Genomic DNA, 144,179 nt, shown 5'->3' on the forward strand with positions numbered 1-144,179 from the left:
TCTGCTCCAGGCATGGGCCACTCACTTCATCTCCACAGATGGAGATTTGCACACTAGGCATCCCCAGCCATAACATGAGTGTGGAGGTCAGAGGACAGGAGTCCTGGGGATTGGACTTAGATCATCAGGGTTGGTGGGTGGCAAGTGTATTTACTCACTGAGCCAAATTGCTATTCCTTTTTTTTTTTTTTTTTGAGACAAGGACTCATTCCAGGCTTGCCTCGAACTCCCAATCCTCCTGCTTCAATCTCCCAAGTGTTGGGATTGTATTTGTGCACCCCACCCAGTTTTTGGAAGAACTAACCCCCAGGCACCAGTGCTGAAGCTGGGGCTAGCATGCAACCCTGGCTTTCCTTTTTTGGGAAGCCCAGACCCACCAGACTGAGTAAAGTATCAGCTATGGTTTCAGGTGGAACATGGCTACATTTTGTGGAGATAGACAGACAACCTGGGATCACAGGCTTGAGTTTCAGTATCTGGGAAAGATCATCCCCCAGCCTGTGTAATGAGTTTGGAGATGTTCTTCCTGCCCCCTTGACGTGACAGTGATTCCAGCTTCCTCTCATCTCCTCACCTTGGACTTGTCCACTCATACATTTTTTAAAGACGGTGTTTCATGGAGCCCAGTATCCCAGGCTGGCCTTGAACTCACATAGTCCAGGATGACCTTGAATTTCTGATCTTCCTGCTCTAGTGCTGGGATTATAAGTGTGTCTTCTTATACATGTTTCATGGAGATTTAAAAAAAAATAGGGCTTCTTTCATAACAGGCAAGCACTCTACCAGCTGAGCTCCAACTCCAGCCCATGAGTACTAACTCCCGAGACTAACGTAGTTTAGGAGGAAGGAATGGAGAGCTGTACTTTTTGAGGGTGCTTTCGGTGCCAAGCTGTAGGCAGGGTGCTCTCCACACACGATCTAACTGGGTCTCAAGACAGTGCTGCAAGATGTTAGTTACCTGCCTGGAAACACACACACACACACACACACACACACACACACACACACACGTGAAGTCTCTAGGCTGTAGACAAGTGTAAACAGGAGTTTGGCAATCTAACTGCCTCCCGTGGTAACTCAGCCTGGCCCTCCTGCGGAAGCCTGGGGCGGGAGGATCTGAAAGCATTGTTCCAGTTCTGTACTCAGTCTGTTCATGTCATGAGCAATGTTGCAGCTCCCAGCTCCCACAGTCAACATTATGTGACATTTTCTGCCTCTGGTCATCAGGGTCCCCCATCTTGGTGCTTACTGGGATCCTCTTGGCCATTCTGATCAGAGCCTGGTAGGCAGCAGAGTCAGGGATGCTTTGGGTTTGCAAGGACTTTGGCAAGTGCAGGTCTGCTCTTGGTTCTCAGGTGATGGCAGCATTGAGTGTGGGAAGTTGTTAGCAATAACCTTGACTCTCCTTTAGAGGGGCCTGTTTCTACTTTGAAAGGTGTGTGTATGTGCATGTTTGTGTATGTGCAGCATATATGCACATGGGCACGCGTGTTTGGACATGCAGGCCTGAGGACATTATCAGATATTGTTTCTTAGGTTCTATCCATCTTGATTTTTTTTTTTTCTGAGACAGACCCTCTCACTGGCTTGGGGTTTGCCAACGAGCCTAGGCTGGCCAGTCAGTGACCTCCCAGGGATCCACCTGTCACTGCCTCTTCAACACTGGGATTACAGGATACTCCACCATGTCTGGCATTTTATGTAGGTTCTAGGGCTCAAACTCAGGTCCTCAAAGCTTCCAAGAAGAGCGCTTTATGGACTGAGCCCTCTCCCCAGCCCCTGCTTTGGAACTCCTTAAGTTCAAATTGGTGTCAGGCAGGGGTCATGTGCCTTGCTGACCCCTTTTCCCTTTTCCCTTTTCCTTCCATCCTGCATTCTTTCAGAGCCTTAGTTTCCTCATCTGTCAGGTAGGAAAAGTGACAAGGATCCGGGGCTTATGGGAGGCAAAGGAGAATATGTCAGGCATGTGACACAGGTCACAGTAAATGATGCATTAACTCTTTTTGCCCCCGTTACAAACATCATGCCCATCCTTCATTGATCGTTAGGCTCCTGCTGCTTCTGCACCAGGAAACAGAGCTCCATCTGAGCAGCTGCTGCTTCTGCACCAGGGAACACAGATCCAGCCGAGCAGCTTGTGCTTGCTCCTCCCTACAGCTGTTGGCTTTCAAGAGAGCCTTTGCTCAGCAGGGAGGCTGTCACCTGCTCTCTTCCCAACCTTTCCAAACTTCATTCCCTTTGGGCTGTGTGCGCACCAACGGAGCAGTCCAGGAGGATCGGAACTGAGGGATGCTTAAGACTTCGGGCTTATCTGGCCGGTGGCTTGGGTGTGCTGGCACAGGTTGGCATGGTTGGCCAATGAGCTAAGTGCAAGTATTGACTGTATTAACGTTCTAGCTGTGCGGCCCTAGCAAATGGTTTAGAATTCTTAAGGATCTGCTTTGGAGGGATGTGCTGGTGTGGGCAGTTCTGGGGGACTGCCCTGCTTCTCACTTCTCTCACTGCAATGGCTAGAATTTCCCCAACCCAGACCTCTCCCAGGAGATGGGACCCAGGCAATAGTTTTTAAAGTTCCCATGTGATTCTGGTATGTAGTGTAGGTCAAGGCAGATCAAGCCCTCTGCTCTTTGCCGTGATGCCTGATCAGCCAAGTCCCCTCTGCACCACAGCTGAATGCCCGTGTTGTGTGAGCTGCTTCTTAAGCTCCCTTTGCAGTCATGGTCTCTGGAGCCAGGCAGCACAGGTGTGTGCTAGCACAGCTAAAGGGCTTGTCCCTAGTTGGGCTTGGGAGCTAATTCACATAGCAACTCCGCCGAGATCATTACCAGCGCCCCTACAGGCTCTGTCTTCTCTCACCTGTGTGAGCTTGCTTTTGCCTTTTTACCTGTTCCCCCAAAGCCAGCCTCTCCCTGTTCCTTCACTAACAACCCCTACTTTGTTGGGAATTTTAGTGTGCTCTGTTAAAAATAACAATAACCATCACATTTTTTTTTTGGCTTCCTAGTAAGTAGGGGTCACCAGGGAGCTTTATGAGGTTGTAGGTGTTGGGAATCTCCAGCTGGGGAGGGGGGGTTTCAAACCCCACCCAGATGGTTGACTGGGAACCTGGCCCCACGCCTCCCATTCCAAACCCTGCCCTCAGAAAGCTCAACAAGTGGTGCCTCCTACCCCGGAGCTCCTCAAGACCATGCCGACAGGGTATTTAAGGTCTGGTCCATAGGCCTTCCACATGGCTTCTTCTCTTCCCCTGAGATAACCTGGGGATGCTTTGCTCATTAAGTCTGGACTTCTAATTCGGTTTGAATTGGCTTATTGCATGGGCTCAGTAACTCACTACCGGGGATATTTTTTAAAAATACTTATCAGTAGGGTGGAGCTGTCTCTAAAGCTCTTAAAAGCTTGGTCACCCAGGCAATAATACCAGTCTTTAGTCCTTACCATCTTTTCTCCTGCCTGGAACGTGAACACTCAGGACACCAGGACAGTGTTCTGGCAGCCACATTGAGACGAGGAGGTCTTAACCTTGAGGACAGAAGCCACACGCTCAGGTCGGCAGTGTAGGGATGAGGATGAGCCTCGGGATTAGGATGGCAGCTACCATCGCGGCCCTGCACTGCCTGTGTCTGGAATTCATGTTGCACGAAGGAACATTCAACCACTTCCGTGTTGAAGCCATGACTGTCAGGCCTTCTAGTCACCGGATTCAGTTTATAACTCTCATAATACAATCAGGTAAGCAGTGTCTGCCACCCCCAACCTCTCCCTCCTCCGCTCTTACCGCCTTGTGCCCCGTGTGTGTGTGTGTGTGTGTGTGTGTGTGTGTGTGTGTGTGTGTGTGTAGGTCAGAGGACAGTTTAATGGAGTTGGTTCTCTTCATGCACCTTTTTTTTTTTTTTTTGAGACAGGGTTTCTCTGTGTAGCTTTGCACCTTTCCTGGAACTCACTTGGTAGCCCAGGCTGGCCTCGAACTCACAGACATCCTCCTGCCTCTGCCTCCCGAGTGCTGGGATTAAAGGCGTGCGCCACCACCGCCCAGCCTCTTCATCCACCTTTAAGTGGGTCCCAGGAACCAGCCATCTCACCAACCCCACACTTCACTTTTAAACAATGAGTTAGTTACCAACATGTCAACATGTGTTCCTTCCCCATAAGAACCCAGCTTTCTTAGAAAGCCTGTGGAAGCGGGATCTTCCTTCCTACTCTTGACAATCAGTTGGAGCTGAGGCACAGTTGCCTCTTGAAGGTCACCAGACTCATCACCCAGGGCTTCTGGTGATAGCACACTGTAGCTAGAGTTTTCCTGCCTGGCCCACAGTCAGGACAAATCTCTGTCTCCTGCCAGTCCCACAGCTGCTCAGACCCAACCAAGTAAACACAGAGACTTATATTGGTTACAAACTGTATGGCCATGGCAGGCTTCTCGATAACTGTTCTTATAGCTTAAATTAATCCATTTCTATTAATCTATACCTTGCCACGTGGCTCGTGGCTTACCGGCATCTTCACATGCTGTTTGTCATGGCGGCGGCTGGCAGTGTCTCTCAGCCTTCCACTTCCCAGCTTTATTCTCCTCTTTGTCCCGCCTATACTTCCTGTCTGGCCACTGGCCAATCAGTGATTTATTTATTGACCAATCAGCAACACACTTGACATACAGACCATCCCATAGCAGCACACCCTGGAAATGCTGATTAAAACATGCCAGAGGTACTTTCTTCTCCTCAGTCTCTCAACAGAACATTGAACACATTGGTATTTCTTTCTCTCTCTCTCTCTCTCTCTCTCTCTCTCTCTCTCTCTCTCTCTCTCTCTCTCTGTCTCGAAAAAAAAAATGGGCATGCACCCTTGAGAATGTGGAGAAATCAGTCTGTCCAGCGTCAGAAAACCATTGATGTAGCTGTCTCAACTTTTCCTCAGTGTTGCCTTGTGGCCTCTTGTGAGGGAGAGCAGCATGCTCTGCCCTGGTGGGGACAGCTTGATTGAGTCATGGAGACCTCAGAGGGCAGCTACAGTGGGTATTGGATATGGATTGCTTTCAGTAGCATTTATTACCACCCCGTGAGTTAACTTTGGTGGTAAGCCTAACTGGTCTCAGCTCTTCCACTAGGTCAGTAGGACCATGTAGAGATTTTCTGAATGGTGAACTCTGGGAACCCTGCACAGCCGGTGCACCCGGGGTCTATCACCCGATTCCACCTTTCTCTACTTGGTTGAATCACGTAGGGCCCCTTGTGAAGCCGCTGCTGTTACAGCTGCAGCAGATGGCCTGGTGACCCCACCGAGGCCAGCAGCATGGGACTGCTCAGCCTGTTGCTCCCCGCCGCCCCTTGCCTCCATCATGACCCACTCCTAGAAAGTTCCAAGGCTTGGACAGCTTTTATAAACACAGGTCTCTAGGGGCTTGGAGAAGAAAGACAAAAAGTGGTTTTTGACAATAGTATATAGCGATGAGTCTCTGAGTTACACACTGAGGGCAATGTGTCGGGTCTGGGATGATTTACAGAAGCAGGGAGAAGAAAAACGGTGTCAATTCTCAGTAGATAGATTGACCAAACTCAGGAAAGATCAAGTCCTTCTGTGGGTACAGAGGAATGCTGGATGGTGACCGGGCAATAGGTCCGACCCCCGTGCACAGGTCCTGCTCTGCTTGGGGACTGGTTTCTCTGGGAAGCAGGGCTCTGTTCCTAGGGCCAACCCCAGTAAATGCTGATGAGGTCAAGTAGACTTGTGGGGACCAGGGCTGTAGGTGGACTGGCAGAAGCTGGCTGGAGAGAGGCTGCTGGTTTACGTTGGTTGGTCATTGTTTCTGTTAAAGACAATGTTTATAACCATCATACGGCTTTTCATAGGAAATGTACTCATTGAATGGCCAGTAGACAAAGAGAACTTGAAGATGTAATGTCAGTAAAGAGGTTTTATTCCATATATATTTCTGAACACAGAAATTACATCCTAGCTTACTGGAAGCTAGACAACACCTCAAATTTTCAATTCTGAGAAATGGGAGTAACGTTACTTGGAGTCCAAGTGCAGATTTTTACTGATTTTTGAGAGTGTGGCCACACGCCCTTTAAGCCTAAACTTCTTTTCCATTTTATCTGAACATCAGAGAGGCTGGCGGCATGCCCAAGCAGTCCAACTTGAGAAAAAACACTTTCACGACTTATTAACAGGCCAAGCATAATTTTCATATGGTTCATTCATTCAGATTTATTACAGAACACCATTTAATAAGAAAAAATTAAATGGATCAATTGACTTCAAGTCTTCCTTCTGTAAAGGAGACATTTAAGTTCTCTTTTGATTAATGTGAGCATTTAAGGGCTGCTACGTTTACCTTCTGGTTACTGAATTTATCAAACATCAGGTTTTCCTTAAAAAAAAAAAAATTCAGCTGCGAATCCCATCTCCCATGCCTGAGCTGGCTTTTCCGCTCTGGGCATGTTCCTTTCATTCCCTGCCCTGCTCTGGCCATGGGCTGCTCTCGTACCCTGACCTTCGGTAGGTTTGTTACGAAGGGGGAGGGTGAAGAGTGGAGAGGGAGATCAGGGTCACCTCTGCCTTCCTCTCTGAGGGTCACTACAACCGTGCGTCCCCCATCTGGGAAGGGATAACCCTGTCACATAGCTTTCTCGGTCCTTATTTCCCCGTCAAGTTTATTTACCACCACAAGGAGACTGTCCCATCCCACCACTAGGCAAGTATTTATCTTTTAATTTCTCCCCACTGGAATGTGCCGTGTACTTCATGCTGGGATCATTATGGATAAAAATATGCATGTGATGAACAGAGATGATATATATAAGAGGACTGGAGAAAATTAATAAAGTAATAAAGGAGCAAACTAACCCAGTGGGCACGCCAGTGGAAACCCCCAGCCTGCAGCCTCCTTCAGGAGAGAAGTGTCCCAGGGTTCAGTTCAGCCCGGCTTTCCCTGGTTTAGCTCAGGGTTCAAAGCTCCAGGCCTCTATATGACGGGCAGAGAACACCCTAAGACTGCTTTGGGTTCCCAAGGGTAGCAGTCATGGATTGGGCAGTGAGTGCACCGGTGTTCTGAAGGTCCAGGGACATGCAACATGGTGGTCACTGACCATGGGATCAGTGTGGCTCTGATTGGCCCATCACCCACTTTACAGCAGGCACACACGTTTTAGGAAAAAAAAAAAAAAAAAAAAAAGAAAGGCCTTGTGGATGTATAGGATGTATAGTGGATGCTTTCCCAAGCAAGCTAGGTATGTTGTGCTATATAAGAAGTCCACTCGTGTGTGTGTGTGTGTGTGTGTGTGTGTGTGTGTGTGTGTGTGTGGTCCCCTCTGTTTTAGAAATGTCTGTCTTACCAATACCCCCTTATATGCCACTTTAAATGGTGGCTTGTGGCTGAAATTCAAGCTCCAGAAGATAGTGTTTCTTTTTCAGACTGTGCGAACTTGGAAATGAGCAAGTTTTTCTCGATGATGTTGCCAATTGGAAAAAAAAAAAAAAACCAAACCTCTTTATCTGTGGATGCTGTAGGGAGGTGCTCACAGAAAGATGCCAAGCACCAGTCACTGTACAACTTCTGTTTTATTTTGTGTGCTTTTTTTTAATAGGATATAAATAATGACAAAAATTACAAAATTTATAACTGGAAGCCCAAGCTTATTTACACATATGCGTGTGTCTCGGCAAAGCCACCGGCTGCTGCGTTCCTATACAAGTTCCTTTTGGTACCATATTTTAGTGTTATTTTCCTCTCCGTTTACTACATACATATCAACAGTGAATAGGCAAAATATATACAAGGAACTATTCAGTTCAAGTAATTTAATATTGTATTAAAATTCTCCAACACTGAACTAAAACCATATACATTTGTCAGTTGAAATGAAATTTAGTTTTTCTTCAAAACTCACCAACTGATGAATATGATAATCTCAGGTTTAAAATAATATTGGTTAATAAAAAAAACATTAAGACAAGTTCACAATTTATCAATATCGCTATAATGAACTTCAAAATGATTCACAATATGATCGGTTAGAACAATATACATTAAAATGTTATTTTTCTATAATGATATTGGTACTGTTTATATAATTTGATTCTACAGAAATATACATTATGGTATCATACAAATACTCCACAGAGACATTAAAAAAATTAAAATACCTTAAAGAAACGTAAGTAAATTTATTTAATCAAATAGTAAGCAAACATTTTTTTAATCTGTTTCAAGAAAAGTCTTTATTACTTTGGAATTTCTTCTTTTTTTGTGTTATTTATTTTTTTCTAGAAAAAAATTTTGCAATAGAATTTTATTAACACCATTCTCAAACAAGGTTTCCATGACAGAAATCTTGACAGCAGAAGCCCTAGATTATATTTTTTGTTAAACATGTTCTTTAAAACACCTCGAAGGTTAAAACAAAGAAACCCAAAAAATCCCTATAAACCGCTTGTGCGGGCTGCGGCTGCGTCGACACTGGGGTCACCCCTAGCGCAAGCCCGATTTCCTGCTCCAGGGACGGCCTCAGAGTTTCGCCACACCTGGGCCAGTTCTCAAAACAGTAGAGATGGAGTCACTTGAAACCAGAAACATCCCGCACAACAAACGCAGTGTTCTTATGAATGCATTAATGAAACATCCTTTTAATAAAAATATTTAATACAAGACACATTTTTTTCTGTGCATAATAAATTCCTCTGTTTTTAAATCACTTTTAAATTTTTGAATCATTCAATAAAGGTTTCCTTTATCTGACATAGTTGATTACATATAAAATCCACAAATATAGAAATCGGGAGACAGAATTTCCTGGCAATCGTGAGGGTTGCTTTGTCTCTTTGCATGAAACTGTACTCAGTGATCACAATGATTTTACAGGTGCTTTGGGGGGTCGGGGTCGGGGTGGGGGCGGCTAGTACTGTTCTGCCTTTCCCTTCCAAACCGGCTGACGGTGGAAAAAAAAACTGAAACCCAAGATGCTTTAGACTTGGAGGCAGTCCTGGAGACCTCCCCTACCCCCTTTCGCTTTCTTTTTAAAAAAAGGTTATTTCTCCCCCCACTAAAGCAAAGCAAGAACGGGGCAGTTGAGCAGTACCTCGGAGGGAGGCGGTGGCGGCGGAGTCGGGGCGCCCCGCGCAGCCGCCCCACCCCGCGCCTCTAGGGGCGGCAAAGTCTCGCTGGCAGAAAGCTCCCTTCCGCCCGTGACGAGGCCACGCGAGCTGAGCAGTCTTCCTCCCGGGGCGGGTGGACACGGAGGAGGAGGAGGAGGCGCGAAGGAAAGCCTGCTGCGGGGACTGCTTGGCGAGCTAGGCACCGCGAAGGACTCGGGGCGGCGGGCAGTATCAGAAAATCGTGGTTTCATACTTGGTATTAATGCCCCTCTTGGCTTCTTGCCCCGGCTCCACAATCCACGGCAGATTGGCCAGAGTCTTTTGCTCAGAAGGGTCGATCTGCTTTAAAACAGAAAGGCTGATGCCCGTTATCCGGCAGCTGGGCGGCGGCGCGGCCGCGGGGGCGCCGCGGGAACCCCACCTCGGGCCCCGCGCGCCCCGCCGCGCTGCTGCGGGGCGGACCCGGCGGCGGCGGCGTTCGCGCTTTCGTACCTGCACTGCACAGCGACTCTGCAGGGGCCTGCAAGGGTGACGCGAGTGAGACCCCGGCCCCGCCCCCGGGGCTCAGGCAGGGGAGCAGCGGCGGTCCCCACCCTCCATCGGGGTCCGCCCCGAAGCTGGTCCTCGGGCACCCATCATTGCGCAAGGCCTCTCCTCTCTCCCTGTTGGCTCCTTCCTAGCCAGGGTGGTCCAGGTCTTGGCTCCAATGCCACTTCCTCTCCTAGAAGCTGTACCTGCCACACCCTCTACAGAAAAACGACACCTCAACTTTTCTGCTTCCCCCTTCCTCTCCCTTACTGACACATACGCCAGCAGACTCAATGCCTACTCCCTCTCCACAATGCATGCCCATAAAGGTGGGGTTTTATGCTTTCTTGATTGCTGTTTTCTCCAAACCCAGGTGGGGGGAAACGCCTGGCAGCCCAGTGCCAAGCAGGCATACAATAAATACTTGGACAATCAATACTGTTAAGACAATGAGCGAGCGGGCTTCCAGGATGAGAAGAGGTACTGGGGTGGACAGAAGGCAGGTACAGATCCCAGGGAGAGATGGACAGGAGACCGGGAGGCAGAGGAAGGGAAGAGGTCATCAAGGGCCTGGGAGGTTGGGCCTTGGCCTCACCTGTCTCTGTGCTTTGCGAAAAGCCAGGCAGGCCATTCCCTGGGCAGTAGCTAGTGTGAGCTCTGACAGGCCGTAGCTACGCTCTTTCCCTAACAGTTCTCTCATCCTTTGGCTATCTACTTTGCTCTGTAAATTGGGCCGAGGAATTTCTGGAAGGCACGTTCAGACTTTCTCTACCAGCCTGCTAGAGGCTGCAGGGTCTGTGCCTCTGTGCCTATCCTTCTGCTGGCTGCCTTCTGCTGGGTTTCCACTGTGTCCCTATGGGCGGAGGGAAGGACTTCCCAGTCTCAGGAGCACTATTTCCTAACAGTAAACCACCAGAGCCGAGGAAATGGGAATATCGAAGCCTGGTGAGGGACTGGATCCTGAGCCAGGTGAAGACATTAGCATTTTTCACTGTGTATTTTCCTGTTTCCCAGAGAGGGCGTCTTAGATGAATATTCTATGAACCCTTATGGCAACAAACGCTTTGTGCTCTTCTGGAAGAAGTCTACGTGGACCACAGGAAAGCTGCATGGAGGCACCCGCAGTGAACAGACTTACCCAGCCCACATGAGAAGGAATATAGTAACTTAAGTGACAATCCCCCCCAAACATGCTGTGCATTCCTGGACACCCAGAAACCCGATCAGACTCAAAGACACAGTCGTTAAATCCACCCTCGGGACCTCATTTCTTTTAAGAACAGATGTGTGTTAAGTGCCTGCTGTAGACCTGGCCCTGGGGGGGACAGCATGCCAGTGTACTTCATGAAGCAGATATTTTTGTAGAGGAAGAGAGGCAGACATAAGTGGTAAGTAAAAAACTCAGTAACTACTACAGGGAATGAGCAGGGGTCTACAGTGTAACCAGGCATCTATTTTAGTCAGGGAAAGCTTCTTCATGCAACTGAAACCTGAATGATACCATGGAGTAGGCCATGCACATCGGGAGTTGGGAGAGGCGGAAGAGAGCATTCCTGGTGTAGGGGACAACTGGCATCCAGACAAGTAGGACTGAGCAGACCTGGGCATCACAAAGTGGGGTGAGAAATTAGGTTTTGGTATTTCCTGGGTGCCATGATCTCTGCTGTGTGGAGAAAGGGAGTGCCTGGGGGGTGTCACTGGGCTTGGATTTGGATTGGGGGGTGATGGGGGAAGTGGAGAGGAATGGGCAGATTGGAGGTATGTTCTGGGGGAGCAAAGAACGGACTCTGCTCATGGGCTGAATGCAGAAGTGTGGACACAAGAGGAGTCAAGGTAACTTGTGGGTTTGGGTACAAGCAGTATGGCGAAGAGCTGGGCTGTTTACTGAGCCCAGAAGAGGGAGGAGAGAAGCAAGGAATTGTGTTGGCTTAAACAGGAAGGCGGGGATGCTTAAAAACAGACTGAGCAGGCACTTGCAAGTTTGGGGTGTGTCGGGCCTGGAGATAGAGAGCCGGACGCATGGGCTGGGGTGGTGCTGAGGCAGGCGGGAAGGTCAGGAGTAGGAGTGTAGTGTGGGATTTGAGAGGTACAGTCACTGGTGATGACCAGTCAGCTGAGGAAAAGCTCCCTTCTGGGATGTAGGAGGAAACTGTCGGGGATGATGAAGAGGTCAGATGCTGAGGGGTCATCCCCGTGGGTGTGGAAGTTACCAAGAGCAGAGACGAGAGAGAGAGGGCCCCGAAGGTGTAAACCAGGCGCCACATCGTCACCCAGGAAGGAACCTCTCTTTGGAGGTTAAAAATGTCTACGTCCTCATGACATGGAGGCTGAGAGCTGCTGAGAGGAGAATGTGGCAGATGGAAAGATTGCAGGGTGAGGTGAGGGGGCAATGCATTCTGGGGGCCTGCCCGGTGCCAATCCCAGAGAGTCTAGGATGCAGGATGGTAGCTGGAGCAGAAAGCAGATGGGAAGCTGGCTGGGAGCCTTCCAGCTTTGGGGTGTTGCTACTACCAGAGGCGGCCGCTTTGAAGTCATACCAGCCTGTTGGGACAGGATGTCTGCAGAGCCTGTGGGAGGGAGGGAAGGGAGGAAGTTCCTGGAGGGAGGCAGATGATAAGGAGGACGGGGTGTCACCTTCTAGCAGTGACTAGGCTGCAAAGAGCTTCAGCTGTCCAGAGGGAAGGCACACAGGATGTGGCCCAGGCATCTCAAAGATGATGCCCTGGCCTCCTGAAAGACACAGAACCTGTGGCATCTAGCTGGCTTTTGCCAGGAGGGTACCAGAGCATCCTCACCTTGAGCCTCTGCAAATCTCTCTGGAGGGCAGAGGCCTGACCCGATAGGATGGCAGGTGAGGCCCAGAGAAAGCTGCCCCCAGAATTTTCTAGACCTTCTGGTAAGACATGTCACAAACAGCCAGTAGCCTGCCCTCACGAGGCTGCTGCAGGAGGCAGTGAAAATGGGATTTTTTCTCTGGTACCTTCGGGTTGGGCAGAGGGATTCTCTGAGACTGCAGGAACCAGGATAAGGATGATGGTCACAGGCCAGCAGGAGACCAGTGGAAAGGACAGGAGAGGGGAGGGCAGGCTGGATTCCAAAGGCCTCCCCCAAGTACCACCGGGCCCTGTTTACAACCCCCTTCCCTCCTGATGCAGACTTAGAGATGCCCTTTCTCTTCTACTTACCACTGACTTGCGAATGCTAACGCGGGGCTTGGGGATGGGTTTGGAGGGCTTGTTTTCAAAGCTTTCTGGAAGGGTGGAAGAATGGCCCCCTTTTCTGGCTTGTAGAGCTAGCTGGTAAGCGACCTCGAATGCCTGTCCCAGTGTTAGGATGATTTCATAGGCTAAATTCTGCAAGAAAAACAAACAGACAAAACATTTGCCACTGGCGGCACGCACGGTGGTTCGGAAGGAATGGACAGCTGAGGAGCCATGTAGGACGGGGAGCTGGTGTGGACCCTCAACTGCTCTCTCCACCGGAAGCTCCAGCAGCTCAGGGAACACCTCTGAGAACAGGACTCTCTGGGCACTAGTCACTGAGGCAGCATCCAGTGTGGAGCCACACTGCGGGGTCTCCTCCATTAACCCCCTATATACACAGAGTCCTCATGCAGCGCCCCCAGCCCCAGGGGCTCTCCAGGTGGGCAGCATCCTTGGGGGCGGCTTCTGTGCTCCCGAGAACTTGGAGTGGAAAGGGGTTAGTAGGGGTGTCACGCCTGCGCTGATGATCCCACACGCTCCCTGGGAGGTGTTCCCGAGAAGTTTGGGTCTTTTTTACCTCAAACATCTGTGATTCAGTGAATATATACGAAACACAATCAAAATCTAATTTAGGCCGGGGGAGAGGCATTAGTCATGCTGGTGTGGAGTCTCACAGTTGCAGCAAGCAGTGAGCATGCAAACATTGTTCAAATGGAGCCAATTATCTGTCTATTTCTTAAGTTTTCTTTGCACTTCCCGAGGGTTCACTCTCTATATTTTATCATCAAATCACCAAGAGACAGGAGATTTTTGCCACACCAAACTTCTCCTGGGAGGTACGGTCTTTCCTCAGACCAGTTCTCTCAGGATGATTTCTGCCCTTCATCACATACTGACTTTTGATTTCTGCTTTTTCCCCCCACGTGAAGCTTCCCCCTGATCTTCTCTCACAGGGACAACGTTGACATTAGCCACTCAAAGGAGGGATTGGAGCCCCAACATTCCGAGGTCAGAATGCATCATAGAAGTGGGTGCCATAGAAGTGGGGTCCACACAGAACGCGCCTGGGGATTGAACCTGTGGCCTCATACATGCTTAGCGAAGGCTCTGTGTCGAGCCACACCCCGAGCCTGAGAATGTTCTCGGTGCGGCTGCATTGGCTGAGAGCAGCCACGGTCTTTCCCAAGGTCTTCGTTCTGTGACTGTCACTACCACGTTTCTTTATGGCTTTTCAAATGTTCAGGTAGCACTCTGCTCCTGCTAAAAGCGCACTATGTCTTGCCATTCTTATTCTCTCCATGCCTTCCCAGCATGCTGCTGGGAGAAGTGTGTTAGGGACTACTGTTGTCCTCAGCACTCAGTGAGGATGGAGGACATGGGATGGCCTTCCAAGGCCATGGGGGAAGAGATCCACCAGTTCTAGATCAACCAGATTTTAGGTCAAAGCCATGGTCTTCGAACCAAGTAGGGGCAAGGCCTATGATCTCGAGAGCTGGTTTGACAGAGGGTGAGTCAATCTCTGAGCTCCTATCAGACGGACATGTGACGCTGAGATCCTGTCCCTTGCACAGCCAGGCCACACATTTCCCCGAAGTACAGAGCACTAAGCCGTGTTTGCCTCCACGGATGAGTCAGACAAAGTAAATTAACAACGCACTAGCAAATGATAGTGGAGGAGGACTGGGAGGCGGCTCTGACCATCACTGCACAAAGAGGGCTGAGCCCTTTCCTCTGCCTACACTCGGCACACACGTCACAAGGCACTGTCAGCTTCGCCTCAGGGCCGGCGGCGGCGGCGGCGGCAGGGTTCGCGGAGGAGGACGAAAGGGCTTCTGACTCCCTTGGTGTCAGGAGGACATTGCCGTTCTTGGTCTCGCTAACTCTTTCTGCGGAAAGTGTCTGGTGTCTGTGCACGGAAGCAGACACTCGTGTCTGGGGGGGTCTGGTGAGAATCTAAGCAAGCACGTGGGTGCAGTGAGCTTAGAGTGCAAATTCCTTCACCACCAGCCTCAGGCAAGTTCCTGAAAGTGAGAGCTGTGTAAGCACCTTCACGTGGGAGCCAAGGCTGCTCATTTGAGCGCTGAGACCTTCACGTGGTTACCGCGGGTTACTATGGGAAAAGCGGAAAGCTTCTGCATGATAAACAGATGTTTTGCCCTTTCCTTTTAAATGAGTGACTGGGAGACCAGTCCAGCCCCCAGCTGGCCTTGAACATGTGGCAGTCATCCTGCCTCAGCCTCCCCAGTGCTGACGTGTGTCCTGCTTTTTTTTTTTTTTTTTTTTTTTTTTTAAGACAGGGTTTCTCTGTGTAGCCCTTGGCTGTCCTGGATCTCGCTCTGTAGACCAGGCTGACCTCGAACTCACAGAGATCTACCTGCCTCTGCCTCCTGAGTGCTGGGATTGAAGTTGTGCGTCCCCACTGCCCACTGTGTCTTGCTCTTTTAAAGGACGATTTAGAATGTTCTCTTGCGATTCGCTGAAGAATTGGATATTGTTACCTCTCCATCTTTTCTGTAGCCTTCATGTTTGAAGCATGGATGTTGGATGTGAGGGAGGGGCCCATAGGCACTGAGTTTTACACTGTTTGTCTCAGAGTACCACGACCCAGCAGGGACATCCCTCCCTCCTTCCCTCTCTCCCTCCCTCCCTCCCTCCTCCCCTCCCTCCCTCCCTCCCTCCCTCCCTCCCTCCCTCCTTCCTTCCTTCCTTCCTTCCTTCCTTCCTTCCTTCCTTCCTTCCTTCCTTCCTTCCTCTCTTCTCCCCTCCTCCACCAATGGAACCCAGGGCCCTGGGCAGGCAGATGCTCTACCATGGAGCCATACCCTCAACCCAGCTAGACATACTGTAATGTATTCTTTGCAGGGTCACCCTGCCTCCCTCCTCTGTGTCATCCCTACTGTGTACAACAGAAGGAGAATTGTTTTTATGAGGGCTGGACACTGTTAGGACAAAACAGAAAACCATATTGTAGTAGGACTTAATTATACATTAAGAATGTTCATTATATTAATACGTTAATTGCCATGAGTAATGTAAAGGCAATTTTAGTGTGGTAAAGACCGGGAGGAGTCTTGTAGCCTCTGCCTGGGCCTTTGGTGTAGCATTTGCGTTGGGAGTCAGTACTGTGTGAAGTCTGACCACCCTGGAGCCACTCTGCCTGGATGCTGAGTGAACCAGGGGAAGGTGCCACCTGATAAGGACCAGACCGGATCAGTCCCACCGCCTCACATTTCCCAGCCTAGCCCCTAGGTGTAGGACTTAAGGTGCCATTCGGCACACAGTACATGGAGGAACCCCAGGGCCTAGGCAGATCATAAGGTGAGCCATCCCGATGTCTGCAACCATTCAAGCTGGCCCAACTGAGACCCCAGATATTGGGGAGCAGAGAGCAGAGCCTCAGAGCCCAGCCTGACCTGTGGATTTAGAGCATCACGAGGGATAATGAAGCAGAGGTTGTTTTGTACCTCTGTCTTTTGCGGTGCTTACTACACAGTCTATAACAGAACACCATAAACAGCAAAGGAAGGCTGGCTGAGCCTTCCCCGGCTCAGGCAGTGTGTGAAGTGGAGCCCCCAGTCTCTGAGCTGTGGTGGACAGCGCTCGGCATGGGAGCCCCATCCTGGATTCATCCCACCCTAGCCCTGGCTACCAGGAAGTTGAGGTCTGGGGGCCAGCCCTGTCAAAATGTCACAGTTACTCCTTCACACAGGCTTCGAACCTTTGAAGTCAGCATGGCCTGGTTCTCATCTTGTGTTATTGCTACCTGTGGACATATACTGGAATTCACTTAGGTTTATATCTGTGACTTCCCAACTCAAATGCTGCCTAGTTGCGACCTAGGCTCGCCCTGCATCTTGTGGCTTATGAGAGGACAGTTAGTCACCTGGGGCTCAGTGGTGGAATGCTTATCTAGCACATTGAAGGCTGTGGGTCCCATCTCCAGTTTACCTGTCTACCATAAATCTCTAGAGACACATGGCAAGAGGCTTTGCTTGTTTTCTCCCTTACGCAGACCAGTGAAAGTTGGTAACAAGCATGTGCATTGCCAATTTGGTGTGATTGTGGGGGTGATGATTAGAAACAGCTTACTGTGACCTTCACTTTTCTTGTCTTACGTAGCCACCTGCCTTACTGGATCCTACTGAGGCTCACTAACAACAGTACTGAACCCAATGACAATATAGACGCACATTTATTATTTACCGTGTGCCATGTACCATGCAAAGTGCTCTACATGGATTATATCACTTAGGATAAAGGCAGAGAGGCCCAATTCAGTGGGGGTAAAAATGGGAGTACATATAAAAAAAAAATCACACCTTCCTCCCCATTTCCTCTTCCCTAAGGATCTCTAGTGGATGAGGAACTTAAGGGGCGATCATATCTCAAGGATGGCATCTAATGGTACCGCATAGATGCAAACTTGTTTCCCCTTTGCAGAGTGGGGATGTGGAGGTCTCGGGCATTTGCGGTGGGCTCCTCCAGGCAGCCAGGACTACAGTTTAGCACCATCAAGACATTTACTGAGCTTGTTGTGGTCATGCCCCTGCTCCCGGGCCTGTGTCTAATCAATAGTGTCCATGAAACGCTCATCCAAAGGTCCCACCAAGCTTCTCCTCAAACAAAGGAGGACTACAGAGAGACCAAGAGGTGCACCCCATTATCCTGCATCCTAATCCTGAGGCTAACCTGACACATTCTTCCGTTTGATTGTAGAAAAACTGTATCATAGACTGTAAGCAATCTGTCCCCCTAGGAAAAGTCCTGGTCCCCAGGGTATGGAACACGTTAGTAGTGCTCTCTAGGAATTCTCCACTTAGCTTGAAAAATCTGTTAGGCTCAAGGATTCAATGACAATGTGTCTTAGAGCACTCATTACAATGTATAAAAAATTCATGAACAGCTCATATAGCATACAAGTGCCATGAAGTGGAATTCTGGATAGCCATTTAAGAGGAAAACCGATGCTGGATGGTGGTGGTGCACACCTTTAATCCCAGCACTCGGGAAGCAGAGGCAGTCAAATCTCTGTTAGTTCGAGGTAGGTCTAGTCTACAGAGTGAGTTCTAGGACAGCCACGGCTACATAGCAAAACCCTGTCTGGAAAAAAAAAAAAAAAGATGAAAACCAACTCACTGAAAAGAACTGGCTAAAAGGCTATGCAAAGGCTGGTGCCTACCTGTAATCCTGAGTGCTCAGGAAGCAAAGGCATGAAGATCTCAAGTTCTAGGACAGCCTGGGCTAAACAGTGGGGTTCTTTCTTTAAAAATATGTAGAAATATAAGCATAGGAAACTAGTATATCTTGAAACATTAACATTAGCTATCATGGCTGTTAAGCTTGTGGATCTCTCTCTCTCTCTCTCTCTCTCTCTCTCTCTCTCTCTCTCTCTCTCTCTCTCTCTCTCTCTCTCTCCCTTGTCCTTTTCCCTTCCTCTTCTCCATCTACAAATGCTGAGGATCAAACTTATGGCCTTGCACCTGCTAGACAAGAGTTCTATCTCTGAGCTACACCCCCACTGTGGATGACTTTTCTTAAGCTTCCTTTTGTGTTTTGAACTTCATTTAAATGAAGATGAATCATTTTTTCAATTGTAACATTTTTCTATTTTGATGCCCACACTCATCCTATTCACTCCTCATGTTTTCCCTCGGGGTTCTTCTATGCTTCTTCTTCCCTTCTTGGCTGGGAGGACCGGGAACGATTTCCCAGCACGATCCAGGATGTGTGTACAGGTGCTAGTCTGGCCCCTCTCCATGGACCAGCAGGCCGGCCATCTATTTGGTCATGAATCTTGTTTAGATGCTTCAGTTTTCACATTGGATTTCAATTCTAACATCTGCTCAGTTGAATCTTAAAATAGCTGGTACTTCCTTTAATCAGAAATCTCCAAGACTCTTCTCCAAAGACAAAAGAAAGAGTCAACCATCTGTAGTCAAGTCCCACTGTGAAAATGTCACTCTGGGGATTCTCACCTGTGGACACTCTGTCAGTCCACGCTCACAGTTGTGGAGGGCTGGAGCTTAGCATCAAGTCTGATCATCTATGAGCTTGGACTGAACTGCATTTCCTCCATGTCAGTGGGGCCTCCTTCACCTCATCTAAATCCTCTCAGCAGCTGCCACAGGACTGTGTGTGTCCCAGGGACCTGGCTCTGGACCAGCAGTTCTCAATCTGTGGGTCTGACCCCTTTGGGGTTGAGGATCGACCTTTCCATAGGATCGCCTATCAGATCTTTTGCATATCAGATATTTACATTACAATTCATAACAGTAGCAAAATTACAGTTATGAAGTAGCAACAAAAACAATCTTATGGATGGGGGTCACCACAACATGAGGAGCTGTATTAAAGGGTCGCAGCATTAGGAAGTTTGAGAACCACTACTCTGGACTGTCTTTGGACTATGTAACCCTCACAATGTCTTACACAGGATAAATGGCCACCTCCCTTTCACATATGAGGCACTCAGGATTGGTGACACTGATAAAATTGGCCAGGTTGACACAGCTACCGAGTGGCAGGGTCAAGTTCAAATCAAGTATGACTTTAGACCAGCCAGGGTTTTGTGTAACTTGGATGTCCTGCTTAATTTTTTCCATGCGTGTCCTGACTCCCACACTTATTGCCCCCCTAAGATACCACATTGTGGAGACTCATCGTATAGATGCTAGTGGACGCTGGGTACTAGGGGGAAGGTACGTCATGGGGACCATGGGGACATCCTTTCTGACTGGAGTCTCACTGAGCATTTGTTTTCTGTGAGGAAGGAGTATACTTTCCTTTCAGAGAAAGCACCTCCTTCACCTTGACCTCCAGAAATTCAGAGGCCAGTTTGTGGCCGCAGAGCTCTGTGCTGTCAATCGGTACTAGAACTGTGCTATTCTAGAACTTTGGTGTGCATTCTAGCCTGTATTTTGTGTGTCCCCCCTCCCATACATTCAGGCCTAATGTATCTATTGATGGGCGCTGTGTTGAATCTTGGATAGCATGAAGCATAGCAGCGTGGCCATACACTTACTTAAGCATTTGCCACAGGGGTCACTTTGCTTAGCCTGTCCCTGACAACATGCTGATACGGAATGGCAGAGACAGCATCCACGCCGTCAGGTAAGTATGACATGGAGGGAAGTGAGCTGAGATGGGAAGGGTCCCTAGTTAGGTGGGGAAGCCACCCTTTAGCTGCAGACCCTTCTGACCTGTCTGGCTACACTTCCTACTAGTACTAGAAAAACAGTGGCCACATTTTCATAACTGGGATCATGGAACAATGTGTCGGTTCCATAGCACTGGAAGCTACAGCCCTAGATCTGGCTATTTCTTAACAAGAGCACTTCCTGAGATCATCACAGGCTCCCTGCAACCAGGAAGAGGTTCCCAGATGACACTCAAGGATAAGGACTGTGCCTGCGCCTGGGAGGCAAGGGCAGAGAAACCCAAGTGTCAGGACTACCCTCAGGCCCACTGTATCCGTGTGCTCCAGTGACAGAGACCATGAGCAGAGCCGTTGGATTTTCTGCATGGGCTAAATACAGCAGGGACGACCTCCTTATCACATTCACTGAAGGGGCAGACTAAGAAGTGGCTGTGAAGGGCTGGAGAGTTGGCTCAGTGGTTAAGAGCACCTGCTGTGGCAAAGGACCCAGGTTTGGTTCCCAGTACTTATATGGAGGCCCACCACCTCCTCAGGCACCAGGCACATGTGTGGTGCACACACCTTTGTGTAGGTAAAACACTCATATGCATAAAATAATAAAAATAAATCTTAAGAAGAAGAAGGAGAAGAAGAAGAGGAAGAAGAAGAAGAAGAAGAAGAAGAAGAGGAAGAAGAGGAAGAAGAAGAGGAAGAAAAGGAAGAAGAAGAAGAAGAAGAAGAAGAAGAAGAAGAAGAAGAAGAAGAAGAAGAAGAAGAAGAAGAAGAAGAAGAAGAAGAGGGTGTGATCCAAGTGGTCTTTTGGTCTCCTTCCATCCTGGGAGCTCTAAGATTCTCAGGTGAGAAGCTGCCATCCATCTTCTACCCAGTCAGTTACTGATATAGTCAACAAGTAAAAAGTAACAGGTATCTGCATCCAGAGGGACATGTACAGTTGAAGCCGTGCTAACCAGGAACACACATCATTCAAAGGCCTAATGGTGGAATGCAACCATCCTCCAGTTAGTGTTTCAAGGGGCAATGACCAAGGGCTGATGTCATCTTAGAAAATATTATTTCAGCTGGGCCTGGAGGTGCAGGCCTGCAGTCCTAGTCAATCAAGAGGCTGAGGCAGGAGGACTGCAAGTTTAAGGGTTGCCTGGGCTACAGAGTGAATTCAAGGCCAGTGTAGGCAACCCGTGTGGCCCTGTTTCGAAGTAACAAGTAAAAAGAGTGCTGGGCTGCAGCTCATGATGGAGACCTTGCCTAGCATGTCTGAGTCCCTAAGATCAATTCCTGACACCATAAGAAACCCTTCAGTTCAACAATCACCTCCTCAAAACTATTCCAAAATGGCTGAACATTTAACCCAGTAATGCACTCTTTTCTTGTCTGCATCTGTGCTTGATGAGTTACTGCTCATCTTTGTAGACACCTTCCAAGCATGAGCTCCTCCAGGCTCTCTCTGAGTCTCCTTGCCTTTCCTCTCATGCTACGTTAGAGTCTCTTTCTGGTAGATCCTCAGCCCTTGGGCATAATTCTGCCACTGTATGGCATTTGTCATGATTTTCCCTTTGTAACTCTGGTTCCCTAGTTGATGGGGTGCCTTGAGGGGTTCCAGTCTCCTTCAGCTTCACAAGTCTAAGGGGGCTTAGTATATGGTGGGTACCCAGCAAGTGTTGGATCGAGTGAAGGAAGCTGCAGGAGGTCCCTAAGATGAGGGAACTTGCATCTTAGGATCAAGATGAGTCCACTGCGGGTGGCTGGGGCCAGTCCCTTCATTTTATCTTTCCTCCCAAAGAAAGACCTGCTGAACAAAGTTGAACAAATGCCAGCAACACAATGGCCTTGGGATGGAGGAAAGTGTCTTCAGCCTGGGTTGTCACTATGGCCTCAGACAGAAGCCACAGTTTTCCCTGTCTCTATTTTGCTTGAAGTCTTGCGTTTTAAGAGCTAGGATAAGCTTCATCTACAACTTGCTTCACCCACGTCCAGAGGCAAAAATAACTGAGAATATTCTGGGCATATTTACAGATTCCATTGACATCTCTTTAGTTTTGCCTATAGGTAATTTTCCCAAGTACCACCAACGAACTGCCTAGTTAATAGAAATACATATTATTGCCTAATCATGACCTTCAGCATTTAGAAAGAAACAGGAGACCTTACCAAGAGGCTTCTCTGGACCAGGACTGACATATTAACTGGCCACCATTCAGAGCCCTTCTTTGGAGTTAATTTATGCTAACTGAAAGAGAAAGGAAATTACTTTTCTACCTTAATTATAATAGGAGTATATGATGACAATGTTGGAGATACAGAGCATATGGACGAAAATTAACCTGACCTGTAAAATTCCACTGTTGGGATATAGCTACTGCTATACTCTGTTGTGTTTTCTTTTTATATTTGTATATACCCTCACATACTTTATAAACTATATGAATATTTATATATGTGAATTTAAATACCAAATCAGGATAATATTTTATGTGCATTTTTATAAGTTGCTTTTCATGTAATGCTATATCATGAACAGATTTTGCATGCCATCATACAGTTTTCAAAGACAATGCTTTGGCAGGTGGCAGAGCATCCCACTGTCTCTATTAAGGTTTAGTGTCATGCCTCACCCCAAGCATAGAAGGCATGGCATGCTCGCCCAGTCATGACTTGCTTCCTGGTAACAGTCCAGGTTTTCCCGGAGGTCTCACACAGTGGCATGGGGTCAACTGAGCTCATGAATTCACCTTCTAAGGTTTCTAGCCAGTATGGTCTCTTACATCCACCCTAGGGGGACAGGACTATTAGGATAAAGGAAGACTCTTGAGTTCCTTGGCAAGGAAATGGGAGAGAGGGTCAGATCTCATCCTCTTCCTCTTCTTCAACAGCTGAAGCACTTAGTGGAAACTATAGCAGATTCTTTACTGGCTCATGAAGCCTTGGAAATGGGGCTCTCACCAAATTCAAGACCTCTTTAAAGGCCTTGCTGTTGAAAATACTTCTCAAACGGATGTGCCCCTTTTCTTGTCTTAGTAAACGCGGTTCAGCCATCCCTCTGGATGTGGACTGAACTGAGGACGCTCGAGTGTCTTATATATAACGAGGCAGCATTTGCACCTCACCTGTGAACACCCTCCTATATGCTCTATGCCATAGATGAGTTGAAATACCGAGCAAATGTACATTCTGTCCAAATACCTCACTATGTGATAGCGGTTCGGGGATACTGACAAGAAACATCAGTCGCTATATGTTGAGTCCATAGTCAATTCTTTTCAGAGCATTTCTGATCTGTGGCTGGTGAAACCCATGGATACAGAGCTTGTGGAGGGGAAGGCTGACTGCACACATAGATGACTTTTTTTTCTTTGCTCATTGCACATGCCTGCCTGATGCCTCAGGCTCATCTTTCTGAAGTGAATTAATGAGTTGTCATGCCTCCAAACCTACCACATGTTCTCACAAAGTAAATGTCCAGCTTCCAGCCAAGTACCCCTCCTCTGGGAGACCCCGTCCTGCTGTAAACTAGGTATGTGGTGCCTCACTGAATGTGATGCCTTACAGTGACCACAGGAGGTGGGTACTGTTGTTATCTCTTGTGTTATAGACAAGGGAGCCAAGGACCAATGGTATTCTTGCTCAAACAATGAAGCTAAGAACCAACCTGGGACTCAAAGCTGGGCTGACTGCAAAGACCACACCCCTAAATGGTGACCATTATGGTAGTTATTTTGGAGGGCTATCTAAATACAATTAGCTGTCTGTATTGGTGATTCTGTATGTGTAGGAAAAACTGCATCTTAATGGGATAGGTATGAATTCTTTTCTTGTGTCTGTTTTTCCAAACAATACACTATGGGAAGCATTTACATAGCGTTGACATTGTATGATGATATAAAGTATGCATGATATTGTGTACATAAATGACATATGCAAATATTGTATCATTTTATAGAAGAGAGTTGAGTGTCAGGGGCTCTTTCAATCCACACAGGCTTTAGAATTATCCTCCCTTGGATACGGATGAATGACTGCACATATATAAATGTAGTGAAGAAGTCTGTGAAAAAATTCAAAATGCCTACTTTCTAACTGTACAAAAATGAGGTTGATTTAATATACCATCCGTTACAAAAAGAATGAGGGGAAAGAATATTAATCTCTGTGTATCCACCCACCTTTGGCTTTATGGCCTGGTTGACTCTCAGGGAGGGATGCTGGTAGAAAGCAGCTATGAGGGAATGACCCCCAGCAGCGTTAGTCCATCTATTCTTTTTTTTGTGGGAAGCACAGGTGGGAAAGGATCACAGAGCTTGAAATGCTATTCTAAAATATTCAGTCAGGGACATTTGCTGTACATCTCAACTTTTGGCTTGGAAACAACTAGCTGGATAGGTCAGGGTCGCCTTTACATGTAGACAGCAACTCCACCCTGTCTATGTAAAGACCAGAGACAGAACTACAGTTTAATCGTAACAGCTCTCTGCATGTTCAGGTTTTCATCTATTGCCTTTTATTTTCATAGTGTCAGAGTCAAATAGATTGAGGCCACCTTCAGCTGGAGAAAATGAGAAGCAGAATGATAATAACCACCTGCATCACAAATAATGTTAATTCAGTTGTCAATGGTCAACTAATAACAATATCAGAATTTCTTTGAAAATTTCCTACTTTGTAGAGGCAATGGAAGCTTTGCTTTGGGAATCTCAGACTCCACTGAGACCATCCCATAGTTTAGTGACGGGCTTAGGAAACTAAATTTCATCAAATGGATGAGAAAATCAGGAAGTAAACAGCGCACCAAGAGTCACACGCTGACATAGGTCCTACTCGTCTGTGTTGACAGTGGAGGAGATCAGAGCGGAATTCGGCTTAAACCTCCCCAGTGTCCGGTCTCACAACACAACCTTTTCTACACACCCCAAAGCACCCTTTCCTGGTCACAGTATGCTTGACTCCCATGCGTTAGCTCCCTGTACTTCAGTTTGCTTGGTATCCACTGATGGTGGGGCAGTATCGCATGCTACCACAGAGTCAGCTGACCATGTGTTCCGCATACTGTCATTTCCATCCCTCTAGTTTAGGTCCTTTCAGGGCCCACATTCAGCCACAGAATCTCGGGGAAGAGGGAGCTCCACCTGCCACGTGTGTTGACTTCCAGCACCATGGCTTCAACATTCCCTACGTGTTCCCAAGCCAATCTCAGCTCCACCACATTCTGCACACAGAGGACAGAACTGCAGAACTGCAAGTAAGAGAGGAATGAACATGTCCAAATATAGCAGAGCCTGCAAATGTGCTCTTCATAGAGAACTAAGAATTAACAAGGGTCTAGCGCAGTGGTTCCCAACCGTCCTAACACTGCCGCTCCTTAATACAGCGCTTCATGCCGTGGCGACCTCCTAACCGAAGAATTATTTTCGTTGCAACTTCATAGCTATAATTTTGCTATTGTTATGAGTATCTGATATGCAACCCCTGTGAAAGGATCGTTCGACTCCCAAAGGAGCTGCAACTCACAGAGTCACTGGTCTATGGGAAAAGGTAAAGCTTTTAATGCTGTTTAGAAAAAGGGGCGGGGAGGGTTGAATATACAGCTCAGTGGCAGAGGGCCTACTCAGCATGCACAAGGATCCGAGTTCAATGCCTAGTCTGGCAAAAAGAGAAGTGTTTTAATGTTTAAAACTACTGAATGAAGTCCTTCCCATATTTTTTAAAGAGCATCCAATAAAGAATTCATCAATGTATTTCTTTTGTGTTGTTGTTGTTGTTTTTTGTTTTTGTTTTTGTTTTTTGTTTTTTTTTTGTTTTTTTCCAGACAGGGTTTCTCTGTGTAGCTTTGCGCCTTTCCTGGAACTCACTTGGTAGTCCAGGCTGGCCTCGAACTCACAGAGATCCGCCTGGCTCTGCCTCCCGAGTGCTGGGATTAAAGGCGTGCGCCACCACCGCCCGGCAACATCAATGTATTTCTAATCTACCCACATCAACTTATTACTGAGTGAACTAGAGAAGACAAGCCTCCAGATTCCCTTGGTTCTGTGAGTTCCCGACTCCTTGAAGCCGCCTTAGGAAGATGACTACAGCTTGGGAAGTTCACGGCCACAGTCTTAGAGTTCCCCATCACGCACAGGGGCTGAGCGTCAAGGTGATAAAAATATATTTGTAAGTCTCAGACTTCTTCGTCTCAAACACATCCTTCTCTTCTAACATAACCCCTCTGCTCCCGCTTCTGAGATGCCCCTGCCCAGGTGGAGTCTGGGAGACCCGATATACAGAGATGGAGAAGGGTTCCAGGCCTAGCCAGCCAATGAGAGGAACAGACACCAGATGCCGTAACAGACTCTAAACCACATCGTGGGCTTGGTGCTGCTGACCCACAGGAGCAAACTAACTCAAAACAACAGTCTGAGGTGATTAATCTTTGCTGTCCACTGGACTGAAGTTATAAACACACAAGGAGAGACATCTTCGGGTGAGTCTACGAGGGTGTTTCCAGACAGATTTCACTGAGGAGGGAGTTGTACCTCTGTGGACTGGGGTCTCGGACGATATTAAAGAGAGAAAAAGGGGGAAGGTCGCTAAACCCAGCACCTCTCTGTGCTTCCTGATGGCAGATGCAGTGGGACCAGTGTGTCTCATGTTCATGAGGCCCCCTTTTCCCTACCATGACACGCCATGAGCCAAGGTGAACCCTTCCCTCCCGAAGTTGTTTTTATCACAGCGGCAACCAAGGTAACTAATCCATAACCCCCACTCATTTTGTTTGACTCTGTTCTGTTGGTTTTTCCCCTCCCTGTCATCTGAACGTGAAAAATATTAAATGGTAAATTTAGTGTTGACATAAATAATAGAAACAGGCAGCACATTACATATCATTTGGCATAACATTCCCAACCTGCCTGCAACCAGTGCACCACAGCGTCCCCTGGGACACAGACTATGTGAGATTCACAGCCTCGCTTTCACGGGAGGGCTTTGTGCTCTCCCCGTAGGTCACGGGATTTCCACGGGAAACGGTTCTGAAACATTTCACAAACGGGAAGCTTCCTAGACATCACTGAGGCTTATGGTAGACAGCAGATAAAACCATGTGGTAGTGATGGGAACATGCTCAAGTACGCTGCCTGGAAAAGGTCTACAAGGTCAAAAAGCTGATGACCTCAAACTGAAAACAGCAACCACCACCGCCAACCAAACCCCACTTATCCATACCACCTAGAAGGTTACGTATGCACTTGAACTTTAGAAGGAATCTGTTACTTTTTTCTGTTCTCTCTGGTAACCCAGGGGACTGCCTCAAATGAATCATAAAGCCTTAAGATTGGACCAAAATATGGAATTGCCCTACATAAAGATACAAAGAACCTTTTTTTTTTTTTTTCAAGCAAAGCTGTGGTATCTCCAAGGTCCCGGTCAAGGCTGATGACCTTTGTTACTATTTTTGAAGTTAGACAAACTGTGTGCATTTTAGAAAGGATTAAAACGCCAGATTTGTGTAAAACGAAAATCCTCGGGAGCAGATACAAGAAACTCCAAGCCTGTGGGCGTCTACGTTAAGCCAAACATCTGGATGAAAGGTAAGAACTGCAACAATTGCCACACGTCCTCCAAACTTATCAAGACATGTTGATCATAAAACTAAACAGTTGTGGTTTGATTTTTTTTTTTTTTTTTCTCTCCCGATCCTTCATTTCAGCTCCACATTACGGTGTCACCATTGGGCCAAATGTCCACAGGTGCTGGTTTTAGTTTAGCTTTTGGAAGTCTTGTGAAAGGAAATCATATAGAATCTTTAATTGTATTTTTTTTCTTTGAAAGTGATGCATCTCTTGGGGAAAGCAGCCTCAGAACACAAAGTGTTGAAAACAGCTTTAGGGGCCATGAGGTCCGGTGAGCTAGTGTGCTCTTCCCGATGTTTCCACTTCAATTTTTATTTGTTCCTACTGTTCCGGTTTTCTCCGTAGCAGAGGGAAAATACTGCATGGTGACTGCTCTCTGGAAAGCCTATCTCGTGTCGTTGAGCAGAAAAGGGACAAGCTGTTGTGTATGGCTGATGTCAGCTGGCAAGGAGGAGGTGGGGAGGAGCCAGCCAGCACTGGACCTGTTCTTATGAGGGGCCCTACAGTGGTCTTCCATTTCAATCCTGGTGAAAAGCCATGGGACACAAATGCTTGTCTCCATTTTAGGCATCAGGAAGTTGGGACTCTGAAAAGGTCTAAGATCGGGGAGTGGGTCCGGGGTGTGAACCTGGCGGGGTGTGACCCTGCAGAGAAGCAAGCTGGTCCAGGGTGTGACCCTGAATCTGCCTTTTCATTCTATACCACAAGTCCAGCTCCCTTAGAGGAAGGTGTGTCATGAAAACCAAAATACTTGTGGAAAGAAATCCGACTATTTAAAGAAACAACTGAATCTCACAAGAATGGCAGGTTACACATACATTCTTGGCATCAAAAATCTGATACTGCATGTCCTGTAAATCTCAAATGGGACTGACTTTAATCAGCACTTCAAGTCTGTGCAAACAATTGAATTTAGAGAGACTTAAGGCAGCCCTGGAGACTTTGCTTTGCAGTCCTGACTGTTTCCACACACGCCACTCTTTGTATTATTCTCCTCATCTCTCCTGAAACAGAAGGGTGCATTTTAAAAGCTCATATGTATCCTTTCTCAGTCTTCGATCATCAAAACCTAAAGGACTGAGCAGTGCACAGCAAGATATAAAGGCTATAAGTGTGAGCCTGGCTGACAGTTCTTAGCATGGTGCAAATTTGGGACATGGCTGGACTTGGTCTGTGGAGTTTGTTAGAACTGGAAGAAATGGCTTAGAATATTCTTGCGTCCACCACACTGAACCATGGACTGGAAACGCCAAAATATGTTACACTGATTTTTGTTCAGTTCTCCAAACCTGTCTATTTAAAATCCAGTGAGCAGGGTAGAAAAATCAAACTAGAGTGGCGTTTCAAATTCTTCTGATTGTAAAGTATTTCGGGGCTCACGGTCACATCTGTTCTGTCTGCCTCAACTGCAGAACGGCCCGGGTTCCCTATCTCAGAGCTATACTCAGGCAACTTGAGGGTGTGCGTATCCTAAAGGAACATGTACTGTGAAGTCGTCTTCGTTTTCTAAGTCTGTAATAACTAAATTAGTTTACAAGCCCAATGACAAGTATGGATAGACACTGTGTGACACCCCAGGAAGTCACTTTAGGATTTACTCTGAAGGGAACACATGGGCCAAACCTTGAGGCTCCCAACTGTTATTTGTGTAGTATCTAATCTGACTACTAGTCAATTAAAAAAAAACCCTGACTATTACAGAGGTAAACATATTTATCATGCCTAATCCTTAGGAACGGCCACCAGAGCAACCTATAGAGAAAATGAAGGCGCAGGAAGCTGGGAGATCTTACTGTACTTTTAGTACCAGAAGATGAAAGGGATTTCTCTAATCTGAAAAGTGAAGTTGATGAGTATCAACAGCTGCGGTAGAAGAAAAGTATAGAGTTCTAAGTTGAATGAGAGACTGAAAATGTGGGAAACTCACGAAAGCTAAGCCTGCTCAAATATTTATTTGGCTTCTTGGGTTGAATATCAATCACCTAAAAAAAAAAAATCTCACTTGGAGATCTAATCTCTAGCGCCCCGGGGTGTGATGGGATTGGAAGGTGGGGCTTTGTGGGAGACGGCTGAGTTAAAACAGGTTATTGGTATGGGCTCTAGTCCCATCTGACTGGCGTCCTCGGGAGAGGAGAAAATTTGGATGCAGGCATCTCTGTGGAAGGAAGACCACGGAAGGACCTCACGAGAAGGTTGACTGTTTACACGCGGGAGGGAGAGAGGACTCAGAGGAAATCATGCTTATTGTCACCTCAGTCCTGGACTTCTGGCCTCCAGAAATATGGGGAATAAATTCCTGTTGGTTACACTCTGTAGTCTGTGGTGTTTTTTGTCATGGCAGCATGAGCAAACTGGTATCTATCTATCTATCTATCTATCTATCTATCTATCTATCTATCTATCATCTATCTATCTATCTATCTATCTATCATCTATCTATCATCTGTCTGTCTGTCTGTCTGTCTATCTATCTATCATCTATCTATCTATCTATCTATCTATCTATCTATCTATCTATCATCTGTCTATCTATCTATCTATCATCTGTCTCTCATCTATCTATCTATTATCTATCTATCTTTCTATCATCTGTCTATCATCTATCTATCATCTGTCTATCCCCATATAGACTCACATACATATGGGTATATATTTGGGTCTATATCCCAAGAGGGCGCAGACTCACCACATCGAAGGCAGTGAACACGTGACAGTAGTGGTGGTTGGACTTCAAATCTTTTGTGATATAAGCAAATGTTGAGAGGTCTTCTGGGTCCTGGGCAGCGCAGGAGATGTTACGAATTTCATGTTCAGCGATGATGTTCTAGGAGAAATGACACCAGTGGTCATCGTTTTCCTTTGAGAATCAACACATTGTAGACTCAGGGCAGGCCATTGGGAACCGGCTGCTTTCCTTTCTCCCTCCAGTGTTCTAGACCAGCCATATTCAAAGTGACTCGGTGTGCTCGCCCATGGACAAATGTACACCAGGTTTGGAAGGACTGTTTTCATTTAATAATAATAAGCCGCCTAAAATCGTCATATCCTGGATCAGCTCTCGCCAGATCTGCTGTGAACCAAAGCAGTCTGGGTGACAGACAGACAATTAGAAAACAAGATGAAACAGTAATTACTGAGCGTCTCACCATTTCCATTTCCCACATCCTGCAGTAGATATGCCGTCTTGCCTATTGCTAATCCTGTCTGGGAGCAGTCGTCTGTCACTGGCATGTATGAGGGGAGCTGTGACCGCAGGAGGCTGTCCAAACCCTTTGCTGTTGTGTTTGTCCTCTGCTCCTAACCGCCTCCTTTGTTCTCAGGCGCTGGGATGGAACCCAGGACCTTGCTCGCGTTTTCTGCCATACCTCTCCACTCCCAAAGCAAGGGTGCGTTCACAACGGAAGCGGGGGGGGGGGGTGGGGGAGACGATGACGACTCAGTGCTCTCTCTCTCTTCAAGGTTCTCAGGAGGCTGAGAGTGCAGGGCAAGGGGAACACTGTACTCTGATGTTCAGGCTTTAGGTGCCTTGCTGGATGCAAGGACCTATGAATAGGATAGCTCTTTCTTCACTAGACCCACTACAGAACAACGGTGTGTGTGTGTGTGTGTGTGTGTGTGTGTGTGTGTGTGTGTGTGTGTGCGCGCGTGTGACTGCCACTATCTTACAGGTGAGGAAACTGGACCTTCAGTGCCTCATGCAGGGAAGGGGTGGAGCTGGGGCTGACGTCTGGGGTTGTTTGGAGAGCTGACACTCTTTGGAGGGTCCTGTAAAACTTGCGATCACAATCCCTCCTCGCTTATGTGATAGAATTGCATTTCTCATGTTGTCTCTCTCCTAGCCCCTGAGCATAACCGGTGGGAGGAACGGTTCAGTACCAGTGTTCTGAAGCACAAATAATCAGGAGATCTTTGCTGCAAAACCTGCTAGAAACTTCTTTTGATACACAGATGTATTTAAAAAGTGCTATAATAGTACAATCATTTTTTATCTTATAATTTCTCACATGTCTTTTGCGGTTGTCATAGATATAAAACCTCCAATGCTTCAGTTACCCTAATTACTTTTTAATTGCATATCTTAAAGAACCCGTTGGCAATACAATGTTCCATGTCTACTCATCAATGCTTAAAAACACTGACAAAATGTCCTTCCCTGCCAGCACCCTCAGCGAGTACTTCATGTCCCTCACTCTACCAAGCTCTGCGGTTGGAAAGCAATTACGGAATTAACACATAAAAGAAAATTAAATTAAGACATTCTTCACTGTGGCCTTGAATGCTGACACTGTGTGCAGCTGCTCTGTCAAAAATAACTCAAATGGAAATTGGAAACGATAAACAAGTAACATTGTATTGCCAGATAGCGTCAACATAGAAAGTCCTGGTCCTCTTCCCGCACTCAGGTAGCATTTCTTTAACCAGAACACTGAATTAGGAACCCGTGGATCTTTAGAAGGAATTTTAAGGTCTGTGTCGTCTTTGAAGGTGCTGTTACCACATGTGGAAAGTCTTGGCCATCACTGGACTGCCATTGTTGGACCCCAGAAGTCTGGACTCAAGGTTGGCTTTACCTGCTGTGGTGGGTAGTGTTGTCAACTTGGGGGAAAGGTTTCTGGGCAGGTTGTGGGGGATTATCTTGATTACTGTTCACTGAGGTGGGAAGGCCTGCCTACAGTGGGCAGTAGCATTTATGGGCCCATTCCTAGCCTGAACAAAAAGGAGAGAGGTGGTTGAACATGAAATACTCGTTTCTCTCTGCTTCTTCACTGTGACCAGCTGCTTCATCTCCTGCTCCCTGTGACCTCCCTGTCACGATGGATACTACCTGGACTGTGAGCCATAAGGCATTGAAGGTCCAATTACCACTATAAGATAGTGGCAGTCTCTCTCTCTCTCTCTCTCTCTCTCTCTCTCTCTCTCTCTCTCTCTCTCTCTCTCTCTCTCTCATCAAGTTGCGATTCGTTGTGACGGTGTTGTGGTCCTGGGCAAAAGTACAAAGCAAGTAAGTTGGGTCTCCAGTGCTCTGTCCTCCTGCCTCCAAATCCTCCCTGGGATTTTCTGAAGGCTTTTCCTTCTTGTCCCCATGAGGCCAGGTGTGGCAGAGAGAATGGAGCCATTATCCAGTGAAGCTCACCCCCAGTCGCAGGATCAGCTTCAAAGTTCCTCTGAGGCATCTGTGACGCTTGTATTATACAAATGTCATCTTTCCTCACTGTTGAAAATGTCTCAGCTAGGAGGAATGCGATACCACTAAGATAGTCTACCCTCAAGAAGGTATATATTCACAGGCCTTTGTGATATATCCCTGGTAGACCCTGGTGAGGACTGGGATGTCTGAGTACTGCCTCCCTCACTACCATCCACTTTTGGGGACAGTGAGGCCAGTTGTCTATCTCTGGAATGGATCCAAGGCCAAGGACTCTGCAGCTGCAGACTTTGTGGAAACTGGATGGCCAGCTCACCCCTTGGAGAAGATTCAAAGAAGAGAGGGTCCCTTGCCCTTCAGTCACGCATCAACTGTGGCTACTCCACAGATTAAAAGGGGATGTTATCATGAGGTGCTGTTTGTAGCTCAGTGGAAGATCAGACTCTTGTACGTTGTTAGCTTTCATTTCTAAGAATGTTCGTTCTAAGGAAGGCTCATGAGACGGCCTGGGGAGGGGATCACCTCCTTTCCTTTGGCTAGGGATTGGCAGCTTCATGCCTTTCAACTTCCGCCTGACCACCTTCCATCATGTGGAGAAACAGCTACAGTTGTATGTGGCGGGTGTGTGGGGAACAGAACTGTTTGGTCCAGACACTTAATATGACAGTTTGAAGAAGGGCATGAGATTCCAAAGGGATGCAGCCTAGGAATCTACCCTCACCACACCCTTCAGTCTTTATGCTGCCACAGAGAGCGTCTCCCGACCACTTCCTCAGGCCAGACTCTTTCCCAACAAGGGACTGAAGTATTCCCTCTAGAGAAGGACCAGGATGGAGGCAGCGTTCTGAGAGGTGGTTGACTGAGGATGCCCCGTGGGGTGCTTAATGCTGAAGACTGCGGCACAGACCAATTGTGGTCTCTCGGGACTCCCAGCTGCTTATGAGAAGTGTGTGCTATGAAAAACAACGAACGCTTATTGATATGTTTGAAGTTGTCATCAAATAAAAAAAAAAAAACCCTGAACACCGAAGTGAGAAAGACTCCAATCCCATACTCTTTCTATTACAGTCACAGGGAAGGCTAGGGAGAGAGCACAGGAGGGTAAATGTGACCCAAGCCTCTGTCATTCCTGGATGTGGGAACCGGGTCACCTCTTGGAAGACCCTGCTAATCTCAAGAAAGGTCAGTCTTCAAACAGCTGGAGTCGTAGCGGCCAGGTTTCTGCGGGGACTGATACTGTGCTGCTGATCTCCGAAAGCAGATGTGATTTCCCTAAAACATCTTAGGACTAAGTCTATTCCAAGTTCCATTTCAAATTCAAGATCCCCTTTGCTTCTTCCTTCTTAAATCAGGCTTAGTGATTAGTTTCCTAAGTTGCTAGGCAATACATTTATGTGTTTATAACCAGGTGCCTGGCCCTTCCCCATGAACTCAGTTAGAGCTATTCCTTTACTGACTGAAAAAGAAATGCTTCATTGGAGGCTTCATCTTTTGCATTCTCTAATGGGGGCTAATAGGAAAGGAAGGGTAATGAACATATAATTAATTACTCATTGTACTTCAAACTAATTGGTAGAAGGTAGCTGTGGAGTAATAGAAAATGTACGAGGTTTGGCAGTGGAAAACTTCATGACAAATAGGCTGTGCCTGTGGGCAGACATTGGTCAAAGGACAGGGACCTTAAGATGTCTGTGTGGACTGGACAGCCCTGTCCACCTTACCAGCTTAAGGCCGAGGGACATATGCTGAAGACGCAAAGCATTGTGGGAACACACCGAGGTGTGTGTGCTTCAGCACAGGCTCCGTGGCCAGGAGCGCCTGAAATGATGTGGTCCCCATGCACACTTCCGCTGCACAAGTTCTTCAAGTGTCCTACCAAGACAACCCTTTCCAGTGGCGGAAATGCAAGGAACCTAGAACACAGCACTTGAGTTCACCTCTTCTCCCTTGCTGCGGATCCTTCACACCTTCTGAAGCCAGCCCCTCAGCCCCGGTCTCGCTTCTCCCAGGCTTCTCTGCAGCCTTATACTCATCTCTCTTCTGTCTTCTAGATCAATGCCCACTTCACCCTCTCACACAGACACTGTCAGACTATCCTCCCAGAGTCACCCAACCTCTTTCAACACTGCCGTGTTGGGCGAGAGCCGTGACACAGCCAACTGAAGTAAATGTCCTCTGGTTCTTTAAAGAACCAGATGTGAGTTGATAGTCATAGACAGCTTGGTACCACCAGCCCCCAGATGCACTGTGCCTTTGCTCCTGAACATCTGTCACAGACCGCAGTGCAAGGACTTGAAAGATACCCTGATCTTCTTTATTCATGGTCTTTATGTACACAGACTGTCCTTTGCATATTTTCCTGTGCTGATGCTTTCAAAGAGGTTGGCGAGCAGAGGTCTCTGCACCGTCACTGGCGACTGAGTCAGAAACATCTCAAGAGGTACAGGAGCATCCGTGACTACATCCCTCTATGTGTCTCTCTGCAAACTGCTGCAGGCCCAGCTAAGCTTCCCTCACTGTTGTGATGGTGGGGGTCTGGGCAGAGAGGATGCTACTGATGTAGCTACAGGTGGTTATGACACCACTGAATGACAGACCTGACCCTTCAGACGGCAACAACTTCCGAGAGCAAATGGCCTATGTTTGGAAATTGCCAGAATCCAATTCAGTTCAGAGAGTGTCAAACTCATCACTGCTCTTCAAGCTTTTCCAATTCAACAGGATAGAGACAGTTGCTCTAGGCTAGAGTGAGGTGTGTGTGTGTGTGTGTGTGTGTGTGTGTGTGTGTGTGTTTGTGTGTGTGTGTGTGTGTTGGTGGAGGGTCCAAGTGCCAAAGTCTTTCTTTCACATTAGATAGACCAAAAGCAATGATATCTTCAATGAACATTTCAACACTAGAATTCTCTAAACAACTTAACTCTGATTTAAGGATAAGGCAATTTTATGTACCAGAAACTAAAAAAAAAAAAAAAAAAAAAAAAAAAAAAAAAAAAAAGCCAATCAAGGGTTGTTCTGATTGGAGTCTCTGTGATTGTAATCTGACATCCTAATGGTCAATGACATACTGCACAGCTGAGTCATCATTAAAGATAAGGTACTTAGCACACTTGGGCTACTATTAGCCATCACGGTAGTGCTGTGTTATAGGCTTTCTGCCTGAGTTCTAGAGTTTTTCCCCAAACTGGGAGGCTGTTTTCCATAGCATATTTAGGGATACCTGGGCTTATCCAACTGCCAATGAAACATTTTATAGAAAAGTAATTAGGAAAATGTCTGAGGGGTTGACTCAGGTGCTTAAGTTTATAGACACAAAGGGTCATTGTCCATGCGACTTTTCCCTCATGTTGCATTCCAGTGGCTTTTGCTCCCTGTCACCACTGCTGAAGTTGACTTGTTTCTTGACTCTCAATAACGGAGTGGGTCTAAGGGCAAGATCAGAGTGAGCGATGCGGAAGACAAACACCGTTTACAAACGGTGATCACCTCATCTCTTCCTTCTGTCCTTTATCAGTTGAAAGGGTGGAGGAGTAAAGCACATGGACCTTCAGGGTTTTGTGAGAAGCCAGTCAGCTTTTACGACAGTGACAGTGACCACACCTAAGCTTTCGAGGTTAGCACCAGGATTCTTTGGTCTTGGCTCTGATGGGAACGCTAAGATGCTTTTCAAGTGAAACACAATCCAGCTGGCCACACTTGGCCTCAGAGCTGCCAAGAGTTCCCACCGTGAGAACAAAGACACAGCATGTCCTCAGCTGCTTTCCTGATTGTGTCTCTTAAGAAAACAAACAGTAGCAACTCCCTTCACCCAGGAGCGTGGAATTAAAGGTAGTTATAGAATACAAAATGTCAGTATGAGCTCCTTACACCAGGTATTCGTGACCTGTACCAAAAGAGGGGATAATCACTTCTTGGCCTTTTGGCTAAGATCAAGTATAGTTTCCAAAGGCGAGAACACACACACATATATATTTAGAACCAAACAAAGACCAGTGTCTTCACTCTTCGCTTACTGACGTTCTTATGACGAAGGAATGACACCATGCCTTTAATAGGTTATTCTGTTGTTGTTTTACTGTTCTCCAGATCTGAAGGGACATGACTGCTAAGTGGCCCCAGTCTACTAGCGGGAACACTGTGAAGCGTAAGGGCAAAAATCTGCAAAGCAATCCTAGAACAGGACCCCAAATGAATCACGCCTTTCTGTGTGTGCCAGTGGGTACACATGTGTGCATTTACAGCTGTAGGTGTAAGCAGGATGTGGGAAGGCGAGGAGGGGGAGGAGTGATGAAAAGGGGTGTGTGTATGTGTGTGTGTGTGTGTGTGTGTGTGTGTGTGTGTGTGTGTGTATGAGGATTCTAGATCCCGTACTCAGGACTGCGTCTGGCATCTGAACCAAAGAGAGGTTATTAGGAACCTACCTTATTTGTTGCATCAATAAATTTGACTCCTTTATACGAGACTGAAAGAATAATAGTAGGGACCTTCTTCATTTGCTCTGTAGACTTCTGAAATTAAAATTAGAATGCTGTTAGGGCAGTGCGTGTTGCATAGCAACAGAAGCACATCTTTTTTTTTTTTTTCCTCTTGAAAGATAAAAATGAACTGAAGCTAAAAACCACACACACACACACACACACACACACACACACACACACACACCAAACACAATCAGATTTCAATGGCTGCCTCATCTCTTGTCAATAGCCATGCTTCGGGCTTGTAAAGTGTCTGTTGGTCCTGCTGCTTCTTAGGGGTTCCAGGGTGTCCTCTCCCCTCACGCCAGCAGGAGGGCAGTGAACTCTGTGTCTGTCTCCTTGAGAAGAATTAAACCACATCACATTTAACTCCAAAGGTGCATTCAGCAGCAACAAAATGCATGCCATCGCTGTCCTTTCCTCATATGGACTTAAAACAGGGATTTAAAGTACATCCCAGCAAACTGTCCTTGGTCCTGGCCAAATCCCAGAAGCGGATATAATAGTTATAGCAGAGTCACATAGGACCACGCAGGATTTTAAATGGCTTGATGATGACCAAGCCTTCCAGGAGCAGTCCTCAGCCACAGCAAAATGCTAGACAGACAGGTATGCTACTTTATCACACAGCTCGGCCATATTCCTGCAGGCTAAGCTCCCATGACAGATGCTCACACTGGTTTCACGTGCGGGGGTCTGCAGCTTCTTCAGTTCATTCAGCCGCCAAAAGTTTCCGTGTGATTTAGTATGTGCCTTTCCTGCTTAGCCCTGCCATTCATCACCAGTCACCCACAGCCTTGTTTACTTCATTTTCCTCCATGCATCCTCTTAATCATCACATTAAACATCGGAGACGAACTCACCTGACAGTTAGCCTGATGGATTTTTCCACGTGAGACAGGTAGGGACAGAATAGGAGAGAAAACACATGGAAAGGTGTGAGAAAAAGAAACTGGTTCAACAGTTCACCGACAGTGTAAGTTCATTAAAAAGTAGAGGACGCCACAGAAGGAGAGAGCAGCCTTCCTGGACGGGAGCAGATGCAGTGAGCCATTCACTGGCCCTGCCTGTTTTTCTTTCTCTGTTTTCTCATCTTTCTGTTTACTGGGTCGCAGAACCTTGGGGCTGGCATGCAGGAAAGGTCCACTTTGAGCCTTAGCCAGCCAACTCTCTACATCAGGGGACTCGGGAAAAGGATAGGGACTTCTCTGATTTATTTATATCACTCAATATCCCATTAAAAAAAATTCTGAAATGTGACCGGATTTAAAGAAGGCTTTTAACGGGATGAGTGAAGCTCACTGCACTCAGTGGTGATGGTTATGTTGTACCTTTTGTTGAATCCCTAGAAGAGGTCTTTGACATTGTCCTCACTGTCCTGACACAAGGTGTGTTTTTTTTTTTTGAGAGCTACTATATCTATTTCAGAGATGAAGACATTTACTAAGAGTATTACTTAAAATTTATTGTTCCAGATAGTACATAAAGAGAAGCCCCTTTGAAGTGAATTTTAACTAGTTTTAAAATTACCTAGACTTGCCAATTTTCTTTTACAATTGCCAAAAAAAAAAAAGTCGTTCTAAAAAAATGGAATATAACATTACATACTTTCATGTTTGGAATGTTTTTCCTAACCACTTCTGAAAAATGTGCAAGACAAATCAAAGGCAAGGCTAGAAGAAATCACATGCTGTGTGCTAGTTTGAAGGCAAAGCAGTGGCTGAATTTGTGATTAGGAAGGCCGGGGCAGCACAGGCAATCATTTTGTTGACTGAATTTTGTGTGAAGAACTCTTTGCAAAGCGTAACAATGGATTTCAGCAAATCACCTCGCTCATCTCTTGCCATGAGTACTTTCTCCCGGACAGACCTATTTGTAACCTGAAACAATATATAACTACATTAAGATGAAAAAACACCAATATTTTATGTAGTATTAAGAAACACCCGTCTGTTATTTGTTCAGCCATTGAGTCGTTTTTTTTTTGGGCCCCCCCACTGTGCTAGTCAATGGAAAGCTCAGGGTCCGTTTCAAGGATGTGAAATTTTGTGGGAATGCCGCTGCTCAAACTGGCCACCCAAGTTAGTGCTGTGTCGAGGAGAATCTAAGTGGGAAACAGCTGGGCAAGATGGCTTCCAGGGACGAAGGGCATGGCAGCCTAGGAGCACATCTTGGCTCACGCAGCACCCACTCTTGGCTGAGCTGGACGAGAAGCAGAGCCACAGGGTTGACACACGCAACAACGGCGATGTGAACCGAGTACTGCTGGAACAGTGAATCGGGAAATGCTCACCTTGAAAGGGCAAGGCAGGTATTAATAAACACATTCATTCGTCAAGACTGATTGCCGGCTAGGGAGCACTGAGCTGGCTTGGAGGGGGTAAACAGCCATCTGAGGGGCAATAACAGGGAAAAGGGGTTGTAGTAAGAACAAAGTCACATACACCTATAAATGAGAACTCTAGGTGGGTTAGGTTAATGGTTAGGGAAGGAGGGTAGAGTAGATTTGAAAGGCAGAACTTTCCCTGCCAAGAGCAGATCCACTGCTAAGTAGGGAGGGACTCGAGAAAGTCAGCTCTGGTGGCTGCACGGAGGATGGAGTGAGGGACACCGGAAGCCGCTGTGACATCCAAAGGGCAGACTCCAGCAGGACTGAGGTGGAAGCGCGGATGACAGGGGGAAGAGCCCCACAACTGAGGGCGAAGAAGCAAGAGGCTCTCTGTGACATCACAGGAAAGGAATGAGTGGTACAGTGTCACAGATGAAGCAGCCTTGAGCAGAGACTGCGATGCCAGAGGGGAGCATCCTTCGGCAAAGACACACGGAGAGATGCTTTTACGTCTTCAGCATGCTGATCACTAAGAAATGAGAGATGAAACGCAGATGTTGGTGGGGTGGCTAAGGAGGTGGGAGCAGGTGGGGTGTCTTAGGGTGGAGTGAGAACCCCAGGGGAAGATTAATCCTACCCCCCATTTTCTTAGGACAGGGTTTCACTGTATAGTCCAGGCTGGCTTTGACCTGGTAATTCTCTTCCTCAGCCTCCTGAGTGCTAAAGTGCACAGGTGTGTGCTACCACATCTGGTTGGAAGACACATTCTTTTTTTATTTCTTTTTTTTTTGAGAAAGGTCTTGCTATGCTGCCCTGGCTGGCCTGGAACTCACAGAGATTCACCTGCCTCTGCCCCCCAGTGCGTGTTAACACCATGCTGGGCAGAAGATGAATTTTTAAGCTCTAGCAAAGAAACTAGGGATGGAGCTGGGAGAAAGCCCACAGACGACGTCACAGAAGTCAAGGAGCTGGTTGATTAGAAGGCAGGGGCAGTGCCCAAATGTCCTAAGAATGAAGGAGACACCAAAAAGCAGTCCCTAGCAAGCGTCTGGCATACGGAGGACTGCTGCTTTTATTGGGTTTATGGGGTAAAACCCCAGGCTTTAGTAACAAGAAAGGTCCGTTAGCAATTTTGTTAGTGGTAGTTTGAGGAGAACTTGGGCAGTGGGCAGAGGACACTGGTTTTAGGCTGACCTGAAGGCCGCAGAGGTGATTTCTGTCACCCTTGAGACTCCCCGTCAGATGCTCATCCAAGCTCCACAACAGAGGAAAGACAAATGGCCCCACAATTCCTGCCCCCTTGGCAAAGGCAGCGCTGAGGTGTCAACGTCCAGGCTGGGCACAAGTCTCTAGGGTGGCAATGTTGGAAGTGGCCATACATTCCAAGATGGAGCCCAGACGGTCCTCTCCCTACTGGGTCCTTTGACAAGAACATGCTGAACTTGGCCAGCCACCAAGCTCAAGGGGACCAAGGGAGGTCTGCAACATCATCTTCCTCCACCAAGGCAACTGTCTTTTCTAGAAGGGCCAACAATCCTGCCTCTTTTTAGGGGGAAGTTCTGATGGTGTGCTTTGACGGAGTTTTCAAAAGAAGGCGCTTTATACTTTAATGAAAGATGAGCGCTTGTAAAAAGAAGGCAAATATATTCAGTCTTCAGGGAGGCAGGAAATCTAGTAAGCGTTCATTTCGTGAAAGCTTTATGGGTACTGGAAAGGAAGCACAGTGCTTCTGCTCCATCATGGGTAGTCATAGAAGTCTTGACTCCCCTGATTTCTTCTCCAACATGCCATCATGGGTCCCTCCTCTTCCCCAGGGCTCGGGACACTTTGACCTAACCATTCACCACTCGAGTAACAAAGGCTGAGCTCAGGAGACCTGGGTTTTAGGACCTAACTTCCTGCTTTGCTGTGTGTCTGTCTGTCTGTCTGTAGTCACGATGCCCTCATGTTCATGTGGAAGATGCAAGGCTTATTAACTTGTATAAAGAAAATTCCTGCATGAGGAGGGAGCTCAGGGCAAGCTTCGGTTTCTAGGTGTTTTGCTCTGTCCTAAGGTCTCTGTGGAATTTCTGAGGTTTCCTGGCCTTCAGATTCTCTCTCCTTTGGTGCCAGCCTTATACAAGGGATTTGCAATGAGAACCTGCTAACACCCAAGCAGCAGAATATTCATGGGTAAGGCTCCAAATGAGCTTTACTCCATCTTGTTTCCGGGGAAGAGTGCTATAGGAAAATGCAACCATATTTTTCTAACTTAAGATTATTATTCTTTTATTATTGCAAGTGAAACAGTATTTGGTTGCACAGGGATGCTGCATGTCTGAAGTCTGCACTTAGTTCTTGGTTTAGATAGTCTGTATTCACCAAGCAGGGCTGAGTCATAATTTCATATCTGGAACACTGTTCCTAAGAAGTAAGTAACTGAACACTTTTAGAGATTTTTTTTTTAAAGAAGGGATTTTAGATTTATCAAGAAAAAGAAATAATGTTCTTCTCCCTTTCCTGTTTGTGTGGGTGTGTGTTCCTATGTGCATTTGTGTTCCTGTGTGTGCATACACATGTAGAAGCCAGAGATCAACTACACAGCTGTCCTTCTTCAGACAGGATCTATCACTGGCTTAGAGCTCACAAACTAGTCTAGTCTACCTGGCCAGTGAACTCCAGGGATCTACCTGCCTCTCTCTTCTCAGCACAAGGATTTCATGCGTGCTCACCAATTTTTTTGTAAGATTTATTTTATTTAATGCATAGATTTTTTTTTTTCCCTTGCATGATGTCTGTGTACCCCATGCATGTCTCATTCCTGCAGAGGCCAGAAGAGGGTGTCAGATATCTGGAACTGGAGTTACAAATGATCACGAGCCTCCGTGTAAGTGCTGGGAACTGACTCTAAGTCCTCTGCAAGAACAGCCAGTGCCCTTAACGGCTGAGCCTACTCCCTCATCTCTCATTTTTGCATGGGTTCATTCCTCAGAACCCCAGGCATTCAATCTTGCCAGGCAAGCGCTTTCCCAACTGGCCTACCTCCTCAACTCTGTCTTACTTTTTTTGGTGTAGGGTCTCAGCTAGCCCAGCTGGCCTCAGTTACAGCGGAGGGTAACTTAGAACTTTTGATTATCCTGATCCATCGCCCACACGCTGGCACGGCAGTCGTGAGCTACCACTCCAACTTTTCTTTCTGTTGTTAAACGTAAACTAAGAACTCTTTGGCACTGGGTCGGAAATCATCTCTGGCGTTTTTACTCCAGCCTTAAAGCCTGTTCTGAACGGAAGTGCAGTTTCCCTTGGCATTGTGGGGGCTTGGTCTGAGAGTAACTGATGCCAGAATCTGGATTCTCTTATATAAAACGGAGCATGAATTGCAGTAACCTCTGCACATGTTCTCATTATTTTAAATCATCACCGTCTTATAATATCTAGTACAATGTAAACAATATATGCCATTGTTTTTATGTACTGCTTATGGGACAATGGCAAGAAATAAAATGCACATAAGCACAGGTGCAACACTTATCGCAAATATTTCTGCAGTTGGTGGATGCAAAATATGTAGCTATGGAGACTACCCACTAGCTGCGCCCCACCCCCACCTCTTTCTCTTTCGATGTCTTATCTGTGTGGCTCAGACTAGCCCTGAACTCCTAATCCTTCTCTCTCAACAGTAGTCTCTCGGTTTTTTTTTTTTTTTTTTTTTTTTGGTTGTTGTTGTTGTTTGTTTTAATTTGGCCTCCACCCTCACACAAATGGGTGAGTTCAGGGACATCCTTTCTGAGTGCATGGACTCACTGATGTCAGAGCATGCTTTTCCTGAGTGGGCATGAGTGTGGAGAGGCTCACGATGGGGTTAGGGGTAATTCAGTTGTGAGCCATCAGGCTCGGTGAGAGTGAGCTTTATGTTCCCAGTAAGAATCATTTGTGCCTCGGCAGCCACAGAGGCTGCCTTAGCCTCAGCCAGTCAGTCAGTCTTCCTCCCTTCCTTTCTTCCTTTCTTCTTCCTTCCCTCCCTTCCTTCCTTTCCTTCCTTCTTTCCTTCCTTCCTTCCTCTTTGTGTGTGTGTGTGTGTGTGTGTGTGTGTGTGTGTGTGTGTGTGTGTGACAGGCAGGTGCACTCACCCATTTGTGTGAGGGTGGAGGCCAAACACCATCACCTAGCGTCTTACTCTGCTGTTCTTCTTCTTATTTATTTTGAGCCAGGTCTCTTGCTGCACCTAGAGCTCATTGGTTGGGCTACACTGACCAGTGAGCTTCCACAACATGTCTGTTTCTGTCCCTCCAGGGCTGGGGTTACAGAGCTGCACTGCCACACTTGGCTTTTCTGTGGGTGCTGGGGATCCAAGCTCAGGTCCTCACACTTGGGCGGCAAACACTTCACCCAATAAGCCATCTCCCCAGCCCTCCCCTCCTCCTTACAATCCCCTGGTTACTCACAGCCTATCCGAAGCACAGGCTGGGGAAGAGATTTCACGGGGCTACCCTGAGAATACTCTCTAATTAGACTTTCAGTCCTGAGTCATAACTATTTTGCCATCTACCACTTTCCTTAGTTACAAAAGCGTAATGATGATATTCAGTTTTCTCAAGTAAATTTAAATAAGGTCGAAGAGTAATGCGTTGTAGCCTTCAGTGACTTTCAAATGATTAAAATCTATAGGAGGCAGAATCATGATCTTTTACGCAGCAAAACTAGCTAGGTTGTGGGGTAAGGCATAAAAAGCAGTCCTCGGAATAGTTATTCAAAATGAACCCTCACCCTGTAATGAGTTTTACAGGGCAGTCAGCGCCAAGGTTGCTTTCTGGGGAAAGTCTTCTTGGGCCTCCCATGCTGACACAAGGCTTTCTCTTTGTGCTCATGCCTGGAATTTCAAGGGCTCTGCTTCCCTAGAGCCTAGAGACCCACCCACGGCTGTCTTGACTCTTCTCTATGACCACTGGTAGACAGCCATGTTTCGCCCTACGGAGTCGGTCTTTTTTCAAGTCACAAGTAGATAATACAGTCACTTCATAGGGTTTTCTCCTGGCCACTGACACCAAACGGTGACACCAGCATGAAACTGGGGTTATACAGAACCTTCATGCCCTGCCACTGAGAGAGCCATGGTACCCCAAGCCTGGGAAGACATGATGTGGGGCCACTGAGAGAGCCGTGGTACCCCAAGCCTGGGAAGACATGATGTGGGGCCACTGAGAGCCATGGTACCCCAAGCCTGGGAAGACATGATGTGGAGCCACTGAGAGAGCCATGGTACCCCAAGCCTGGGAAGACATGATGTGGGGCCACTGAGAGAGCCATGGTACCCCAAGCCTGGGAAGACATGATGTGGGGCCACTGAGAAAGCCATGGTACCCCAAGCCTGGGAAGACATGATGTGGGCTATGAAGAGGCCCTTGGGGTGGAGAGACCTGCCGTGGTAGGTGGGTTTTCAGCCTCTGGGAGGGAAAGGCTGGATCAACTGTACCCCAACTCCCGATGCAGCACCAAGAGAAGCAGGAAGGGCTTCTTAGAGAGCAGGATGATGACTGGTGGCAGCCCGGGAGTTTCTCGCTCTGTATTTCTTTAAAAATAGTTGGGGTTCTTGACTGTCCCTAAATGAGTGTCTCATTTGGCTGAGAAATGGGTCTAAATAACTTCACGGGGCTTTTGTGGTCTCAAGAACTCTGGCCCAAAGGTCAAGGGAACTGGGACCCTACACAAGACTATGTGACATGAACAGTAAGCAGTGGCCATTCCGAACACGTCTCCTTGCTGCGAGGGTGAACTGCTATAGAGCTCACAAAGTCCTGCCAAAATCTAGCCCGGCCCAAAGTGATACCCTCTGACTCTGTTCTAGGCCTGGCCAGTCTCCAGGCGCAATGGCACCAGGCGTCTACCCAGAAGAGCTGACCTACACAGCATCCTCAGTGGAATGCCCAGGGAACCAAGACAGCGGCTCTCCACCTATGGACTGTATCTGAATTCTGTAAAGGGCTTGGTAAATGACTGGCCCGCACCCAGAGGCGTGGGAAAGTGGGCTGGGGCCTGTGTATTCGCAGTTCTAACAATTTTCCAGACGCTGCTGATGCTGCAGGTCTGGCTCCCCCCCCCCCCCCCCCCCCTTTAAGAGCAACTGCTCTAAAAAACGCAGTCGATCAGTTTGATTGAACGTCCCTGTCAGGTCTGCGCTCTGACGCTGTGCATGCAAACTCAGCCGCGAAGCATCCCGCGTTCATGCTAAGGAGCCAGTTTATCAAAGCACTTGACAAGTGATTTCCAAAACTCTGCCATTAGCGTTTCTCGCGACAGCTCTTGGTCCTGAGAGCAATTAGCAAGGATTATTTAATCCTTTCATGGTTCCCAGGGACTGTGAGAGCTGAAAACATTCTTCACATAAAGTAAGAGTCATAAAGAGATAATAGAGTTACATCCAGAATAGATGTTGGTGAGACTAGATGGCATACTGGCAATGCACAGCTTCTCATGAAGTCCCCTGTTCTCTCCGCTAGGAGCGGGCATGTCAATATAATAAGCCCATGAGGCTGAGACCCAGTGCTGGATGCTCACTTACTGCTTGTGAGTGTGTAACTTGTAGTGAGTTTTTAGAAGGCAGCCTGGCAATGGTTCTGTAGAATTTCTAGATGGGAATACCCTTTGGCTCCACTGCTCCACATCTAGTGGCCGATCTAGGGACATAATCAGCACTTTAGAAGAACCCTGGTTATAATTTCAAAACAACTAGAAATGGACACAATAACCAAAGGAATCGGCTGAAGAATTGTTTCAACTGTGGAGTGGAATATTGTAATCAACCACTAGAAGTAATACTGAGAATGAAGAGTTACTGAAATACTTCTCTTTTTTAAATCCTCAAATATAACTGTGGTTTAAAATAGATCGTAAAACAACAGGTACAGAACATTTCCAGTTTTTAGTGAAAAAGTAATGCCCAGGAGTGCCTAAGTAATCAGTTTGAAGGATCACACATGAACAAGGTGTTAACAGAGGGATGTTTACCACTTCTGGGTGGTAAAATTAGTTGTTTTCATTTCTTCCTTCTGTTCTCTCTCTCTGTCTCCCTTTCTGTCTCTGTCTCTGTCTGTCTCTCTCTCTCTCTTTGGAAGCAGATAACCATGACTTTATATCACTTTGCAATAAAAAAAGACTTTTTTGGTTAAATTTTTAAAAAATGATTTTTAGCTTAACAAGACGATTGAGTCTCTCTCTCTCTCTGTGTGTGTGTGTGTGTGTGTGTGTGTGTGTGTGTGTGTGTGTGTGTGTCTGTGTGTGTGTGTATACACGTGTGACAACCTTGGCTACCTCTCCTCAGATGCTGTCCACCTTGTTTTTATTTTCCTGTATATGATATGTGTGTATATATACACACACGTGTGTACATTAGTTGTCATACTCTGTTGCACTCCATCTTTTTTTTTTTCTCACAGACTCTCTCACTAAACCTGGCACTCACTGACTGGCTGGACTGGCTGGCTGGTGAGCCCCCAAGATCATTCTGTCTTTGCCTCCTAGCACCAAAATTATAGGCGTGCATCACCACACATGGCTTTTTTCATAGTGGGGGATTTAAACTCAGGTTCTCACGCTTTCAAAGCAGCCACATTAGTGACAAAGCTCTCACCCTAGTCCTGTGCTGAGTCTCTAAATCTATTACTTGTAAATACAACTTCAGGAGTGTATGTGTGCGCGCGTGTGCGTGTGCGTGTGCGTGTGTGTTCATCTGGATTTTATGATCCACTGATGAGTTCATCCTTTTGGGAGGCTTCACAATACAGAGAACAAGACCACAGGAAGGTAGCCGGGTACAATGGCACATGCCTGTAGTCCCAGCCAACAGAAGACTAAGGTAGGAGATTTGCGAGTTGGATCCCAGCCTGGACTACACAGTAAGACCATGTTTCAACAATAACAACCAAACCAAGCCCAGAACCCCTAAAAGTGGCATAGGAGGAGACGCTTGGCTTCCTGGCTTCCTTCCATTTCTCCCTGGCTATGTGGCTAGCTAGCCTCTCTGCTCAGTTACTTCATTTCTAAGATGGTTAATGAAGAGTCCTCTTTGTATAGATGTGGGGTTTACACCCGGTAAGTCAGTGTTTGGTGCGTAGTTGACACAGATGGATTTCAGCCAGTGCTGGTATTTGGAGGGTCTTAGGATGTACCCTTCCCCCCAGCACACCAGGCTGCTACGGTGATGTTCTGACAGTAGTGAAATTTGTTAAACAACGACCGGTAAACATAACTATGCATTTGGGTCAAAGACAACTTATTATTTATTTGAGACAGCGTCTTGAACTTGCACTATAGCTCAGGATGGCTTTGAACTTTGGATCCTCCTGGCTCAGTCTCCCCAGTGCAGGTGTTGACCTATGTGGCCAATGATGTTCACTTAAATAAACATATTTAGAGAGAGATTTTAAGACAAGTGGAGATTAAGGGAAAAAAAAAAGGCACTGCCATCTTTCTGTGCACTGGGAAGTAGCTCATTGGTGGTTGTCAGTACGTGAGAAGCATTGGGCTCCATCCTCCCCACAGAGTCCAGTGGGTCCCGGAGGAAGGTGGGGACCTGACTCCAGGATTCTCTCTGAAGGTGACCATCTAAAATGCAGACCTCAGCACTCAAGAGGCCCTGGGTTCAATGCCCAGCATCAAAAATCAAAACAAATGAAAAAAAAAATGGATTCCTCCCGGAAATTTTGTCAACAGAAGTTTAAAAAAGGTCCTTTACATGTTTCCCCATCCTGGTTCCTGAGAAGCCTTTCTAAAGACAAGTCTGCAGATGGCAGTTTCTCCCAGAAGAATCTGTGCAAAGACAGACGATCTAATCATGGCTTTAGACTGAGTCCTTTTTAAGGAAGGAGGCATTCTAACTTAAAAAAAAAAAAACCAGACAAACAACAAAACAAAACCTTTCAGCTTCCTTCCACTGACTTTCTTTGAAAGCACAGGGAAGAGCAAAGACCGCCGTCCTGCTTAGACCAAAACATTGCCTGTTACCCAGAAATCTACATATTTAAAAAGTCACCCTGTAGAGCTGCTTCCAGCTTGAAAGTTTAAAAGTTACCCAAACTAAGGAGAAGAGATGCCATGAGACCTATGGCGAGAGTACAAAGGCTCTGGGAACTAAGGGCTCCAGAATCTTAATATGCTCCAAGGTCCTGCCTAGTCTCGACTTTAAAAGAACTTAAAATATGCCTCTGTTCTCTCTTAGTCTCATTAAAAAGCAGGCATTTCCTTCCTGCTCCTCCCCTGTGTGTGTCTCTCCCTCTCTGTGACCCACTCCTCCCCCCCCCCCCCGTGTGTGTGTGTGTGTGTGTGTGTGTGTGTGTGTGTGTGTGCACGTGCGTATTCGTGTGCATGTTGAGAACAGAAGTTAATGTTGGTGTCTTCCTCAATTACTCTCCACCTAATGCTTTTGAGACAGGGTCTTTCACTGAACCTGGAACCCAGCAATCCTGCTAGACTGGCTGAGCTCCGTGGATCCTTCTGTCTCTACCTCCTAGAGCTGAAGTTCTAGGCTTGTACGGCTTCGGCCGCCATTTTACCTGGGTGCTGGTGAACATTCCTTAACTAAAGGCCCCATGCTTTCAAAGCAAGTGCTTTACCACCTGAGCCTATGCCCTAGCCTAGCCTCCTTTTTTCCCTTTTAAGAGCAATTTCCAAGACCTCAAACACCCGTGAGTAATGCTAATTGCCAACCGTGGGCCTGGAGAAAGTAGGATTGCAGAGAGCATTGCGTTGAATATGATGGCCTATGTTTTCTAATGGCATAATTAATCTAATTAGGGAAGTGATGGGACTCTGTGTGTTAGCGATGATTGAACTCTAGAGCGAAATGCAGGGGTGGAGGCAGGGTGTGGAGAAGACCAGAGAGGAAAAATTAAACAGAACTTCGCATGGCCAGAACTAAGGCCTAGCTCGCTGAACACTGTAGGTTGTGGAATCTTCAGAGTGGGAAACACTATCACAAAACAAACCCATATACATCATAGAATGGTCAAACTAATATCCTTATAGCTTTGTAAACAATTCAGTCCCACAGACAGTGTCTGGAAAGAGCCACTTCCGACTGATTTAGGGACAGATGGATCACATATCAAACTGCAGAGTTGCACCCATCATCTTGTAAGAAGCTTCCTTTCTCACCTGTTTTCTCCATTTTGGAAATGGACTTCATAGGGTGGAAATGAAAGTGTAGGATTCCTGCAGTTTAGAATACACTCTTACATACGATGGACATAGAAACCCAGAACAGTGAGAGGGATAGCGGCTTCAGAGTTGGGGGGGGGGGGGAGAAAGAAATGAAAGAAATGAAAAGAAATGAAAGAATCTCAAGTAAATCTGCCCATGATTTACTCTTTTTTCCCCCCAAACATTTGGAGGAAGAAGCCAGCATGTTTTGCGAGGGGATGGGAGCAGGCACTTGGCATGCATCGCTGTATCCAACCATCACAACAAAGCAGGTACCACAGAGACAGCCCTGCTTTCAGGAGGGGAGAGGTAGCATGAGCCCCCAGACATTCACACAGGGCCTTGTGAGGAAGACAGAAAGAAAGGGCATCATATTTAGCACCCTAGAACTAGTATTTCCCCCAGGGGCTGACCAGGAAATGATGCCTGTGTCGTAGAGCATGGATTCAGCTAGAGAATCAGACCACTCACATAAAAAGGCAGCACTGAATGACTGTTAAGATTAGAGAGAAATCTTTTCTGACTCTCCACATGTCAGTAGTACGTCTGCAGAACTGTTGGTGTACAGGAAGTGAGCAGCTTGGCTACTACGAAGGAGCAACACCATCCCTATGCCTCAGTGCCAAAGCCTCTCGGGCTTTTTATTAAACACAACCTCAAAAGACAAGGCAGAAATGGCAATGTTGCCCAGTAATGAATCATCAGGGTTCAATGTCAGATTCTACTGAATTTTCACCAAACACACTGAAGAAAGAGGGACATTATTTAGAGTTTGCATCCAGGGGGTAAAATATCTTGGAATAAACAGCCTGGTACAGGTGGGGTGTTTTTATTACAGCATCTGTAGTATTTCCAAAACATGGGAACAACCAAGAAGAAATGGTAGATATGTCATGATGTATTTGTAGAGCCCTAGAACTCTGTTAACAGAGTTAACTCTGCAAACTTCTTTAGTTAATACTGAACACCAATACTGGCCCTAATTGGGACAAATATGCCACACTAACACAGAAATTTCATAAAAGGGGAAGCTGTAAATTCAGTAGCTGTAGAGGGAGTGTATGTGAGTGCAGTAATTTATGCACTGTTTTCCTGCAAATCTAAAACAGCTCTAAAGAAACAGAACGAATTTCAGGGTAGAGAAACTACTGTGGAAGGTAATGGTAGACACAGGTCATTGTCAGTTTGTCTGGATTTACAGGAAGTTTAGCAGCAAGAGTGAGGCCTACTGTAAACTATGGACCCAGGTATTTACAATGCCACTTATGTGTTGATAATGGAGGATGCACACATGTTGGTTAGTGTGCTGGTTGGTTTTATGTCAACTCGACATTAGCTATCTGAAAGGAAGGAGCCTCAGCTGAGAAAATGCCTCCATAAGATCTGGTCATAACACATTTTCTTAGTTAGTGATTGTTGGGGGAGGGCCCAGCCCATGGTGGGTGAGGCCATCCCTGGGCTGGTGGTCCTGGATTTTATAAGAAAACAGGTTGAGCAAAGCTATTGGGAGCAAGCCAGTAAGCAGCACCCCTCTATTGCCTTTGCAACAGCTCCTGCCTCCAGGTTCCTGCCCTGCTTGAGTTCTTGTCCTGACTCCCCCCCATTGATGGACTACAATATGGAAAGTGTAAGCCAAATAAACCCTTCCCTCCCCAGCTTGCTTTTGGTCATGATATTTTATTTTTTATTAATAATTTTTCATTCATTTTACATCTCAATGTTTCCTCTCTCTCCTCTCCTCTTGTTCCCCCTCCCCACTCTCCTCTATCCCCCCATCCGCTCCTCCTCTGTCTCCCTTCAGAAAGGGGCAGGTCTCTTGTGGGTGTCAACGAAGCATGGCACATCAAGTTGAGGCAGGACCAAGCTCCTCCCCCTATATCAAGCCTGGGTGGGGCAATCCAGCATGGAGAATAGGTTCCTAAAGGCCAGCTCAAGTGCCAGGGACAGGTCCTGTCCTGTCCAGGGATCCTGATCTGTCCCACTGCTAGGAGCACCACAAACAGACCAAGCTACATGACTGTCACATACATGCAGAGTGCCTAGGTTGGTACCGTGCAGGCTCCCTGGCTATTGGTCCAGAGTCCATGGGCTCCCACCAGCTCAAGTCAGCTGTCTCTGTGGGTCCCCCCATCATGTTGGTTGTAATATATCATGATAGTAATAGTAATCCTAATTAAGACAAGTTGGTGCCAGGATAGTGGGTACCAGTATTGCTGTGATAGACCTGACCACATTGTTGTAGGGGGACTGTAGAAGGACTTTGAAACTTTGGGCTAGAAGAGACTTTGAGCATTGAGAGCTCAGTGGGACGTTATGTAGGAGCTCAGAAGGTAAGAATGTTGTGAGCTGCTCAGATGATGGAAACCTGGCTTATGAAGTTTCAGAAGGAAGCAAAGACTCTACGGGGCCTTTTGTGTGAAGAATCTGTGGTTTTTGTCAACTGGGGCTGAAGAATGGGCTGTGATTAAGAAGAGACCGGCATCATTGAGGTGAAATCTGGCAAGTGTTTTCCAAGAGCACAGAGAAGCTGTGTTCCAGAGGCAGCCAAGGTTGTATTTTGTGCTGGCAGTTGAACTTGGTAATATAAGAGTGACCCAGGTGGTGTTGGTTTTGAAGGCATGAAGGGGTCATGGAGAGGAGCTGAGGGGCAGGGTTGGAGCCCTGAGGAGAGCCCAGGAGAGGCTACCAGTGAAAGTGCAGCCGGTTGTAGCAGAAGACCCCATCATTTTTGAGATGTCAGTGCCATGGGATGACCACCAAGAACAGCATCAGCAGTGGAGTGGAGCCAGCCTGAGTTTGGAAGAGAAACTGTGTATGTCATAGAGAACGGAGCCAGAGAAGTGACCCAAACCCTTTGGAAGTTCAGAAGATCATGAGTGAATCCTAGATAATTGGACATTGAGTTATTTATATTTTTGGAGTTTGGATTTACTTTGTTCAGACTGGAACTGTGCCCTGGCTCTTTCCTCTTGAATTAAGAAAGTATTTATTTATTTATTTTTATTTTACTGGAGCCCAAGGTTGAGAGACTAAATTTTAAGACTTTGGATTTTAAAGAAACTGAATTTTTGAGTGTTAGAATTTTTAAAGAGTGTGTGACTTTTAAAATTTGGAATGTTTATATTATAATGTTGATATTAATACGTGATCTTGGGGAAGAACAAGAAAGTAAAGGTTATGACTTAACAATGTGTTTGTGTGTCAAGTTGACAAGGGGTCAGTTGTGCTCGCTAGTTTTATGTCAACTTGACACAAGCTAGAGTTATTGGAAAGGAGGGAACCTCAATTGAGAAAATGCTTCCATAACATCTGGCCATAAGGCATTTTCTTAATTAGTGAATGATGGGGGAGGGCCCAGCCCATTGTGGGTAGTGCCAACCTTGGGCAGGTGGTCCTGGATTTTATAAGAAGGCAGGGTGAGCAAGTCATGATGAGCAAGCCAGTAAGCAGCGCCCCTCCATAAGCTCTGCATCAGCTCCTGCCTCCAGGTTCCTGCCCTGTTTGAGTTCCTGTCCTGACTTCCTTAGTGATGAACAGCAATGCTGAAGTGTAAAGCCAAGTAAACCCTTTCCTCCCTAACTTGCTTTTTGTCATGGTGTTTCATCACAGCAGTAGTAACCCTAACTAAGGCAGTTAGGAAGTATACAAGAAGCATTTGCTCCTTTCTTAAAATTTTTCTGTCAAGCTAAGTGTGCTTAAAAAAATAGTCTATTAAAAATCAATCTATTAATTAAAAACATCTTAAGACTGTTTGGAAGAGGAAAAAAAAGTTTCACCTGAGCAAACGAAATTATTCCATACTGTGTAATAATGTGAACTAAACTACCCTCTAACATATTAGTTTATTATGGCAGGTTTTTAACTGAAATAATACACACAATAAAATACCAGGAAAGAGCCGGGCGGTGGTGGCGCACGCCTTTAATCCCAGCACTCGGGAGGCAGAGCCAGGCGGATCTCTGTGAGTTCGAGGCCAGCCTGGGCTACCAAGTGAGTCCCAGGAAAGGTGCAAAGCTACACAAAGAAACTCTGTCTCGAAAAACCAAAAAAAAAAAAAATACCAGGAAAGAAATGAAAATTATTTCTATTTTCAGAACTTGAGGGGACCTTAGAGATGGATGGGTTTACACAGACATGGAAATTATCCAGTTGTAAATATCAAATACTCCCCATGCCTCTGAGAAGAAGAAACTGTTCAGAGTCTGCCTGAACAAGAATGAATATTGTAAAGTATGCGTGTGGGAGAAAATCAACTTAGCAATAGGAACATTGTTGAAAGTTTAGTTTATGTTAATGCATTGGAGTATGTCCCATGTTACTAGATATATCTGCACCCAGATGGTTTAATCTGGCCAATGCTAACATCATGGATTACTTAGGGTTTCTGAGGCTATTTCTTAGGTACATAAGCAGCCCACCTTTCTAGCTATTATAAAACTCAAGACATGATATAACCTATGCAAATCTGCGATGTGCTTGATCCTGGAGATTGTCAGGGCAGGTTATTAAACTTTCATTGGCTTTTGTGTTCTAATACGTAAAGGAAGACAATGGTGACATAGGCTGAACATTCCTAATCTGAAAGTATGAAACCCAAGGTACTCAAAACCCTGATACTTTCTGAATGTCAACACAATGGCACCCACAGAGAATTCTTTGTGCAATGGGTTACAATCAAAATGATGGTACACTATGAAATACTGCATAAAGTTATCTTTGGACTTTGTATACAAGGTGTATGTGAAACAAAAATCTCATTATGTATATGTAAATAATCTGAGGAGAATTGTAATTCAAATTACTTCCAGAACCAAGCATCTTGGATAAGGGCAGTGCCCACCTCATGGACTAATTGAAACACTATGCAATTCTCTTGGGCTAGGCACCCAAGTGCAAACTGTTCTTAGCCCTAATGAACTGACTTCAGGAGACCACAGCTTTATTTTCAGGATCATTCACCAGGATGCCTTCAGCTGGTGGCAGTGTGAACACACATCTTAGGTGATGCATCTATCAGTGCAGTAGAATCACATGCTCACACACTGCTCCCCTCCAGGGAACTGTCAATGCAGTGAAGGTAGGAGCCACATCTTAGCCATCTCTGTTAGCAAACGACACTTAAGAAAACACTTCTCGAAATCCGATTTGCTTCTCACTGAGAAGTTTTCATTTCAGCTAAAGCGTATACTATAGAGCAGGAAACTTCTTTTTCTCAATTAAAAAGATTAAACTGGGTTAAGTTTTGATCTGCAGTGCCTTAGCCTAATACTATTACTGTACATTGACTTCCAAGATATTTGTATCCTAAAATATGACAGCTGGCAAGAACTTGATTGTATCGGGACTTGAGGCTGGACCATCATCATGTTGAAAGCAAAGAAGACATTTTTTGGGTTCAGACTAAAAATGAACTGCAGTTGAGATGCACAACATTTTCAGTCGGTGAAATTTCTAATTTATAACACAACAGTCTCAGACAACTGCTCAGGTCTTCCCTTCTGCCTTTGAAGGGCCTCAGTGAATGCAAATTGCGTTACCATATCAAGACCTGAAATGAATTTAATCAAGATAGCAAATGAGATCTTATGACATTCTAAGAAAAAAATGAAGTTTCAATTTTCATGTAAACTACCTAAAATAAACAGGAAGCAAACCAGAAAGATGACCCAAAGAACAGAGGAATGGTTTTTAAATGGGCAGTTTTTTCTAAGTTTCATTTTAGGCCACAGACAAGTATTTAACTCAATTATTCTCTATTGAGACTATTAAAATGGTTTTGCTATTGCTATCAGGATGTAATTTCAGATCCATTCAATTCTGAGAACCTCACATCACAAGTCTGGTGTATTTTAATGATGCCCCATGCACAATGCACTGGTTATGTTGACTAGAACCCTGTAGTGGCTGGACTCAGGTAATTTAGTTAATAGTATAATTTGAAAGACACCGAATTCATTTCTTGGATAGGCTCCTGGAAATCTCTGAAATCACTGAGGCTTGATGATTGAAAACTTTTCTCTTTTTCACATTGTTTAGTGGTAACAAATTTAGGTCAGATATATTCTATTCAGAACACAAGATTCCCAGAATTATAAAACCAGGAACCCCCTCAAGGTCACTCAATCTGATGTAATTCTCTGAGGATGAAAACATTGTATCAAGAATAAAAGGACTTGGAGGCAAGAAAGCAGTGACAGATTATCCAGGATCAGAATGTGTTAGCAGCACATCAAGAGTTAGACTACTATTTTAATCATTTTGCTCCCTGTTTGATCAAGATATTAAATTAGTGATTGTGTACCAAGGTCTTATTTTTATGGAGATTCACATGTATTTGGTTCCAATTAACACTAAACACTTTGAGTCTGTCTTTAAAATTGCTTTAGCTCAATTACATGTTTTTCATTATTTAAGCTCCAGACTATTCACTCATATGAAATTAATGATGATATGCTGGCCACAAATAAAATCTAGGGCCCTTTTTCTAAGGATCTGCGATTTGATTCTGACTATTTGCCATTCTGAACAGGTCCAACAGTCTTAATTTTTTAATGTCAGATATTTCCATATTATCCACATGTCAGCTCTGGAGGAAGCAAGAATGGGAAGAAAAAGTGAAACGTACTTTGCTTAAAATTCATGGTTCTAGCAGCCACTGATTATGGACGTTCATAATTGCATTTCTGCCAATATTCACTGCCCTTAAATGTTCCACTCTACTCAGATTCAAATGTTCTTCTTGCAGTTAAATAAAACCAAGAACAATTAAGAAGAGTCCACACAAAGTTAGCTTTATATAACATGCTCCTGGTACCTCTGGTTTTGATGGGTTTTGGAGCATTAACAGGCTTTCCAGTGAGCATTCTCAGACTGTCTAATTGGTGCTTAAAAACATTTTCTCGAAACAGACTAAAGGTTACCCCCCAATCTGGAGGATGATCAGTGTTTGTACAGTTAACTTTCATTCTTTAAAAATAATCAGAAGCAAATGTAATATGGTCTAAATATAGCAGAGACATTATCATAAACTACAGCCAGATAAGCCCAAGTCTAAACATCAACAAAGCCCAAACACCTTTTTACATAACACCAACGTGATCAACAGACCAACCGATAAAGAAAATAGCAATCTGAAAGGTGGCAATCTGCATGGACACCCGGCGCTTGGTACTCCAGCTACCAAGATAAAACAGTTTGGCAACACTCACCCGCATCTTTGCGCAGGCATCTTGTGTTGACTCTGTCCCTCTAAGCTCTTTGATCAGCATAGAACCTAAATACTAAAACACACACACAATAATTGGAACGACATATTAAAACGAGAGTATAAATATGAGTAATGATTTGGAAACAAACTGTGGGAAGGCTACTGGCTAGGCTTCTTGGCTGTAAGTTGTTGATAACTTTAAAACAACTAGCAATAACTGGTCCTGAACGGATGGACAGAACACAGCAGAGTCAGCCGTGACTTCTGAGAGCCATGAATTGATCTTTATAAACGTATACGGCACGTTCTAAAGAGGTCAACTTTCAGATCGTCTTTAACTGCAAAATGGGGGTATCTAAAAATGCTTTCCCATTTTTTTTCTGGAGGCAGTAATATCTGCAAAAAATAAATCACACTACTATCAGGGTAATTGCAGGGTTGCATGCGACAGCTGAGGAGCGAGGCAACATGGCCCCGTTTGGGCTTATTCTGCAGCATAGGTAATTAAAACGGGGCTGTTATGAGGCTGGGATGCAGTTTTGGACTTTGTTTTTTTTAATTCACAGCTGTGTGCCCAGTGCTTCCTCCACCTGAGAATGCACGTCACTCTCATTTCATAGGGACAGAGCTGACTCCCTGGTGCAGAGTGACACACGAGGAGCTGGATGGGAGTAAAGGAGAACCTCCCCAGAAAGATATGCCACGTTGCTGCTCTGCGATTGAATCATGGATTCCTGCTACACAGCCCCACTCAGTCTCTTGCTTCCGGTGGGGCAAATCAATTCAAACAAAATGTCTTTGCTGTCTGTGCGTCCCCAGCCCCCACACTGAAAATAAAGTCAGTTCACTTATCAACTTCGTGGCACTTCAGCTGGTTCTTTTGTTTTACCTCTCCTCAATACCTTTCAAATAGTTTTACATGTATTTTAAAGTCTGAACCAAAAGAAGGATTGTAGCAGAGGTTATCAGACAGTGTCCTGCTCACATGGAGGCATCTCAGTGAGTCCTGAGGACCCAGGAGAGGACAGGCTCACTGAGAATGTGCAAGGCAAGGTGGCCAAGGCTCAGTCTAGAGCCTACACCCAGTGCCTTGCTCTGAAAGCCTCAGAGATGTCAGGTTTGAGCTTTGGGGGAAGCCACAAGCCACAGGAGAAGAAGACAGCCCAAGTGAAATACACCCAGACATTACCAGAATGTGTCTCCATCATTAAGAAAAAGGATCTCAGCCAAATTCTTATCTCTTCCACTTTTAGGAAAGTTTGCCCTAACTGAAACATTTCTTTTTTAAAGCAAGTCAGTTTCAAGGTTCAGCCATCTTTTTTTTGGCCCCTTCTGAAGTCATGCCAACCATCACCTGTTCCAAAGCCTACAGGACTTGCTGAACATTCACTGTTCACACGTCTTGGCACAAGTGTTCCTTTCATTCCATAAAAAGGAGAGGAAACAAAAACAAAAACAAAACAAAACACCAAAACACCAACCAACTAATAAAACAAATCAACAAAAAAAGCTGCGTACGGCAATCCATTGTTAATGACAAGGAAAGAATCTTGCATTTATATAAAGTGGCAGACCTGACCTTCTGAGGACACTGGCTTCCTTTGATTTTACTTTTTATTTATGGATATGTGGAAGAAACCCAGGGACCCCCGAATACTAGGCAAACATTCCATTTAAAATTGTGCTTTATCACGTGTTTTTTTTTTTTTTCCCTGAGACAGGGTTTCTCTGTGTAGTTTTGATGCTTGTCCTGGATCTCACTCTGTAGACCAGGCTGGCCTTGAACTCACAGAGATCCGTCTTGCTCCGCCTTGAGTGCTGGGATTAAAGGCGTGCACTACCACTGCCCGGCCACGTGGTTTTTGAAACACACAACTTTATACAGAGGCACAGAACAAAACTTATGCTAACCGGATTCAAAGGGTTTGAAAGCTCTCATTACCTGGACATTTTCAGGAAAAAGGGAAAATGGAAAAGAAACCCTTCAGAAACGTCTGTGATGGACACTTTGCTACATTTTCAACGAATGCCAACTCACCAGGAAACACAGCCTGTATCCCCACCGGTGCCCAAATGCTGAGTCTGGGGTCACTTACAAAAGCTTTGTAGTCACAGGACTGGAAGATGAGCTTTTCCGGATGATGCTGCCAGTACTGAACTGGAGTTGAGGCTGTGGCTTCGTTTGGAGGTCGCAAGGTGATGGAAGGTTCTCCCCAGTCCCCTGTCTGGAAATGACATTTATTTTAGAGGCGGTATAAGCAGCAAGCAGGTTCATTCTCTCTAGCTAGTCTACCTAGTTAGGTTTACCTAACACACCTGAGCTATAAATGCACAATGCATTTGGGTGTGTTATGTGTACATAAATATTTATTACTTCGTTTCTATATGAATTAGTTATATTTTCCTAAAGCTGAGTATAAAGAGGTCAAAATTATTCTATTTTCAGAATGAAACCTTAGGCTAACTAATTTTAAAAATAAAACATGAAAATAATTGTAAGTAATTTACCAATTCATTAATATTCTGTTACAACAGAAAAGTATGTCTGAATTTAAAAAATAATGACTGAAAATTTCAGTTAGAATTCCTTTTACTTTAGAATATATAGTTTCATTCATTTCAGTTCCCAACTATGACATTATCATGTACTATGAAAAATTTTATATCTGTGGGGAAGGTTTTACAGGTAAGATACTACACAAAATGCTAAAGTAAAAAATCCCTAATGGGTGACAGCTAATTTCCCTCACTGGCACTCCACTGCAAAGATGCAGTGTTTCTCTGATGGCCTTGGATGTACTCAGCCACCTTCTGCAGAACTACAGTAGTCCACACTGTGGCATGCTTGTATGAACATTGGCATGTACGTGAGACTCCCCATCCAGAAGCATGTCACATATGATGGGATGTCCTATTAGACACATGTCCACTAAGCCCGACCCAAGACAGGCCATTCCATCATCTCATTTGTTTAATATGAACGAACATTTTTAGAGTCAAAACTCTATCTTGGCAGGTCTTCTCTTGGCTCTAATCTGACTGACGTGTCACAGGTGGAGGACGTTTTATTCTTTTCCATGCTAAGCTTTCTGGCTTCTCGAAATTCAGTTCTTTGTTCTCAAATGGACGCAACTAAAACTAGACAATCTAAGCGTCCCCAAAGCTCCTGTCTCCTCACCCAAACTTGGTTGGCCTTACAGAATTATGAGAAATTATTTTCCTTAGGTATTGGAAGCATATAACAAGGCCTTACGAGCTCCCAAACCAAATAAAGCTTGGCTGGGGACCAAGTTCCATGATGTACTAGCAAAAGGGCTGACACATTGTGGGATTTCTGGGGAGGATTTTCATGGAGTCCATGTACCCTCAGGCACACGTTTTGGGAGAAAAAGGAAGTACATAACTTCCCCTAGAGCCCTTGAAAGGCTGTGGTAATCCCAAAGGCAAAGAAGCTCGGGCCTCCAGGAAAGGCTCAGATCTGTGAGCGCCATGCTCCCTGTGCACTTTAGAATTCTGTTGGGGGGACAGAGGCAGCCGCCCAAGATGGAGAGCCCAAGGCAAGGGCCCTGCCTTCTGGAAATTTCTAGCTGGCTTTGAAAAGCAGGAAGGAAAATTCCGAGTCCTGTAGAAATGCACAGGCCTTTTCCTAACAGTGTGCCCGGGGCATTTCTTCTGTACATGGATCGCCTGGCATCACAGGTGGGCCTTGGTAACAGCATGCCCACCCCTTGGCCTCTCCTGGGAACAGGTGTCTAATGAGAACTCCTTATGTCTTGCCTGTTCTCAGCCATTGTCTGTTTGTTTTGTTCAGGTGTGGGCTTGTTTGTATGTCGACTGATCCACCTAGTGTCTGATATTTTAACACGTCTCATTTAAAATATATAAATGACATTTAAAACCTGTCACGATAACATCAACACTTTTTTTTTAACTTTATGGCCTGTCCCTGGCTCATTATGGAATTTTCTCTTTATATGAGTTATTTGTAAAAGTTATGACTGATTGCAGTTAATTTCAGGATTAAGCTCTTCTCTGATTTTATATTTTGACATTTTCTTTTCCTTATTTCTCAAACGTCTCGCTTTTTATTACTTCTTTAGTCTTTCTTTATAAAGCTGGTTATGCACCGCCCTTAAAAACCCATATAGATAGCAACGTGAAGGCTCTGTGAGATTCACTCCTGCTCTAAAGCTGAGTCTAAGAACCTTTATAACTCTGAAAACACTGCAGCCATGAGCTCTCAAAAGGTCTCCCCAAGTCTAGCAAACAACCCTCACTTATCCTGTTACACTTCTCTCCCTCCCGGCCTCCCCTGAGAAAGCAACAGCAGCACAGGAAACAGGTATTGTACACGTAAGTCACAAGTGACGCCGTCAACAGAACAACACACGTTGCACGCCACTCCGTGGAATGATACAAGAGGAAGCTTTGGGTGACATCCAAAGACCCTTGGAACCGGTGTCTGCTGACGTGACAGTCAGCCAAGCAACAGATCTTCCCCAGGAACCCTACTGTAGTTAGCGGAGGTATAACTTGGCAGAGCTGAACAGGCAGGAGCTGGGGGGTTACTGAGGGCTGCAGGGGAAGGTTCGGGAAGAGAGCTGGGCAGGAGTGGTTGCAGTAAAGCAGGGAAGTGGGGATGTTCCACAAGTTAGTGCATTCGGCATGCAAACCCATGTACAGATCCATTCTCTCACCGTCAGTTAGGCCACGCGCCTTCATGACTAAACTGTACAGACTTAAAGCGGAGCTGCAAGCCAAGTGCTAATCCAAATGTTTACATCATCCATAGAAGTTGTAACGGCCATTTTGGGTATGACAAACCAAAGCACACACTTCTCTGTTGGTAATCATCAAGATCACTTATTTAATAACCGTTTGAAGACATGAGTGGCACATCCACTTAACTGTTTAGACAGCGCCATCAACTGCTCTCCTATGCCTCCATTTGCTCCAAAAGTCACAAACCACCTGCTTTGGAATCCAGAGTGATCTGATAGGACCTCCCCTAGAAGCTATGAGGGAAGATAATTATAGGGGAGGGAAATATAATCCTTACTTTATTTTCCTTGTAGTCTTGAAATGTTGCTTAAATGTTTAAATATTTAAAAATTCCCCACAGGGATTGAATTGACCTTTCTGGAAACAGACTCTGCTGAGTTTTGTCATGCTTTGTGCTAATTCCAGAAACGCATTTTCAGAAAGAAAAGCGTTCTTCGGATTGGATTTACAAGAAAATAATTTTTTCTTCCTTGAAATTCAACTTCGTCTTTCTTAAAACAAAACAACAAAACAAAAAAAAACCCTCTAATCTATGACTATTTAGATGAATTAAAATGTTGATGCTCAGTGCTCTTTTTAGAGTCAATGTGACTGGAAGGACTCCAAATGGGCTTAGTATCATACTCTCGTAAAAGATGGGAATGACCTTGGCCTTGGGCTGGGATTCAGCTGTGCTAGCTGACTGCCAGGAAAAGACAAAAGAGTTCAGAGAACGAGAGTGCCTTAGGTCTCAGCCCTCCCTGAGGTAGAATTAAAGCAGGAATGAGCCTTAGAGGCGCTGACCTGCGTAGTTACTATATGTAGTAGCAGAGAGGATTGAAAAATAAATGACTTTTGCCTTCATAATTTTGAAATTATATGAAATAATTTCAACCAGGAAGCCTTGGGTTAGCTCTTGAAGAGCAAGCTATACATTCATACATACATACAATACCTGTATTTCTTCAGGCAAGTGTTTTAAATTAAATCCAATAATTTTCCAGTTTAAAGTTCTTATTAAAAATTAATAAAAATCAAACAGACCTAAGAGAAGTCTTTTGCCTCAAATAATGGCTGTCATAAAAACTCTTCTTTAATGAGAAACAGCCTAACCTTGGGAACAATGATGCAATAATAGTTAATTAGAGCAACAATGGACTAGGAAAAGTTTGGTGGAGATGTTGGTCATATTTAAAACTGTTACTGATACAGTGATCTTTAGAGGACTTCCTCAAGTAATTACAGAAGATAAATTAAGTCAAATAACTTTTAGTAATTGTCTTCAGGCTCTTTTTTAGCACTTAGAATACTTACAGAAAGCTCTTTAGGTTAAGGACCTTAATATGCTAAGAATTTAGTCATGGCTTAAAACTTCATTTATTGTTATTTGATATATGTTATATATATATATATATATATACATATATATTAAGGCTTTTTATGTTTCATTTTTAAATAAATATAATAGAGGACATTCATTAAACAGGACAAAACATACATCATTAATTAGCACTATAAACTAAAAATTCAACCTTCTAACATTATGGAAAAATATAATTTGATATTAAGAGTTTTAAATGGGACAGGTTCTCTCCAACAGGTATCCATCAACCACCAACCATTAATTCATACTCTGGATGAGTCTGAAGGACTTGTAATTAGGCCATAGATAAAATAATGCAATTAAATTAAACTTTATTTTATACCACTAGCTGAAATATATAACACCACTGGTTGAACTTAGTTATATAAAACTCACAGATGCCCCTTGGTAGATTTTTATTAGATCAATGACTCGGAAGTGCAGCTTTTGACTTCTGTGGTATTTTATAAGGCAGGGCAAACTGACATCTAGGGAAAGTTCTAAGAATGTACCAAGTAGCAAACATGACCATTGCGTACTCTGACAACGCAGTGGGGAAGCATTTTCTATATTTTTAATTTTCTTCTAAACAATTTCCCTTTCCCAGGGAAACCAGCAAATAATTAAAAGCTTTGATTATGACTTGGCTTCCTAACATTTATAGAGAAGTAGGATATTTTCTAAGCCTTGTATAATTCTTTTTTAAAAAAAAATTTAAAATTGAGACTTAATTGATTTTTTTTAATAGATGCTTTTAATCTTTTCTGCTAGGGGCTACTCCCACCTACCTGCTTATAAATTTAGCTCTGAATATTAACAAACACCATTCTCTACTTCTTCAGAACACCCAATGAATAACTAACATGCTCTGAGGTGACAATTGTCACTCTGAGCTTTCACTTTCTGTAATTCTGATGATCTTCAGAGAAGGGCCATGTAAGCGATTACATTTACCTCCCACAATCACTAAGGCTTTCCAGAGTGCCACACAAAGCTTTGCGCTTTTGAACGCGCGCGCGTGCGCGCGCACGCACACACACACACACATGCGCACGCACACACACACACACACACACACACACACACACACACACACACACGGATGTGATGGTAAGGGAGGGTCTCCTCCCAACAGTCACACGTGGGAAAGTCAGGTGTTTGCAGCAGTTTTTTGAAAACTTCTCCAAGCGCTCATTACAGTGCGTGGTCATGCGGTTGTGTTTTTGCTGAATGTGTGCTACTGAGGAGGAGCAGAGACGGCCACTTCTGAACACTTAAAAGCTGAGGTCAGCACTGTGCACTTGGGAGGGACTCAGGGTCACGGAGCACCAGGCCAGGCAATGTGCAGATATCATGGTCCTCAAGAACCAGAAGTCCCATGCACAAAAGCATCGATGTGCCTAATGTGGCACCCCCAGAGAAGCCCTTCACATGCCGCCCCAAGAATTTTCAGTGATTCTCAACCAAACGTCTCAAGCTTTCAGACAACGGACTAGCCAATGGGGAAAGTTTCAATGGATGTGAAAATACGATTGTATTTTAAAATATAAACTTAAAAGTCTATGCCAGAATGTTTACAGTCCAAGTAATTTTTCTAAAGCATGCAAACGTAAACCGTGAATATTCAAATATTAAGCAGCTCAGAGTAAAACAGGTCACAATTTCACATGCATTCCAAGGATTGAATCAATACCGCCAAATGGAAAAAGGCTGAGAACCACTGTACGGCTGTGAGCGCTCTTCCCCTCCTCCCTGGCTCGACTCCCCCTACATCTGCATCAGTTGCAGGGAATCTCATGCAAGTCAAGTATTTCTCACAAATAAAGTGCGTAAATCCTTAGGGACCATCGGACACAGAGGGCTGACTAGCTCGTGGACACGAAGTACAAAATGGGCAGGATGACACTGATATATACACGTTTCTCTATGTATCGCTTTACCCTTTGCCTTTTTTTTTTTCCTGTAAAAGCACATTAAGACAGACACCTGGAATGAAAGCCGAAAAACTCACACAGGACGGGTTTTAACTGCGGGTTTCCAAACCAAGTATGTTTCTCATTCTAGGACAGTGTTTACACGCCAACCAGTCACGAAGCACAGAGGATGAAGGATAATCGACAGAGCATTTCGGAAGCCACCAGACATTACAAATCTTCCGCATTGCCGAGACGGGGTACCTCGGGCCGGTGACACAACACTGGGACACACTACACAGCGCAAGTTCAGGAGGAGAAAAGAACCGTTCGTCGCCTTACATTATGAACCTGATGGATCGCTGAGAAAGGGAATCCAGCGTTCTGATTCGTCCATATTTCACAGACAGACGACTGCTGGTATAAACAGAAAACTATCTTATCTTGTCAATATTTAAAACATGGCAGCTACCCACATCTATCCAGGAAGGGGAGGAGAGAGAAGCAGAACACAGGAATCACATTTCTTAAGGAAAAAAAAAAATTAAAAGACTGTTTAGGGTACTCAAGGTTTAACAACTGACTTCCAAGTCATTCTTTTTGATTAGAAGTATTTTGGGTTGGCTGGGAGTGGGGCGGGGTGAGAGGCTAGACCATTTATGCATCAGTGCTATATCAAGGGAAATTACCAATAAATTCACGCCTCAGAAAAAAGCAAACTATTTTTACTTTTGCCATGAAGAAAACAGCATCTTCCCTCTTCATAGCGTTATTTTCAGAAAATAATTATTTCCTTGAATTCAAGACAGATGGGGAAGGCACCTTTAAAATCAGTTAACATCTGGGTTTTCTTATCTCCAATGGTCAAGAACTAATAGCAAGCAGTACTTGTGCCTCCAGGGATCTCTAGGGCAGAACTCTGTGGCTGAAAACCCACAGGTTCCAGGCCCCCCGTAGAAGAGGGTGTACTGGAAGAGCCCCTGCCGAGAGGAAGGACTGGGGCCAGAGCAGCTCAGCAGCCGTTGACGGGTGCAACGGACCAGCGTCTTTACTGGGCTCTCCACCGAACTAGCTGGCATCTGAAACGGTAACGTGTGCTCAGAATCCAACGCTCAGCCAACCACCAGCCCTCCCAGGTGCCACAGCAGAAACTTCCATATAACCTGTGGTGCTCGTGGCCCAAGTTTTTCAGAGTTCTTTTCGTGAATGTTGTCACCGCAAAACGCACTGTGATAGGGTATGTAATCCTAGTACTCCGGAGACCGAGGCAGAAGGGTTGCTGAGCTACAGAGGAAAACTGTCAAAAACTAGTATCCCTCCACAAAAAAACAAACAAAAATCCCCAAACCCAAACACTGTGAAACTGAATAATAGGATATGGTCTGAACTCACTTAGCAAGCCCTGTGTGTGTCCCTAGGAACCCCAGTGGATCTGACGAAGATCACTACAGGGAGGGGACATATATACCCACAATACGTCCTGGAAACCCACTGAGGGGCCGTGTCAGCCATAAACAAACTATGGGAGCCAGCTTGTCCTGGATTAAAAGTTCCCTCCTCTGCCATCTTCTCAGAGACGCTCACTAGACGTCAGCATCTCTCTCCAGTTCCGACACTTCTCCACCACACTGGTGCCTCTGCCATCTGCCCGGTGTGCGGGAGACAGATTGCAGATGCTTGGTATTCTGTATGGAAGTTACAACCCTGAGGCCTGGCCATCTCCCATTTATTGGCTCCCACTTTAAGCTTCACGCCATTTTCTCTACAAAGGAGGATCTTCATCCTATTTTCCCAAAAATTCATTCTCTGACAAGTCATATCTTGGGGGCTAATCATCCTACCTTCCCTACCCCTAATGGCTTCTTTCTGACTTAAACATACAGTGTCCCTCAGTATCTGTGGGGGATCGGTTCCAGGACATAACCTACACACACCTCCCGTACGCTGCAAAGAATGTAACACAACAGGTGTCATACTATACTGTCTAGGGACGAATGACAGAACACATAGGTGATCTACTGTCCTGTCTCTGAAAAACATGACAAAATCGTACAGCATGTTTAGTATTTTTGATCTGCTGTTAGTTGTGTCCATGGATGCAAAAAGGAAGGATGTGGAGGGCCACCTGTGCTGACTCTAGGCTCAGCTGGATTGATATCTTTACTGGCATTAAATGTATTCACAGGACGCCCTCAAGCCATAGAACCCTCTTACCCATATTGTGAGTAAATTCTGCCATGTAAGTCAAAGCCTCCAGCTCTTGCATAGACTTCTAACAGCACCAGGAGCGAACATGCCACCAGGCACCTGACAGAGGAAGAGTTCAACATTCGGAGAGACTACATGACTGGCCAAGGCCCCATGGAGTTGGCATAGATAACAGGTTCTGGGAAGCTGTGAAGGACTTCACCAGAAGGCAGAGGAAGTAGGGAGGGGCTTGGATTTCTGAGCCTGAAGCAAATACCCGGAGATGCGGCTGCTTCCCTGTACGGTCTCAACTCCACAGTTATCTAAACACAGAAAAGTTTCATTTCCTTTCCACCATTAGTGTTGAATGGACCAGACCCACACAGGTAGGAACAAGACCACTTAATAGTTTAGGTAGGCGGCATAGCTTCCCAGTCACTTTTCAGTCATAAAGTTTTCCTTTTATATAAACTAATATCTCATTGGTGGTTCTAACTTTCCCCTTCCTCAGCATGGGCGAGGACACCAGAGGCAGGAAGAGAGGAGGGGTATGCTCTCTCTTCTTCTAGGAGGATGGGGTGGGTGGTGTGGTCTCTCTTGGTGGCACATCTTCTCTGTGTTTCCTTGGGAGGAGGCCTTGGGGAAAAGATACGGTCTTTTTCATGTGTGAGTCAGACGGCTTCTGACAGTTGGTACTACCGTTCAGCACATACTAGTGTGGCGTGCAGGGGAGGGCTCAGCCACCCTGCTTTCCCGCTGCACACCCATGCAACTCCCATGGCACGCACACATCCTTGTCACGTAGAACAGAAGTCAGCCTTTTGGACTGTTCTCGGTCTCTGCTGGGACACACCTGTCTGTCCTCCCGGGGGAAAAGGAGGTGCTACACGCATCCAAATCTAGCTCAGGGAAAGATGCGTCAGTTTCCCCTCTTGGCCAGCACTCCCAATCCAGATGCACATGTCCCCTGGGACCCTTCCCAGCCCTATGCTGGGGGAGCATAAGGGCATACTGCCCTGTATTCCACAGAAATGGATGAAAAGTCTCAACCTTTCCTCAGGGACTCTGTTCTCTGCCTGTCCCTAAGCCTGAGCCTCTGGCCTGGGGACAGGATGTGACATTGGCAGGAGATGCCTCACTGACTTTGGGAAACCCTGAGCAGGTGTAACCCTCTTGCATCAGCAGCTTCTCTTTAGGGTGTGAGGTGTTTAGTTTCTACAGGGTAATTAATGCCCACTTAGTGTATCTCCCAACCATAACACGACCAGAGCTGAGCAATGTAGAGAGCACCCTACGCAACTTTTATTTCACCAATGAATTCCCTCAGTGAAGGGAGAAAAGCCCTTGCCTCTGCTCACTTATACTGAAGAGTTCGTGCATGTTTCTGCCTAGGGCAGCTGCTGCAAGTAGCTAGCTTCTGTGGATAAGTAGTCTTAGATGAACAAAGAGTGAAAACTTCAAAACTCCTAATAGTTGTGTGAGTAATTGTAAATGGCAAAAAGTCTGATTTTAAAATACAGCTTAAATAAAAGGAAGGTAGTTAGCTTTCTTAGTTAGGGAGATTTTTATAAAAAGTAGATACATTCCGGGTAGCCCAGCTGTTTTGTTGGCAGTAAAGAATTTGCCAGATCTGCTTGCCAGCCAAGTTCAGGTGGGGGAGCTGTAACAGATGAATTCCTAATACAAGATGGCCCTTTTCTTGGACAGGGCCACAAGGCTAAATGCAGGTGAGCTTTCACTACGGAACTCGCTCCATCTACAAAGATACTATCGCAGCACACAACATGTGCTAGGATTAACAAGCTTTGAGAAGGAAAAGAAACTACCAGTGATAACATTTTATCTGGGGTGGGAAGTATTCTGGAAAATTGATGACTTAAAGCCACGTTTTTAAATAATTTAAATTATGTGTTCATGCGTGGGCTTGTGCACGTGAGCTCAGTGCCCTCAAAGGCCAGAAGAGAGTATCAAATCCCCTGGAGGTGGAGTCACAGGCCGTTGTCATGGGTGCTGAGATAGTACATGGGTCCTCTGCCAGAGCAGTACACACTCTTAGACATCTCTCCAGCCCCCAAAGCTAAGTGTTAATGAACCTTTAGAACATCTCCATCTGCAAAGAGCAGTTCCTGGCTTACTTAATTTACCAGGTTAACTCATCAGCCCCTCTAAATGAGAGAGGGATTTTCTTTTTCCACAGCTAAATTTCCAGAGGCCTGGAACACAGGAGGCGCTCAGACACATGTAAGGAACAAATGGAATCCATTAGGAGTTCTTGGTAAACGGTAATGTGCTACAGAGACAGTCAGCACTGTTACTCATTATCATTTGCATTCGTCTATTTCATTATTGCCGTGTGTGCGTTAGTAAACCCAAGTCACTGCCGACATACTTCTAGCAAGATGTCTCCGAGATCAACCTTAGAGAGTTCTTGCTGGAAAAAGAAAAAAAAAATCCTTCTTTTTTTTTTTTTTTTCCTAATGAAGACTGACTTCAGGCTGTCACCTTTGCTGGCGAGAGAAGGGACGCCTGTCACTGCACCCTCTGTATCAGAGGCTGCGGCAGAGCTTGGAGACAGTTCTGCAAAAGACCATCACTCATCTCTTGGCTCTTTCATTTGCTTATCACTGTTCTCCTACCACCCTGTCCACATGGACCGCAAAAGCTGATTTAGTTTATCTGAGCTGGAATTACTATGAAATCCAAATAAGTGGGGTTTAAGTGAAGATATGGTAGTCTTTAAGTTTTTATTTTACATTTATTTATTTATTTGCAAAAGTATGGGGGTCAGAGGACAACCCATGGATTGTGGGTTCTGAGGGTCAGAGTTAGGCCTTCAGCTTTGGTGATAAGTGCCTTTACCCTCTGAGCCATCTTGCCAGCCCATAATACTCTTACAATTGTGACAACATCAACAACATAATTGTACTTCTTTGATGATGTAGTTAATACTCATTAGAAGGAATGTAATTAGACTGGGTATGGTGGTGCACGCCTTTAATCCCAGCACTCAGGAAGCAGAGGCAGGGGGAATCTCTGTGAGTTTGAGGCCAGCATGGTCCATCTAGGGAGTTAGGACTACATAGAGACCCTGTCTCAAAAAGTTGGAGGAAAAAAAAGAAAGGAAGGAAGGAAGAAGAAGGCATATAATTTTCTCTTGGTTCAGAACTTTCCCTCGACACACTTTGCCTGTGTCCTTAAAGCGTACATCTAGACCCAATCTTGTACCTTGGGTTACCATGACACCACTTCAGCAAACATCAGCAAACACAATTGCATTCAAATCTAGCCGTACAATAGAAGGAATGCTTCCAATCTCCAAAGTTTTCTTGCTAGAGATGGCTTTCTTTTCTACTCAACTGATAGCAATCTAGTCCTTTACAGAAAATCATCTCTCTCTCTCATCATCCATTAGGCCTTCCCTACTGGAACATCCTCAAAAAGAAAAAAAAAAAGCTAAATAATCTTCCATTACAGAGCAAAACATTCCTGTTCTACCAAATACCATTCTCCATGCCCAGCTCAGTTCCTTGTTCTTTAAGCAAAGTCTCCCCCTGAGATTGCTCTACTGAAACAGAAAGACCTTTCCAGTGTCTTACTCAATGCATTTTTATCACCCTGTCTATTTCTTAGTCTCCTATTGCTTCCTATTAGCTAGCCATTCCTGGACCACTAGAGTTCTGGACTCTTGTATCATTTTTGATTATACTAGGTGGTCTTTCCTGGTCCTAACTCCCATGTTGGCATCTCCAGTCCAAATCTCTCTCCCAGAACTCCAAACTGGGATACCCAGGAGCTGATTTAACACCTCTACTCAGACACTCAGTTGGCATCTCAACCTGAAATGCCCCAACCCAACCAGCCAGAGGCCCGCAGACCCTCGTTCTCAGTCCTGATCTCATGCTCTATGTCCAGCAGCAATCCTCCTGCACTTACTCACTCAGCTCTCACTACCTGAGGTTAGCCCTACCGCTTCTCACCTGACCATCCTTTTCTTTCCCAACGAGGTTCGTCACTTCCACTATTATTCTCTTAGTGTATATTTACAATATAGGAACCAAAGCGACCCATGTAAAACAAGAGCCAGACTATGCCACTCAGCTTGCCTTCTCTGAGAAGAAAACCAAAGTCTTCACAGTGGCGTCTAAGGTCTTCTGGCCCCCACCCCACATGCTTCCTCTTCCTACAGATCATTCTGCTTTAGAGAGCCACACGCAGATACCCGCTTTAAAGCATCTGCCGTTGTCTTCGTCCAGATGTGGCAGGGCTGGCTCCCTCATGCTCTGCATTTTCCTCTAATGACACAGGCTCAGAAAGATCTTCTCTGAGCCCCCCAGCACTTTCTATCCCGTTCAGGACCATGTTTCCCATACTGCCAAATGGTTGTTCCTTCAATCAGAAGTTTAAGGTCTGGGGAAAGTTTAGAGCATAAGAAATGAATGATCTCCCCGGTACCCTGACATTCCTCCAAATAGCCATGGGTCACCTAAGGCATGCAAGGACTGGAGTAGGGATCAGCCCTGTTTTTAATTGACATTTATGGAAAGATGACTGCTACGGACATGATCTTTTCCATAAACACTGTCAGAGGGAGCCTTCAGTTGGAGTTAAGAATCTGATGGTGGGTCTCCAAATAAAGTAGGCTGTTGACAGCTCCATCTACCCAGCCACTCCAATTAGGCTCTGGAAACCTTCAGGGATGGCTGTTGATGTGGTGCAGTTAGTGTAATAAGGAAACTTCTGTGAATACAGCCCTCCAGCCAGATTCTACATGTGATGAAAATTTCTGCCTTGGTCTAGGTCTGAAAAGAAAAAGGACTCTCTCTTGTTTTTTCTTCTGTTAGTGTAATACTTTCACACTTCAGGGTATTCAGAGATTGTCCAGGAAGACATATGAAGGGTTCAGAACGGAAGCTAAAGGAACAAGGAAGTCTGTTCCTCCTCCCAGAGGACAGCACTCTTAAAGCAACACAAAGATTCAAAGGCAGCAGAAGAAAAGGACACGCCACCAGAGGAAGCCTCAGCCTTAGCCAGTGATCTTGGCAGCTCCTTGAGAAGGACCTGATTAGATCTGTCAAAATGGAGTCAAACACACCCAGCACAGCTAAGCCCCCGGTGCAGACTTCCTCCTAGCAGCTGTGGTCCTGTGGTCCTGTGGTCCTTGCTTCTGTGTGGGCACTAGCTGAAGCCCACCTGGATGCCAGAAACTTCTGTTCCCTCTGAGCTGCCTAGAGGCTGTAGGTCAGCATCTGATCACTTCTGTCCATCTCCCCTAGGCGGAGGCTGACCCTCCCACCTTGTGGGCACCCTCACCACTGCATCTGATTTTGATTCTTCACAGCAGTCACACTGTCAACCTCTCAAGCTCAGCGTTAGCATCTCTTTCTCGTCTCAAAGAGTGAAAGACAGGAGCGACTACGTTGCTGACCCTCTTCACAAAAGGTTTCAGATGAGCTGTTTTATTTGCAGAGAATGACAGACTCAAGAAAATGCCATCTCCCATCCTTTCGCTACCTCTCTGGAGAGCCATCTTACCAAATCTTCATGGTCATGACCTTCCCCTTACGTCGACAATGACGGGAAAGATTCTTGGAAGGGAAAAGTTGGGCTAACTGGTGTTTCTTTAGTGACAGCTGATTGTGGGACTCAATACTGCAGGTGACAGCATTGTAAGCGTAAGCAAATGTAAGCGTAAGCAAACTGTGTGTCCATTGGAATGGAACAAGTCCTGGTACTGCATGCTCAGGTGTCTCCCTGCACCTCCCCATACCTCTCACCTTCTTTTCCTTGTTAACTCTCTTCCTGGTTCCAATAGCACATTAAATAATCTTTTCAGCTGCCAGTGTGACAGAGAACTATAGCTTACAGTATTCCTATCACCTATTTGTTGGTATAATCTATAACCTAAAAGGACAGTTGTAGCTGTCCTTGGCATGACTCAATTATCTGTAAAATCTCTTCACAGGCAAAAAACACAGAGCAGAATAGAACCAAAAGCTGTCTGTGCATTCACTGGACAGCTCTCTGGGTACTGGAGCTCTCTCTGCTGTGTGAATTTAAGACAATTGAGATCATACTGTTTATAGCAACAGGAGCTGTTGTACGTGTTCTACCTCAAAGCTGAAATGCCATCTCTACTGACACAAACATGTTTCAGGCCAGCAAAAAGCAGAACTATTAATAACTTGTTCAGAAAGGCAGCAGTTGGCTTTTTATCATGGCATGAATTGCTGCAAAGAAACTAGATTTTGCAAAGTAATGTGTTTGGTTTTTTTTTTTTGCCAGTAATGTCTCTCTAAAATATACATTATAGTCCCTTCTTGCCAGCAGAGGCTGTCATTTTCTTTATTTCAACTCATTTGTTAACTATATGTTCAACATTTGTTTCTTGCTTCTGGTTAAAAAGAAGCAATGGACACAGCCATTTGTTAGAGGATATTTTCTGAGATTCCACCATGTGCTCATTGCATCCTCATGGAAAAAAATCAAGAGCTATCTGAACACTCAAGCACCTTGAACGATGTCAATTTAGGAGGTCTCTGGTAGGAAGCTATGGCTTCTCCTCAGCTGTACTTCGCTCCGTATCTATTTGATGTATTGGTGGGAGGTGTGCCTTTCAGGTTAACATCTTAAATTTAGTATAGTACAGAGCTGGGAAGGAGCTCGCTGATGAACTCAGTCCAAACCAAGTTCTACACATGCTTCAACAGTCTAGGATCACTAGACAAAAAACTTGATAAGAAATAATATAATATAAATGAAAAACAAAAAAACCCCACCACTGTTAGGGGCTGAGAAGGGAGGGAGGCATGGCCCGAGCTCCTTGATAGTGGCCGGGAAAATGTCATGGGATGTCACCTGCTGTATTTACGTCATGACCCGTGAGTTTGGAAGAATTAGTTGTATGCTAGTGGTGCCCAACATGAAGATGCAGACATGGCCAAAGCTGAGGATCCAGGTTGATGCGTAGCTTACATCCTGCCTATCAGAAGGATGCTGGTAAGGAATTAGTTAGATAAGGTTAATATAGAAAGGGGAAGGCATCAAATTGCCTTTTGTCTTAATCCCTTGTATACTCTCCACACAAATATCCAATCAGGTATAATACCAATATCACAAATATTTTATAAATGAAAATATGATTACACATTTTGAAACATGTAATTCATAGAGATCTTGACATGTTTGATATATCATAAATCTTTTCCCAGGGAAAGCTAGTTTATACCATGTGCAGGAACTGCTTAGACAGAGTTCGCATTCATAAGGATTCTATTTCCACACCAGTGGAGAGATATTAGTTTGGGCTTACAAACTGGAAAATAGAAACAGCTTTGTAAAACAGATACATTTTTATGCATTTATTCTGCTGCAGTTGAAAAAGCATAATGAAGAAGAAAATTAGAAAGTATCTTATAATAATAACAATAATTTTGAGGATAATCCAAATGCATAGCTTCAGAGTTTCTAAAATGCTTTGACAAATGTTACTCTATTTATGCTTCAAAATAATAATAGGAGGTGGGTATTAGCTACACTCAGAGAACCAAGGAGCTGTCCAAGGTGACAGAGGTGGATTTTTTTTATTTTTTATTTTTTATTTATTTATTTTTTTTTTAAGGCTTGACTTCATTACTTCAGATCTGAGAGTCTAAAAAGCTCATCGAATTAAGTACGGAAACTGAAATCAATACCCTTATAACGTAACTAATTTCTATTGAATATTGACAAAATTAGAAAAAGTGAGTTTCTTCAGTTGCTCACTGTGGCTATTCCTGTCTGCTTGGAAACCAACCCCGTTTCTGGTAAGAGGAATCTAACTGTCCATGCGGAGGCTCTCCGCCCTTCCACATCACACAAAGAAACACACACACATACACACACACACATACACACATACACACACACACACACACACACACACATACACACACACACACATACACACACACACACACACATACACACACACACACACATACACACACACACACACACACACACACACACATACACACACACACACACACCCCTCTACCTCTATGATTAGCTTAGAGAGAGAAAATTGATCCAAACCAGACTGATCTGAACTGATAGGACTCAATACCATACTTTCAAGATGGAAGGATCAACTCTCTTTGATGTTGGTTCAAACTGTAGAGGAACCGGGCTTGAAACTCCCCGGATGTACGGGAAGCTTATTAGGGAAAGGAGCCAACCCAAAGGAGTATAGAAAATCTCAGAGAAATGATCATGGGGGTTTTTCCAGCAAGCCACAGGCACTACAAAAATCCTAAGATCAGTTCCAATGAAACGGGGTTTCCGAATATTGTCCTATTTATTTATTCAGTTGGAAATAGAAACTTTTCTATTGACTTTAAAAAAACAAGACAAAACAAGACAAAAACAAAAACAAAATGGTCTGGTTTTAACTGGCAACAACCCCTTGGCTAAGTACCAGCATGTAGAGCGAAGGCAGAAACACCAGAGCTTAATGATCCTGGCTGTAAGAGCGCCTGGACTTCAGAGGGGACTTGACTCAGTACAGCCCTTTCCATGGAAGTCATCTTGAAGTGTTTGGTGGTTGTTGTTACTCACATGCATCCAAAGAGTCCTTACTGATGTGGTTCTTTAGTCACATACCAACAGAATTAACTTCGAGAGGTGTGTGCCACCAGCCCTATTTCCTCTACATTTAAAAAAAAAAAAACCACCCTTTCTTTTATTTTTATCACCAGAAAAAGAAAAGGGCGAGGAGAATGATAGAATTCTCTTAGCCTTTAAATTTTTAGCAAGGTCAGATTATAACAGCTGAAACTCTGACCCATGGACTCAAGAACTGGACTGAATAATGAGGAGCATTCCAAAAATTTAACAAGTAGAAAAATAGCCTGGTGTGTGTCTTTGAGAGCAAGCTGCTCAATGTCAGCAGGCCTCAGGCACTACGAAAACCACAAGGTCAGTTCCATTGAAACAGGGTTTTCAAATATTGTCCTATTTCTTTATTCAGTTGAAAATAGAATCTTTTCTATGGAGTTAAAAAAAAAAGGTCTGGTTTTAATTTCTCTAGAAAAATGACTGGAGGTGTTGAGGTCTGACTTGGGTCTGTGGGGACAAACTTCAGCCTTCTCATTTGCTTCTTGGACAGACTTGACGGAGAACAAAAGATTCCAGATGTATAATACAAGGAGTGAACCTCAAGGGGGCGGCTCTCTCATTTCTTCTGATTATGTAAAGACTCGATACGGGGATAAAAAAGACCCTGACCATATGGGCATTCCTAAGCCCAAAGTTGTCAGAGCTAGAGGGTGTACTTTGAGAAGAGGCGATGGACTGAATAAATTAATAAAGAAAATGCACAGCACTTTAGGTTTATATCTGTTTTCTACCTGGGCTTAGTGTGAGGCCTTCAGCAGCAGGAGTAGTCAGTCTGGCTTCTTGGCTCATAGACAGCATCAATATCTCTGAAGCTGAGCTGTCAGCTTGTCCACTGGACCAGCTGTCAATCAGGAAATGCCTATGCCAAAGGGTTTATTCTTAACCTTCTTTTTGGTTGCATATTATCTGCCCATGCTTAAGTCTGAAGAGTTTCTCTTTAGACCATGGAAGAAAAACTTGAAATCATGGGCTGGTAAAGCCTTTATAAGTAGGACCTCTTTGATGGAAAATCTAAATTAAAATGGAGCCACTAACTGATGGACATTAGAAAGTATCTGATGTAATACAGCAATAAAAAATTGTTTCTTCCAACATAGCTGTTATTTTCTGAAGGCTCATTCTGTAACTTCCCAAAATGCTGAGCCCTGGGTAGAACTTCCAGGATAAACACGTCTTTTCTCTCAGGAGAAATGGGATAGTGTACATAAATAACAAGCTTTCTTCTCTTTTCAAAGAGGGATAAATACTTTTTTTGGGGACATCTGTACTTCTCTAGTTAAAATTTTTATGTACTCTGTGTCTTTTAAAAGTCCAAAATTTCAGGGCTGGTGCTATAACCCGGTCATCTTGCCATGAGAACATGAGAACCTGAGTTTGGATCCTCAGCACCCTTGTAAAAAGCCCTGCATGGCGGTGTGGCCCTGTCATCGAGTGCCGAGGCTCTCTGGGGGCTCACTGGCCAGCCAGCCTAGTACACTCAGTGAACTCCAGGTTCAGGGAGAGACTGTCTAAAAAATAAAACAAAATAAACAAACAAACAAAAAACATGTGGGTTGATTGAGGAAGATACCCAATGTCACCCTCTGGCCTCAACAAGCACAGATGTATCAGTGCCCCTCCCCACACACGCACATATACATAAAACACACACATATACAAGTTCTAAATTTCATTTAAGGATAAAAAAATCCTCTTCTCTCTTAATGTTTTATACAATCACCTCACAATATTTTATTTCCACAGGATTTCCTGGGCTGTATTCTTTTGTAACTTGGAAGTGGCAGAGATGGATTCCCCCAAGGGTTCATATATTTGAATGCTTGGTCTCCAGTTGATAGAACTATTTGGGAAGGATTAGGAGGTGTGGCTTTACTGGGGGAAGTATGTCCCTGTCTGGGCAGGCTTTAAAGTTTCAAAAAACCCACATCTCTCCCAGTTAGCACTCTCTCTCTCAATCTCAATCTCAATCTCAATCTCTCTCTCTCTCTCTCTCTCTCTCTCTCTGTCTGTCTTGTAGCTGAATCTCAAGATGTGAGCTCTCAGCCACTGCTCCAGTGCCATGTCTGCCTGCCTGCTGTCATGTTCCCTGCCATGACATTCATCAACTAACCTTCTGAACTCTAAGTCCCAAATAATCTCTTTCTTCTTTAAGTCACCTTGGTCTTCTTGTCTTATCACAGCAATAAACAAGTAACTAAGGCAACTATCTCTGCCTGTCTGTCTGTCTGTCTGTATATCATCTATTAACATCCATCCATTCATCCATCCATCCATCCATCCACTATGCGTCCTTCCATCCAGCCTTAATAGTTTATACTATACTTTCACACATACTATCTGAGAAGCAGGCATTGTCCACATCTTAAACCAAGTAAATTAAAGTTCAGAAATACATAATGACTTGATCCAGGTTGCACAGCCAGAAAGAAATCAACTCAGAACCCAACTGAAGACACCCTGAAGAAAACAGCGTCACTGTTGAAGAAACACCCAGGCAAGACTGTCTGTGTACAGAGTCCACTCTGGCCCCCACACAAAGCTTTCTGCAGACACAAGAAGACAGAGTGTTGCCAAGATGGAAAAAGGGTCCACTTTGTTTGTTTGGTTTTCAAGACAGGGTTTCTCTGTGTAGCCCTGGCTGTCCTGAAACTTGCTCTGTAGACCAGGCTGGCCTTGAACTCACAGACATCCCCCTGCCTCTGCCTCCCAAGTGCTGGGATGCATCACCGCCATCCGGCTCAAGAGTCTCTACTTTATCTTCTGTAAACCTCATAACTTTTTATCTAACAGGTTTCCTGATGGCAACCATGAGCTGACTCATGAGGTTTCCACTAAGCTATTCGTGACTTCTTCCTTGTGCTACTTGTCCCTACATATACGTATTACAACACGTGGGAAATTGCTGTTTGTGAAATGTCCTCAAACTATTTTATAGCACTGGGCATCAGGGGCTATTGGGGAAGAAGGCTGACAGAAGGTCCGAGTCAGAGCAAACTGCCACCTATTTACTGTGAGGCACAGCCCTCACCCACCTCAATGCAGATAGACTGAGACTCAATAAGAAAAGGGTACGGGAAAAACCAGTAGGGAAAACAGGGACCAGCAAGGACTGTGGCAACAGGGCCCCCACATGGGTGTTTCCGTTTCCTTCCCTTTAATAATATCAAAAGAATGGAGATCTGTGGAACTAATACATGTAAAGTACTTTCAAATGAGGGAGTAATTGATCTAGTCATACATATTAAGTAATTCTTCATAGATCAAGAAATATTAGGCTTTCAACTGAATTAACTTTCTAATGAATTAGAAACAATTTGGAAAAGGCCTTTGGAGTGCCTAATACCTGCTCCAGGCAATATTGCGGGGCTTTGTTTTCTTTTCATAACCATGAGAGCAGTCAAAACACAAGGAATTCCACGCTGTGGATTTTCCTTGGTAACCTCTAAGTTGATGCTGGTGCAGAGGAATGTGTTCCTCTTACTGTTTCTATATTTGTGAAAACATACGCAGCATTTCATTTTCCCGTGAATTTCTGCAAAGGGAAGTCCTTCCTTCTATAAACGGCCACTGCACTGCAGCTTGTGGGGACTCTTTGCTCTTTTCTTCCCGAGTCTAAGACTGTCCCTCCTGAACACCAGAAATCCAGCCTCTTCCTTGGCTCACTTCAAGAGTACATTGACTTTTCCAAAGCATCATTCAAGAAAACTGCAAAGTGTTGCAATTAGACCCTAAATACTGGGGTTATTTTCCTCCATCTGGTGTATTTCTCATATTTACGTTTACTGCCTCATCTTCACAGGAATTAGGACATAATACTGTTCTGCCATGTATGAGATGCACATCAGCAGTGTGGAGGGCACACTGCTACAAAGAGATAAAGCAGATGCCAAGGTCCTCGGGAAATCGAAAAGCACCACACACACGAAGGTATAGTTATGTAAGTGTGAGTGCGACATTTATTTCTAAGGGGCAGGGAAACAAAGACCCATTTTGTAACTTCCGGGCTAATGAGCTCAATTTAGAAGCACAGGCCAGGGAAACAACATTTTCAGTACGGCAGAAAGAAAGACAGATCATTGTCTAGAAGTGCTTACATCATTGCGCTAACTTTTCAAAGTGCTATTGGTGTTGGAATCAACTGTGCTTTTCACACTGGATGCCAGAGCAGTGTGTTTATATTGTGGTCAAAGCAATCAGCAGCCACAGTATTTGCAAAGTACCTATATTTCAGACGGGCGGACGGACAGACTGACCTATCTATCTATCTATCATCTGTCTATCTATCTATCTATCTATCTATCTATCTATCTATCTATCTATCTATCTATCGATCTATCTATCTATCTATCAATCTATCTATCATCTATCTATCCTGTGTATTCATGTGTATGTGTGTGTGTGTGCACATGCATGTGAGTGCAGCATGCCACAGTACACATGTGAAGGTCAGAGGAGGGGATTGAGTCGGTTGTCTCTTTCCACATGTAAGTTCCAGGGATGAAGCTAAGGTTATCATGCTTGGTGGCCAGTACCCTGACCCACTAAGCCATCTTACTAGCCCAAGACAGAGATCTTTCATATTGGTTTAAATTGGAAATGGGGGAATTAAAATACTACCCTAGCATTACATTTTCTATATCCACTAACAAACGAGTTTGATAGGTGGAATGGATATTATGCTGATCTCGATTTAATTTTGAGCTCAGATTCTTTCTTTCCTGAAGCAATGTAGATCTTCTGGGCAGATTTCAAGAAGGCAAAAGTCCTGTGAGTTACTGCAGCCACTTAGAACTTGAAGGTTTTTGGCCTTGGAGCCCCAACAGAGGGGCTCAGGTGAACAAGAAGATGTAGAGGGGTTCCTAAGCATGAGACCCTATCTCAGGGATCTTCTACTAACTGCACCCCTTTCTTTTGGCAGTAAAGAAAGTGAATTTAAAGGTGGACTTCCATATTTTATGGAAACTAGAGAGGGGATTAACCCACCTCTTGTAAACCTCTTGGGAGAGACCCTGGGGGGAGGGGCACCGGAACCATGCTGCTGGTTGGAAAGATGTTTTCTTATAGGGATTTTAACTGCTAATTCCAACCCACTGAAACCCAAGTTGAGTAGCTAAACGTACAAGTTCAGGGCAAGATACGGTCTGGGGCAAGTGTTTTAGACTGTTAAAAAAAAAAAACCAGATTTCGAAATTTTGTACAAAATCTGTACAGCAAATGACTCCAACTCCAGCTGGGGAAGATTAAGAAAAAAAAAAAAAAAAAAAACAACCAACAAAACAAAGCATCAGCTGAGCACCTGACTATAATTAGAGTCAGGTAAATTGCACCGTTCAAACAACAAAATCACCAAGTGTATTTTGAACGGTTAACGTTTCGAAATGGCACAATTTTAAGCAGTATACAATCATTACTCCACGATTCTTTTCCTTGTGAGCAGATCCTCAAAACAAATTCCCAAACTGAAATGAATACAGCCTAGAGAACTGCAATCCCAGGATCTCTTTTTCTTATTGATCAGATTCCAGTAGCGCTATCTTCTTTTTTTTTTTTTTTCTCTGCAGCTAAAGTGCTATATTGAACTGCAGGATGCTAGACGGCTTCTAATAAGCTCTGGGCTGCCAACGGAGCCTCTGTCTCCATCAGTCATTCGATCCCTGTGAGCTGGACCCGGGAGGTAAATACCTATGCTTGCAGCCCTCCTACCACAGCCCATCAGCCGGCTAATTTCACTCTGCTTTCCGCTTTCCTCACCTGGCCAGATAAAGGCTCATTCGATTTTGCCAAGGCAAGACAAGTTCCTAAAAGAGATGCATTTCAGGGAGCAGTGACAAGAAAAAAAGGATGTGGGTTAACAAAAATATTCCTGGCCCTGCTTGGGATTCTGAAGGAGAAACCAAGGGAACGATTTTCCCGGGTTACTCTGAGTGTTCTGACAATAGACAGAAGAGTAATTAATTCCTCTTTGAAAAGACTCTGCCCTCTGCGGAGAAATTTCACGAACGATAGGAGTAGCTGAGGCAGGTAATTTTTGGTTACTGAAGGTGCCTCTGTCAATAATCGTTAATGCTCATTAAAGACCCATCCTGTCTTACCCGGGAAGACAAGGGTTCAGAAACGACTGAATTTTAATGACTGTATAAAGGCCACGTGGTTCAAGGTTGAAAACCATGTCTCTGAAATGTTTCCATTAGGTAAACTGAACCACACGTGTCCCACAAATACTAAGAGCGGGACACATAAGAGTGGCTTAAGAAGGAAATTCCCATCCTCTCCATTTCAAAGAGCTTCCCTTGAAACAGCAGCAGATTTACAGACAACACCCAACCACAGAGAACAGGAAAATGATCCTTTTCTCCTCTCTCCCATATTCCATCCTATTTAACAAAAACCGTAAGTCCCGACACCACCATTCCTGAGAACAATTGGGTATTGAGAGACAGCATGGCAGGCCCTCTCTCACCAAGGCATTACGTAGTCCTGGTTTCTAGAACATTCTCTTCACATATTTCTTCCTTGAGTTAAAACACAGAGTGTCTACCAAAGACTCTCAAAAACACAATCTCACTAAACAGTTGAGAAAAAAAAAATTAACAACTGAGCCAAAACAATCACAGTCAAATTTTCACCTCTGAGTTCTCAGCTAATGTGTGGGAGGCAGAAGGCAGGTTCTCAGAACTTGGAGCTCAGCCTTCAACGACAAAATGAAGAGCTGATTCTGCCCATGGTTGTCCATACATGCTTAGCTCCGAAAGGTAAGGGGGGGCAAAGTTGCAGAACGAGCTGCCCATCTGACACCGATGTGTGTCACCGTCTAGTTATGACCGACTCAAGTTTCTGAACAGAGATCCAGGGACACAGAAGAGTGAACATTTGTACCAAGGAGAGAAGGGCTGGCCAACAGAGCTCTCTTTCCAAATATCTGCATCAGGCAGCATTGTTATTTCTAACTGTTGAAGGAGACAGTGTGAGATGCTGTAACTACTCCCACTAGGGGGATTCTCTATAAACACATGAGCTTGAGAGGAAATGACCTCACCTGAAGCTATTTCTTTCCCCCAAACTTGTGCTCCGCCAGCTGCATTTAAAACCTAGAGTTTATTATTCCTTTCGTTGTGACTTGATTCTGACTCAATTATATTCCTTTTCGACAAAGACTTTGTGAGAGCACTGAGACCAGCTAGTTATAACTAATTCACTGAGAGTGGGGTTCAATGATATATATCTCCATCTCCTAGAGGGGGCTGGTTCAAGCTAGTTCAAGAGATCACAGGATGCAGCAACACTTTATAAAAACGGTCAAGTTCAACTTAGGCGTGGATAGTAGGCATCCGTTGTGAGCTACTGCCCAGTATTTGAACGCATTACCTGCCGTGGGTGAAAGGCAAACACATCACAGAGGCTGCGAACACCTTACCTGAGCCATCTGCCTCTCCAGCTTGGATCGGGGGATATCATCAAAGTAGTTCTCATTTCTTCTCCTCCTCGCATCGCCCTGCATGATAATGTGAGGAACGTCTAGGGAGCCACCAGTGGTGTAAGTGCTTTGGCTAAGTGATGGAGACAACTGAGGAGGAGTGTGATTACCACTGGGTTCCTGAATGGAAATACATCATGAAATAAATACCATGCTCTCGTGGCTAGCCTTTGGTTTTAAAAAAATTGTGAAATACGAACACAACAAACTATGGGGGTGGGGGGTGGGAGTAGCTTTCATTCACCTGCTGGGGTGGCCAACATCCCATTGTTAATTCTACAGGGGGTGGGGGTAGCTTTCATTCACCTGCTGGGGTGGTCAACATGCCACTGTTAATTCTAGTAATGGTGTGGTGAAGCCAATACTCCTGTCTCCTGCTGGTTACACGCCAAAGGTTTAAAGTATAAAGAATCACATGGTTATTGTTTTTTTATTTTCTAATCCAGTACTTTGGATGATCTTAGGAAGAAGGTTCATCTCTGTGGGGCACCCCAACACTATCGTGTGTTTACCGGGGATGGGACTGTGGGCAGCGCATCCTCACTGCGGCGGATGCCGTGACAAGAGGCTAACGTGGGACTAGATGGGTCCTTGGTCCTCCCTCTACCAAAGTGTGATGTGACACAGGCCTGGGAAGTGGACACAGTATGGTAACACAGCATGTCACACGACGTACAGACTGCGGAGCAATGCATATAATGACAGAGGATGCTTTCCAACAGCAAAGACAACTCTAGCTGCAGACTGGCCGGAGGGTGCAGGATGCAGTGGCTGCACTCTGGAGGACTGGAATCATGAGATTCTGCAGGCCACTTCTTCCCCTGACTTTCTTTGACAGAGTTAGACCCACTTTTGCTAGGATCCCCTCCCCCCACCCGCCCAGTCTTTAATTATTATCTCTATAAGTCTTTTCTTGGGAGTCAGGGTGAATGGTTCAGAAGGGAAAGGCCGGGGAGCAAGGTAAACCGGAAATGACTCCTCTGAAGAGATCTCTCAGTGCATTTACATGGATGGTGCTCAGAGCCTTCCCTCTTTCCATGAAGTAGAGGGAGACAAGATAATAAGCCCTTTCTAGCTTAATTTTTCTAATGTATTGGAGGCCTCTTATGGAGGGATAAATATGAGCCTTATTTCTGCTTTCCTTATTCCCCAAACCCTGAAGTAGCCTACAGATAGCTTATACTGATGCCCCTGGTACTCAGTTCCTCTTGGCTTCTGGAAGGAGCATCTCGTGGACTCTATTTTCCTCTTCCAAGCTGAGTCAGATTCATCAGTCTAGAAGTTTCTGTCCTGTCCAGCTCCCTACCACCCTGACTGTGGCCTGCAGTTCACCGACTGTCACCTATCAGGGCCATGTATTTCCCCAGGAGCATATGCAGGGAGGCCTATGCTGTGCTCACCATTTATGGCTACCTTTCCTGGCATGTGAGAGGGGAATAAGATACAACCGAGTGCAGGACTAAACCGAGAACTGAGCTTGTCAAGGAGACGTGGCTTTCTAATGGACTTTTGAAGAGATCATGTGGGCTTCATGAAGGCGGGGCCTAGGCTCTTTGCCTTTACAAACATCTTGCCAGAGATGATCACCTCTTGATTTCTTTTTGCCCCTTCCTTCTCACTTTTCTTTTTTGTTTTTACCTCTTATGATTTCTCTCTAGTTTTTCTACCCCATGTTTATAAAAATATAGCTGAAGGAAACAATTGTTAGCTGACTTCATAACATTTTAGAGTCCATATTCTTAATTTTTTGAAGTGGGTAAAAAACGGTCATTTTTCATTTCTTGAAATAAACAGAAGGACCCTGAGGTTAATTTTAAATCGATCTGTACTTAACTGTGGTCCCTGATCGATTTTGTTTCTGTGGGTTTGAGGAGTCTGACAGAAAATTCATTTCCTTTCTCTTGGGAGGGAGAGACTGGGGATGAAGGGGTAATCTTTAAAAGGTGGTGGCTGGTCACACTGAATTCCCTTATAGTGTATTTCTAGGTCTCTGAATTACATATTGAGAAAACCAAACAATCAAAAGGGAGACTGTTTTCTATACAGATAAGGCAAGCGATGAGGAAAGTAGCCTGCACTTCCTCTTCCACGACTTCAGTCAACTGATTGCGCAACATACTTTTTGAGACGGTAGAGAGCAAAATGGACGTGGCGGCACTTACCCTGAGGGTGATGGACCGAGGGGGCTTCTGTGGAGGGTCCTCGTGCAGCCTGTCTCCAAGAGATGCCAAAATGCGTTTCCTGTGGCCAATCAAACTGATTTTTAAAACCTGAAACAACATGTATTTGGGTTAACTATTTTATCTGAGGGGGAAAAAGGAATTTGTAGACGTCCTACAACACAAACAGTACAAAGAGGTTTATGCAACATGAGCCCTGCCCTGTGAGAGACTGGGTACAAAATCAGGGGCACGCTTTGGTCTAGAGGGGTTGGAGGGAGTTAACAATCAGAAAGCTTGAGTGGAGAAAGCAGAGGGGGGCCCTGGTCTCACTCTGCACATTGGCTATGAGACCCCTTGAAACACACACCGGCTCTTAGCAACGACACGCTGAAAACTCTCTGGATTCCTAACGCTTTTAGAAGAAAGGTTAAGCTCTCTCATGGCGAAGAGCCTGGCGCAGTCTGTCCCTCTCTATCCGTACCCTTGTTTTCTCTCCTCCACACAGGACTCTTGGTCATATAGGGCTGAGTGACTATGCCGGGATGCCTGAACACACACACACACACACACTCACACACTCATCCTCACCTGGGGGCCTCTACACTCCCCCATACCTCCCTCCACCTCCTCCCACTCCGCTCCAGCACCTGTGGAACAGTTAGTTGCCTGGAGACTTTCAGGTAACTACACTTCTGTCCCGCTGTTACTCAAATTCTGTCTCCTAGGGAAGAATTGCTCCAACCTCTTCGCTGAAAACGCCGTACCATAGTCTCAAAAACTCTACCATGTGTTTGTTTGTTTGTTTGTTTGTTCCTAAACCATTCTTTGCAATGACTTTGTTGGAATGCTTGTGTTTCTGCACCAGCCTTTCCCACTTGGTCCCCCTAAGAGCAGGGCCCTGGGACTTGTTTATCACTGTTACTTCTGCAATGCCCAAAGCAAGCCATGAAACAAGGCAGGGAGGGGGTTGGGAGTGGGACTCAATGAACAAGAAGGAATGGATACGAATGGGGATTAAAGTAGGCAGGTTAGGGTTTGAATCATTGCTAGTGCTGCCCTCTTGGGGTAGACTGGGTGTTCAAGGACAGTGCTTTCAGAGGTGGTACTGCATCTGTGGAGGAGATATAAAGAGGGAGCCTTGGTCTTCCGTCCAGTCCTGTAATGATTGACAGCCACTACCCTCTGTCTCCGCAGCATCCCTATCTGGAAGGGCTTCTCGACTTACAGATGAACTGTGGTTCCGAGAAGTTAAGTTACTTACCCAAGAACCCTTGTGTGAAGACTGTGGGATCTGAATCAGGCTTGTCTGATTGTCAAGCTAGTTTTACGCAAAGGTAAATGCTGTGAGGCTTTGGGCATACCTCCAAATGCCACTTTTAAAAACAATACATTATGAATACAATCATAAAATATTTTTCCCCTTTTGTGTCTATGTGTGCCCCTGGATGTAACAGCTCTTGACACATACCAAGTTTCTAGCTATAAAAATTATTTTTTCATTCCTATCAAGTTTTACAGAAGAGGAGCTGAATTTATATAACATTTATATGCTGATATATATAACATTTATATAAATCTATACAAATTTATATCATAATCTTAATATATTATATAATATTTTATATTTACATAATATATAATTAATTTCAACTATATAGAACACACATATAATACACACACACATATATATATAATATATATATTATGCTACCTCGAATTTTGCTTACTTGCTACCTATTGGTTGCTTTGCCTAAATTGATTTAGGTTTAAGGTTTTTTAAAAAAAAACATTTACTTATTATTTCATATGCGTGTCCATGGGCGTATGAGTGCCATGCTACACATGTCAAGGTCAGAGGACAACTTGGCAGAGTCAATCTTCTCCTTCCGCCATGAGGTTTCAGGGGATTGAACTCAGGCTGTAAGGCTTGGCAGCAAGCACCATTACTCTCCGAGCCATCTAGCCAGGCCCTAATTTAAGTTTTCAAGAGCTCTATGTCTTATCCCTTTTACATGGTCAATGCTCATCAAGTTGACCTGCCCCACAGCCCTGTAGTTTTATAAGCCCTGATTTTTCCCCGGGGCTGACGAATCCCAGCGTTTGCAAGTGTGATTTGATAAACAGCTCCTCTCTGCTATCAGTGATTTCACCTGGGCACTCTCCCACTTTATTACGATGGCTTAAGAAGGTCGAAAAAACACAGCTCAGAATTTTCCGGGACTAAGCGAACCATGGCTGTTAGTTGGAGCAGGATACCGTTTTCTGCGTTTAATGACCTCTCGTAGATGCTCATTTTCAGTTCACCTGATGGAAGGCTGATCTCTTAGATGCAGTAAGAATATAAATATCTACACGAGACAAAGGTGTGTATTGACCGTAAAATCTTTTAATTTTGCTGTAGCGGATAGTTCAAATCCCTTTAGTCTTGGGAGAATGGTTTGGATTATTTCTCCCTAAGTTCCTTATCTTCCAGTTGTCCACGCAGGAGCCCATCTGCCATCCTTCTGCCCACTCACGTAGCCTGGCTCTGTCTCTCTGCATTTCTATTAGCCAGCTCGGCATTTCACTACATGGAAGAGCATAGAGACTTCACTGAATCCTCCTTGCAGATATGAATATGCTAATGAAACATAGTCCTGTGCTCATAACTCACAGGCAGCATTACCTTTGGAGCCAAAGAAATGTCCTTATATTCTTGTATTCTTTCATTTTAAGCATCAAGATCAAAGATTCCTCCATCTCAGAAAATATACAACACTAATCTTTTCCAAAGATATTTTGCAAGTCTAAACATACTTTATTTTATTTTGCTTTATTTTATATGCGTAGGTTTTTTTTTTTTTAAACTTGCGTGTACATCTGTGGACCACTTGCACACCTAGTACCCAAGGATGTCAGAAGAAGGCATCAGATCTCCTGTATCAGGAGTTACAGATGGTTGTGAGCCACCATGTGGGTGCTGGGAATCTAACCTGGGATCTCTGGAAGAGCAGCCAGTGCCTTTACTAATGAATCACCTCTGCAGCTCCTTCTAATTCCCTTTTATTCTTATTCTCTATTACTTTGCCCAGAAGCTTCTAGTAGATGTCATTCCTGCTCCCCCTAAAATCCCTACTTCCTTTTTTTCCCAGCAAGTGACTGAACCCAGTGCTCATGGTGCGATGTTGGGCCTCTGACTACTGCTAAGAAATGCTCTTTTGATATTTTAAATAAAGATACCCAATTCATGTTCTGAAAAACAAACGAACCCACCCAACACTGACACTGACCACAACTGCTGTAATTTCACTCTTGTGTTGGGTTTCCTCTCTCACACTCAGGTTTGAGACAAGTGACTGGACTCCTCTGGCCTCGGTTTTCCATCAGCAACACAAGGGGACGTGGTTGCCAATGGTGACAAAGGTCATCAGAAAAATAAAGAGCAAGTTTGGTGGTATACATACCAGGAACCTTGGTACTTGAGAGCAAAGGCAGGAGAATCGCTCCAAGTTCAAGGCCAGCCTACTTTATGTAGTGAATTCTTGACTCCAGGCCAGACAGAGAAAATCTCTCTCTCTCTCTCTCTCTCTCTCTCTCTCTCTCTCTCTCTCTCTCTCTCCCTCTCTTTCAAACACACACACACACACACACACACACACACACACACACACACACGAAGGAAGAAAGGAAGGAAAGAAGGAAGGAAGGAAGGAACATAGGAACGAAGGAAGTCATAAGAAGAGCTGGCACACTACCCAGAGCATTCACCTCATGGTATTGGTATTGGAAGGTACTCTGCACACTACCAGAGGAGAAAGGCAAATGCCAACCCAGCTACAAGCTTTTCAGTCTACAATGGCGACCTGCCCCAAGATGCGCTAGTGTAATACTGGCATAAAATCTGTAGGAGTAACCATCGAATATCTAATTTGATTTAAGGCCCACTTTATGAGATGGAACCCATCCCTGATACTGCTCAGGTGGCCAAGAACCTGAGACCAGATATGCCTGGGACCTAGGGGAAAACCCAAATACTAATGTTCCACTCAAGGGATGTAGCAATAAAATGACTCCTGATGACATTCTGCAACACTCAAAGATCAGCACTTTGATTTACTATCTTCAGAGAAGTTTCTGTCTGCAGTAGAAGGGAACAAATACCGAGACCCACAGTTGGACAATGTGCAGAGAACAAGAGACCTTGGAACACTCAGTCCTAAAAGGGATGTTGTCTCCATCGAATCCCATCCCGCAGGGTTCAGGGAATCTTGCAGAAGAAGAGACAGAAAGATTGTAAGAGCCACAGGTTATGGAAGATGCCAACGAAACAAGAGCATCTCAATGCAGCAGGACCAATGTACATTTGAACTCACAGAGACTGTGGCAGCACCCACAGGGGCTGCACAGGTCTAAGCCAGATGGGGCCCCAGCACTGAGAGGGGAAATTGAGACACAGCCCTTATCCCTAATCCAGATGCTATCCCAATTGATAATGGCTCACAAATGAAAAATTAGTCTTCTTTAATGGAGTCTCACCAGGTAGACAAACCACTCTTAAGGCCAGGCCCCATGCCCAGCCATAGATGGCCAACACAAAATGAACTCAATGGCATTTTTGGAGGTTCTTTGTCTTTTACTGTTTGGCCAGGGCTCCCCCATTCCCTTACAGGTCCTTTGAGTATCTATTATGGTTTCTGATTCTGTGTTTTAATGGGATTTCTGTGTGTCTCTGGGTCTAAATGCGTTAGTTGAGCTTTTCCTTTGGCTCTTTCTTCTTCTGTTTGATTTGTCCTATTCTGGTTTTTTAATCTAATTTTATCTTATTAATATTATTATTTTTTAGTTGCCCATTTGTATCCTAATGAGAAAAAGAAAGGGTATGGATTTGGGTAGATGGGACAGTGCAGGGTGGGTAGGAGGGGATCTGAGACAAGAAGCCATCATCAGAAAATACTGAATTAAAAGAAGAGCTGACATGCAGAAGATGGTCCTACACCATGTGTTTGCTCCAGTGAATGGGACCCTGATGATACACAGGCTCTTGACCCACAAGAAGGCAGACATGGCCATGCTCACAGTGCTAATCAAAGAAGCTGGGACACTGTATTATGGCGAGAAATCCACAAAGTCTGCTTAAAGGGCAAGGAATTTATTAGGGGACAGAAACTTATTACAGCACGGGAGATTTATTGTAGGGTCCTAGAAAGTCGAGCTGTGGTCCATGCTGTTCTTCTGCCTGGTCCATCTCAGCATCCAAAACTATGAGGGAGAGCCAGCTGCCTATGTGCATCCCAGGTCTTAAGGGTCTGCAAGGTCATGCCTCAGGGTCATGTACTTCAAGGTCATAGGCAGGTGGAGCAGTTACCTGCTGCATCTCTAGGGACAGTGCTTCAAGGTCATAGACAGAACAGCTACCCACTACACTGTATGAAGAGTTTCAGGTCACCTCTTCAGAGCTCTCATTGACACAACTTATTGGGTAGAAATGTGTCAGTTGGATACTGGTCCTATTTTTATAAGAATGCATGCTCTCCTCACCTCCACATTGCTTAGTCTCCAACAGGAGGTGTCCCAAGGCATCCTCTATCCTACAGCTTCGTATTGCCTTCCCAATAGAACAACCAAGAAGAGACTGGGTCAACAAGCAGAAAACAGACGACTAAACACAGAATGGCAATTTATGATAAGGACATGTGAATAATCTTCTTCTTATTTTTTTAGAATTATCCCGTATCACAGAAGATACAGTAACTGCAATTTGTTGATGTTATTCTATATTCTATATAATATCTGTATTAGAAAGTATGCCAAGTGTACTATATATGTGCACAAATGCCTCATCTAATCCTTAAGGTAACCTAAGCATTCTTCTTTTCATGATGCCAAACCTGAGACTCAGAAAGACTGAGTAACTGTGGGCCACGCTGCCCACAGGTGTCAAGGCTTAGAACTGTCTACCACCCCTCAGTCATAATTGACTGCTTGCCAAGCTCCTCCTCCTACTATTCTTTCCATACCTTCTGGCCTCAGCCACGCCATTGATCATGCCATGATTATACTGAAGAGGGGGCTTCTCCTACTGGGTCTCAACCACCTGAAAACTTTAGAACAACTCATTTCTTTTACAAATCTCATAGCAGCGTTAAAATTTGTGGCCCAAAGAGCAAGAACTTTCCAGCATTCCCTGTGATTCAACCCAAATTAGTGAATATCACAGTAATAGAGAAGGCAGGTAACTTTTGGCTTCAAAATTCTCAGGCTGATCAAAAGAAATCCAATGGGCAGGGCAAGTGGAGAATATTCCAGAGAAAGACTGTTAAATGAACAAGGCAATGTGGTCTGGCTTGAGTAGGAACGGCTTCTCACTGTCTTTGTAACTGGAGCTCTGAAGTGGTGGCATCCTGGACACCCGGGATCTGGAACCCAATCCTCCTTTAGAAGCCTACAGCATTAGAGAAGAATGTCATAGCATCCTCACTACTGCCTGGGTGAACATTATTTTGGACCTAACGAAAGTAAAAGACAAAACAAAGGAAAAATACTGGGCATTTAGTTATTTTAAGATATCAAGACAGTTCAGTTCAACTAACAAAATATTAGGTTTTTGTCACAAATCATTTGGAGGATACCAAGCGGAAGCAACTTATGGAGCTTCTAAGGTCGAAAAGATTGGGTACAAATAGGTGAACTGTCAAACCATCAGTGAAGAAAAAAATCACTGTCTATATGTACGTGAGAAAATGGTTCTGACTGCAGAGTAACCCGGACCCAGAGGATACAGATCTAGACAGAGAAGGCATCAAAGACAGAAAAGAGAGAGCTATGGGATCAATCTTACTATACGTTTTAAAGATGGTTATTACTGCAACTGTCATTGCGTCCACAGCGAGGATACTGTTTAAACAACATGGGCCTCCTGGAGTTTTCTAGAGTGTCAATTAAAGAGGACAGCCTCAGAAACTCTGTCCCAAGTTTGGGCAATAGGAGAATATCTGTGCTGGCTGGCAACACTATAACATTATGCGCCTGTCATTTATATGTCCAGGTTTAGCTGTGAGAGTTCTGCCAGCCAGACAGTATCATGACATTCCCCTTGCATAGAACAGTTCACATCAGGAATATATGTCAGAGTAAAGCTGAAAGTTACCGTGAGTAGACTTTTTCTTTTTAAAATTAATGTGATATAAATTAAACATATTAAGTTTAATGTGGTATAATTCAACACCTCATCTTCATTTTAAAAATTAAACAATGTTTTGATTATAATAACAATACTACTTTCTCACTTTGTGAAATACACAAAAAAGCAAGCATATAAGTTACCCACAGGCTATTAACGTTTAGCACATATGCCAGGCTGCACCAAGTGTCCACAGATAGTAGAAGAGTTCAGAGAAGCCATGTTTTATCGCCGCCATGTTGTAAGCTCATCTTTCACCTTGATATTTTCACTTAGTATCAAAGCCAAAGAACTTTTCTCCATATCCAAGTCTGAACAGACATTCACAGTAACTCAATATACTGGTTTACAGTAGCATTTCTTAATTCCCTCGTTGGTATTTCTTTTCTAAATACCAAGTATTTCACATGCTTTAAAATCACTCTTCTCCTACAATCTCCACTTTCATTGTCATTTTGAGTAGACACGATACGGAATAAACTAATTAAAACTGCAAGAAATGCACATGAGTCACAGACAGAATTCATGGGGCGACAGTCTGTCTCCACGTTCTGCTGAAATTTCAATCCAATCACTGCTGGCTGGACCATGTCCTCCAGGGAAATCACAACCCCACATCGTGTTCCTTAGTGTCACTTCTTGCATTTGCTGTGTTTTGGAGTTGGGGTTGAGTGGGCAGATGTGAAAAAGAACATGTAGCTTGAGTCCTCTAGGGACCATACATTGAACAGTGCCGAGCGGGTGGGCTGTCCATTTACTACTGCTGGGGGCTGTGCCCTTTTTCTTTCTTTTCTGGTTTTTAAATTTGGGGAGGGGAGGAAAGAGCTTCATCCTGTGTTTGGACCTTTCTTGTATATTGTTTGGGTGAGTTGTCCTCTGTATTCTCTCTGGGTATTTTCCAGCTAAAGAAAGAACAGTTTTTATGCAAGTCTACAGGACTCATCTGTTTCCTGAATGGCCTCTTTGAACCAAGTGTCAAGTGTGCTGAGGAGGGCTGCTATGCATAAGGGCCGAGGGTGGACTCTGAGGTGGAAGTTCAAATGGTTCATTCTCACGTACAGAACTAAAATTGAGATTAAATGCGATACACTTTCCACCTAAGAGTATCAAGTCAAAAGTGCTTGAGGATCCCACAAACCCAGAGATTCTTATTTGAACTTGCACCAATTTGGTGACCCTGACATTTTCTCTCTCATGATGTGGACTTCAGTAACATGTCTGGAAGAGTGTAAGCATGTAAGGAACTGAGGGACTTCTGAAGCAGAAAGTCATGACAATTGATTCTGACTTGTTTTCTTAGCTACATGACCTTTTACATCTTGGAGATCAGATATAAAGGAGACAATAATAATCTTATTCAACGAACACTCATTGGCTATCTGGCATATATAATTACAATGTTATATAATTGGTGAGGCACAAAGAAGAAAAACCATGCAGGTTTTTAGGACACTAAATTTGAGGTGGAAAAATACAAAGTATAAGTGTGTGTAGCTCTTCTTCCCCTCATAACTATCCATCCGTCTGTCCATCCATCCATCCATCCATCCATCCACATAAATATTTATGTCTATCCAGCCTTCCCAGCCTAAAAAGGATTCCAGAGGACTGGGTAAGGATGGCTAACAAGCTTCCCTAGAGATCCTGAAGCTCTCTGCTCTGCTATGATTTCTCTTTGAGTCTAATGGAAACTTAAAACTTTCTCCCTTCTTAAATAACCCTAGTAGCAATATTTTGGGTTTTATCCTTGTTGCTTCAGTACGCTGCCATGGATTTCTCTGGGTAGATTTTAGATCAAGAACTATGCCTTTTACCTCTCCAGGTGTCTCTCTCTTTGCTTCCCACATGCACACCTCTGCATATTCTAGAACATGCTTGCTTCTCTGGTCCCAAGAGGATCTTGCAAAGATGCAATCAAGACCCAACTAAAACTTCCCTCAACGTGTATTATCTAGACCATGTTTCTGAACTCCCCTGGTGTTTGTGGGCTGTTGTGGACAGTAGATACACATCTTGGCATGTACAGCTATTTCTCTGACTCCCCTCCCCCGGCTCTCTCTCTCTCTCTCTCTCTCTCTCTCTCTCTCTCTCTCTCTCTCTCTCTCTCTCTCTCTCTCACACACACACACACACACACACACACACACACACATCTGACCAAATACACTATAGACTCTTGGAAATCACATATAGCATCCTTGCACCCCAGGATCTTTCACAGCCTCTAGCAAACAAGTATACCTCCTAGTGGAGCCTAAGGTCTCAACTCTGATCCCTTCCACGGTAGACTAGTAAAGCAGGCAAGACAAAATAAAATACAAAGAGGAAAAGAAGAGAGCATCCATTATCTTATTCTCTACCTTTCTACTCTCAAGAATTTTCAACTCTTGGGCTTTGCCACCTTAATTCCATACAGTCTCCTCACAAGAAGAGAGGCAAGCCTTCCTCACTTCCCACCATCCTAATTCCTCTTGACTTCCACTCTTCCATCTACAAAAGCCACCTTCTATTTTTATTATTTCTTATCTTTCAAGACAATGCCTACTAAGTACATATCCAATAACAGTTCGTAGGGCAGATGCCAAAAAATGCAACTAACCTGCATGAAGGAAAAAGAGTTCCAGACTACACAGCTCTGTAGAGAGCAAAGAGTGAGCAAGAGAGATGTGCTTCTGAATACAGACTGGCTCAATAAACAGGAAATACTAATTATGGCGAAATGCAATAATCTTCTCATAGAAAGAGAGAGCTTAATGGAATAATTGCCTCAGAGCATTTAAGGGTTCTGAAGGTACAAAGCCTTCTTTGTAATCAATGAGGATCTTAGGTTTATTTGTAAAGCTCTCTGAATTACCTCTTGATGAAGGTACTAATTTTCTGATTATATTTTACCATAAACATTGCTCTAGAAGATGAAGAAGAACCCACAACAAACCAACCAATCAGTTTCTAATTTCCCTGGAAGTTACTTTTAAGTACACCTTGCTGCAAGTTAGGTTTTTACAGGAAAAAAATGGGTTGCATCACTCAAAGCCAACCATTGGGATTATTGCCGGAGAAACTTGTTTAAAAAGAAAATGGGCAATGTGTCATGCTCCATCCCTGAAGCTGTTCTTGAGATGTGGTGATAATGGCATCTGAAAGCTGAAGCTGTGAATCACTCTGCACTTTTATTAATGCATCTTAAAAAGTAGAGAGAGACCACTGATTTGCTTAGGTTTGTTAATGAAACAGGATTTTACAGCTACTTAGGGTGTTTTCCAACTTGTTGAGATCAATTGTATAGTTTGATTGACTATCTTAATTGAAAATAAAATTATTGTCACCAGAGCTCATTATCATAGGTTTGCAAGTACAAGATGAACTGAAACAGGTGAGAATATACTCATATCTACAGAGAGTGGTTTTTCAGACAAACCGAATCTTCAAGAGGCAATTCCCGGTAAACAAAGAGCAGTTTATTCAGTTCGTGGCTTACGAATGGTCTTTTCCACTCTGCCTGTCTTCTTGGTGTTCAGTTACCTTAGTGGCATCTAACACCTTCCGTCAGAGGACAGAATAGTGAAAGGGGCCAATGAACTCAATCCTGTAAATTCTTTTTCTAGTCAGCAGCTCTGATAAAAAGAAGTTGATGTAGGAGGAGATTAAAAAGTCTATCTAATGGTAGCTAAAATAAAAGCTCTAAAAACATATTCCAGGATTGTTCTTAGCCCATACAACACAGCTTGCTAGGATTAGGCACTCACTGTATTTCTGCCCATATATGTTGGGGGTAAGAAAATAAGGGTTTAAAAAAATGTGCTTTTAGGTAGATGTTGTTAGTCCCAAGGACAAGTTCAAGACGGGAAAGGACCCATAGGGTAACGGCAGGGAAAGCTTCCTAACAATTGCCTTTCCTGCATCACCCCACTGCCATCTCTACAACATCTTCATCTCCTGGAGAGTCACATGGTAGCAAACAGCAGGGAATCACTAGTCACTCAGCCACTAGAATGACTGAAATAAAAATATCAGACAATGCCCAGTGCTGATAAAGCTGGGAGCCCACATATTGCCGTCGGAATATAAAGGACACCAGTTGTTTTGGGAAGAATGTAGCTCAGCAAGTTCACTCAAGAGAAATGGACACAAGTTCGCACAGAGATTTGTACAAAAACATCTAAGAGACATTTTTCAGAAGAGCTTAGAACTGGGAAGAGGTTAATGTCCCTTCAGCCAGTGAATGCCTCAGTAACAAATGGTGATACAGCTGCCCGGTATGCTGATATTTTGTTTGTGCTCTAACAAATAAAGCTTGCCTGAAGATCAGAGTGTGGAGCTAAGCCACTAGTTAGCCATAGAGGCCAGGCAGTGGTGGTGCACACCTTAATCCCAGCACTAGGGAGGTGGAGACAGGAAGTCATATGGCTGGGCAGAGAGAGGAATATTAGGTGGGAGGGGACAGGAGCTCCAGGCACTTTCGGTAAGAACTAATAGAGGTAAGAACTAATGGCTGGTTGCTCTGATTCTCTATCTTTCAAAATTTACCCCGATATCTGGCTCGAGGTTTTTATTAAGACCAGTTAGGATTTGTGCTACAGCCCGGTGTAGAAATGAGTGCAGCAACTGACTTCCAAAAGGCACGAGAAACTTTCTGGACTGTTGGCAGTTGGTCAGCTGAATATGTTTACTGAAATGTACTGAAATGTACAGTTTAAATGGGTGATTTCTATGATCTGTAATCAAGTTGCTTAATAAACATGTTAGAAAAAATACTGGGAGAATGCATAAAGTATTCAGAAAGGATGGTATGAATGAGGTCATTTCTCAAAGACATAATTCAGGCTGCTCCAGATAGACCTCTTTAATTCTAGAATATACCACCTGCCAGCAGGATGCAATACAAGCTACAGTATGTCCAGTACCTCTTAAGGGAATATAGGGAACTGTGACCCACAGGGCAGCTTTGTTCTAGGAAGCTGTGCTGTTTAGCTGGAGGCTAATGGATGGTGAGCATACTTCCTGTTATGTGTGTACAGTAAATCAGTACTGACTACTCGTGTATGGGCATATTTCTGAGGGTGTAAATCTTCCAAGCCAATGCTTTCTAAGGGTGGTGTGTGTATGTTTGCAGGGTGCAGTGATCGCTGAGACCAACATAGTTCTCTCTGTAGCGTAATGGGTGGTGATAATGAGATGACCTTCCAGCCTTAGGGCAGAGTAAATATAGACGCTGTGGCTTTGTGGTCCAGGAAGAACCACTGGAAGAGGATGGAAAACTGACCACAATGCAATCCATCTAAACAAAGACAGTATGTGTCGGGGTAGTGAGGGGAAGTGAGGTAGAGGGAGACAACGGTAAAACCCCATGAGGACACCCAGTCTGGCTAGTGCTGCTGGCTGAGAAAATAACCAAGCTCACTGACAACTTTGGGCATCCTCTCTCTCATAAGGTAGGGATCATTTCGTCAGGGATCACATTGATCCCAACCCAAATGACCCTCAGAAATTCCTTTCCTACTGTGTTTGCCGTGCTAACAAGAAGCATCATTAAATCAGGCTTCTGGGTACCACACACTAGGAAAGGACGTGTTGAGGATGAGCTGTGCTGGAGTCTTGGGTCACAGTCTGCAATCCTCCTACCACACGCTGACAAACTGGGAGGCATGGCATGTTCTTGTTCCCTCTTCAGTCAAGTGAAATCAGCACCCCTGAGGCAGATTCGGCTCAGGAAGGCACAGTAATTAAGGGCAGGTCTTAGATTCATGGTGACTTGGGTGTGAGTCATGCGTCTGACGCTAAGTATACATGATTTTTGGTCAGCTGCTTAACCTCTTTCAGCATTACCCGAGCTCATCCAAAAGGAAGCACTTAGTACTGTGCCTGGAGAGAAGGGGGTCTGGACAGACTGTAACTTCACTCAAGCGTTTTGACCAAACCCAGTTGCTGAACTGCTAGAGCTGGGCCCACTCCTAGAACTGAGTGGGTTCATTGATGGAATGCCACAACCGATCCACAGCGGCTCCGTGGCTGGCCACGAATCTGTTCCCTACTGACAATTCTGTGATGTCAGCCACTCACCTTTCAAAATTTCAATGGTCTCATTAAAAATAAGTTTTGCTGAACTACATTCATTTCCTTTGTTTTACAGGGTTATTAATATGAGGCTGACAGACCAGGGGAACGCCAGAGATATAGTGCCTTTGCTTCCAATAAAGCACTTGACGAAGTCTTCCATTATCTAGAAGGGGGTGGGCTCTGTGAGTGAAAAATTAAGTGGATTCCTAGCTGCCTGTACAGCTACACCCAAGAGGCTTGATTGATGGCTCTGTCACAACCTGTAGGGGGACCACTGATTGAATGTCACAGGGCTGTGGCCCTGGATTCTGCTTCATTCAATGTTTTTTATTAATGGCATCAAAGTAGACATTAAGAGGAACACTTATCAGATTTTTCAATGACATAACACTGTGAAGGATGTTTAATGTGATAATAGGCCAATGCAAAATTCAAAATTCCCTCAAGAGGCAGAAAGGCAAAGCTGGCCCCAGGATGATGCAATTGAAGAGGGGCAAATGTTATGTCCTGTGTCAAAGTGCCAAACAGAGTCCCTGTGTGGGATAGAAATGGGGAAGATGGGCCCTTGCCAACAATTTAAAGAAACATCTGCCTTTCGGCTGAACACAGGAAGGGTTTTAGGGGTACAAAAGCAAGAGGTGCGTACAGAGATGATTATATAAAACATCTTGTTTACCTCATTGCCTCAGCCTGATGAGGTAGCTGATTCCTTGACACTTGTAGAAGGGAATGGACACACCCATGCTCAGCAGAATGACTGCTCTGTCTGTTCCTCACCTTATGCTGCTGACTCTCTCCCAGCATCCCCTGGGGCTCAAGGGAGACAGTTTTAAAGAAATAACCAGCACTGCGCCCCCCCCCCATTCTGCTCAAAAGTTGTTGGCTCCCCCAGAACCTCATTTAGATGTAAACTGGGTGCTCATCTTACAACGGACACTTTCTGTGTTACTGTATGAACGCCATAGTCTGTTCCGAGTCCTCTCAGGTTTATCCACAAATAAAACACTACAGAAATGATGGTCGCCGCTGTCTTCCCAGCTTACCACCTTCCAAAGTAGCTTCCTGTCAGAATGGTAGGCTCTGACCAGAAAAAGGTAGTGGGATGCTTGAGAACAATCCAGAATCTACGGCTGTCAGTAATGAGACACAGATAATTAAAACTTTTTAAAATGAAGGTAATTTTCTGGGGCTGCATTAATGGTCCAAGGTTGCATATTTACATGAGAAAAATCTCAATTACCTTTAGATAATTAGGCAGTGTGTTAGGTAACATGACTATAATGATACACACTTGGAATGCATGAAAATTTCACTTAATTCAATTATTTAATTAGTTTGTATTATGGTTTAAATGTTACTGGCTGTCACTGGAGTCCTTCTTACAACCCTTTCTGAAATGCATTCCTATTTCTTCCTCTCTTGCTAGGAGCAGTGTGTCCCTGGATATTCGGAGTCCTCCACTGCATCGGAGTCAGGTCCTGGGAAGACCATTTGTCTTTGGTGTTGTAGCAGAGGGTGGTGAGAACTATGCAGGACCCCAGCAGACTGCCCTTGCTTTCATAAATAAATTCTCAGGAGCAGCTGGTTGTCACAATTGCCTGCACTCAAGACAAAGGCTGACATTAACGGTGGGTGTAAAATTCCAGCTGGTTTTACGGTCGTAGATGGTCCTTGGGTGCGGGAAGGCGGCAGCCCCTTACTCTTCTTTTTCTAGGCTTAGGCCAGCCATGACCCACAAAGCTGGAGAATGGGGTCCTTACATAGATGGGGGGCCCCTGGCTGCTGACAGTGCTGGCCCCATCCTGGTGGGAGGGGCGGCCAGCTGTGCTGAGCGTTCGTGTTGACCCGTGCGATGGACAAGGCGAGGACTTCCGCTTTCAGCTGTCAGCTGTCTCAGTAAAACGTGCAGGAAAGGAACGACGGAGGAGGGAGCCGGAGGCCACTTCCAAGGCTGAAACACTTCATCTGCCATCAAGTGTGCCCATTCCTCGATGCTCATTTTTTAGACAAGTCTCACTACTGTCGGTCTGGCTGGCCTGGCACTCGACCAGGCTGGCTTCCAACTCACAGAGATCTTCCTCAGCCTCCCAGGTGCCGGGATTAAAGGTGTGCACTGCCACTCCCAGCTTCCTTCAGGTTCTCAGTGACTCCAGTGGACCTCCTCCTGAGCTGGGCCTCCTGTCCCGAGTGTCCTTCATCTCTTCTCACTCTGGGGGACCCCTACGCATCTTTCAGTATTTCAAGACCAGGTTCAGATAGTACTTTTGTGAGAAATGAAACTTCCACCAGTACCCTTTGCTACCCACCCTTACACGCCATAGTTGGCACTGCTGGGTGTTCACTGGTAAGAACCTTCTGGAAGGCAGAAATGAGCCTCATTTACATTGTAGTCCCACCATAAAGCACAGTAGAAGGCTGCTTAAAACTAAACCAAACCACACGAAAGCAAAGTAATCTCAAAACGGCAGAACGTTTGAGTAACTATCAAATTGGTCATGTTCTGGGAAAAATGCATAGAACATGGTGTGATGATCGACAAATAAACAGCTCCACATATTTAATTTGTGTGACTTGGTGAATTCGGGCATAAGTAGGTCTTGCTGAAATCAGGACCACCCCCAAAGACATAAACACATTCACCGCCTCCCAAAGCTTTCTCCCATCCTCTTAACTATTTCCCTCTTGGGTGGTATAAATACCTAACAAGATTTACCTGCTTAGCAAGTTTTAAGGATGATGCAATACGCTATCATTAGCGTTAGTGACTGGAACCATACCCTATAGTACAACTCTAGATTTTAGTTGTTTTGTGCGATTGACACTTTGTATCCCATGACCATCCCATTCAGGTTTCTCCTTCTCCATCAGCCCCTGGCAACCTCTGCTTCTATGAGCTGGGCTCTTTGAGATTCCATATGCAAGTGAGATTCATAGGGTACTGGCTGTCTTGCCTGGCTGATTTTATTACATGTATGTCCTCTACAGCCATGGATGTTGTTGTAAGCAGCATGATTCTCCGTTTTAAGGGAGAAAGTATTCCATTGTGTACACACACACTTTAAAGTCTCATTCACAGAGGGACACAGACATTGTTTCCACATCTTGACACTCACCGCTGCAGTCAACACAAGAGGGCAGGCTTTTGTTCCAGATCTTGATTTAAATTCTTTTCACTACCCGGAAGTCAGACCACTGGATCAAATGGGTTTCCTATTTTTAATATAGGATCATTATATGCACTATGGAATATTGCATCAGATTGTAAGCTTACTGGTCAAACATATGATTCCAACATGGACAAGGAAAAGAAAAGCATCCATTTCTAAGAAATAGTTGCTGAACCATCAAACAGTGAATATCCCTTTGCTTGCCAACATAATTGATCACTACTTGCAAGTTTCCAATGACAGTAATGTGATTCACACCGATTTAGTGTTTGATTAAATAAAAATGAAGTTTAACATCTGACTGTCATTAAGCCCATTAGCTATACCTCCTTCACAGAGTGAAGAATTACTTTTCACTTCAAGATAATTGGGAAACTAAGTTGCACAGAACAGCAACATATGAAGAAAAACTGGTGATCTGCTCTTGGGCTGCCCAAGAATGATGGCAGCATGGAGCCTTCCACTAATTGACATCAATGAAATGCTTGATTAATGATGAGACGGTCACAGTGCTCTTACTGATGATGTCATGGCTTTCCCTACCCATGCTTAAAATGTTCTGGAACTTGAGTGATTCATGACTTTTGATTAAGAATTTAAATCCCAAAGTCCACGTCTGACATATGAGAAGCACCTTTGCCACAGACTTATCCTAATCCCAAGTTGTTTAAAAGAAAAATTTATTTTGTGTGTGTGTGTGTGTGTGTGTGTGTGTGTGTGTGTGTGTGTGTACATGCATACGGGTGCCCTCTGAGAACAGAATGGGGTGTGCCGGATCCCCTGGCACTGGAGTTCTGGGCAGTTGGGAGACACCTGACTTAGGTGCTCAGAATTGATCTCTGATTCTCTGGAAGAGCAGCAAGTGCTCTAAACCACTGAGCCATCTCCCTAGCCCTGAAATTTCAACTCTTTAAAGAATTTACTAACTTTATTTAGGGATAAATGCCTCTCATAGTTTAGTTCTTTGAGATGGAAGCGGCTTCCTCTCCCTAGCAGTTTTTTCTGCTGACTTATATTTAGCCTTCTCTCTGATTGGGGTTCATTAAAAATGATATTTCTATCTCATGAACATGACCGAATGTGTGGAAGGCTTCCTGTGAGGAAACCACAGAAGACACAGAAATCTTTGCCGGAGCCCTAGCTGCAGTGTGTCTGGTGAAATGCTGCATCTGAGAAATGCTAATTAAGGAGGCTGCTGAGGAAAAAAAAAAATAGGTGCTACCCTTCCAAACCCAGCTCCGAAGACACAAGCATTATTAACATGGGCTGGTTTTATGAAGCGCTTGAGGCTTACGTAACATGGCTTGTTTCCTAAAAAAAAGACCGTGTTTGAACAAACCAAAACCTGAATAATTTGAATCATGAATCTGAGACTTAAAAAAAAAAAATTCTTCATCTAGTTAGGAATTAAAGTGTAATTTCTCAAACACTCTTTTCTCTCTCTCTCTCTCTCTCTCTTTTTTTTTAAGTAAGTTACAGAGCTATTGCAAAATCTCTAGCCATGGAGAAGCTGAAAAACACTACCTGGATTTTAGAATGCAACATGATACTCATTGATAGGAATTTTACAGGGAGAAAGTTCCTTTTCTTTTACTGTCAATCTCTCTCTTTCTGTATGAAATGACTTAAAATAAAGACTGACTCCTAGAATCAGAACCTGCTTCAATGGCTAGTCTGGTCCAACAGCTGCTATCTTACTGTATACAAGGTCAAAGTCAAAGAGATGCTCATCTCTGGTTACTTCGCACTGACTGACAGTTACTAGGAAGTCGGAGGAGCTGAACTGATCCACAAGACAACAGAAGAGGTAAGTTTTGTCTGGCTGGCTCTGTTGACTGCATGATTAAATTATCATGCCTGCAAAATTTTTTACTGACTTTTGAATGAGACAGACAGATGTTCCGTGGCATGCTTATTATTTGAGCCCCGCCTCCATTAAATTAAGGGGGGGGGGAAGGAGGTAACGCTCACACGCTTCGTGAAGCATCGTCTGTCCTGTAGGCACTGCAGACCTGTGCCCCAGGAAGTGGGGTGGCTTTTTGGTGCTGTACTTCTTTATCTGGTGTCTCATTTCCCACAACCGGATGCTGTGGGGGATTGAATAATTTGGGTTTCAAATTGCAGAAACTCAATGCGCCTGCCCTTCCTTTAGTTGAGACGCCTAATCCAGGTGGCTCATTTGATCTGGAGTTAAGATTTAGACAGAAGGGTCTGCTTTGCTTGCAAGTCATTTTCTCCATAACACAAACGATGCAAATGAGAGAGATAACATTGAAGGCGCAGTGTTCTCTCTACTCCCTTTACCCACCTTCACGACACCCAGGCCCGCCAAGACATAATTTCACAAAGAACAAAGCTCCATCTCCTTTGATCCTTAACATGTGGAACCCCTAAAGAAAAGCCTATTAAAGAACCATAGCACGGTGTGTAAAGGTTAGTCACTGTGCCCTTGACAGAACTCCAAGTGTCTAACGTTTTCTCCGGTAACTTCTACTCTGAGAGTCATGCCTTGGTAGACAACAAATAATGGAGTTTACATTTGCTCCTTTATCCACTTACAACCCTCCCCAACCCGGAAGGTGAGCCCATCAGGCAGCATTAAATTGCTGACGGGCATTCGGAAATGAATGAGGTAAAATCATCGCCTCAAGGAGCTCCAGGTCTAGGCAGGAAGCGGGAGCGTGAGATGTCTGAAGGGAGTAGGTTCAGAGTGGTATGAAAGCGGCAGGTAGGGAGAGGCTTCGGGGAGCTGCAGATGGCCTCACGGAACAGGAGACAGACTTCAGCGATGGCTGGGAGCTTTTCCAGGTGGAGAGGGGAAGGGAATGAGTTTTCAGGAAGAGCGATACTGTGTGGGAGACCAGAGGGGCGTAAGAGAGCATGTGTGCTTAGTGCCTCAAAAGTGTATTTCCTAACAAATGTTTGTGAGAAGGGATTTATGTGCCCGTGGCAGGACAGGGGCTCCAAGAGTAGGGCAAGTCAGATGAAGGGCTTTCTAAGAGGATGTGGTCTTCAACTTTCAATTCTACACCATGTAAAAGGGTTTGGAACACTGTTGGGCAGACAGTAAATACTCAGTGAAGATAAGCAGTGTTTGTTATGCTGCAGTTGAAGGGAAACAAAGGTCCAAAAGGAGAAAAGGATGAGGTCAGAGCTGCTTGTAACAATTATCCCGATGTTAATAGTGAGAATGGATTGGGGTTGGGGATGTCCATAGGTCAGGAAGTGAGACGACATTAGTGTGAGGGTTAGGAAACAGGCTTTGTTCACTGTCGCATTCCCAGTGTCCAGCCGAGTGGCAGTGGATAGTAGGTGCTCAATGAATAGTTGTTGAATGAATAAATGAATGGCAAGGGGAAGAGAGAGCCTCTTTGAGAACTATCTAGGCAGCAGAAATAGCAAGGCTTGTGAGTATGGGCTGTAGGAGGGTAGGAGGGGGAGTTCGGTGTAAGGATGACTCTGGAAAACTGGGCTTGAGAGGATGGTATTGCCAAATACTACAACCCAGGAGAAAGGAGGAAGAACAGGATTGTAGGGAGGAGGCGGAGGCGGAGGCTCTGTGTAGTACTCTTTGGAATGGCCAGAAGAAGACAGAGTCATCACAGAGGCGCCGTGCCTGTCACACTCTGGGGGCGGGGCTTGGTGCCTTCCTTGTGAACTCTCTGCACTTGGCGTTGTTATTTCTAGGGAGAAAAACTGAGGCTCAAGATGGCATAGTACCTAGGCAGTGGAGCGCAGATTTGAAATGCGTATTTTGGGGTGGTAGTGTGGCTCGGTGACAGCATGACTCTTACATACACACAAGGTGTTGGGTTTGATCTGAGCACCACGCCCTACTGAAAAAAAAAACCTACACCTTGACCCAAACACAATCCCCTTCTGCCACAGAATGTGTGTTTTAAAAATTCTATCATATTGTTTGCCCCAACAAGACAAACAGATGTGGTCTACTCCACATTCAAAAAGCCCAGGGATAGGTTCTTTACAGAGAGACCAAAGCATAATTTGTTAATTTCCTTCATCAATACCCTAAACCTGTTGTCCTCATTTAGTAATCATGAGGAGCCCAAAATATGAAAATCCTGTGAACAATACAATACAAAACATTCTATAGAAAAAAAGGTTTTATATATATATATATATATATATATATATATATATAGAGAGAGAGAGAGAGAGAGAGAGAGAGAGAGAGAGAGAGAGAGAGAGAGGGAGAGAGAGAGAAATTCAGAATCTGGTTAAAGATCTCTAGAGAAGTATCAAAAATGACAGGAACTGGAGGCTTTTAGGACCTTTGGCTGCCAAAGGCACCCAACTGTGGCCCTGAGTACTCATGGAGGGTCAATATTCCTGGTGCGGTACGTGAGAACTGAATTTGAGACGCGAGCAAGGACTGGCTTTGCTTCCGAAGCTGGAGTCTGCGGCATTTCTGCTTCCGTTTCTCTTTCAAACACTGACCTCAAACCTGTTCCTCACACCTGCAGAGGTCTACTGGGGACTGAGAGGAGCCGCTAGGGGAGGAGAGACAATAATATCCGCTACCTCTTTCTGCTAGGGGAAGCCTCTGAACACTCCAGAGGACCCGTGGAGAGTAGGGTGCCGTGCCCAACCCAGGTCACAAAGCGAGCACACTAAGCAGATGCCGTGGTCATGTTCTCTTTTTGGTGTCCATTGGGAAGGGGATCTTTGTATGTAACTGCAAACATGGACGCCATTCTGTCCTCTTTTGCGCTTCACATGGCTGTGATTTCTCATTCGGGTCTCAACATGGACACTCGTCTCTTTGCAGAGGCGTATGTATGGTAGCCACTCTTGAAATAGCCCCGCTCTGGCTACTGTTTGCTACTGAGTTATGTCCACTTCTCCTACGGTTCCTTGAAGAATTTACAAGCACACGTATGTTCGTTTGCTTGCCTGAGTCTCCCTCTCCGATTAGACTATAGAGCCCAGGAAGGCAGGGTGCATATCTACCAGATTCAGCCCAGCCCCTAGCACAGTGGAGTGCGTTTGAGGGCTGGTTGTTTTAATGAACCAATAGTGTTACACCCGGCCTGTTAAAATAAGTGACAGGGAAGCAGAAGAATTACTCTGCGATGGAGGATCCTGTTCCACAGTCAGGCTTCCAGCATGACGTGGGCCTGAGATCTATGAGTGGATTGGCTCACGTGTGGATGGAGGCCATCACTCCTGGCTCAGGAGCAAGGCACGCTAACACAAGTGAGCCCACTGGCCCACACAGCACAAGGGAGAACAGAAGCACCGTTACTCCTCAACCTCCGAGTAGGTCCCTGTTCTACTTAAATATGCATGGTACATAAAAATAATTGTACAGACAGAAGGATTCACAGTTGCTCAAAGTAGACCAGGAAAGTGTTTGAACCATTCGGTGGGTGGTGCAACTGCTGGGGGAACCAGGAATGTTCCCGGGGTGGGAATAGAAACTACTCCAGGAAACGGTACTGTAGGAAACGCTTCACATATCTGAGGGCATAAGAGGTTCTGGAACCGCGCTTGCTCCCCTCGGCTTCGGCTTCGCTCACTGAAATAAACTGCCGGGAACTAAAATGAGTAGACAATATGTAGCGAGATGGCTGAAACGTCACATACAGCTAGTTTATGGGCCCCGGCTTCATGCATAATTCATCGCATTCTTGAGTCTCGCCACCTGTACGGACAGTGACGCCACCGCCTGCCTTGGAAATGAGGAAACAAGTTCAGGAGGTTATGCAAGCCACTGACTCTGTTAGAGTTGAGCCCTCACGCCTTCTCCGCCGTGGAAGCCAAGCCTAGAGACCTGGAGAATATAATTCTAAATTGCTTTTTGTGATGTCACTTCTTACATATTTCTTACACACCTTTTAGGGACCAGGAATACACTCTTGGGAGCAGGCTAGTGTTGCTAGGATGGTGGATGGAGACATGTTCCATTTGGAAACAGGACTGGGGGTGGCTTGACTCCCTCAGCGTTACCTGGAATGGCTGTCACTCAAGCTTCACTTACTTCCTAGTGAACAATTTCATTCCAAATAAATAGGATTCTTTTAATCGTTTCTTTAAAATCTTATCCATCGCCTTACAAACACCCTGCTGGAAAAATACTTATTCCACGGCAAATACATTGGTTGCCATCTGAAGACAGTTCTTGAATGTGACATCCTGGCCACAGCTGCCATATTTACAGCTTCCAACCCTGTTCCGGCGCTGTATTTTGCTGATCTGTTCATGTCAGAGAGCTTTGGCTTTAAATATGCCCACACTTACGGGCTGTGCCTCAATGTGCTTATTCACCAAGTTTTGAAAATAGAAGCATCTTCTGGAACCTATTTAATTCCCTCATGTTGAAAAGGATCACTATGGTTCATCACCCAAGCTGCCTGGAGAACCTGTGTATCAGAGGTGAGTAGTAAGCATAGCACCAAATGAAGAAGATAAATGCAGACCCCCCAAAAAAAATAAGATCCTTCTCATAATCCTACCCACGTTCCATTTCCAGTGATACTCTGCCTTAAACACCTACGAAATACATGTAGTTAAGTGTGAGAAGTTGAGCAACTCAAAACTGGGTCTCGGTCAACGATTTATTTATTTTCAAAACAAGGTCTTCAAATGCTTCTGAGAGGCAAACTGCTTTCACCTCCTCTCCTGTTCCCTTTTTATAACTCGCACTGCCCTATGACCCCTGACCCTTACAAACCAGTCAGCTGTCTGGGATTCTTCGGGAGAGGGTGTCTGCTCCTGCAAGTCACTCGCTGCCCCATCTTCCTCACAAAGCACAGGTGTTCGGCTTACACCAGTAGGTCTGTGGTGGGGTTGTGCTTCGGAACTGACTTTCGAGAACTGTCTGTTCTTCTTTGGTCCATGGTTTTGTCATCTGGGTCATAGGGTGTCCACGTCCTCAGGTGGAAGGCTGAATATGTAAGTTAAATAAATCTGCAGTGAACAGCGTTCTGTTTGATGCACATAACAGGTGGTTAGGTATAAACTGAGGCTTAGTAAGCCACTTGTATTTTTATGATGTATACACAGTATAGTTATAAATATTCTACCACAAGCTATACTTATGAGCCATGCAATCAGCTATGTTAATCAAGCCTCCCTATTTTTGGAGTCGTTATATACATTGGCTTTGACGCGAGGCAGATTCAAGTTGTATGGCTTAGGGGGCTGGATCGCTGGGAAGGTATTCACTTTTCCTGGCTTTATTTCTTCATCTGTGAAGTTGTGATGATAATAAAATCAATTCCATATTGATACAGAAAGCACATAAACACACCAATTGCTTGTTACTGCGGTTTATGTCATCCAAAATCCTATGCTGAAAACTTAACCCCCCAATCTGTATGTTACTGGTACTTGGAGGTAGAAACTTTGAGGGGTGAGTGGGTCATAAGGACTCTGCCCGCATGAACAGATTAACTACTCACGGACTTGAGGGTTATCATGAGTGTGGCTTTGATATAGGAGTGATCCTTCTCTGGTAAATCTGCATAGGCTGTCACTTGATGCCATGCTACGATGCAGGAAGAACGGCCTCTCTAGATGTCAGCACTATGTTCTCCAACTTCCCAGGCTCCAGGACTGAGTGCTAAATAAATCTCGACTATTTATACACTACCTAGCCTCAGGTATTTTGTTACAACAAAAAATGGATCAAGAAAAAACGGAAAATATACTAGTTGATATTTACAAAATAAGATGATTTTATACGTGCATGTGTGTGTGCATGTTTAGTATGGCCCTACCAAATGTTCCTTTTCCATTCCATTATGATTCATTATTTAATGTGACAGTGAGAAATGTGGTCAGTGGTATTATCTGCTGTTCCTTCTAGAGGTTACTTAGAAGGGGATATAAAATGAGGACAGAGAAGGGGGAGGGCAGCCACACGCAGCTCTGGAATAATCTCTATGAGCCTAGGAGGACAGATGAGTGCCATTAGCTAGGGACAAAAGAGGTAATGGTTTTAAAAGCTTATTTTCTTCTATGGCTGGAATAACTCGCCAGAAAGCACACCATCAAAAGCAGGTTTCTACTTGAGACAGGACACAAGAGTTTACTTTCATTAAGTCCTAGTTGGTGATAGGAAGGAAAGCAGAATCATAGCCCAGACATTTGTTAAAATATCAGCTATTCGAGAGGCAGTCACACAAATGAGATAAAACGATGCCTGAGACTCCCAGCACACAATGAGGAATCGTGAATGGACCTAAGAAACTACCCTGCCTGGCTGTGGTGAGGCCTCTGTGAAAATACCATAGGGCAAGAGGTCACAGAAAAGGAAGGATTTCTAAGAGGGTGGGGAACAGTCAAGGGCATGATGCTTTTAGCAAGGTTCTAAAGACAAAGGATGTTCTCATGAGAAGGAAGCAGGGGACAAAGACATCAGAGGCCCACGTACCTGCATGGGTGGGGCATTGTGAGCAAGGCTTGGAAAATCATGGGTTTACTGATGTTACCGGGGACAGGGATCTCAGTAGTCAGGGTGTGGCTACAGGGTAGGGTTGTAAGGCTGAAAGAGAATTTATGGCATTTGGGGAGGGGGGATGGAAAGGTATACAGAGCACAAGTCACCAGCTCTGGAGAGAAGATGGGATGGATATTTTTCTGAGTAGGTAAGCCCAGATGGTACTTGAGCAGATCTAGGGAAGAGGGGAAAGTAAATTTGAAGAAAGCATGTCTATGTCTTTATACTCCACATGTGGTAGGAGACAACCACATTTGGCTGAATAAATTTAGTTAGGGCAGAGGAATAGTATAAAATAAAGAGTATCCCCAGGGCTCAGGAAACAGAATGGTTGAGGGCTGGCTTCTGAACACAAGGCATTTATTTGCAAGCTCGTAGGAGGTGATCACACATTTTTTTTTTTTCAACACAGAGAATTTAAGTGAACGGCTCATAGCATAAGCGTGTCAAGAGGGAAAAGTATCCTCATGACATGGTCGGGAAAGAAATTTATAGCTACATTTTATGTAATATACTATGGTATATTAAGATTTTTAGGTACGTGTTAAAATTTTTCATAGCTGCCTTTGTGACCACAGTAAAAGTTCAGTTTTGTTCCCATTCCTGAGAATGTTTGGCACATAGGCAAACTTGTATAATGCTTTTAGAATGCCATGTGTGTGCTCCCTTCCTCTCCTGTCTCCCATCCCTAGGCTCTTCAGGTCATAAATGGTACTCTACTATCCCCACAAATAAGTGGGGTGATCTCAGGAAGTCAGTAACAGATCATAGCTCTACAAAGAAAGTTTATTTTTATTAGCATATATTACTCACACAAAGTAAGAGGCTTCATTTTGGCATTTCCATACATGCATTTGATAAAGTTGACTGCATTCATCTCCTCTACCGTTCATAAGAGAAAATTCTTGAACCAGTGTAAAAATACAGCTCAGAATACAGGAACGAGGCACCACGATTCGGAGATAAGCTGCTGAGCTGCACAGGAAGGGCTTTTTAGCTGATCTTTGAGATAAGGTTGAAGTTAATTGCAGTTAGATTCTGATTCAATGGCTCTACCAAACATCCTTGCTCCATGGATAAGAGGGAGCCATTAAGCAGGGATGGGGCCTTTATCTGTACTGCTGTAAGTCACGGTGATTGGCCTAGACTCTTTAGAAGATTGACTAAATACAACCTTAGCATGTATCCCAGTTTTCATGAGGACATGAGTCCTGTATGCCATCTTTTTCCTGTTATTCACTTGAAGACTTCTGGTTGCCTTCAAGGTTGATGCCACTTTCCAAGAACTTAGGCAAGTGAGGAAATGTTTATTTTCATGAATTTCCTCTGCCAAAGAGTGTTGGGATACATTGCACAGAAGACCCCATTACCGTGAACTAATTTGGTCCTTCCGTAAAACAGGGCTACATTCTAGAAGAGTTTTTTTTTTTGGGCCTAACACCAGGACTTCTGACCTTACAACTAAGAATAGACGGTAATAGGAGCTCAAGCTCCCCAAAAAGACTTCGACAGAACAGCCACATATGTGGCAGCATCAGAGCCCCAGTCTTCAAAGAGAAATATTTTGAAAATTCTCACTGATTTTTTGGCAAGAGCAGCAAATCTTGATCTTTCAGTTCTTTATAAAAACAACAACAAAAGACTAACAATTTTAAACCTGAGCATTAAGCAACTCTTTAATAATGCCAACAAATGAGTTGAGTTCTACTATATCTCACCATGGGGAGATTAAGGCAAACCTAATAGCTATAAACAAGCCATTATGAACTGTTTATAGTGATTGAACACATGAGCTGTGATTAATAATGAATCACAAGCGAAGCCATGAATGGCAACAAACAGAAGGACCTGTTAGGCTAAGAATCTTACCATAAAAATATTACTTGGATGTTGATTCGATGTTCACAATGGTAATAATCAGAAAAGTTAAGACATCTTTTACACAGTGAAATTTAGCTGGTCAGATGGATAATTATGAGACATTTTAGCTTAATTGTAGCTTAAGAGATCTAAAAACATAGGCTGGTGTGGTCTTTTAAACAAATTGGTATTATCTATGCAAATATTATATATGTGTAAAATTTTAAGGGCATTATAAGCAAAATAGAAGATACTTCCTAAGATCAGGGCTTTTGTAGGAGAGGGAGCAATTTTATTGTTGCTTATATTTGGTTGTGCATGCCGGCATTTTGATTTGTGATGAATTTTCACACCCCCATTTGGGACTTATATTTTCTTCATCACCTATCTGCTTTATTGTTTTATTGCCCAGAGAAACAGCAGCTGAACTGAATCGATTTTATAAGCTGCAATAAGAACAGCTCCTAGAAACAAATACAAATGGAATGAACAGCTCTTACCATATGTTTCACGTAGGCTATTCACGTTTTCCCTCAACCTAGGATGCTTTTCAAAACCTGTTCTGTTAATGTATGTATGCAATTCTGCAATCTTAAAGACTTAAAAACCTATGCATTGCCACAGTCTTGAACAGACTAATGTACACCATTTTCATACCTGGATGCTAAACACAATGGAACACTGTCAGTGAACAAAGGGAGTTGAGAGGGACCATGGATTTTCAGTCGCAAGCTTAAGCTTTCTTGTGTCAATGCCTCACAGAAAGGACAAGTGGAAGGGAGTCCTCTGAATTTTAAGGAAAGATGCTACACTTGGGCTTCAGCAAGTCTGGCCTTTTGTTGTCTACCTCTGCTCTTCAGAGACACAAGCATGCGTTACGCTTACCGAATGAATACTAATGTCTTAATTAAGCCTTTATGGAGCACACCACAGCCTTCACTTTCAGAACAAAATTAAGGGGCTGGGGAGATAGCTCCATTGGTAAGTGTTACTATGCAAACATCAGGACCTGAGTTTGAGCTTCAGAACCCAAGTGAAAAAGAGAAATGTGTTGGTACATGTTTGGAATCCTATGCCAGGGCAAGAAAACAGACAGGTCCCTAGTGCTTTTTGGGAGTCACTGTAACCTAATCATCTAGCTCCAGGCTCCACTGAGAGACCTTGTCTCAAAAACCAGGATGGTTGGCACCCGAAGAAGGACACTCAAAGTAGACCTCTGGTCTCCACATACATGCACACAAACATGCATGTGAAACACACACACACACACACACACACACACACACGACATCCCCCCACCACAAACACACAAAATTAGAAGGGATGAGAAGCCCAGCGTTTTGCAGGCCTCTCAAATCACGAAGAGACACACGATCTCTGATGCATCCCTAGAGCAGAGGCTGCTTTCATTTCTCCTTCCCTGTCCTAAGTTTGTTAGTGGTTTTGAATCAATAATAAAAAGACAGGCAACGGATTTGGGGCAACCTGAAAGATTAAGACCAGGTTCCTTCCCTCTCAGAGAGAGGTAGCTGGGAAGCATCCCAGGTTTTCACAGCGGAGTTTTTTTTTTTTAGGTGAACACAACATTTCCTTTGGAGGCCATGCTGCTTTCACCATCCCTCCTGAAGGTGTTGTTACTGGGACGGATTGGACTCCCTAGCTTGATCATTAGCTCTGCTACAAAAAAAAAAAAAAATCTAGTGACAGTGAGAAAAAAAGCAGAGGATACAGGAAGGAGAGCCGAGACGGCTTACTTAGTACCATCCTTGCCAGTTTGATGTTTCCTATTGTTCCAGACGGTGTGGGTCAGATGCGACAGGACCGTCATGGGAGAAGTGGTGCCCAGCAGCCTCAGCAAATGACCCCAAGGGCTGCCGCGATGGTGGAGTTGATGTGGTCCATTACCAACGCTTGAAGAGAAGAGATGCTAACCAGCTGCTGGCCTCATCAGAAAAAAAAAAAAAAAAAGATCCAAACAAACCCACAATAATCATCTGCTAAAAGAGCGTGATTAGTTCTGATTCTGCGACTGCACAAGGGTGCTCCACACCCATCTCGGCTCTGAAGATATTCACGATAATGAAGATACTCATTAGAGCTGGCGAGGGCTCTGTGGCTTCGGCAGTCGCTTCTCCCAGTGACGGAAAAAACTTTTTGAGTTTTAAAACTGAGACTCAAGAAAGTGAGGTATTCAAGGTCACTTGGAACTCACAGAAAAATTGGGACCAAATCTGGGACTCTTGAGTTCTTATACGTTATTTTTTTTTCCCCCCACTGCAAACCACAGTCTCTGAGATTCAAACTTTGAAGAATGACAAAGTAACAGGGCCATTTCTTTGGGGATTAGCTTTCTCTTATGATTCTTTTTTTTTTTTTTTTAAAAAAGACTTTCTTGAATCCACATGTTTAAAATGTTATTAACACTTCAAATCTCACTTTCTCTTCCTTCCTTCCTTCCTTCCTTCCTTCCTTCTTTCCTCCCTTCCTTCCTTCTTTCCTCCCCCCCACCTCAGCATTCAGCAGTGAGTTTTGAGAGATGAATTTGCTATATCACTTTCTGAAGGTAGGAGTTTAGGTCAGGTTTCTTTATCTCAATTGTGTTAGCGATCCTTCTGGGTAATAAGACTTTGGTCTGGTTATGCTGACATTAAGGTCTCCTTCCCTTGAAAGAGAGCTAATGACTTGACATTGCCATAGTAGAAGGTTACAGGCCAGGAGGTCAGCTGGCTTGAGCTTAGAATCCATCCTACCTCTTCTCGGAGATTCTCATCTGTAAGAAGGTAAGAACAGCAAGCCCTCTCTCTCTCTCTCAATGAGCTGGTGCAGACTCAGCAGCACACAGCACAGTTAGCAGCCTGGACTGGTTCCGTGATTAGGGACAATGGAAAAGTAGCTTTATATAATTGCCATTTGCACTAGTGGGACCTCAGCTCTGCAATACAATGGGTGTATGAAATTTCACCTCTAAATCTGAATAGACTTTCTCATACAACAGTCTTTGCTCAGATAACGTAACTTTGCAATATCCAGCTCTTAGATACTGGGAAATGAGTTAATACGAATGAGAATGGCATTGTGGAAATTTGCTAGGAAAAGAATAAATAACCCAAACATATTAATATGCTCTCATTCCCAAGCAGGAGTCAAGAATGAGCACCCTGGGCCCTTCATTGGCTAATCGCTCTGCAGGAAAACCTTGATTTATAGATTACATATATTTAGGACACAGAATTCTGAAATGTGCCATGAGCAGTGAGGATTTGTAGAGAGATATGCTCCTCAATTTTTTTCAGTGTACAATAGTGAATCCTGACTATAGTCGGTTGAATGTAAGGGTCCAATACTGTGTCACTGCATGGGAACCAGTGGACGATTCAACACGATGCCCAATACACTTCCCCTATTCACTCTGAAATGCATCCCTGTCATCCATCCTTAGGTCCTGGGCTTCTCTGTAATTGAGGTGCCTGTGTCACAAGCCATGCTTTTTTGGGGTCCTTTCAGGTACGCCAACAACTCCGGCTGGAACCGCCGGACTTCACCCTCCCGTCTTGTTAGTACACGTGTATTAACCGTGATGACTAATAATGCAGAGGTTCTGGCCTCTCTTGCCTGAGAAGAACAAAACAGCAGGTGTTATTGCAGCTCAGCTGGACTTCAGCTCGGGTGACCTCTGCTGCTAACAGGCTCTCCACAGGCGACGAGCAGGAGGCGCCGGCCATGCAAATGAGAGCGTTGGCTGCTCCCTGTCAGCTGCAAGACTCCCAGGACCCTGAGTGTGACCCACATGAGACTCTGTGCTCCACGCCTGGCTAGGTGGAGACCTTGATCACGGTTACGACATTAATCTTTTAACTCCTCTGTGGGAGGCATGACAATTATTTGCTTTCTAGAGGAGGCATTATGTATGTTTTTATATATGTCCAGCAATGCAGGGAGGAGAGTGTTAGGCACACAGTAAATTTATAAGTTTCATGTGAGTTTGGTCGATAGAGATTTTTTTTAAAAAAAAAATTCAATTCAGGCCACTGACAGCTAGCTGGAAAATTAAAAGCACGTGGATGGACAGTGAGGAGAATAAAATGCCAAAAACTGTAACTAAAAGACTCTCAAGGTGGCTAGTCCACATATACCAGTAAATTCTTTTCCCGTGGTCATTATAACCAAGGTAATTATAGTGTGATGATTCAACAAAGTGTAACATTTGGGTAATATTTTATGCGTGTAGGTGTGGGTGGGTGTATGGATGTGTGCAAGTGGGTATGCATGCATGTGTGAGTATGTGTGGAGGCTTGGGGTCTCTTTTCTTGTTTTGAGACAGAACCTCTCATGGGGGACCTGAGGAGCTTGAGTCCCCAGGACCAACCTATCTCGATCTCCCTGGAGCTGCTCTTCATCATGCCTAGCTTTTTGTGTGGGTGCTGGGGACTGAACTCATGCTTGCGAGGCAAGCCCTTTATGACTGAGCTATCTCTCCAGTTCCCTCTCTTGGTGATATTTTATGTTACTTACACATGCATCCATGATATCAGATTTATCCTAAAGATAAAAATGGCTTTATATTTTTGGAAGTGGCCTACATTATGCTGATTATCATGCCATCAGTGTTGTCTACTTCAATACCCAGAAGAAATGTTTCCTCTCCTGGCTCTAGAATCCTCAGTGGGAGGAGCTCGCCCATCCTTGCTATTTCCCTAGTGAGAGCTGGCTCTTTACAGATGTCTGAGATGGTTAAGTTTATATGTCGTCAGTTTACCCGGGACATGATACCCAGGTATGCTGTCAGAAGTTGCTAAGGGTACTTCCCTGGGGGTATTTTTGAACGAGATAAGCATTTGAGTAAAAGCTTTTGAGTAAAGGCCCTCTGAACGGGAGTGGGCTTCATTCAATCAACAGAAGACTGGAACAGATCAAAAGACTGACTGGCCCTGAGTAAGGGATTCCGCCTACAGCCAGCCCCTGGGAGTGAGCTGCAAACTTTGGACTTGCTAGCCTTCGTAACACCAGACAGACAGACTCCATAACAGAAGCCTCCTTGATCATCTAGCCTGTTAATTCTCTGGAACCAATATGGTCCCAATCAAAATCTGCTGCCGATGACTAAAACATGGCTACATGCTTCCTTCCTTCAATGTTCACCCAGGTCCTCTCCACCCCGGCTTTATAACTTACCCAGACCCCCATCCTCTGTGTTTCTCCTTTAATGATCTGCTATTATTTATCTATTCACAACTCTTTCCCTTCCAGTTCCAGGAGAAGCTGTAGGGTACTGCTTGTGTCTTGAGCACATCACACACACACACACACACACACACACACACACACACACACACAGGTCTTTTCTGTGATCTAATCAAGCAAGTCCTCAGCTGCTAGTCAGATCATACATCTTCCTACCCAGAGAGTGTTGTTTTTCTGCCACCAGTCACCCTATAGTAATGAAGGCTAACTGTAGCTGGGCCCTCAAACCACTCAGAACACTGTTCCAGAGTCCTGCTCCGGACAAAATTTCTCCTGTCATCAAGGAACTTGTATTGTATAAAGGAGAAGGGACATAGAAATAGACTTCCAGGATACATTAGGTGGACATATGAAGGAATGGAACTAGAGTATGTGGGGTGACAAGAATCCAGGTGTATGGAGGAGGGCAGTGTGGCGTGCAGCCCTAAACAGGCTCAATGGAAGGTGACCTTGGAGCCAAATCTACTAAGGGGGAGACCACACGGATGTCTGGAGGTAAAAATCACTTTTCAGTTGAGGGCAAAGGGCCTGTATTAGTTCTTTGGCGTGACTATAACAAAATGCCATAGACTAGGTGCCTTTCTCATAGTTTGGGAGCCTGAAAATCCAAGATCGAGATGGCAGCTCACCTGTGTCTGGTGAGGGCTGGCTTCTCACAGACGGTGGTCTTCACACGTCGTCATCAGCTGTGGACTATTCACCTGCTTTCATGGACTAATCATCACCTTTCAAAGGCTCCCGACATTATCAGTTTACAGTTGGGGAATTCGGATTGTAATATATGAATGGGGGCACAAACATTCAGAACCCAGCAGGCTCTAGGGCTGGCGCCTCTGCTGTGTTTATGGAACAAAGGCCAGTGTGACTGGAGCTGATGCTGTGTCCTTCAGGTACAGCATTTATGTGGATCCCTTTTTCTCCATCACAGTCCCACTACCATCTCCATCCAAGGCTCGTGTCCATTCTCATCCCTAAGAATAAGGTGATTTGCTAAGTGGTTTTCTGATGTCTTTTCTTGTCCTTCCTCCATCTATTTCCTACACTTAGGAAGAAGGAGTTATCAAAAATGCAGGTGTAACCAGGCTAAGAGTCATCTAAGACCTCTTCTCACCCACCCTTGGCGCATGGCTGGAGAACTTGTGTGAGGCTCTCTGAATGCACAGACATCCCTCCGATTCTTGTGCCCGAGTGAGTGATGCTTCCTCTTTGGGAAGAATCTCCAGCCGCCTCATCGCTGGGTGCCACCACCTCTTCATCTAGAGGACGCCTCTGAGCAAGGGCGAGGCTCTTGCTTTTCAAATCTCCCGCGCATCTAGCACTTCATTTGATACATAGGAGGTGCTATATAAATACCGCTTGAACAAGTGAATGAACGTGCAAGTCATAAACTGCAGAGGTAAAGAAGACGGGGGGGGGGGGGGGGGGGAGAACACATGTTGGGACTGCATGTAACCTCCTCTAAAGAATTTCTTACAGAAGCCTCAGGCAGCCAGCCAGTAACCGTTGGTGCTGCTTCTGTTAACTGGGGGTTAGAATGAGTTTTTGGGTCAACTGGATTACCCGGATCCCTCTTTACAATAAACCTCACCTCAAGGATGGACTACTCTGTCACCCGATGTCTTCTGAGCTCTTTAGCCCACGCGATGTGACACCACCTCCCAACAAAACACCCTCTATGGTTTCAGAGACAAGAAGAACATAATCCATTTCCTACACGTGACAACGGCGGAAAAAATCTTAAGGGCGCGGAGACGTAATGGTGATATTATACAGACGGGAGAGGGCAGAATCAGAATGAAATGTGACCAAATGCAATCAGTGAAGAAGAGCAGGGAGGCAGCAGCTGCCATTTCTATTTCTTTCCTACACTTCGGAAAGAAAATTATGTCCGGAAGAATACAAGTCAGTTTTCTGTCTGGATATTACTTCTTAATACTTCTGCTATGAATGGGAGGCAAAGCCGCCTTTGTATCCTCCACATCCCGAGTGCCTTCAGGATTATTCATCAGAGTCCACCCCCTCTTAGCAGAGCCGACTGACTCCCCAGCAGATCCATCTGATACCTCCTCTTGTTTCCCATCACCCCTGATTAACACACACCGACAGATTGAGAGACGTGCTTCAGCAGCTCCAGGTGCTGAGGGTCTAGAGGGGCAAGGCCGAGTTAGAGCAGACCCACGAAGAAGCTGTGATTCAAAGTAGAGTGCACCAGGTCCTGACGGGACTGCGGGAGAGGCGCCAAGTGTGGGCAGCCCGCTGAACGGGAACACTGGTGTTAGGTGTGGGCTGCTGGGAACATCCCAGGCGCAGCTTGCCTCACGTTACAGACTAGGAATCCAGCTGTCTGGAGGTGGATGGTGCATATTGCAAAGACGTGGCTTCAAAACCGTCAGCGGGATGCGCACGTTAGACAAGCCACCTCAAAACAATGTCATGGGAGCACAGAGTACGTGAATGTCGATCTGTGGCTATGTAGGTGAGGCATTTCCCAGATTATCTTAAATATTGATGATGTGACTAATTGCCTACTTAAAAAAAAAAAAAAGCACAGAAAACTAACTTTCTCATATGGAAAGGGGGAAGGGACTGAGCAAAGCTGAAATCACCAACAGTGAGTGAGGCCTAGGACAGGTATTACACCCATTAGGTAGACAAACACCTTCACGGGTCTAGAGATGTTAAGTGTGTGTCCAAGGACATGAAGCTGAGTGGTGGAGAAGAAATGGGGGTCACAGGTGCCCAACATCAAAACTCATCAGCAGGGCCTAGAAGCCACCTCGATGGGTCCCAGGTCAGCCTGTCTTCTTGTAGCTTCCTCATCTCTGAGAGTGTGTTCCTGAAGGCCCTGTCTGCAAACTCCACCAGGAGAAGAATCTGATATTTTCTTTCTGCCTTCCATGGAGCTCAGTGGATGCTTGGTGCTCTGCATGTATTGAGAAACAAGACTCAGGGCCTGGGAGGAATTTCTGCCCCAAACACCACCTTCTACTCAAGGCGATGGGGAGATCATCTCTTTGGAGGGCCAGGCATGTGCCAACACTCCCGGGAAGGAAGAAGGATTCTGGATGGGAGTGTCAGGACTCCTGAATCAGAGCAAAACTTTCCCTAGTCTAGGAAAGAAAGGGACTATGAGAGCCTAGACGAGAGGTTGTGACCTGAAGACATGGTTGGGGGCCTGGCTTACTTTGGTAATTCTAATGAAAATGAAAACAACTAAACTCCCTGTCTATAGGGGTGTCAAGAATTGTGACAGCTGGCCAGGCTGTGATGGCACACGTCTTTAATCCCAGCATTCAGGAGGCAGAGGCAGGGGGGGGTCTCAGACCAGGAGCGAGTTCCAGGACAGGCTCCAAAGCTACAGAAAAACCCTGTCTAGAAAAACAAAAACAAAACAAAACAAACAAACAAAAAGAATTGTGACAGCTATCTCCAGTAGTCATTTTTAAATTAAATTTTATAGTATTTTTATTTTGAGCTATAAAGGTAAATTTTACATCAACTTATTTTGGCTGTTCTCTCTCTCTCTCTCTCTCTCTCTCTCTCTCTCTCTCTCTCTCTCTCACACACACACACACACACACACACACACACACTTTTTTTTTAATCTTGGGGGCAAGTTGAGTTTCAAAACAAAGTGAAGTCACCCATACTTCCATAATAATTTTTTCTTTTTTAAAAAATTCTAACCAATAGCTTTCACTTCAAACTTTCTGCTTCACAGGAAGAGCTTGTGTTGGAATATGCTAGAGTCCTGAAAACCAGAGCGCCGTCCTCCAGACAGCCTTGACTGCTCTTTTTACTCTGTGTGTTGCAGCTAAGGGGTATGGCCCGGGTCCCACCCCTGGGCCAGCCACGGCGGGGTTTAAGGGAGCCTGTATCTCTGTTTGTCTGCAACAGAGGGAAGACAAACCCAGGCATTAGGATGACTTAATGAGAATTTTTCAATTGATGCATGGGAAGCACTTCAAGAAGCCAGCGCACGGACGAGGTAAGAAGGTTTGCTATGAGCATCAGTCTGCCTCCAGGGCTACAGCGGTAGATGCTGGTCAGCTGTGGATTTCCAGAGCAAAGGGGTCTTAGCGCAGCCCCCCTCAGTACTGTGCAAGGTGTGTGGAGCAGGCAGACCTCAAGCTGGGAAGGCAGCTGCAGAGATCATTGTGCCAGATGAAGAGGACCCAATGGAGAGCTCTGGGGAACATGTGTCTGTACCTCTGTCCGTTCTCTTGTCCTTCATTCACTTCCTTTCCTACTAAAATCAACCACATCATTCAGGATTGTCTTGGAGAAGTGAGGGCCTCTGGGAGTCTCGCTGAGAACTGGGAAGGACAGAGGCCCCCACCCCCACCCCCGCTATTCTATGCCACCCTCTCAATCCTCCCCAATTAACTGCCCCAGCAGTGACATGATCCTCCAGCCTTACGTTCTCTCCCTGCCAGTGGTGATGCTCCTACAATAAATGCAAACACCCAAGTAGCCTGACATCCATCTCCCAGCTCACCCTGTGCATCTGTGTTGGCATCCAGGAAGCAGGGCCATGCCGACAAACCTCCTTTGTGCTGTACTCAGTGGGGTACCAGGCTCTGACAGTGCCTACAAAATGCTTTTGCATCACAATAACAAAAGTAAGTCCCTTGTGGGTGACTTCACAGAGATGTATTTGTTTGGTGTGGGCCCAGGCCATCCTCTCATTACTTAGGCTTGGGGCAGAGGTGGGATGGTGTCACTGTGTCATTTTGTCCTTTCTCATCTAATCAAAGTTTCCTCCTACCTCTTTGAACTGGGTCTAGATCTTTCTCTCTTTTAAAAAATCTGCCTCAGAGACATCCATTCCATTTTACATTGAGAATGACTTTAATGGTCTAAATATTAGCTTCTTTCTGGTATAATGTAAATGATCTGCAAGGCTTCTTATGTCTTACATCTTTGAATTTCAAATTTCTTCTTTTCTAAATCAATTCCATCTTGGAAAGGCATTATTACTTTCTACCACAGAAATACTGTCACCCACAGTTTTCTCTTGTCCAACATAAAATACAGCTTATGTTAATATTTAAAAATAAATATGATATTTAAAGTATAAGTACTATTTTGCATATTAATTCAGTAGCAGTCCTCACAAACGCAAAATACACAGGCATATAAAAGATAATAATACGATCTGGATATTGAACAAATGAGAACCGAAAACTTAATGAAATTAAAAGCTTTGTGTATATCACAAGGAAGTGTGTGGCCTGGTTGAAATCAGAGCCAACATCTGATCGTTACAGTCAGGACCACTGAAGGCCACACAAGAAAAATTAGGAATGTTTAAGAACGCAAACATTTCAAAGTCTCCTATTTAACAACGAAAGTTTCTCCAGCAAAGATAGCCAAGAGGCAGTTCAACATTTTAAAGAACTATTTCCTGTTCTGCTTGTTTCCATGCTGGGGATGGGGCACAGGGCCTGCAGGGCACATGCCAAAGTTGTTGAAAAAACAGAAAACAAAACTACCTTCCTTATCTATATTTGAATTTTGTACAATCTAAAATAAGATAAGTGAACTTATCCGTAGAGCAGGAATAAATTACTAGAATTGAAACAATTTAAAGCCCGATCACTTTACGAATGGTAATTTATGTGAGGTAGTTTTCTTTGCAATGTTAAATGATTCACAGACTGTCACATATTCCAGGTCTTTAGGAGCAAAGTTGAGTATTTTGTTTAAACTTTACAATATTACAGTTTTTAAGAATTATGTGTATAAGCGTGTGTGTGTGTGTGTGTGTGTGTGTGTGTGAGTTTGTGCATGTCAGTGAAGGTTCCTGTAGAACTAGAACAAGCTGCCAGACTCCCTTGAACAAGAGTTACAGGCAGATGTGTGAAGCTTGAAGTGAATGCTGGGAATCGAACTCCAGTCCTCTGAAGTCCTTTTCTTAACCACTAGGCTCTCTCTCCGGTCTCCAAAGCTAAGTATTCAATGAAAAATGAGTTCTGCAGTATTTTAATTTTAAACAGAGCTCCAGAGGAAATTCAGGATAGTTACAACAATATTTAAGTGTGAAACACTATATTCAGCAGAGGACGTAAGAGTTCATCATATGTCCTGTTAGTTAAGCCAGTGACAAAGATTATTCCACATTCCAAATACTTCCATAGCCTGAGTAAAAACTTTACGTGTTAAACTGGTTCCTTAAGATTACATTTGTTGGGACTGGAGAGATGGCTCAGAGGTTAAGAGCACCAACTATTCCTCCAGAGGTCCTGAGTTCAATTCCCAGCACCCACATGGTGGCTCACAACCATCTGCAACGAGATCTGGCGCCCTCTTCTGTGTACATAATAAATAAATAAATCTTTAAAAAAAAAAAAAGATTACATTTGTTGAAGCCCCAGTCCCTGAATGGGACAGTATTTGGAGACAGGGTCTTAGAAGGAGGTCATTAGGGCGAGTCCAACTGTACAATACAACCAGTGTCCCCATAAGGCAGTGGGCACACAGATGCCAGTGACTGAGCATATTGACCTTGGGAGGCTGCAGGGAGAAGATGACCATCTGCAAACCAAGGAGAGCCACCTCAGAGGCAACAACCTGCCAAGGTCTTGACTTCCAGCTTCCGGAAGACGCTTCTGCTGTCTGATCCCCAGTCTGGGGACTTGGTCATGGCAGTCCTAGTAACCTAAGACACTCCACAACCTGACGCTTGCTCTCTTCCTCCAACCTCTGTTCCCTAGATGTGGTTTCTTCTTGATCTGCTAGTACTGCAAGGACAGGAACATCTGGAAGGAGGACTCAGGATAAATATCTATTTTGTAAGCTATGAGAAGAAATGCCCAGGAAAGGCATTTCTATCTAGTCTGTACTGAAAACTCAGCTTGATTCCCCTAATCCTGGTTGGAGTCTCCAGAGCTTCCATCTCCTCGGGATGGACCCCTGAGGTAGCTTACAAATCTACTCTGTCACGTACACATCACACCATGTTAGAACCATTTCCACTGCTGACTTCTTCACAAAAGCCCACAGAAGCTATGAAAGGTGAGACTCATTACTGTGGCCCAGAATTTGACACTTAGGATACAGTCAATAGTAGCCATAGATAGATGTTGAGTAAGAAACACAGTAAGGGACACAAAACTAAAAACATCATAAAATCTGTGGGAAGAAATGGATGTTTATTTACGAGTTTATTATCAGGGAAGAAAGTTAAGTGTGGCTGCAAAAATAGAAAACGTGGAAGCAGAGACCTTTCCAAGTGGAGAGGGCTGTGTCTGGCACAGACTTGGTTAGACAAATGCTCACTTGGGGGAAGGAATCATGGGGCAATTGTTAAGAGTTCAGCTTAAAAACAATGCCCTCATCATGAAGTTCAAGAACCAAAGACTCCAAGAAAGCTTCATATACTATTGAAAAAATACATGGTCTCAGATGCAAACATAACTGCTCATCAATAAATACAAGCATGAGAAGATGGGGAGCGGGCAACTGGACATGACTGACTTCTAAAGGGCAGCCAAAGCCCAAAGCCCATGAGTTAATGCTAGTGGTTGTGAAGAACCAGCCTGCCTCCATCTTGGGTAGGTTTGAAAACCATCTTATAATAAAGACAAACTAAGTTCAGTCCTGTTTGTGATTAAACCTCTGATTCTTGAGGATGGGCCCCACCTGTAACCTTAACTACAAATGTATTGCCTGCTCCAGGAAAGAGCAACCATGTCTGTTTCAAACAGTTGTTTATAACCATCTCACAACCTTACCTTTGTTTCAAAAGGTTATGTGACCACCTATGACTACCTTGTTAAGACTACCTGGTTATGCCCACTTTGTGACCATGTCTTTGTTTCAGGAGGTCGTTAGGACTAACTTGTTATGATGCTCCGCTCCTGTAACCCCGACTATTTTGCCCACCACATCCCCCATTTGGAAACGCCCTACCCCTAAGCTATAAAAGCCTTGTCTTCCTTACATTCAATGCTGATCTCCCAGACTCTGCCTTGTTCTAATTAATTTGGCTGTGATGATTTGAGCCAGTGGGTCTTTCTCCTTTCATCTCTGGAACTAACAGTCTGTGGAAGGAGACAAGACCCCAGGGGCCACAGAACACTGGGATGCAGTAGAGCCCCATGGCTCATTACGAGACGTCAGGTGGAGGGAGACAGTTTCTGCTTCTCATATTGTACCATCCTGGCTTTACACGCTTGTCCTCAAAAAAAAAAAAAAAAATCTGGCTAATGTAAGACACACAGTCGATAGGAACCCCAATATTTAGTCACCACAAAACAAGGGGAAAGAAGCGAGCCTCAACGTTCAAAACAATGAAAGTGACCCTGGCTATCACATTTTGGCAAGTTTTCAATATTGAGAGTAATTAAAAAAATGTGCTAACATCTAGAGGTAATAAACCCCACAGTAATAAAAAGCTGAGCTTTACGAAGGAAAAAAAAATAAGGCACACCAAATTTGATTGCTTTTCGGATGGAATTACAAGATGGCTGTTTTAAGGGAGTGGAGCAGATGTGATGTATTTGAATTTTATTAGAGTGTTTGGAAGAACGTCGTGCACAATTTCCTTTGCAAAACAGTGACTGTGGCTTGAACACGGGCTGAGGAGGTAATAAATGAAGGGAAAGAACAGGGCACTGTCAGTCTCCCTGGGAGGAAGGTCCTACAGAGGTGATGCTGGAGCTCCTGATGCTTGGGTGGATGAGAGATTCTTTCCTTAATGATCTGTGAAGGAAGAGGGGTGGACAGGGAGTTTGATGATATAGCAGACAGGGAGCAGAAACCTATTCAGAAATAGCCACACTTGTGGCTGGAGAGATGGCTCAGCGGTTAAGAGCACTGGCAGCTCTTCCAGGGGTCCTGAGTTCAATTCCCAGCAACCATGTGGTGGCTCACAACCATTTGTAATGGGATCTGATGCTCTCTTCTGGTATGGATGAAAACAACCATTCATATACATAATATATGTATATGAATACATAAATAAATACATATTTAGAAATATCCGCCAGGCGGTGGTGGCGCATGCCTTTAATCCCAGCACTCGGGAGGCAGAGGCAGGTGGATCTCTGTGAGTTCGAGGCCAGCCTGGTCCCTCCCGGGTTCCACCCTCCTGAATGCTTAAGGGAAGTTCCTTGTCTGTGTATCCTGCATAATGGGTGTTAACAGCTTAGATGCAAGATGGTAAAACATCAGTAGCGAACTTCTGCCCTCCGGGGTTCTCCCATTGTGCTGTAAGCCTGTATTTAAGACCTCCTCCCTCCTTCAATAAACGGCATTCGGCATTAAAAAAAAAGAAATATTCACACTTGGAGAAAAACGAGACCTAATTGTTTAGCCAGGAGAATAAACATATTTGGAAAGATATTCACAAAAGTATACCCAAGGAAACAGAAATGAAATAAATAACTAAAAAGGACCCAGGAGAAGCAGTTTTCTATGAACTCAAACTAGAGGAGGTCTTAATAATTTGTACCACGTGCTGACGATGACACATTATATACATATAAGCCCCAGGGAAGCTTTTAGGCTCAGAAGGGTAAGTTTTACTCATCTGTGGGTCTAATCATCATACATTTTAAGCTTTAGGTTTGGCAACACTATTTTCAAAGTTTAAACGGACCATCCCAAGGCAGAGATAAGTGGTATACAGTTCCTCTGAGATGCTTTCTTGCTTTGGATCTGGTTCTGCCAGACTGATGTCTGGGTAAACGGGCCCTCTTCCATGCAGACATACATGGTAGACTTGAAGAGGTCTTTGAGCATCAGTGTGGAGATTTGCTGCTGTCACCACTCCAGAAATCTCTCTTCAAAGTTAAATTTAAAATCGCTTAGATAAATGATCCTGGTTTTGCAGGTTCTGAAGAACGATGGTTGTGTCTTGGACACACAGGCTCATGGATTTGGAGTAAAGTTGTAGTCATTCTTATTGAAGTGATGGACCGACCCGTGGCCTGGGGCCAACTCTGGGTGAACTTACTCCATTTACTTCACATTTCAGTGCCCCAAATCCTTGCCTTAAGAGGGATAACGTTAGCGTCTACATCACAGGACTAAGAATTAATATTATGTAAAGCTCACAGCGAGCCCTCTATAAATGTTAGCTCTTTAAAATAGACTCGCTGTGAGTAGCCAACAAATTTGAGAGATAAATTTCAGAGAAAAACTTTATATATAGCCCTGGTTGCTCATCAATGACTGTGCACTGAAAACCGAAAAAAAAAAAAAAATGAATTCCATTTCATTCAGATTACATAACCGAAGATTTGTCTTCAGAGCAGACCATGCAGGCTAAACGTCTGAGACAGGGAGATGATTCCAATCCTAATCCGTCTCCTTGGCTGTGCGCACAGTGGCTCTGTGGCTACAGCGTAAGGACACTTCCATTTATACAGCCTTACGGGATTTGAAGGAAAAATGGTACGAAAGTTTTTTTTTTTTTTTTTTTTTTTTTTTTTAAATCACAAGGCTACACAGGGCTTAAAAAGGAGTGTGAATTTGAGACAAGAAATTCAGGAGGATAAGCATCCCTTACTGTGACAGCAGCACGACATTCAGACCCACATAACCGAAGAGGTGTCCTCCATCACCTGTGAACTGCGGATCTCATGGCTCTCCCTAGTCTTCATCCTCGCTCATCGCCATACGCCTGAGTCACTAAACTCTAGCCACACTGTCTCCCTGTCTCTCTTTCAGATCCATCTATGGCTCCATGCCACTTATGCTAACTTGGGGACAGGCCTTACTGGCGTTCCATCCAATCCCAGTGTGAGAGGGAAAATACTCCCTGCCTTGTCCCTTTTCAATCTGCCCCTCTGCTGTCACAATAATCTTTCTGCTGAGCTGGTCACAGAAATTCTCCGTGTTTGAAGCCCCCTCGGGTGTTTCCTGTGCCCTTCAAAAGGCCATGGCACAGGTGCAGGCCTTTGAAGACGGGGTCCCTTCTGATCTCCACAGCTCCCTCCTCCTTTTTTCCACTCGGCCATGAACCACTTCCCGCTCGCCGCAGCTTTGCCCTTTAGACGCTCGCGCATGGACACGTCCCCCAACCCTCTTCCTTACTTCTTTCCCAGGACTCCACGCAGCTAGACATCCTGACGGAAGCCTTCCTGGTCCCCTGTGCTTTCTTCCTGCTTCATCACCTTCTCCGCCCTGTCTGTTAACATCCTCTAACGGAACTGTTTCCGTGTCTGTAAACAGTAGAGAAGGATGAGGTGTTCCACCTCTCTGTTGACAGCCTGGGGCATGGAATAGACCCTGGTGTATATGCTGAAGGGATTGATCTGGACCACTAAATCACCGAGGGACTGCATCTGCTCTTAAGGCAAAGCTGGGCTTGTGACAACAATTAGATTGGTTTTGTGATCGGCGCACAAGAGACAGAAACGTACTACAAAGGAGTACGGTGGTGACGCTACGCACACCTTGCTGGGACACACACTGTGGGACGGCTATTATCGCAACAGACAACCTGCTGTGGTTCTTAAATTCTGTTTCTGTAGTTCACCTGGGCTCGGAGAGTGTTATGACTTAGATCAAACTTTATACGACATAATAAAAACGAAAGGAGGGACTTGTATTAAATATAAGTAACAGCACAGGAGGAAGAAAGTGGACAGAACCGAACTGGCTCTTCCCAACGACAAACACAATGTCACCACACTTCCACGGAGCCTCTGGAATGGTGTCCTGTGACTGGGAGGCTGGGGTCTAAGTCTCAGTTCTCACCTGCGGCTCACTACACCACCAGCGCCTCTCACTGGTACCATACTGAGTGAGCTTCCCTGCCGGCAGCACGCGCCATTTTCTTACTCAAGCTCACCCCCATCCTTCATCTTTTCCTCAGGTTTTCCCAATGAACTCTTGATCATTCTTGAGTACATGTCTTAACTTCGACCTCCGTTGAGAGGCCTCTCACGAGCTCTCTCCTCTGCACAGCTCAAAGTCACCAGGGTATTCTGTGATGACCTGTTTGGTCACAGGGTAGAGCACAGGTACATTGGTGTCTGTCACCTTGAGCCTTCCCACACAACAGGTCTTATATAACACTGTACCCTGAGACCTTAGCATGAGGCCTGGACCAGACTAAGAATTCAAATCCTGTGTGAAGTTGTTGAATTCACATGGAAGAGAACACTTACTCAAAGCCTGAAAGGTTTTGTTTGACAACGAGACTTTGCTAGGAGGAACTAAAATGATCATAATGGTGCAGAAATCAGTCACTATAAGATCAGTAACTATGAGGATATCAAACATTTTAGCTAAATAAGCAAAAAGAGCAATTATAGAAAACAATATTTCAGTGATCTTAGGGTATAGGTACCAGTCACCTGGTATTTGTAGATCCTTTAAATGTTCACCAAAGTGTTGTAAAAAGAAAAATCAACCTTTTAGAAGTGGCATTTTGCATCAGGTGTTTAAACCTTACTTTGACTGTGAGTTTATTCAGAGTAATTGCACAATAAAGAAAAGCACTTGGCTTCAGGTCACTATGCATATATAGCTAAATTATGCAATTAGATGACATGTAATTAACCAGAAGAGCAACACAGGCAATCTAAGGGGGGCAGTTAGGGTCTGAGTGACTCATAAAAACATTCCGTAGTTAAGTGATAAGCAAGCCACAAGGACACTGAATTGCAGGTGACCCACAGTCTAACTAGTCTCTCGTGTGACTCAAGAGATAATGGAGCAAGGTCTCTGAGACAGGGCAGTGTCAATGCAAATTCTGCCCAAGGAGGAGCTCAAATGCCACCTTGATTCTAATTACCCAAGGCTTCTGACAAGACTGGAAATCTCTTCAAACACACCACTGCCAACACTATCCGGCTGACCCAAAGCCAGGGATGAGAGTGAAACATTAGTACAGCTTCGTTTAAATCAACCCAAAGAAGGCGTCGGTCGGCTGCAGGCGGGGAAGCAGAGAAGTGCACTTTGTCCAAATGAATGTTCTTCCTTTTCTTTCAACGACCTATACATGAGAAGCATGAACAGTCACAGCTCAGGGACGTTAGGTCTCTCGTAAGGACTGACATTTGTAGTTGTGGTTTTGTTTGGGGGAAGCGCCACTGATTTTGTTTGTAAGACATGGACTCACTCCAGCTTGGAAAGGATTCCAGGTATGGGTAAGAAAACAGCCTCTAAGAATTGCTCAATTACCCCCATGTTTATCCCTTTCCCCTCACACCATTCTCCTCTAGTCCCTCCATCTCTTTTCTGCTCCCCCCTCACAGTTTTACGTATCTGCAATGAATTCTAGGACCTGCAAATGAGAGAACACGTGACACCTGCCTTCATGTGTCTGACTTGTTTTGCTTAATACGACCGTCTCTGGTTGTGGCTCTTACTGTTTACAGTGAAACGGAACTGCACTCTGTGTGTGTGTGTGTGTGTGTGTGTGTGTGTGTGTGCGCGCGCGCGCCATGTTTTCTTTATTCATCCGCTGACAGCTACCTCAGCAGGTTCTATAATGTGGCCACCGGGGCCAGGGCTGAAGCAGACATGGTAATGGCAACAAACCTTTTTATCTTACAATATTGAGAGGAGGAAAAAAAAAAACACGCCTAATTTCTCCATTTAATTACATATTGATTCTTTATTCTCTAACTTGGGCTCATTGGAAGCACCAAGGTACAGAAGACCCTACCTGTCTTTAAATACCTTCCAGGCTGCCAGGGGGATTAAACTGTCACTCATTCTTTATTCCTTTCTTCAAAATGGCTCCAGTCTATATGACTTACTCATATAGGCAGTATTTATTTCATACACTATAAACTATAAATATGTACACATGTATTTTTCTCCCTATCTCCAGTTTCAATTGCTAATTTTTCTGTTTTTGTGGCACGTGAGAAACCTTGGTTGAGAATTCCTCGGAAGTATCTGCAGGCCTGTTGAGAAGATGTGCCACCAAAATATTTAAACCTAACAGCTCATAGTATGAGAAATTATAGGCAGGCTTCAGGCACTCTGAACATTGAACAAAAGGGTGCTTCTTAATATGTCGCCTGACAGCGGAATACAAATGATTCTTTTTCCTTTCTATTTCCTATAATAGAGATGCGTGGCTTGTGTATGAAGAAGAGTTGTTTTAGTCATAGAAGATGGAAAACCCTTTTTCTGGGTAGTCTGATATCTCATACTTCTTTGGAATACTTAAGATCTACTGCCTGAAATTAAAAAAAAGGGCCATCCAGGGCTCTGCAGACAACAAATTCTATGATAACCAGTGGGCCATGCATCTGCTTCTCTTCTAGTGAGGAGGCCCCTGGAGGGGGTGTCTTGTCCTGCCTGGTGCTGCCACCCAATGTGTAACACAGGTGCAGCCATACTGCATGTATGTGATTAGGATTCAGAAAGACAGGAGGGCAGGAGGACAGGAAGAGAGGAAGAGGAGCTGCAGGCACCCACACTTCTGAAACTGTTTTCAGAACTTATTAAAAAAAATCAAAAAAACAAGTGAATGTAATCATTTCGGTGAACGACGTTAAGGAGGGCAGAGGTATGACGATGGCATCATTGGTGTGGTAAACACTAACTTCATCCCTCAACTAACTCTACTGTTGGCCAGAATGCCCCTTTCCAGAAATGGTGGCTTGCATGATTGCCCCAGTCAATAAATCCATAATCTGTGCCATTCTACTCCCCGACTCTTTTTAATAGATGGTGTCGTAGGGATTCTATTGCTGTGGCAAAACACTATGGCCAAAAGCAACGTGGGGATGAAAGGATTTGTATCAGCTTATAGCTGTAGTCCAGGGTGAAGGGAAGTTGGGACAGGAACTGAAGGCAGGAACCGAAGGCAGGAATTAAAGCAGAGACCATGGGGGGAGTGCTGCTTTCTGGCTTGCTCCTCTTGGCTTGCTCAGTTTGTTTTCTTATACATCTTGGGTCCACCCTCCTAGAGACTGCACTGCCCACAGAGAGCTGGGCCCTTCCACATCAATCATTAATCAAGAAAACGCTCTACAGTTTTATCTACAGGCTGATCTTACAGAGGCAAATCTCAACTGAGGTTCCCTCCTCTCAGATGACTCTAGCTTGTGTCAAATTGGCAGAAATCTAGCCAGCACACATGAAGACTTTTAGAATCTCAGGATTTAAAACGAAACAAAATATCAACATGGTCATTTTTAAGCTTCTTTTTTTTTTTTTTTTTTTTTTTTTGGTTTTTCGAGACAGGGTTTCTCTGTGTAGCTTTGCGCCTTTCCTGGAACTCACTTGGTAGCCCAGGCTGGCCTCGAACTCACAGAGATCCACCTGGCTCTGCCTCCCGAGTGCTGGGATTAAAGGCGTGCGCCACCACCGCCCGGCTATTTTTAAGCTTCTTAAATGCAGAGAGTAAGAAAACAGTTCTAATGAACGGGTCATGGCCTCACACAGCATCTGAGAGTGGCACCTGCTGGTGTTGTGATGCAGTATTCAGCCACTCTAGGCTTGCTTCAGATATTAACCTTTAGTTGTGACTGTAATTTTGCAGATCCATATGGTCTTAAATTGGGGGGATGTATTGACCTTTGGGAAGTAGGGAAGAAAGAAGACCTGTGATAGGATAGGGACCCTCCTAAAATAATAGTGTTTAAAAACTTTAAGACAGCCGGGCGGTGGTGGCGCACGCCTTTAATCCCAGCACTCGGGAGGCAGAGCCAGGAGGATCTCTGTGAGTTCGAGGCCAGCCTGGGCTACCAAGTGAGTTCCAGGAAAGGCGCAAAACTACACAGAGAAACCCTGCCTCGAAAAACCGGAAAAAAAAAAAAAACTTTAAGACATTACATTTATTTATTTGTTTGTTTTGTGTATATGCACATGTGTGTGCGTGCGTGCGTGCATGCCTGTGTGTGTGTGTGTGTGTGTGTGTGTGTGTGTATGGACACCCATGCCCTGATGTGTGTGTGTGGAGGTCTGAGGACAACTTGTAGGAGTCATTTGTCTCCCTCTACCATGTGAGTTCTGGGGGTTGAACTCAGGTCATCAGGCTTCATGGCAAGAGCCTCAACTTAACCTGCTGAGCCATCTTGCTAGCCCTTCCTAGTGTTTTTTTGAGCACCTACTATGTGTCAGAGAGCTATCTATCCACCTATTGGTTGTTAGTTCTCAGAATAAGTGTAAGGTAGACATCCATAGACACCGTCTTATGGATGAGCAAAACAAGCCTTGGAAAAGTTCTGTTCAGGAATGGAGCTGAGCACTTGTGAAGGCTGCTGAGGGAGCCTCGCTGTCCTCCCTCTCTCTCTACAGAAGCACAGCACCGTGTACCAAGTGTTCTGTTGACACGCTTTTCAGAACGTAACCTTTCAGTTTGTTCTTTATCTAGCTCCGTGCTTCTCCTCCCACCTCCAATTTCCATTCCTCATTCTCTTATGTTTTTGTGGCATTTGAGAAATCTTTGTTGAAGATTCCTTCATAATACCCGCAGGTCTTCTGAGAACAAACGGCATACAAATTATATTCAAATAAAATATCACATCGTATAGAAAGTTATGCTTAAGCTTTAAATATTGGACAAATAAACTCTCTCAGAACCTTCCTATTCCCTCCCCCCACACTTTCTTTTTCAATCTGAAATGTCATTTACTCTTAAAGTTATTATTTAATATTCCTCTCACCACCAGCCAAGATTTTCATGGTGTCTGACCAGACAAAAGGAAAGTGCATACTGACATGCCCTGGTCTTCTCTTTTATTTGCCATGAAAATGTGGTTAAAATATATGTTGCAAATACAAAAAGCAACTACATTCAATGCTCTGCAGAACGCGGCCTTCACATGCCTGAGATACTGACCTTCTGATGGCTGTGAACCAAAATCAGTTTTCTTTTCTTTGACCACAGAGCCCTTATTATTGTGAGAGTCTCAAAGTGAGACAAAACACCTTGTATTTGGAACTCTCTAGCTTCTTTCCCAGAGATGGGCTCAGGGACCAAGAGAGAAAAGAAGACCACCCTTAAAAAATTGAAAATAATCCATTAGGTATTACCAATAGGGCTGCATTGCCAACATGACTGCAGAAACTTGAGGGAATAGGAATAACAAGAAAGATGCTGATGTGGATGGATGGGGGAGCCAGGAGGCCTCAACCCTACACAAAGAGCTACAGGCAACTAAGGGATGATGAGAGCTGGAAAAACAGTCTTCTTCTGGGAAGAGCACACTGATTGGTTGTCCAATAACAATGGTTAGCCCACCAAATATCATGCAAGTAACATTATACAGAGTGGGCAGGTTGTATTTATGTATGGTGTGCGTATATGTGCATGTGCGTGCGTGCGTGCGTGCGTGCGTGCGTGCATGTGTGTGTGTGTGTGTGTGTAACAAAAGTCAGTGAAAAGAGAGACCATGAATTTGAAAGGTAGCAAGAAGACGTAGAAGGAAAGGGTTTGGAGGGATGAAAGATAAGGGGGAGATGATGTAATTATAATCTCAAAACATGAAAGAAATCATTTTTAAAAATAAAATGAAAATGAATAAACAAAGAGGAAAATAAAATGGTCCTGTTTAAAAGAAAATCAATTAAAATAACGTGGCCGGAGCTGGAGAGATGGCTCAGTGGTTAAGAGCATCTGACTGCTCTTCCAGAGGTCCTGAGTTCAATTCCCAGCAACCACATGGTGGCTCACAACCCTCTTCTGACCTGCAGGCATACATGCAGACAAAACCCTGTATACATAATCAAAATCCTGTATACATAATAAATAAATAAACTTTAAAATAAAATAAAGTGGCCAACAGCAAAGATACACAGGCCGCTGAAAGCCCATTCCCATACTAAGTAGCTAGAGAAGAATGCCAATACAAAGAAAGCCAGCAGTTACCCTGAGCTAGTGTTTGGTAATGATATCCCAGCTGGAAACAGAAATAGAAATCACCCTTGGCCAGGTATGTAGCGCATGCCTGTAATCCTAGCAACTTGGGAGGCTGGGCCAGGATTGGTGCTTGTGAGTTCAGAGCCAGCCTCCTGGGTCTCAGGCAACCCTGTATGAGTGTGGTCATTGTGAGACTGAGATCTTACCTTGGAAGGAGGAAGGGAGGGAGGGAGGGAGGGAGGGAGGGAGGGAGGGAGAGAGAAAGGAAGGAAGGAAGGAAGGAAGGAAGGAAGGAAGGAAGGAAGATAGTAAATAGATAGGAAGATTACCCTTAACAGGAATGCACAAGGGTGTCCAGCCTTAGAAAATGACCAAATTCTACAAAATTCTGTATAAATAACGTTTTCTCCTGAACTACTGAGGGGGAAGGAGGAGAGAAGATCTGAGTGAAGACTTACAGTACTCTAAATTATAACAAGAGGAAAATTATCTGAAATGGAAAACAGATATCTGCTTTGATTCTGTACCTCAAAAGCTTTTTAATAATTTATTAAAAAAATGATGATTTGAATAGCAGCACATTTTTTGAAATAAAGGAAAACTTGCGTGTGATTCAAATAACGTGGAAGATGGAGGGAAAGTCAGAGTTCCATTTCACGCTTGGCATTTAAACACCACATTGATAACTAAGCACGTGACACAAAAGTCACACAGATTATTGTTAAACTGCTCTGTATATGTCCCCGTCTCACAGTCCACATCCAAGAAGAGACATGTCTTTCCTGTGGTTTACCCAAGGCCACAGAAATTCAAAGCAATCAATCATTGTAGGTGCCACTTACAGCTTCCCAAGCAGAAAGAGCTGGATTTTATTGACTGTAGGTACTTAGTAAGTATTATTAAAATGAAAATTTCCATATTAAACTATTTTCTACATAAGCTAGTGTTCTGGTGTGCTGACTTATAATTGCAGGGTTAGCTCAAGTTCACCCAACAGATGGGTAAGAACTTGTCTGGGTTTTTTTTTTTCTTTCTTTTTATTTCTGATTCTCCAGAACACATTCTTTCTGGTTATCACTGAAAAACAGCATCTGAATAAATACTTTCCATGCTTTTTTTTAAAAATGTGATTGTCCCATAAGCAAAATCTTTTAAAGACTAACTTGAATGCTAACATCACATATTGTGATATTTCTTATGTTTAAAAAAGGGATTGTAAAAAAAAAAAAAGAAAAAAAGAAAAAAAAGGGATTGTATCACAGTATCTAATTAAACCACGGATGACGGACTAATTTCAGACAGGCTCAAAAGTGCAAGGGTCAACAGATACCTTTTACACTATAGCACAAAACACTGCTTTGACCTTTTATGTAAAAAAAAAAAAAAAAAGACCATGAGAAATTACTTTAATCCAGCATGTAAATTCTATCCTGCATGAACCTAAGCATCATAAGTGATGGGCAGAAAATAAATCTGAATTATTTCATGTGATTCCTTCCATCCATAATGAAGCCAAGCAATCTTTGACATCCAAAGAAATATGAAGGAGAAAATCAAGAACCAGTGGAAGAGAGTTTTCCTTCATTTTTATAGAAATCCACTGGGATTGTAATTTAAGTGGCAGATCTTCTCTTCAATGGTGACTTTTGTTAAAAAGACCTCAAACAAGACAGCACCACTGATTATATAACTGTGCTGTGTTGCTATGATTTCTCAGCTCTATACCAACGGGGTGGGGGAGTGGGTGGGTGGGGGGTGCGGGTGCGGGTGCGGGAAGCCAATACATTCTGCCGGTGCCTTTAAAGAATGTCTCCATAACCACTGGTAACTTCCAGGTTTCAACTATGGTCTCTGAGCAATTATACTACTGGCGATGACAAGTGATACACAAAATGATAGTGATTTTTGAAGACATTCAAACAACTTGCTGACACCTGAGTGGACGGCACGGCAGACAGACCATCTCTCTCCTCCAGAGGGGCCGTTCTGTGTGCGGTGCAGGTATGGTGGTGCCTCTGATTGTGGTCAGCCAGCTGGAAGGATGATCAAATAAACTAGCCGTTGCTGCTGTGCAAGGAAAAAAATGATCATTCTTGGTGGCAAAGATTAATAATCGCTTTCGGAAAAGATTAGAACCAAGCTAGCTATGTGAATTACCGCACACTTTCCCATAAGTGCACAATAAATACACGCGTGGTCTGTTGAATCATTATCAATACGGCATACTTTAATATTGGATATAAATAATTGTCACTGAGAAATCATCTGCTTCGTGTTCAGAAAAAGCTATAGAGATCTGCCTCGTTACCTAGCAACTGGGCAAGTAACTGCTATACTGTGAAACCCCCCGCCCCCCTTTCAGGTAGAATTGTCATAAAACTGCCCATGAAGATGTTAATTAAGCCAGGGTATATATACTAATGCTGATTATAAGAAGTCAGCTCCATCTATAGTTTTAAAACACCAGGAGGCAATGAAAACTGTTAATATTTAGATTTAGGATTTGAACCGGCCACAAACAACAACGTTCTGTTTTCTGTGTGAGACTCACTCACCATCGTGACTGATTTCTCATTCTCACTGTTGCATGGACAAAGGGGCCTCTAACAACCAGCAAGCTGATTTCTAGTGAACACATGATGTTTGCTTATGTAAAAATGCAATTGCAATTCGTTCACTGTAAGGGATCCCAAATCCTTACACTTCATGTAACAGCTTAATGTATTAAAACGATAACATCAAAAGGATCTGACTCAATAGCTGACCTAAGTTCTGTTTCTATTTTGCTCAAAATCTGGATTCTAAAAATTTCTCCAAAAGAACACTAGGAGTTAGTTACAGGACTTCTGAGATCCAAAATTCATCTACACAGAGTCTTGCGGTCCCGATCTACTTCAGGTTTGTGATACACGAGGGAGAAAATGCTTGGCACAAAGAAGAGATTGCTCTGTGGGCAGGCAGTACTGGACTTGACTTCAAAGGCACCCCAAAACACCTTTGTGACATTCCATGTGGGCACAATGCATGGTGCTCTATTTATATTCATTTACAGTACAGAGACACAACTTAAAAATGCTTTTCAAGGCCTGGCATGGCAGCACACGCCTTTATTCCCAGCACTCAGGAGGCAGAGGCAGGAGAATCTCTGTGATTTTGAAGCCAGTCTGTTCTACACGCTAAGTTTCAGGTCAGACAGGGCTACGCAGTGAGAGCCTGTCTCAGAGAAAACGATCTTTAAAATACTGCCTGGAATTGATACCAAAAAGTCTAATTAAGGAACTAAGCCAAAGGAAGCACTGAATCTTTCACGCACTTTTCATTGGTTTTTAAGTTCCTCTTATACCAAGCTTACTCTTCTTGATTAGACATATTTTACTGAGTGTGGTAAATAAATCAGATTTACTGACAAACAGGAGAAGGAAAAATAATCTGAGTTGGGGTACGGGTTTTGTGAGACAACAGCAATGAACAACCCTAGCACTGTTTTCTAGAAGATAAACAGTTGTGTGTCCTACTTCTTATTTAAGAAGAATGGAAATTTTTTTTTATGGTTGTAAAAATTTCCTTTTACCTTTATTTACTTATTTATTACTTCTTGAGACAGGGTCACACTAGGCTGAACTAGAACATGTCATGTAGCCCAGGGTTGATCTTGAACTTATGAACTCTTTGTCTCTACCTCTCAACTGCAGGGTCTACAGGCACAGCTATACATATGTGTCTTATTTATTTATTTAGTTTTTTGAGACAGGGTTTCTCTGTGTAGCTTTGGAGTCTGTCCTGGAACTCACTCTGTAGACCAGGCTGGCCTCGAACTCACAGAGATCCGCCTGCCTCTGCCTCCCGAGTGCTGGGATTAAAGGCGTGCGCCACCACCGCCCGGCATGTGTCTTATTTTTAAACAAGGATGCCATATAACCTATCTCACTAGGCTTCCAGCTCGTAACCCGTGGAAATACACATATGGACAGTGCCACTGGACTGATAGGAAATGACAGCCAGTAGGTAGCTTGCCAAAAGCCACACCCACTGAAAAGCAACAGAGCTGGGAAGCAAGCCCTGCTTTTCACTTCAATTTACAAAGTAAAAATGCTTTTAAATTTGAGTAAAATTATTCAATTAACATATAGCAGTCTGAACTTCATTTGCTGGAATGCACGCTACACACAAAAATACAACAGCCATTTAAAACAACAGCAAAACAAAACAAACAAACAAAAACCCACATACTTCTTTATGTTTCAAGCACTTACAGATTATGGTCTTAAAAGTTGTGCATCTGCCCCAAAGTAACTGACAGTATCACAGAAAACACAACACAGGTGTGCATCTACCGGAACAAAGGTACCAAACCCAGAGGGTTTCCAGACAAGGGCGGGAATAGTTCCGTAGTTACCCTTGAAGTGCTAGATGAAGGATGGCATCTGAAATAGTGTGAGCAAAGCTTGAAGGAGGAGATGTGCCACGCAGCCCCCGTGGCCCAGCATCTCCACTGTTTACCTTACAACGGGGCCCTATCAGGTAATACTTCACCCTCACTCAGCCATAGAGCTTCTATTTCTATTGGCTTTAGTAAGTACCACCATTAAGACCTGTTTAGAGTTCTTGGTGAATATGTACCATTTAAGATAAATTACCTTGAATTTTAAAGTGGGAAGGGACATTGGCTAATTCACACCAACCATTAACCTGGTTCACTAAAAGATTTCAGACATTTGCTGAATTAAGAATAGTTTATTCGTAGGGCTAAACAGTCCATAAAAATAGATATTTTGAACAATGTAGATTTGTCACGCAGGTCCCTGGGTTCGGGACTTTAGTGTAAATGTATATCTAGCATTCCTGCACTTTCCTGAATTTCATGACTGGTTGATCCAAACACCTGCTTGACATTTTCACATTAATTCTAAGTTTCTCAAACTTAAATCTTGACCGAGAAGTCTTGATTCCCTCCCACCAGCAGCCTAGTCTGCTTATCATCCTTTCTGTTGCTCGGTGAAAGACTGAAGACCCATCCTGAACTCTGCTCTTTCCCTTGCCTTTCAAACCAACCCAACAGCAAGACCTGTGACGTCATCTCCGAAATGCATGACATCACCTGATTACTCCACAGAACCTTCTTTCCCAGCTTTCTATCGAAGATGATAAAAATGGTAAGCATTAGAGGAGGCGGGGACGGAGGGAGGCGGGGCTAGAGAAGGAGAGAGGGAAAGAGGCAGTAATTGTAAACTGAGCATAATCAAACACAACCGACAAGCAAGTCAGCAGGGAAGGACAGAGGCAGAAGGTTCTAGAGCAAGAAGGTTCTAGAGCAAGAAGGTTCTAGAGCAAGAAGGTTCTAGAGGCACAGGGCTGGTTTTTTTCTTAACCCTGTTCATACTCCCTAGAGGGGTGAATAAATAATTCAGAGAATTCTCACTAATAATCCTAAGTTTAGAGAGAAGCACACTCGGTGAATATCTTTCTCTCTTTCTACTCTCTACTGAGGGGCAATAGAAAACACAACATTTGAAGGGAAAAAGCAAAAAGCCCAGTCAGTGCAACTGAAGACTCCAGGGCTGCCCACTCCACTGGGGAAAGCCAGGAAGTCCTGGGTTCAGGAACCTTCAGTTAAGTTAAAAAAAAAAAAAAGATATTCCTGGTATCTCCTCCCCACACTCCCAAACTTGAGAAATGAATGTTGATGATAGAGGCATTCAACAGAATCTAAGAGAAGCCCAGGGCATCTAACTGGGGCTGAGTACAGCTTGAGCTGAGGCATGGCTGAAATTTTCCTAAGACAGCCAAGTAGATAGGCAAGAAATTATGACCAAATGGGATCCCCAGAAAGGTGACAGGGAGATTCGAGAATTTATTCACACTATGTCTCCTCAAAGCTGCCCAAGCACCAGCAAGACCAAAAGTAACAGCAAGACAGATGTGCAAGCATCTGAAAGAGAAGGGGGATGGGGAGGAGAGAGGCAGCAAGGGGAGGAGAGAGAAGGAGGAAAGAAGAGGAAAATATACTCATACACATTAAGGGTGAAGCGCAGAGCAATTCCACTTAAGAAGAAGTGTGTGCAGCTACTTGGAAGGAAATTCTTCCACAATTCTTCCTACCAGAGAAGAATGTTTTCAGTCAAAAAAAAAAACCAGAACCTTAAAGACAGAAGAATGAAACCATTTGAATGAGGTGAAAGGGATATTACAGACCCAAGGATACAAGTTAAGGAAAAAACAGTATGATTTTAGAAGCAATAAGCTACTTAAAAACATCCAGAATCAGGGAAGACACTTCAGAAAAAAGGACTGACGTACTGTGACTAGAGATGGAAACAACAAAGGATTAGGTGAGAAAGGAGCAACCAGTGAGCAAGAGCTACAGATACAAGGGAAGGATAATTATGCCCCCCAAAGGAGGCAGCAATATGATTGGATTAAAACAGATGTTCCGAGATACAATCACAGTAGCACCAAGCTTGGAGAGTGTGTTATATTGCAGACTGTGACAGAGGTTTAATCGTCTAGACACCCCAGCCATATCAACGAGCCACACTCAGAGAACCTTCTAGATCTCAGGCAGAAAACTCAACCATTTACAAAGGGCGCCCTCAGACTGTAGGTCGATGTTAATTGTCATTCAACCAAATGGCATGATGGCTGTAAAATTACAAGGGAAAGAAAACCCAGTAGGAAAATATCACCCTTGGCCACGCCATTAGTCATTGATGGTAGCGTGGGTAAGACATCCTCAGACTGTTAGAAAACAACCAAACTCGGAAATGCAGTAGCCATGATTGTTCCTTGATATTGGTACAAAAAACAGTTAATGATGAAATTGAGGCAACCAAGAGATAAACCAAAGAACTTGGTTAGAAAGGGGAGGGCATAGAGCGTGGATGAGGACCACCGGACCTCACAGAAGGGTCTCCGCACCAGCTACCTTCCCATTGGATCGTATTTCTGTCTTCAACATGTTAGTTTCTTCATCATTTACTCCTTTGTCATTTTCAAGTCTGTCCCACTGCAGTCATGATTACAGACCAGAAAGTAACTGTTGCGAACATGTCTAATGTAAATCAATTTAAATGAACTTGTTAGCCAGGAAGGGAGATGGGCAGTATTAAATCATTCAAAACAAAGAATCCATGGAATATGTTTAAAGTTGGGGTGTGTAATAAACCTTAAAGTGTGTTTAATGTAAATCTAACAAAGCTTAGCTAGTGAGGTCTTTTACCTACAAGCATGGTGTGTGTGTATATGTGTGTGTGTGTGGTGTGTGGTGTGTGTGTGTGTGTGTGTGTGTGTGTGTGTGGTTTGTGTGTCTGTATGTGTGTGTGGTGTGTGTGTCTGTATGTGCGTGTGTCTCTTTGTGTGTCTCTATGTGTGTATGTGTATGGTGTGTGTGTATGTGTGTGAGTGTGAGTGTGTAGGTCAGGGGTCAATGTTGGATACATTCTCCTATCGACCTCCTCCTTACTTTTCAAGATACTGAACACAGGGTTTATTGACTGCGGTAGACTAGTTGGCCGATAAACTCCAGGGATGGACTTTTCTTTACCGTTTCCCCTCATACTGAGAATACAGACACTGGCTGCTGTGTCCTGCTTTTTGTGTGGGTGCTGGGGATTTGAACTCAGGTCCTCAGGCCTGCATAACAAACACTTTATTCACAGATGTGTTTCCCCACATCTCTAGAAGAGATCACAGTGCATTTGCACCACCACATCTTCGTAAGATGTAACACATACTCCATGTTCTTGAAGAGGTTCACAATTTGTATCCTTTTTCTATAAAATCTTAATCCACTCCTGCCCAAAGCTCAACACCATTTCTAACCATAAGGATAAACATTTCAGGAAATAACTCTTACAGTCAAGATAACATTTACATAAAGCTCAATAACTAATTTTTCCTACGTCCATTTTTCTAAACACAAGAAACTACTTTTGATGCTTTTTTATTTAAAAAACGGTGTATGCAGTATGACTCCAGGGTTATTACAAAGTTTATCTATCCATGTATTTATTTATAAATATGAAATTCTGCATGGAGAAATGGCATTAGTCTAATGTTGTAGATGCTTATTTCCAGGTAGTGAAATTTGAGGATGTTAGAAAAGATTTCTTTATTTATTTTGAGTGTGGGGGCCTGAGTGTGTGTATGTGCAACATGTGTGTGAGTGCTCACAGAAACCAGAAGGGGGCATCACAGGGCGGGGACTGAATTCAGGTCTTCTGAAAAAATAGCAAGAGTTCTTAACTGCTAAGCCCTCTCTCCAGCTCCTTAGGATAATTTTTAAAATATTATTTCATTATGCAAATTTCCTGGATAGCTGATGATTGTCATATCCCAAATATTTCAAAGATAATAATAATTTTCCTTAAAAATGCCAATATATTACCATCTATTAGTAGAGAACTATTTTCCTCATAGTATTTTCTTGTGTTTAAAAATTTTCAAAACTTGCTGGGCGGTGGTGGCGCACGCCTTTCAATCCCAGCACTCGGGAGGCAGAGCCAGGCGGATCTCTGTGAGTTCGAGGCCAGCCTGGGCTACCAAGTGAGTTCCAGGAAAGGTGCAAAGCTACACAGAGAAACCCTGTCTCGAAAAACCAAAAAAAAAAAAAAAAAAAAAAAAAATTTCAAAACTTGATCTTCTGAGATTTCCCGCATTTCTTCTCATTTGATTACCACTAACCCTAACCACTAACCTACTGCTGTTCCTCACCGGGTCGGCTTTTGTGATCTTCCACGTGGTGTCCCTGGGTCCACTCTTGCCCTGGCATGATCCACACCTCACACCACAACCAGTGTAATCTTTCCTAAGGAAAAGCTAGCAATCCTGTGCTCTACATTTTCTACTGGCCTCACCCTGTTCCTGTGATAAAGATCAGACTCTGCCGTGACCTGCCAGGACGACCTGAGTGGACCGTGATCCAGCCCACTGAACCGCTCTCAATCCCCAAACACACTGCACTTGGTCCCCACAAGGCTGCACTGTGAACTATCCCTTGGCCTGGATCCTCTCTCCCCAGGTCTCCG

The 144,179-nt window shown here is 44.5% G+C and overlaps 1 protein-coding gene across 2 annotated transcripts; it reads right to left on the reverse strand.

The window, feature by feature from the left end:
• Positions 1-7,582: 7,582 nt before the first annotated feature.
• On the reverse strand, positions 7,583-85,531 carry Anks1b (ankyrin repeat and sterile alpha motif domain containing 1B). 2 transcript variants are annotated; one of them, XM_059245701.1, is made up of 9 exons: positions 85,427-85,531; positions 83,205-83,384; positions 59,008-59,136; positions 56,913-56,984; positions 38,066-38,077; positions 37,146-37,232; positions 30,268-30,405; positions 12,810-12,977; positions 7,583-9,435 (listed from the first exon to the last, which is right to left on the reverse strand). In XM_059245701.1, the coding sequence occupies exons 2-9, from the start codon at positions 83,286-83,288 to the stop codon at positions 9,328-9,330; spliced, it is 798 nt and encodes a 265-aa protein (XP_059101684.1). In that variant the 5' UTR covers positions 83,289-83,384; positions 85,427-85,531; the 3' UTR covers positions 7,583-9,327. The 2 variants fall into 2 exon arrangements, with proteins under 2 accessions (XP_059101684.1, XP_059101683.1); XM_059245700.1 differs by having other exon boundaries at positions 7,583-9,438.
• Between the last annotated feature and the right edge of the window lie 58,648 nt (positions 85,532-144,179).

Source organism: Peromyscus eremicus, chromosome 18 (genome assembly GCF_949786415.1).
Source record: "Peromyscus eremicus chromosome 18, PerEre_H2_v1, whole genome shotgun sequence".
NCBI lineage: Eukaryota > Metazoa > Chordata > Mammalia > Rodentia > Cricetidae > Peromyscus > Peromyscus eremicus.

What these genes read in the sequence shown, in the direction of transcription:
- Anks1b (XM_059245700.1), bottom strand. Translation starts at nt 83,288, where the DNA reads ATGCAGGGCGATGCGAGGAGGAGAAGAAATGAGAACTACTTTGATGAT. An exon ending in TGTTCACTGCCTTCGATGTG is followed by an intron (nt 12,978 to 30,267) that starts GTGAGTCTGCGC and finishes TTTTTCTTGCAG; the next exon opens with AATTTAGCCTATGAAATCAT. An exon ending in TTAGCATTCGCAAGTCAGTG is followed by an intron (nt 9,439 to 12,809) that starts GTAAGTAGAAGA and finishes TCTGTTTTAAAG; the next exon opens with CAGATCGACCCTTCTGAGCA.